At 48.6% G+C, this 142778-nt stretch overlaps 2 protein-coding genes, 2 long non-coding RNA genes, 6 other non-coding genes and 2 pseudogenes across 11 annotated transcripts; 5 read left to right on the forward strand and 7 right to left on the reverse strand.

Annotated features, from left to right (window-relative positions):
• Positions 1 to 2436: 2436 nt before the first annotated feature.
• trnah-gug (transfer RNA histidin (anticodon GUG)) lies at positions 2437 to 2508 on the reverse strand. The gene has a single exon. It is a non-coding gene; the product is annotated as a tRNA-His (tRNA).
• Positions 2509 to 5405: 2897 nt separating this feature from the next.
• trnad-guc (transfer RNA aspartic acid (anticodon GUC)) lies at positions 5406 to 5477 on the forward strand. The gene has a single exon. It is a non-coding gene; the product is annotated as a tRNA-Asp (tRNA).
• Positions 5478 to 14130: 8653 nt separating this feature from the next.
• On the reverse strand, positions 14131 to 45280 carry LOC137302100 (uncharacterized). 2 transcript variants are annotated; one of them, XR_010958424.1, is made up of 4 exons: positions 44676 to 45280; positions 44386 to 44577; positions 38158 to 38247; positions 14131 to 14367 (listed from the first exon to the last, which is right to left on the reverse strand). It is a non-coding gene; the product is annotated as an uncharacterized lncRNA (long non-coding RNA). The 2 variants fall into 2 exon arrangements; XR_010958423.1 differs by having other exon boundaries at positions 44386 to 45280.
• On the forward strand, positions 22518 to 22689 carry LOC137302602 (U2 spliceosomal RNA; annotated as a pseudogene).
• Positions 45281 to 48550: 3270 nt separating the features above from the next.
• LOC137302263 (zona pellucida sperm-binding protein 3-like) lies at positions 48551 to 49674 on the reverse strand. Its single transcript, XM_067971911.1, has 6 exons — positions 49622 to 49674; positions 49353 to 49530; positions 49141 to 49267; positions 48981 to 49060; positions 48777 to 48898; positions 48551 to 48705 (listed from the first exon to the last, which is right to left on the reverse strand). The coding sequence occupies exons 1-6, from the start codon at positions 49626 to 49628 to the stop codon at positions 48551 to 48553; spliced, it is 669 nt and encodes a 222-aa protein (XP_067828012.1). The 5' UTR covers positions 49629 to 49674.
• Positions 49675 to 53994: 4320 nt separating this feature from the next.
• On the reverse strand, positions 53995 to 54066 carry trnae-uuc (transfer RNA glutamic acid (anticodon UUC)). Its single transcript has one exon. It is a non-coding gene; the product is annotated as a tRNA-Glu (tRNA).
• Positions 54067 to 59470: 5404 nt separating this feature from the next.
• Positions 59471 to 59552, reverse strand: trnal-uag (transfer RNA leucine (anticodon UAG)). The gene has a single exon. It is a non-coding gene; the product is annotated as a tRNA-Leu (tRNA).
• A 3839-nt stretch (positions 59553 to 63391) lies between these two features.
• On the reverse strand, positions 63392 to 63463 carry trnad-guc (transfer RNA aspartic acid (anticodon GUC)). Its single transcript has one exon. It is a non-coding gene; the product is annotated as a tRNA-Asp (tRNA).
• A 6932-nt stretch (positions 63464 to 70395) lies between these two features.
• Positions 70396 to 70467, forward strand: trnae-uuc (transfer RNA glutamic acid (anticodon UUC)). The gene has a single exon. It is a non-coding gene; the product is annotated as a tRNA-Glu (tRNA).
• Positions 70468 to 74391: 3924 nt separating this feature from the next.
• LOC137302101 (zona pellucida sperm-binding protein 3-like) lies at positions 74392 to 75778 on the forward strand. The gene is made up of 7 exons (XM_067971778.1): positions 74392 to 74491; positions 74583 to 74760; positions 74846 to 74972; positions 75053 to 75132; positions 75213 to 75334; positions 75404 to 75538; positions 75617 to 75778. Exons 1-7 carry the CDS (start codon positions 74485 to 74487, stop codon positions 75733 to 75735), a joined length of 768 nt encoding a protein of 255 aa, XP_067827879.1. The 5' UTR covers positions 74392 to 74484; the 3' UTR covers positions 75736 to 75778.
• A 3037-nt stretch (positions 75779 to 78815) lies between these two features.
• LOC137302102 (uncharacterized) lies at positions 78816 to 85517 on the forward strand. Its single transcript, XR_010958425.1, has 3 exons — positions 78816 to 79420; positions 79519 to 79709; positions 85433 to 85517. It is a non-coding gene; the product is annotated as an uncharacterized lncRNA (long non-coding RNA).
• Positions 85518 to 100719: 15202 nt separating this feature from the next.
• On the reverse strand, positions 100720 to 100892 carry LOC137302581 (U2 spliceosomal RNA; annotated as a pseudogene).
• Positions 100893 to 142778: the final 41886 nt, after the last annotated feature.

Here is a 142778-nt window from a genome sequence, read left to right on the forward strand (position 1 = left end):
GCCTTTGGGTCATCCTCTTGGAATAAAATATAACCCCGGGTGGAATTGCCCCTCCCGCTCATTCCTCACTTCGGGAGAATGAGACCGACCATCAAGGAGAGATTTTCTGATCCTGTCGTTGAATCTCATTTATATTAAACATTCCTTGAACTCTCTGCCGGGGGGATTCAGAGCTGGGGTTCGCCATGAACCAGCTTCCCCTCAATTCCCAGCTTTATCAGTGAATCGACCAACAAACGCTCGACAGAGCTCAGGTTATATTAATAATAAAAACAGAAAATGCGGGAAACACTCAGCAGGTCAGGCAGCATCTGTGGAGAGAGAAACATCCTTTCAGGTCGATGACCTTTCATCAGAACTCTCTCCACAGACGCTGCCTGACCTGCTGAGTATTTCCAGCATTTTCTGTTTTTACTTCAGATTTTCAGCATCTGCAGTATTTTGCTTTTGTTTTACAGCTTGTATTAATTTTCTGCTGATGATATCTTAATATTATCTTGTTTTTGGGCCACTTTAATCAGGTTTAATGGACAAATTCTTCCATCATCCCTTCTCCCACATCACTTTCTCTCATTCATTCTTTTCTCCTTTCAATCCAGAAGAGGGCGGGAATCAGAGCTCACCCCCCGAACCCTCCGCACACAGACCCCCGTCTCCCACTCCGTGTGATCCAAGAGACAATTCAAGACATTACACTCTGTATAAACACTGAAACCTGACACACCAGGGGAGATCGCACGGTGTTGGACACGGAGTGAAATAAACTGAAGTGTTTGTAAATAGTTACAGATCACAACTCGTGTCTCTGTCTCTCTCCACAATCCCGGCCTGTGCTGTGTTATCCGATCTCACCCAATGTGTTCCTGGGAATTTTCATCAACATCTTTGAATGTGGCAGCAGAATTTGGTGAAACCGTTAAAACACCATCCGGTTCCTTGGCTTAATAATAGAGAAATAGAGCACAAAAGCAAGGAAGTTATGTTGAACGTTTATGAATCATTGTTCAGACCTCATCTGAAGTATTGTGTCCAATTCTGGGCACTATAATTTATTAAGGATGTCAAGGTCTTGGAGAGGATGGAGAGGAGATTTACCAGAATTATACCAGGGATGGGGTTTAGTTGTGTGGAGAGACTCGAGAACCTGGGATTGTTCTGCTTCGAGCAATGAAGGTTAAGGGTAGAAGTAATCCACGTGTTCAAAATTAAGAGGGGTTTTGATCGAGTGAATAAGGAGAAACTTCACCCACTGGCGGGAGGGTCGGCAACCAACGGACGCAGATTTAAGATAATGGGCAAAAGAACTAGAAGGAAATACGGAGATTTATTTTTACACAGCGAATTGTTATGATCTGGAACGCACTGCCTTAAAGGATGGTGGAGCTCGATTCAATCGTAACTTTAAAAGGAGAATTGGATAAATACTTGAGTATCTCCCCACAGATACTACCTGACCTGCTGAGTGTGGCCAGCAGTTTCTGGGTTTATTTTTGAGCTTTCACTGGAGCAGTTTTCCTGACAACCTGCAACTTGCCTCAAGGGCGCAGCTTCAAGCACAACTTTCTTGTGCTCTTCTCACACACAAGATCGCACTTTACTTTCCTACACACGCGCTTTAAAATCTGCCGTTTCCGCACACAGCGTCCTGCGCCACGAGAATTTGAAAGACCTTTCGCTCATGGCCTGTAATCGTTCCTTTTTCCCCACAGGCGCTCTTTACATTTATCCTCTACTCGATTCAATCGCATGTTTCAACAGAACTATTAAGATCAAGGCGGAACACTTCCGATCTTCCTGCACCGCCCCAACTTGCCAAATGTGAACCTTTCAACCGCCATTCGCAGCTCTGTAGCGCTGCCCGTCACTCACGCAACTCAACTGCTGAGAGAAAAGAGCCAACAAGCATCAAAACAAAAACCAGTTCTTCAGTTACCATCCCCTGGATCACAAGATTCCCCAAGTAAATTTCGTGAACATTCGGGCGGCTGTCTTTCCAGAGACCAGCCCTGCTTTCGTCGTGTTTGTCTGTCGAGCGGTCACGCAGATCGAAATGTATCGACTGGTTTCAAGGCACAAATGAACATTGGTGCGAATGGGACATGTGCCCAATAGAAACAGCGGTCGGAGCAGAACAAACTTAAAGGCGTGAGATCGTGAAAGTGAATGTTAGAGTCGGCAATGGAGCAGGAAAGTGTCCATGAAATGGAAGGAGGAAAGGAAAGGCGGCCTATTGACTGTGGAAGGAAGAAAAAGCTGGGAGAAGATGCGGGTTTGAACTGTGGAACATCAAGTACAGGCATGTGAGAGTGCTGGGATTTGAAGGAATGGATAGGTTTTCGCCACCAACAAAAAATATTTCTTATATATATTCAAGATTGAAATATTGCTGCATTCTATCAGTATGTGTGGCAGAGGATAAAAGAGATGAGAAAGTTCTGCCGTGACTCGGATTCGAACCGAGGTTGCTGCGACCACAACGCAGAGTACTAACCACTATACGATCACGGCGCCACACCTCAGCTGTTGTTACAACACCCGAACCACAGCAATAAGCAGCGCCTCAAATTGTTGCAGAACAGCGGTCCAGCCCCTCCCACGGCCCATCCTTTTAATATCCACCCAGCAATTTCACCAGTGCTGGTTTCATCAACTTGTGCTTCTTTTTGAATTGTTCTCGGTATTATCTGTCCTGATCCTTTACTTGGCCCACTAGAATCCTAGAATCATAGAAAGGCAACAGCACGGAAGGAGGCCATTCGGCCCATCGAGTCCCCGCCGGCTCCATGCAACAGCAATCCAGCTGGTCCCACTCCCCCGCCCGATTCCGGTAGCCCTGCAATTCTTTTCCTGTCAAGTACTTATCCATTTCCTTTTGAAGGCCATGATTGAATCTGCCTCCAACACCCCCTCGGGCAGTGCATTCCAGATCCTAACCACTCGCTGTGTAAAAAAGTTTTTCCTCATTTCACCTTTGGTTCTTTTGCCAATCACGTCAAATCTGTGTCCTCTGGTGCTTGACATTTCCACCAATGGGAACAGTTTCTCTCCATCGACTCTGTCTGTACCCTTCATGATTTTGAATACCTCGATCAAATCTCCTCACAACCTTCTCTGTTCCAAGGAGAACAACCCCAGCTTCTCCAGTCTGTCCACGTAACGAAAGTCCCTCATCCCTGGAATCATTCTTGTAAATCTCTTCTGCACCCTCTCTAAGGCCATCAGATCTTTCCTAAAGTGCGGTGCCCAGAACTGGACACAATACTCCAGTTGTGGCCAAACCAGTGTTTTACAAAGTTTCATCATGACTTCCATAATTTTTTACTCGATGCCTCTATTTATAAATTCCAGGATCCCGTATGCTTTTTAATCGGCTTTCTTAACCTGCCTTGTCACCTTTAACGATTTGTGCACATATACCCCCAGATCTCTCTGTTCCTGTACCTCTTTTAGAGTTGTGCCCTCTAATTTATTTTGCCTCTCCTCGTTCTTCCTACCGAAATGTATCACTTCACATTTTTCTGCGTTAAATTTCATCTGCCACGTGTCCGCCCATGCCACCAGCCTGTCGATATCCTCTTGAAGTCCATCACTATCCTCCTCACTGGTTACTACCCTTCCAGGTTTTGTGTCATCTGCAAATTTTGAAATTGTGCCCTGAACACCCCAGTCCAAGTCATTAATATATATCAAGAAAAGCAGTGGTCCCAGCACCGACTACACGGCATCTACACATTTGTCCAATGCCCCTAGAGTGAAGCGGGATCACTTTTCACTCGTAAACCAGCAACCCTGATGTTAAAATCATCTGCCGGAGAAAGACGCGATTTCAGCGCGGTGACACTGGGCCAGAGTAAAGTTCAGTTAATGTGATTGCCGAGTCGGGAGGGAGTCAAAGGATATGGGGAAAAGGCGGAAAAGTGGAGTTGAGGTAAAAATCAGATCAGCCATGATCTCATTAAATGGCGGAGCAGGCTCGAAGGGCCAAATGGCCGACTCCTGCTCCTATCTCTTATGGTCTTATGATCTTATGGTGGCGAGAGGGTGGATTTGGAACTCCTGTGCGGCTGCTTTGCGCAGGTAACACGACTTGTTACAAACTAAACCATTAATTCACCGAGCTAAAGTTTGAGGTTGTAGCGACAAGAACCTGATTACATTAATTACAGAAAATTAATGAAACTCTGTGAAAGATGAATAATTGTTGTAATCGCCATTGATCAACCGATAACTTTCTGCTGCAGACTGACAGAAACACTGACATGGACACTGGGTGACAGAGAAACTTTAATCAGTTTCAACAACAACAACTACTAATACAACGTCCATTTATATCGCACATTTAACGTAGTGAAACGTCCCAAGGGGCTTCACAGGAGCTTTTTTAAACAAAATTTGACACCGAGCCACAGAAGGAGATATTAGAAGCAGATGCTTCACGTTTCAGTGAATCTGTTTGAACTATTGATTTGATGACATTTTGTTTAACTTTCCACGGATCACTGTTGAAAGAAGAATTACCGACCACTTTTCCATCTCCTGTTGATCATGTCCACAGTAAAATTACGTGGGTAGCGCGGGAGAGAGTGAGAGAGAGAAAGAGACAGAGACCCATTCGGGAAAAGATAGAAAATGTGAGGCACATACACAGACAGACAGACACAGACACAAAGAAACAGACACACACAGAAACAGACACACATACATAGACACATAGAGTGACTCAGAAATACAGAGACAGACGATCGATAATTTGGCTGATTTTTGTTCTTTTTCTGTCGTAGATTTCGTGAAATCTTGCAGGTCAATTAAAATGAGCATAAAACTCGAGGTGTTCAATGCCGTGGAATTTTAATTCACTTCAGAATTATTAATTCTACAAGAAACTTGTTGAATTTTGAAACGCAGAGATGAAAGGGGATGAAAAAAGACAGGATCTGAAATCTACCAGATTCAAACCTGCGCGGGGTAAACGAATGGATTTCCAAACTATCATCTTAATCACTAGTTAGTTAAAATCACAATTGCTCTGCATCCAGTCCCCGTTCAATAATATTCTGAAAGCAACAATCAGCTGTTTATTTTTCTCTGTAGTTTTTTTCAGGAAGAAGCTTGGCGAAGACATAAAATTAAAGTTGGCGTCTTATAAATGCTTCCTCCCTGTCGGGGAATTAAACCACGGACTAAGGCGGGGCAACTCACCACGATCAAAGAGAAAGAAAGAACGAAAGAAAGACAGAGTCAGTTGTTCGTTGTCTAACAAAGAGATGGAAATGTTAAAGGTTCTTTCAACGGTGGCCCGTGGAAAATTAAACAAACTGTGATCAAATAAATAGTTAAAAGAAATTCACTGACACATGAAGCATTTTTAACGCCATCTGAGGTGAGTGTAGAATCAATACAGTAGTTCCTCGTTAGTATAGTGGTGAGTATCCCCGCCTGTCACGCGGGAGACCGGGGTTCAATTCCCCGACGAGGAGGTTAAACTTTCGCTGCCTTCAAAAGCTTTTATCTCCAATATTGGATGTGGAAAGTGCAGTGTAAAACTGACTCGGAGATTCCCACTTTTCTCAATTTCAATGAACTGATATTCCAGCGGTTTTAAAATCGGCTCTGTGCGTCATTCTTCACCTCGATGTAAGACTTGCTTCTGTGATGGTGGGGATATCGGGAGGAGGCCGAGATGGATCATCCACCCGACACTTCTGGCTGAAGATGGTTGCTCACAGCTCAGCCTTGTCTTTTGCACTCACGTGCTGGGCTTTACCATCATTGAGGATGGGGATGTTCACAGAGCCTCCTCCCGTTAGTTGTTTAATTGACCACCACCATTCACAACTGGGTGTGGCAGGACTGCAGAAGATCCGTTGGTTGTGGGATTGCTTTGCTCTGTCTATAGCATGCTGCTTCTGCTGTTTGGCAAGTAGTCCTGTGTTACTTTCAGGTTATTGGAGGGTGTATGTTTGTGTGTACATGCGGTGTGTCTGTATGTAGCTATGAATGTGTGTGTTTGTGTATGTGTGAATATGTCTGCGTGTGTCTCACTTTTTCTACCCGTTTCTGAGTGTCTCTTTCTTTCTGTCACTTTTTCCCTGTTCCCCACATAATTTTTCTCTGGACCTTGACTAACAAAGAGATAGAAAGTAAGTCTTCTTTCAGCAGTGGCGCGTGGAAAGTTAAACAAAATGTCATCAAAGAAGTAGTTAAAATAGATTCACTGAAACATGCATCCTTTTCATTGCTGTATGTGAGATCTTCCGAGTCTGCTTTCTCATCTGCGCCTGTTACGAGACCTGTCTCTCTCTGTATCTCCATCTTTTTTCTTTCTGTCTTTCTCTCTCTCTCTCGATCGGTCTCTCCCTGTTTCGGGCTGGTGACTCAGACCCGGTCTGTCCACAGCACAATTCTGCATTTTATTTCTTGCCCATCATTGTGGTTCTCACATCGAGCTGAAGAGTGAGGCGGAGGAGCAGATTTTAAAATCGCTGTGAAATCAATTTGTGGAAGTGGGAAAGGCCGAGTCAGTTTTTCATTGTATTTTCAACATCCAATATTGCAGATAAATGAAAGTGAAACTTCTAAAGCAGCAATAACCTCCTCGTCGGGAAATTGAACCCCTGTCTCCCACGTGACAGGCGGGGATACTCACCACTATACTAACGAGGAATCGATGCTGGGTGTTACCGTACATTCACCACAGATGCTTCATGTTTTACTGATTCTTTTTGAACGATTGTTTGATGACAGTTTGTTTAATTTTCCACAGGCCACTGTTGAAAAAAGACTTCCCGACCACTTTTTCATCTCTTTGTTCAATTATGTCCAGAGTAAAATTATGTGGGGAGCGCGGGAGAGAGTGAGAGAGAGAAAGAAGGAGAAACAGACGCATTCAGGAAAACATAGAAAATGTGAGACACACGCATGCATCGACAGACACAAAAATACACAGAAAGACACACCTACACAAAGAAACAGACACACACGCATACATATAAACATAGAGTGACTCAAACATAGGGAGAGACAGACCAGAGGTTATTTGGATGATTTTTTTAATTCTTTCATGGGATGTGGGCATTGCTGGCAAGGCCAACAGGTATTGCTCATCCCTAATTGCCCTTGAGAAGGTGGTGGTGAGCTTCCGTTCTTGAACCGCTGCAGTCTGTGTGGTGAAGGTACTCCCACAGTGCTGGTGGATGGGGAGTTCCAGGATTTTGACCCAGCGATGATGAAGGAACAGCGATGTACTTCCAAGTCAGGATGGTGTGTGAATTGAAAGGGACTGTGCAGGTGGTGTTGTTCCCGTGTACCTGCTGCCCTTTTCCTTCTAGGTGGTAGAGGTCGAGGTTTTGGGAGGTCCTTACGAAGAAGCTTTGGCGAGTTGCTGCATTGCTTCCTGTGGATGGTACACACTGCAGCCACGGTGCGCCGGTGGTGGAGGGAGTGAATGTTTAAGGTGGATGAGGTGCCAATCAAGCGGGCTGTTTTGTCTTGGATGGTGTCGAGTTTCTTGAGTGTTGTTGGAGCTGCACTCATCCAGGCAAGTGGAGTGTATTTCTTCACACTCCTGACTAGTGCCTTGTTGATGGTGGAAAGGCTTTGGGGAGTCAGGAGGTGAGTCAGTCGCCGCAGAATACCCAGCCTCTGATCTGCTCCTGCAGCCACAGTATTTATGTGGCTTCACCAGTTAAGTTTCCGGTGAATGTTGACACCCAGGATGTTGATGGTGGGCGATTCGGCAACAGTAATGAAATTAAATGTCAAGGGGAAGTGGTTGGACTCTCTCTTGGAGATGATCATTGCCTGTCACTTGTCTGGCGTGAATGTTAATTGCCACTTATCCGCTCAAGCCTGGATGTTGTCCAGGTTTTGCTGCATGTGAGAACGGACTGTTTCATTATCTGAGGGGTTGTGAATGAAACTGAACACAGTGCAATCAGTAGCGAACACCCCACTTCTGACCTTATGATGGAGTGAATGTCATTGATGAAGCAGCTGAAGATGGTTGGGCCTAGGACACTGCCCTGAGGAACTCCTGCAGCGATGTCCTGGGGCTGAGATGATTGGCCTCCAACAATCACTATCATCTTCCTCTGTGCTAGCTATGACGCCAGCCACTGGAGAGTTTTGTCTCTGATTCACATTTACTTCAATTTTATTAGGGCTCCTTGATGCCACACTCGGTCAAAAGCTGCCTTGGTGTCAAGGGAAATCACTCTCACCTCAACTTTGGCATTCAGCTCTTTTGTCCATGTTTGGACCAAGGCCGCAATGAAGTCTGGAGCCGAGTGATCCTGGTGGAACCAAAACTGAGCATCGGTGAGAATGTGATTCGTGAGTAAATGCTGCTTGATAACACTGTCGACGACACCTTCCATCACTCTGCTGATCTTTGAGAGTAGACTGATGGGGCGGTTATTGGATGAATTTGATTTCTCCTGTTTTTTGTGGACAGGACATACCTGGGCAATTAACCACTTTGTTGGGTAGATGCCAGTGTTGTAGCTGTACTGGAACAGCTTGGCTAGAGGCGCATCTAGTTCTGGAACACAAGTCTCCAGCACTACAGCTGGGATTTTGTCAGGGCCCTTTGCCTTTGCTGAATCCAATGCGCTCAGCCGTTCCTTGATATCACGTGGGGTGAATCGAATTAGCTGAAGACTGGCTTCTGTGATGGTGGGGATCTCAGGAGGAGACCGAGAAGGATCATCCATTTGGCACTTCCGGCTGAAGATGGTTGCAAACACTTCAGCCTTGTCTTTTGCACTCACGTGCTGGGCTCTGCCATCATTGAGGATGATTGTCCATCACCATTCAGGACTGGATGTGGCAGGACTGCAGAGCTTTGATCTGCTCCGTTGGTTGTGGGATTGCTTAGCTGTGCTCTCCAGCATGCTACTTCTGTTGTTTGGCTTGCATGTAGTCCTGTGTTGTAGGACAATTGTAGCTTCACCAGGTTGACACCTCATTTTAGGTACTCCTGGTGCTGCTCCTGACACGCACTTCTACACCCCTCATTGAACCAGGGTTGATCCATTGGCTTGTTGGTAATGGTAGAGTGAGGTATATGCCGGGCCAGGAGGTTACAGATTGTGGCGGAATACAATTCAGCTGCTGCTGTTGGCCCACAGCACCATATGGATGCCCAGTTTGGAGTTGCATAGATCTGTTCTGAATCTATCCCATTGAGCACGGCCACCACACAATATGCTGGACAGTGTGAAGTCGGAATTTCGTCTCCATAAGGACTATGCAGTGGTCGTTCCAACCAATGCTGTCATGGGCAGATGCATCTGCGACAGGTAGATTGATGTGGACGAAGTCCAAAAGGTTTTTCTCTCATGTTTGTTCTCTCACCACCTGCCACAATCCCAGTATGGCAGTTATGTCCTTCAGGACTCGGCCAGCAGTGGTGCTACCGAACCACTCTTGGTGATGGACAGTGAGGTTTCCCCAATCAGAGTACATCCGGTGCACTTGCTACCCTCACTGCTTCCTCCAAGTGGTGCTCAACAGGGAGGAGTAACGATTCATCAGCTGAGGGAGGTCGGTAAGTGGGAATCAGCAGGAGGTTTCCTTCCCCTTGTTTGACCTGAAACCATGACATTTCATGGTGTCCAGAGTCAACTGTTGCGGACTGTCACGGCCACTCCCTCCTGACTGTATACCACTGTGCTGCCACCTCTGGTGGGTCAGGACATACCCAGGGATAATGATGGAGGAGTCTCGGGCTTTGGCTGAAAGGCATGATTCTGTGAGTGTCGCTATTTCAGGCTGTTGCTTGACCAATCTCTGGGACAGCTGTCCCAATTTTGGCACAAGTCCCCTAATGTTCGTGGGGTGAACTTCATAGGGTCGACTGTGCTTGGATTGCCTGAGCCTTGTTCGGTGCGTGTGGCCCGTATTGTTTTATTCTTATTACGTAGCGGGATTGTGCAACTGAGTCGCTTGTTAGGCCATTTCAGAGAACCGTTAAGAATCAACCTCATTGCTATTGGTCTGAGGACGGCATGTTTCCTTCCCTCAGGGGGGCATTAGTGAACCAGAGGGGTTTTTATGACAATCCGGTATGTTATAGAGTCATAGAGAGTCATAGAGTTATACAGCACGGATAGAGGCCCTTCGGCCCATCGTGTCCGCGCCGGCCATCAAGCCCTGTCTACTCTAATCCCATATTCCAGCATTTGGTCCGTAGCCTTGTATGCTATGGCATTTCAAGTGCTCATCCAAATGCTTCTTGAATGTTGTGAGGGTTCCTGCCTCCACAACCCTTTCAGGCAGTGAGTTCCAGACTCCAACCACCCTCTGGGTGAAAAAGTTCTTTCTCAAATCCCCTCTAAACCTCCCGCCTTTTACCTTGAATCTATGTCCCCTTGTTATAGAACCCTCAACGAAGGGAAAAAGCTCCTTAGTATCCATCCTATCTGTGCCCCTCATAATTTTGTACACAGAACACAAATCGCCCAATGTGGGGCGTTGTGTTCTTGGATTGCCTGAGCCTTGTTCGGTGCGTGGATTACTCGTCAAGTAACATAATCACCACGCTACCTTACCCTGTCCCTTGGACTTAAGGGAGAGGAGATGAGCGCTGTACCAGGGTGGCCGAACAGTGTGAGAGAGAGTAATGGTTTTAATGGGGACAACCGCATCAAAAGTGGAGGTGAGAGTGTGATTGAGCAGATCGGTAGCTGCAGAAATGTCGTGGTGAATGGAGGGCCAAAGGCTGGACAGTTGGGACTTTGAAATTGTGATTGTAAGTGACTTGGGGGGAGGGTTTTTTTGATGGGCGAACACAGAATGAAGTGGGTTTTGGAGGGGGAAGGGGGATGTGGGTACAGAGGGATACAAGGACGTGATCAGGGATGGCCTTCTCCGTGAGTATAGTGATGAGTATCTTCGCCTGTCACGTGGAAAGACAGGGGTTCAATTCCTCTGACGGGGCGATAAAACTTTCTGCCTTCAAAAGCTTCACTTTCATTTATCTGCAATATTGGATGCAGGAAATACAGAGCAAAACTGACTCGGAGTTTCTCACTTGCCACAATTTAATTTCACTGATATTCCAACTATTTTAAAATCTGCTCTCTGTCACTCTTCACCTCGATGTCAGAACCACAATAATGAGGAAGAAATGAAACGAACAATCTCACCGTGAATAACATCAACAACAACTTGCATTTATACCACACCTTTAAGGTGGTGAAACGTCCCAAGGCGCTTCAAAGGAGCGATTTTAAAACAAAATTTGACACCGAGCCACATAAGGAGACATTAGGACAGGTGACCAAAAGCTCGGTCAAATAGGCAGGTTTTACAGAGTGTCTTAAAGGAAGATGTGAAAGGTGCTATATGAATGCAAGTTCTTTGTTTCTCACAGGGGGCCGTGTCTTGTTCCTCATCTCATTGAGATCTCAGTTAATTGGTCTGTTCTCTCCACAGATGGGGCCCGACTCGCTGAGTCTTTCGAGAATGTTGTGTGTGACTCGGGTTTTAGAGTAAATGATAAAAGGACTGTAGTCAAACACTAGGCCATGAGCTGCTGAGTGACCTGTCGGGACATTGTTGCTTGCTTCCCTTCAGCTTGTGGTTCTGGATTTTTGATGCACTGTCCCTTTAAGAGCTGTGGTCTGCCTGCAGCGGTCAGACAAGCAGCAAAGGCTCCCAGAACTATGCTTGGCTCTGTCTTTCACTGAGGTGCAGAGATCAGCCAGACTTTAATGTAAATTCCACCAGCTGGCAGAAAAGAGTGAGCGACAACTCGTTTCAGCCCAGAGTGTGAGCTGCGGCTAATAATAAAGAAGTGAAAAATTATCTTATAAGAACAGAAGTGGGTCATTCAGCCCCTCGATCCTGTGCCGCCATTCAGTCAGATCATGGCTGGTCTGTACCTCAACTCCAATTACCCGCCTTTGATCCATATCCCTTGATATCTTCATCAAATAAAAATCTATCAATCTCAGTCTCAAAAATCATTTTGAGTTAACTAACGTTAGCCAGAAAGAGAGGAAATCAGGAAGAAAATGGAGTTCCAGAGAAAGAGGGAATAAAAGAGGTAGATTAACAGACAGAGAAATTTGGGAGTCAAGTAAAAGGAGTGTGTGTGAGGGAGAGAGGCCTGGGCATTGAGAGAGACAGAAAGAGGGGGAATGAGTGAAACAAGGTGACACGGACTGTGCTAAATTGCAGAGTAGGGCGAGAGAGGGAATAGCAGGACTGGCCTGGGAATGGGAGTACAGAAGATTCAAGTAAAAATGTTACATTGGTGAACTGGGTTTCGATATTTCTTACACTGTGTGCTTGTGGTTTCAATCTTCATGTAATTTATTAAACTTAGAAATTGTGACTCTTTCATTGTACAATTCATTGTTCCAAAAGGTTACTCAGCTGGTCGATGTGTAATGTTCTGTCACCTTAATGATTGTGATAGTCAAAGGTCAGATGGGACCAAAACTTATTTGTTCAGGAGTCTGTAAATAATATGTGATGTCAGTCGGGATGCGATCTAATTGTCCCATTCGGGGTTTATTTACATTATAAGTATCTCGCTGTTTTAACTTCGTTACCTGACTATCGCAGTTCGCATACCTCTTTATAGCACCGAAAGACATCGTCTCCACACAGAAATGCGTTTGTCTCTATTTACGGAGATAGAATTCGTTTATTACCCTGTTCTGGCAGCAATTGGAGTACCTGGTAAGTCATTATCAGCACGTACGGTGTAAGTAACAGAATGTTTAACTATATTGCTGTTTGTGCTCTGAGCCTGGTAAATGTAGAATGTTATTCTTCACCGTTTTGTGATACAGTTAAAACTTCCATCCTTGTCCCATTGGTCAATGCACCGAGTAACTCACCCTCGCTCTGTGCTGAACTGTCGAGTCTGGGGTCTAAATGTGTCCTTGGTGCTCCCTGGCCAGGCAGGGGTAAAACAGGCAGGGCGCACAGTCCTGAGTGTAATCCACTGCCTCCTGGTGGAAAGCGCGCCTGTTGTGGAGATCGGGTGAGGAAGGACCGGGTGAGATTGTCGTGTTTCCCGAGGACCGATCGCCTGGGGTTCCGGAGAGCAGATTGTGGCTGTGTATCCCGGCATGAGTCAGTGTCTTCAGGATAGAAGGACAGGGAACAAACGGAATACGCATGAGATAAATAAAAGATGTGACAGAAACTGTCCTCCTCACTCGAAGGTACAATCTTGTGTTCCCGTCAAATGTTCCTCTCAGATCATAATTATATTTCAGCAAAATGGCTTCACAGGACTTTTGATGTATTTGATGTTTAAAGTATTGTTTGGACTAGTTGAATGACGATGACTGTATACTTCAGTCCATGTGTGTTATTGTGGAGAGTGGGGAAACCAGTCTTGACACTGGTTCGGGAGGGGGATTAGTTGGAGACCATGAGTGAGAGTTGGCGGTGATTTGTTCTTATACCGCGCGGCTCCTGGGATCGATCTCTTATTCCGAGGATCCGACTGTCCTTTGTTTTTCTCACGCCTTGTGCTGAGATATAAAGACTGGACCTGGTTATAACTGGAGCACGTTACAGAATTAAATTCCTTGACATATTGTGTCATGATTCATTCACAATACTCCACTGGAAACCTCATCTAATTAATTACTGAAAGATGACGGGCAGCAACTCAATACCAGGCTCGTGTTTTCAATGTATTTTCTAAAATCAAAGTCTCTGGTATTGTGTGGGTCAAGGCATTAGGTTTTTCCCCCGCATTACGATTTAAGCCAAATCCAGAGTCACCTTGTCTGTATTTCCTGATTTAACTCGTCTTGTCGCCTTTCACTTTCATAGTTGGTGACGTCCTGCCCCGCGGACCTCCCAGTGTCGGAATCAACAAAATAAACTTAATCTCAAGGATCACAAGTGAGGACTCAGCTGTCGGGTGAGGGATCCCGGGGCCACCGTCACCCGAAAGGAACCTCCCAGAATGAGCTGCTCCTTCGGAACAGGAGGCAGAAGCCAAGGGGCAAAACCAATAAATAAACACAATCATAGCCCATGTACATCGGTTAAACTGAGAGCTCATTGATCAGCCCGGTTAGTGATTTCACTGTTTCTGTCTCTCTCTTTCTCTCAGTGAACTTGCTGGCGATTGTGATCCTGTCCCGTGGAAAGTGCGGTCTCTCCAAATGTATCACTCGCTACCTGGTGGCCATGGCGACGGCGGATCTCCTGGTGATTGCCTGTAATGTGATCTTATATCGGATTGCTCATCTTTATTGGCGGGACACTTTCCTGCTCTACACTCGTGTTTGCAGATTCATTCTCTTCCTGGCTCCTACTGCCACAGACAGTTCTGTTTGGTTAACGGTCGCTTTTACCTTTGATCGTTTTGTAGCCATTAGTTGTCAGAAGCTGAAAACAAAATATTGCACCGAGATAACTTCACTTGTGATTATCGTGACTTTGAGCGCGCTGTTCGGTTTAAAGAACATTCCCCGGCCCTTCGTGTATGTTCATTACCGTACTGTTAACAATATACCGTGGGGTTGCCTTGTATCATCACAGTTTTATATTCTACCCACATGGATCGCATTTTCTTGGATTGAACAGCTGTTAACCCCGTTGCTTCCATTCTGTTTGATTTTATTGTTTAATGCTCTCACCGTCAGGCGCATTTTAGTGGCCAGTCGGGCCCGAAGGAGCCTCCGGGACCTCAGCAATGGTGAGAATGACAAGGACCCTGAGATGAAGAACCGCAGAAGGTCCATCGTTTTACTTTTTGCCATATCCGGCAGTTTTATCCTGCTCTGGATGACAACGGTCGTATATTTTTTATATTATCGAATTTCAGGCGGCTTTAACCACCGATCTTTGTTTAACCCTTTTGCAACCTTCGAACAAGCGGGAATTCTGCTTCAGCTTCTGAGTTCCTGTACGAACACGGCCATTTACACAGTGACCCAGAGTAAGTTCAGAGAGGAGCTGCTCAATGTGATTAAATATCCGTTTACACTAATTGGTAAATTGGTCAAATGAGGAAAACGGCTGAAGTGAAGCAGGAACTGACTTCCCAACATCACAACTCAATTCCAGATCACAATTATCACCTCAATTTACCAAAGGGACTCAGCATCAGGGCCAACGATATCTCCTTTAAACACATTTCTTCTCAAAAGTTAGATCAAAATTTAATTTTACAGCAGCGGACAAAAAATGAGCAAAAGCAACAGACAGTAACATTATCAAAACATGTTCCTGTATTCAGATCATTTTTTAAACACGTCCTCAGGGAGTCTGACCTGAAATGTAATTGTCCGGAGGAAGGGCTGTGAATTAGTGACTGGATATTAGTTTCCATCGGACCGGACTAATAATCGAGCCCCGCCTACAGCATCTGTGGGGTTAATTCTCTCTTTTAACTATTTCTGGGCCCCCTTAAAACATTCCTGTAACTCTGTGTCTGTGATATTTTAACAGACGTTGGTCCTCAATAGTCTGGGAATCACTGATGGTTTTTTTTTTCTGCCTTCTCCCGGATTCAGGAGGCAGGCAAGGGCTGTCGTTTTGCTCTGCTCAGACCTCCACTCAGCTCGGTTCTGAAGTGTTTACTGGAAGTGCAGTCAGAATGACGCTTGATTTTTTTTGAGTTTTTTTGTGTTTTTAGGCCCCCCTTTTACAAGAAGCGGGGTTTAGGGTGTGTTCATGTGCAGAAAAACCAAACAACCCAAAATAAGTGTCATAAGAACATAAGAACATAAGAAATTGGAGCAGGAGTAGGCCAATCGGCCCCTCGAGCCTGCTCCGCCATTCAATAAGATCATGGCTGATGTGATCCCAACCACAAATCTAAAGAACACAAGAAGTCGGAGCAGGACCCGGCCACATAGCCCCTGGGCCCTCTCCGCCACCCACAGGGCATTGACCGATCCGAACTCAGCTTCATGTCCAATTTCCTGCCCGCTCCCCATAACCCCTAATTCCCTTTACTTCTAGGAAACTCTCTATTTCTGTTTTAAATTTATCTAATGATGTAGCTTCCACAGCTTCCTGGGGCAGCAAATTCCACAGACCTACCACCCTCTGAGTGAAGAAGTTTCTCCTCATCTCAGTTTTGAAAGAGCAGCCCCTTATTCTAAGATTATGCCCCCTAGTTCTAGTTTCACCCATCTTTGGGAACATCCTTACTGCATCCACCCGATCAAGACCCTTCACAATCTTATATGTTTCAATAAGATCGCCTCTCATTCTTCTGAACTCCAATGAGTAGAGTCCCAATCTACTCAACCTCTCCTCATATGTCCGCCCCCTCATCCCCGGGATTAACCGAGTGAACCTTCTTTGTACTGCCTCGAGAGCAAGTATGTCTTTTCTTAAGTATGGAGACCAAAACTGTATGCAGTATTCCAGGTGCGGTCTCACCAATACCTTATATAACTGCAGCAATACCTCCTTGTTTTTATATTCTATCCCCCTAGCAATAAAAGCCAACATTCCGTTGGCTTTCTTGATCACCTGCTGCACCTGCATACCAACTTTTTGATTTTCTTGCACTAGGACCCCCAGATCCCTTTGTATTGCAGTACTTTCCAGTCTCTCGCCATTAAGAAAATAACTTGCTCTCTGATTTTTCCTGCCAAAGTGCATAACCTCACATTTTCCAATATTATATTGCATCTGCCAAATCTCCGCCCACTCACCCAGCCTGTCTATATCCCCTTGCAGGTTTTTTATGTCCTCCTCACTCTCTACTTTCCCTCCCATCTTTGTATCATCTGCAAATTTTGATATGTTGCACTTATGTTGTCAAATTTAAATATTATTATATCGGTCCAGGATGCACTCCAGCCCCTGCGGTGCCCCCCGGTCGTGGAAAGCCCCAAGCGTACCGGCAGACACCGCGTGCTCCATCTCCAGGGCCACCCAGGCACGGAGAATTCTGCGGAAGAGAGGCCGACAGTTGGAGCGACCGCCCCCACGGGCCCCGTCTCACCTGGACCTGTGGATGGCCACCTTGGACAGGCCCACGAGGAGATCCTCCGACTGATCCGCCCTCCTCCTCACCCGGTGGCCAAAGATGAGGAGCGTGGGACTGAAACGCAGCCAGAAGTTGTGGAGCAGCCCCTTTAAATAGTGGAACAGGGGCTGCAACCTCTCACACTCCTTGTGGACATGAAACACGGAATCATTCAGGCGCAGAAGGTCTGTTGATGTTTCAAAACAGGCGTGAAGTTTTTTTTAAAAAATCAGGCCAATGACTCAGTTACAATAGTTGATGGAGGAATTTCACAGGAGTAGATGAAGTTTCCGTCACTCAGAAGGGATTAACAGAGAGTAAAGCCGGGTTAGCTGGAGGCACTGCCGCAGAAGGGGAACCGAGGAATGAGTGAATGCACAGAAGGCCAGTGTTGGAGGATCAAAGAGTGTGGGACATGGAGATGGAGGCGTTTACAGAGGGAGGACAGGCAAACCTTGGAGGGAATGTGTTGAGGGTCAGGAAACCAATGGAAGTCAATGAGATCTGATCAGTGGAGCAATGGGAGGGCGGGGTATGGGGATCGGCAGGGAGGTGATCGAAGGGGAGGAGTCCAGAGATAATGCTCAAAGGAAGAGATGTTGACAAAGCAGGAAGGGGTGAGGCCAATGTGTGTTTGGAAGAAATCCACGGCAACACCACAGAGGTTAGGGGGAGAAGGTGAATTGTACAGACAGGCAGTGAGGATTCAGAAAGTACCTTGTATGACAGTGTTACCACTCATCAGACAAGTTTCAGTCAGAAAGAGTGAAAGGGGAAAACGCCAAATACAGGGTCAGGGACGCACGGGGAGACGGGGTCAGGGACGCACGGGGAGACGGGGTCAGGGACGCACAGGGAGACGGGGTCAGGGACATAGATTTTTAAAAAAAATAAACATGGCTCAAGTTAGCTCAGTTCCTGTAGACAGCAAGTTGTACAAAGGACGTTATCACTGATATATGAATAACCCTCTTTGTAACTAAGTGACAAATTTCAGGAGTTTGTTGGATCCCTTTTGTACAATGTGTGACTTTGCCAGTAAGGGGTTGGACTGTGTAAGAAATCTCCATGTGCTGTGTTAATAAAACTCTGGTCCTGGTGTCACTGGGGATCTGCTCTCTCTTTACTGTAAGAAATTTCCATTAAATGAATAATCTGTGAATCTAAATAGCTGAGATCATCTTAAAGAATGGCTGACCTGCAGCATGAACACAGCTGTCCGTGAGCCTGTCTCTCTGTCTCCCACCTTCCCGTTCGAGTCTCTCTCTCTCTCTCTGACATGGTCTGTATCTGTCTTCATCCCTCTCTATCTCCCATTGCCTATCTCACTATTCCTGTTCCCCTGCTTATTTGCCTCCAACTCCTTGCACACTAGTGTATCTCTCTTCCTCCCTGTCCCTTTCACTCGATCCGCACCCCTCCCGACCTTGCTCCCCATCTCCCATTCTCTCCCAACCGAGTTCTCACCTCTGAGTCCACCTCACTGTTTCCCGACCCCTCACTCTCTCACTTCCTTTTCGTCCCTCTCTATCATCCCCATCAATCACTCTTTACCCTCTCTCTTCCCTCCCACTCTGTCCCTATCCACTTTCTCTCTGTGCCTGGCTCTGTTCTCTGCAATTTTGCTGACCCGTTTTCTACACAATCCCCTCATTTTGCCCCGTTCCTGGATCTCTCTGTCTGCCGTCCACCCCTCTCTGTTTAAGTTGCTCCCTTTCTTTATCCACCCTCCCTCTCTCTGTATATTCCATTGCTCTGTCTCTCCACATCCCTCCCTCTCCCTACCCATCTCTCTCGATATATTCCATTTCTCTGCCTTTAACTGCAGCTGCCACCTATTTGTTCACTCCACTCCATGGTTGATGTTCAGAGATTATGAGGGTGATTTTAAAACGGAGCCGGGAAAGGGGCGGGGGTCAATTTGAGGTCAGGAAACCCATTAGTACGGGTTTCCGTAACATCCTTAAGATTTTGACGGAAGGACATCTTTTATTTTTTTTGTTTCCCGTCTGACTGACCAGTTGATTGACAGGCTCGTCTCAATGGGACAGGAAACCAGCCAGGGAGAGGACGTCTTCAGGTAAGTCTTTGTTTGCATGGATGGGGGGCACGGGTGAGCACGGGGCATGGATGGGCATAGGTGGGCACGGGGGTCGCAAGTCATGTGGGATAGGATCGGGGGTCATTGCAGGGGTCAGCGATCATTGAGGGGAATGTCGGGGTTCGGAGGGGGAGGATCGGGGTCAAGGGTCCGGGATCGGGGGAGGGTTGTCGGTGCAGGTAGACTTGTTGGGCCTGGGGGAAGCACTCCTGCTCCTCAGGGCCCACAAGCTGTGCCTTTCTAGGCACCTGCCTGTTACTCTCGGGCCTTCTCACCTCCTTTCACGAGGAGTAAAACAGAAGGCCCAGGAATCCTGGCCACCCAGGGTGGAAATCGGGAATTAGTAAAAAATGGATGCCTGAAGCCTCCTTGAAAGGTTATGAGGCCCGACCCGCCCCCTGGGAGTGGGTTGGTCGCCCGCCCCTGTGAAAACGGGAAATGGGCGGGTAGGAGGCGGGTCTGAAATGGTGGCAATTTTCAATGCACCCCCACCCCCAACCCACCCGTTCTTTACTTTTAAAATCGAGCCCTATATTTTCAGGCTGGTGATACATCAACACAAGTTGCTCAGTTTCCATTAAACTTTATGGACAGTCAGTTGCAATTGTACTCACAGGGCCTAGGTTCATTATTCACGAACTAAGCAAAGATATGCTCTGCATATTGGAAGATTAAATGAGTGAAGTTTTGTTCCTATTATTATTAATTCTAAGGAAGGTGATGCGGCCCCAACACCCCAATAGCACCGACATTTTCACCAGTTTGACACTGATTCACTTTTAACACCAGCCATGCTGCAGCCTATCTTACATAGAATGTATGGCACAGAAATAGGCCATTCCCCACAACAGGTCTATGCCGGTGTTTATGCTCCACACAAGCCCCCTCCCTCCCTGCTTCATCTAACCCTATCAGCATATTCTTCTATTCTTCTCTCCCTCATCTGCTGATCGAGCTTCTCCTTAAATGCATCTCTGCTATTCGCCTCAACTACTCCTTGTGGCAGCAAGTTCCACATTCGAATCACTCTCTGGGTAAATAGGTTTCTCCTGAATTCCCTATTGGATTTATTAGTGACTATCTTATATTTATGGCCCCTAGTTCTGGTCTCCCCCACAAATGGAAATATCTTCTCTATGACTCCTCTATCAAACCCTCTCATGATCTTAAAGATCTCCATCAGGTCACCTCTCAGTCTTCTCTTTTCTGGAGAAAACAGCCCCAGCCTGTTCAATCTTTCCTGTTAAGTATAACCTCTCGGTTTTGGTATCATCCTCGTAAATCTTTTTTTCACCTACTCTATAGAGTGCCTCTATATTCTTTTTATAATATGGAGACCAGAACTGTTCACAGTACTCCAAGTGTGGTCTTATCAAGGTTCTGTATAAGTTTAACATAACTTCTCTGCTTTTCAATTCTATTCCTCTGGAAATGAACCCCAGTGTTGGTTTGCTTTTTTAATGGCCTTATTAACCTGTGTCATTACTTTTAGTGATTTGTGTATCTGTACCCCGAGACGCCTCTGCTCCTTTACCCCATTATTGAAGCAGTGGCCCACTTATTCTTCCCATCATAATTTAAAACCTCACACTTATCTATATTGAGATTCATTTGCCAGTTACACGCCCATTGTGCAAATTTATTTATATCTTCCTGTATTGTGTCGCACTCCTCCTCAGTATTAACTATACCCCCCAGTTTGGTGTTGTCCGCAAATTTTGAAATTATACTTCCAATTCCCAAGTCCAAATCGTTTATATAAATGGTGAAGAACAGTGGTCCCAGCACCAATCCCTGTGATTCACCACTCAGACCTTTTGCCAGTCTGAGTAACGACCTTTAACACTTACTCTCTGTTTTCTGTTTTGCACCCAGCTTGCAATTAATTCTGCTCTTTGTCCTGACTCCACCTGCTCTGATCTTATCTGAGTGAAATCATTAATTAAATACAATTTTTGCAGTGGGCCCATTCCCAGTAAGTAATGGATTGATGCTGCCCAGACTGATTTCATGTGGGATCCTTACAAGCAGCAGGTGAAACAGATTTACCTCCTGTCAGTGTGGGCTGTATTCAAACACAGGCATTCGAGGCTGAAATTACCAACATCAAGCCCACAGGAACCCACAGACACCTCCATAAGAACAGAAACGCGCACGGTAATAGTATAAAATACAACAAGAGAAATGGATTGTGTGTCACAACAAACTATTGGGGCACAGAAGCACATGATGTGGATACAACATTAACAATCCTTAGTGTTCGATTGGAAGGATTCCCCCATTGTGTAGCGATGAGGCTTTCTGCCAAAGTCATTTGGCAGAACACCTCATCGCCAGAGCTTTCAAACAAGCACCAAGACGTAGCTTAGCTGGTGGTGAGAAGGGCCCTTCCCGCCAGATCCTTCATGCACTCCCGACCTCTCAGTGCCACCGTGCGCTGTCCCCAAGGAAGTTGCGATGGGGACGAGACCGTCACCCATCTCCTCCTGGAATGTCCCTTTGCAAAGAAGATCTGGAGAGAGATGCAGTGGTATCTGTCCAGGTTCATACATACGAATTAAGAGCAGGAGTAGGCCATTCAGCCCCTCGAGCCTGCTCTGCCATTTGATAAGATCATGGCTGATCTGATTGTGACCACAACCCTACTTTCCCGTGTACCTACGATAACCTTTGACTCCCTTGTTAATCAGGAATCGATATAACTTAGCCATAAAAATATTCAATGACCCTGCCTCCGCTGCTCTCTGGAGAAGGGAGTTCCACAGACTCACGACCCTCTGAGAGAAAAATTTCTCCTCATCTCCGTCTTAAATGGGAGACCCCTTATTTTTAAACTGTTTCTCGTTTCTCCCACAAGGGAGCAGTTCAGTAACACATGATTCTGTGCTTTATGGGCTGTTACCAGGGCAGCACTCCGAGACAGATATCAACTGCTGCTGAAAGACCATCAACTCGGTGAAATACGCCTTTTGGTCTGCCCGAAATTTGCTGGTCTTCCAGCGCAAGGAGCTGTCCTCGACCGAGTGTTGCAGACTGGCACATTCCAAGGTCCAGGTCCACGTGCTCAGGGATGCACTGAAGCTGGGTGCGGCTGCCGCAAAGGCTCTGTGGGGAAAGGCTATCGTTTAGAGCTCTCCCGCAATTGTGAACCGACGGGCTGCAATCAGGGAAAACCCACCTCGGGCAGAATGTAAAATACAAATTTATGTAATGAAATGTAATGTACCTGTAATGAATCTGTAATCAATAAGCTTATTGATTGTAATGCAATAAGGCACCCGAGAGTGTCATGAACTGTAATTATGAACAATGTGTAACTGTATTGTTGGAATCATAATGGAACTGTACTTTATGTATCTTGCAAAAAGTATATTCTGTATTGTGTATGTTTGAAATGTGATATGACAACTGTATTGCATGTATTGTTACAAATTTTATGAATAAAGTATATTTTTTGAGAAAAAAATCTGTTCTTATCAGTTTAATATCTGACACGTCCCCTATCTGGGGACCGTATATTAATTTGATTTTTGGAACAGGGAGATGGAATAGGGGCTTGCTCCGTCCACTCCACGCATCGACCCAGTATTGCAGTATCTCTGGGAACGGTGCACCTCCCTGTGGGGAGATGTTCAAAATGAAAAACAGGTTTTTCCAGTGTCTCTGTATGTATTATTACTGAGAATAAAGTTGATATTTTGTACTTAAAAAAAAATGTGGAATAAATCCTCAATTAAAGCTGTGAAGATTAACTAGATAAATATTGAGGTGGAAATGATATTGAAGATTTCCAAACTGGACCTGAAACCTAAACTGACCAGAATTACAAAGTGACCCAGAACCCCAATCTTTTGTAGACACTTGCACGACAAGGCAAACATGCAATGATACAATCCAAAACTGACACTGAAACATAACTTGATCTAAATCCCCAAACTAACCCTTAATCAGACGCTGAACCATTTCCCCAAACTGAAGCAGAACCAGAGCGAGTCACAAACCTAAACTTAACCAGAACCCAACAATGACTCTGAACAAAATAAGCAACAACTCTCAATCTGATCCTCAAACCGAAACAACACGGTGCCCAACACTGGAAGACCCTAAACTCACATACAAACCTCAAATAAACCAGGAACTGTAAAATGACCCAGAGACACAAACCCTACCTGAACCCAAACTAAACTGAACTGAACATGAACGCCCAAACTTCTGAACAACCTCAACTTGATCTGGAACTTAAAAGTGCCCTGGAATCCTGAACATACACAGAACTCTCAATGAACAAGATTCCTTTGCCCTTCTTGAGACCCTCTGATCCAAAGTACTTTAGAGACCAAAAACACTAAGCTGCACAAAACCCGAAATCAGCTCACGAACCCCTGGTGACCCAGAAACTTAAACTGACCTGGAACCCTAAACTGATCCAGAATCCCAAAAGTGACAGGTACCTAAACTGACCACCTGCGGAATACTGAGTCAGAACCTGAAAATGATCCAGAATCTTACATTCAACATAACTACAAAGTAACCCACAATTCCAAACTCACATTAAGCCCCAAATGAAAATGTAAATTGAAATGACTGGATACCCTAAACGTCCCAAAACCCAGTGATCCAAAGCCCCAAATCGACATAAAACCCTAAACCTGTACAGAAACATAAACTGACCCAGACCCTCATACTGACACTTTCCGTAGCCTAAATTGTTACAGCTCCAAAGGAACTCGAGTCAATCCAAGAGCTCCGGTCCTCTGGATTTCCCTCTCAGAGTGGAAGAACGTTAAACTGTTCCAGAATCCTAAACCGACCTGGAATCCGGAACCAAAGCAAAACTGCAACCAACTCAGAATCACAGGCTGATCTAAACCCTAAACTGATCCATTATCCTAAACGGACTCAGAATATTAAAATACAGCAAACCCGAAGCAGACCCGAAACACCAAGCAGACCTGGAAACCCGACCTGGCCCAGAACCCGAGCTGACTCCACTGGTTCACTTGTTCGTTCTGTAGTTCGTTTCAGGCTCTTCTGCTGTTTTTAAGATATGATGTAATGTTAGGGATCATTGAGATCAGTCTGTGAGTATCAGTCTTTGCCGGGGTCCTGTGGAATATTTTGCAGTGCTGGGTGTTTTTGGATGTGTGGAGAATGTTAGTCTTGAGGGTCCTGAGTTAATTGGAGCTCTTGTGGTCAGTTTGAGTGCAGTATGTTACAACCAGATACTGAACCAGAAACTCAAAACAACACAGAATCTCAAATTGACCAAACTAACCCAGAATATAAAACTGAACTGGGACCCTGAACCAATCCCAATTCTAAAGTGACCAACTCATGTAAAATGAATTATAAACATAAAGAAAAGCCAAGAACCCAAATTTGTGTTGAAACTGAAAACAAGCCCAGAATCCAAGATTGAACCAAAGTCTTACACTGATTCATCAGCCTAAAAATATTCAATGCACGAAACATATCTCGAACCCAGAATGAACCCACATGACGAGGCTGACACCGAAGGCTGAGCGTCAGGGGTTTCTACAATCCCTCAGTGTTGGCATCAGTCTGGGCATGTTGAGTCATCAGAGATCGCTGTCTATGTTTGTTGTTCTGTGTCAGTTTGTGGGTGTTGTGGTTTGGGGTTTCTCTGCTCAGTATTGGGGTAATGTGCACTGTTTAAGGTCCATTTACAGATGCTGTGGTTTGCTGTGACAGTGCAGTTATCATTTTACAGGAGGCAGAAGCCCAACGTGTGATGCCATCGTTAGCTTTGGGTGTTTGATCAATGTGTGGATGGTGAGGTAAGTGTGTGGGGACTGGGTCAGTTTCTGGGTATTGTGTTTTTTTTGCAGATGATGTGATCGGTTTGGGGCGTATTGTGGACAGCTTCAGGATGCTGACTCATTTGGGGAGATGGGATAGTCAGTCATTGAACACTGCCTCAGTTATGGTCCCTGAACACAGTTTGCAGTACCAGAGTCAGTTTCAGGGTGCTGTGGTCAGTTTCAGAGATACATGGTATTAGCTTGAGGTGCTGGATTAGCTTGAGGTGCTGGGCCAGTTAGAGGTACTGTACTACTTGAAGAGCTAGGTTAGGTTAAGGTGCTGGACTAACTTGAGGTGCTAGGTTAGCTTCAAGTGTTGGATTAGTTTGGAGGCTGTATTATTTTGAAGTATTAGGTTATTTTGAGGTTCTGGGCTGGTCTGAGGTACTGTTTTTGCTTGAGGTATTAGATTATGTTGAGGTGCTGGATTACTGAGGGCGGCAGCTTTAGTTTGAGGTAATCTATTTGCTGCAAGTGCAGTTTTAGCTTAAGTTACTGGGTTAGTTGGAGGTGCTGTATTAGATTGAGCTGCTGGGATAGTTTAAGCTTTTGTCAATGTCTGAGGTTCTTGATCATTATGTTTCCAGCCTATCGAGGAAGAAAGCAGTGCTGGATCTAGTTCTGGGGAATGAAGTGGGGCAAGTTTCAATGGGAGAGTGTTTTGGAAACAGTGAACACAATATGATTAGGTTTAGAGTAATTATGGAAAAGTACAAGGACAATGAAAGTTGAAGATACTTAATCGGAAGAGGGTTAATTTCAGTGAGTTGAAAAGGGATCTGGCCCTTATGGAATGGGAACAAAGATTATCAGGTAAAACAGTTAAAGAGCAAAGGGAGGCCTTCAAGGAGGAGATAGTTCAGGTACTTCATCTAACCCTATCAGCATATCCTTCTATTCTTTTCTATGTTTGACTCGTTTATCAATTATCTCCCCTTTTCTATCATAAATGTCTTTACAACTTTTTTGATTTCTGCTTCTAATGTCTTATCCATCTCGTTAGTGTCAATATTGAGGCAAAGTAATGATTCCACATTTCTGCCGTTACCTGTGAGTTTACCTTGTGCATCCCTTCGTGGCCCTACCCCTATCATGATTTTCCTTTTGTTATTTATGTGTCTGTAGAATACTTTACTTTTTAAAAAGTATTTTTTGATAATTTAATTTTGTAATTCCTCTTTGCCTTCCGAATAGGTTTTTTGTTTACTTATTTCCTAACCTCTTCGTATTCCCTTTTGTCATCCTCTTCTTTATTGACCAGGTGCTGAGTATATGCCTTTTTCTTTAGTTTCAATTCTGATCTTATCTCTTTATTCATCCATGGTATGTCATTATTAGTGTCAGCGTCCGTGGAACTGTATCCCAGTGAGAGTCTGTGTCCGTGGAACTGTACCCCAGTGAGAGTCAGGGTGCATAGAACTGTACCCCAGTGAGAGTCAGGGTGCATAGAACTGTACCCCAGTGAGAGTCAGGGTGCATAGAACTGTACCCCAGTGAGAGTCAGGGTGCATGGAACTGTACCCCAGTGAGAGTCAGGGTGCACGGAACTGTACCCCAGTGAGAGTCAGGGTGCACGGAACTGTACCCCAGTGAGAGTCAGGGTGCACGGAACTGTACCCCAGTGAGAGTCAGGGTGCACGGAACTGTACCCCAGTGAGAGTCAGGGTGCACGGAACTGTACCCCAGTGAGAGTCAGGGTGCACGGAACTGTACCCCAGTGAGAGTCAGGGTGCACGGAACTGTACCCCAGTGAGAGTCAGGGTGCACGGAACTGTACCCCAGTGAGAGTCAGGGTGCACGGAACTGCACCCCAGTGAGAGTCAGGGTGCACGGAACTGTACCCCAGTGAGAGTCAGAGTGCACGGAACTGTACCCCAGTGACTGTCAGGGTCCATGGAACTGTACCCCAGTGACTGTCAGAGTGCACGGAACTGTACCCCAGTGACTGTCAGGGTCCATGGAACTGGACCCCAGTGACTGTCAGGGTCCATGGAACTGGACCCCAGTGACTGTCAGGGTCCATGGAACTGGACCCCAGTGACTGTCAGGGTCCATGGAACTGGACCCCAGTGACTGTCAGGGTCCATGGAACTGGACCCCAGTGACTGTCAGGGTCCATGGAACTGGACCCCAGTGACTGTCAGGGTCCATGGAACTGGACCCCAGTGACTGTCAGGGTCCATGGAACTGGACCCCAGTGACTGTCAGGGTCCATGGAACTGGACCCCAGTGACTGTCAGGGTCCATGGAACTGGACCCCAGTGACTGTCAGGGTCCATGGAACTGGACCCCAGTGACTGTCAGGGTCCATGGAACTGGACCCCAGTGACTGTCAGGGTCCATGGAACTGGACCCCAGTGACTGTCAGGGTCCATGGAACTGGACCCCAGTGACTGTCAGGGTCCATGGAACTGGACCCCAGTGACTGTCAGGGTCCATGGAACTGGACCCCAGTGACTGTCAGGGTCCATGGAACTGGACCCCAGTGACTGTCAGGGTCCATGGAACTGTACCCCAGTGACTGTCAGGGTCCATGGAACTGTACCCCAGTGACTGTCAGGGTCCATGGAACTGTACCCCAGTGACTGTCAGGGTCCATGGAACTGTACCCCAGTGACTGTCAGGGTCCATGGAACTGTACCCCAGTGACTGTCAGGGTCCATGGAACTGTACCCCAGTGACTGTCAGGGTCCATGGAACTGTACCCCAGTGACTGTCAGGGTCCATGGAACTGTACCCCAGTGACTGTCAGGGTCCATGGAACTGCACCCCAGTGACTGTCAGGGTCCATGGAACTGCACCCCAGTGACTATCAGGGTCCATGGAACTGCACCCCAGTGACTGTCAGGGTCCATGGAACTGTACCCCAGTGACTGTCAGGGTCCATGGAACTGTACCCCAGTGACTGTCAGGGTCCATGGAACTGTACCCCAGTGACTGTCAGGGTCCATGGAACTGTACCCCAGTGACTGTCAGGGTCCATGGAACTGTACCCCAGTGACTGTAGGCGCCCATAGAACTGAATCAAGTGAGAGTAAGGGCCCATTGAACTGCACGCTCACCCTCAGGAGTGGATCATTCATTCCCGCGATTCTGTTCTGCCATTCATTTCGATCATGGCTAATCTGTATCTTAACTCTTTTTACCCATCTTGTATATAATGGGCAGCATTTTAGCACCCGCTATCAGGTGCGTTCCTGGCGGGGGGCTCTGAAAATCGGGAAATCGCGGAGTGGGACCGGAGCCCGCCTCGATCGCACGCACTTCCGGGTTCCCCACTGACGCGCCGGCATGCGCGCGCAGCCCCCGCTGGTGGGAATCCCGCAGGCAATTATAGCCAAGGGGATGCCACTTGAATGTATTTATTTTGCTTGTTCAGGTCATTAACTGACCTGATTAAGGGATTATGTGAGAAGGGGTGGGATTTTAAAGGAAACTGGGACTGTTTCCCACACTGGGGGAAACACTCCCAGTTCAAATGGACCTGTTGCAGCTGTCAGCCTGTGGTAGCTGCAAAGGTCCATTTGACAGGTTGCGGGGGGAGAGAGACCCTCACCCATTGCAGGAGGCCACTCAGTCACTTGGGACAAAGTTTGGCCTCCACCACCCTCCTCCTGACAACCAAAGTCACCAACTTGCACACTTACCCCGGGGTCCAGAGATATGTACCTACCTTGCGGACCCCCTCAGATGTACATCTTCCGCGGAGATGGGGGCCGCCGTAGCTGCAGTCATGACCTCCTCGGAGGGCGAACAGCATCACCAGCCTCGCCATCCACCTCTGACACGTGGAGCTCCACAACAGTGCGCTGTGACACATCCACCTGTACAGCAGGAGGGAGGGCAACCGCAGAGAGAGATGCGTCGCAGAGGGCACTACCCTCGCCACAGGGTCCACAGACCGAGGCTCAGCTTCCTGGACCTCACTGAGCAGCAGTGCACACGGAGGCTCAGAGTCACTCGACATGTAGTCGTGGACATCTGCAGCCTCCTTCATGCCAAGCTGCTCCCGGCTGGCCCGAGCACCATCTTCTTACCTGTCGCTGTCAAAGTCACCACTGCCCTCAACAACTTCTCCTCCGCATCCTTCCAAGGTACAACCAGGGACATCGCCGACGTCTCTCAGCCGACTGCACAAAAGAGCCCTGCAAATACACCTACACCCACTCTGCAGTGACACAATGGGTGGCATCAGTTGTGGGTCTTCATAGTGATCCTCAGGAAAGGGCATTATTGCACAAACCAGACAAGATTCGCGAAGACATGGCAGCAGTGGTGCCAATATAATATGTGATGTGAGTTGCTCAGAAATTAAATATAAGTAACAACCGTGACAAACCCTCAAACACCCTTGTGCATCCCCTTCATGCTCACGACACATTTGCCTTACGCTGCCTACTGCACATCTGTGATGCATGCCCTGTGGCTGCAGCACAGGTAGTGGCAGGTTGAGTGAGGCTGACCGTGAAAGAGATGCACGAGAGGATGAGTATGAGATAGAGCCATGATATTGTATGAGGATTGGGTTGAGTGGTAGTGGCGGGATGAGTACTGGCGAGGTGAGTAGGTGCAGGTAAGATGAGGATGAGGTTTGAGTGGGTGTGAGGGGTGATGTGACAGAGTAGTGTTGGCTGTGCAGGAGGTGTGGGCGGTGATGTGGCAGATGGAGTGTGGGGGAATGAATAAGTGTACTCACTTTGGCTGACCTACTGACGTCATTTTAGCGCCTCCTGCACTTGTATGCAGGTGGGCGATATGTTGGTGGTGCTGGTGACCTCCTCTGCCACCTCGAGCCAGGCCTGCCTGGTGGCAGAGGCAGGCCGCTTCCTCCCGCCCGCCGGGGGTTTGGGGGGGGGGGGGGAGGGGAAGATCTCTGTCCTCCCCCTCCACCACACCCCATGTATTGATACCTGGAGCGAGGCATCATGAAACTGGGAGCAGCCTTCCCCCTGGGCTGCTCCATGCTGTAATTTTTTCTATTTGTTGCAGCATCTGTCAGTGGAGGACTGCCCCTTTAAATAGAGCTCCTCCAGCTGACGGATCTGACTGCACGCGCAGTCCGCCCGACGCGCAGACCAGCAGTGGGGAACCCGGAAGACCAGGTAAGTGGATCCAATTATGCTACGATCGCGCGGGGAGCTGACTGATTTCACCGGGTGCGTTACCCACGTGCCCGATAGCCCCCCCGCCGAGAACCCGCAGCCCTGGTAACACCGGGCCCAATGTATTTGGATTAGATGTCAATTATCTTCAATCTGTTTTTTTCTGGTTATCAACCCTCCTGTCAGTGGAAACAATTTCTCCTTATTTACTCAAAGGTCAGTTTATTTTTTAAACTTACCTCAGTGTGTCTTGCAGGCTTCTCGACAGGTTCCCCCTGTGGGGTAGCCTCCCTGCTCAGAAGTGGGTTAAATTTCAGGGGTTATGATGTGACCGAGGAGTCCGGCGGGAGACTCATTAAAAGCCAAGATGAGTGGCGTTAAAGCGGCTGATTGACGGGAATGGAGCAGGAAATGGAGCTGCTCCATTTTAACTGCTCCTGCGATCAGGGAGAGTTAAAATCACCCTGTTTCACATTGCATGATAGTCCACATGTGTCACTGGAGGGAAAGCTACAACTGCAAGTTATTCTTGCAGGTGTTATGAATGAGTTCGGGTCTATTAGTAACTATTCACCACATTACTAGTCAATGAAACAATTCATTACTTTGCTTTTAAGTCATACTCCATCTAAAACAAGAGTACGTTTTAATATCTGCGTCTGTCTCTCCCATGTCTGTCTCTTTCACTCTCTCTCTCTCCCCGTCTGTCTCTCCCGTGTCTCCGTCTGTGTTCCTGTCACTCACACATATATTGTGGGGAAAGGCCTGTCGCAATTAAGCCTCAGGCCCTCTCCATCCAAAATAGTGCCACAGTATTTGCCACCTTTTCTGAGGGTGCCTCTGTGTATAAATGTGCCAAGGATCACATGCCAGGCACTGTACTTACGTGGCACATCATCCGTTCTCATTATAATGGACACATTTCAGCTTTAATGTGTAAGGTACAGGGAGAAATATGTGTTGCTTAATCACCCCTCTGCACCAACAATGTTTCAGTGAGTGATGGGGAGATGGGCTGAGATTTATAAATAGACTTGCAGGACATTCTCTCCCTCTCTCTGGTGTATAATAGAAATGAGTCACAGTGACAGGAGCAGAAAACTGCTTGGATAGAGGATCTGACACAACACATTAAAGCTGGCGATGACTGGTGTGACAGGATTGTAAATTTAAAGGGACATCACCATTTGGCTGGAGAGTTTTTAAGGGAAACGCGACTCCTCGAAGAGTTCACTTCAACCCGCCTGATACGTTGGCTGCGGTGGACAATTTTCTCCGTGTGGACAATATATTTGCTGAATTGTAAACTTTTTCACAGTGATTAACACTGAGCCTCGGTCATTTCTATATCTGAGGCCGTTTCTCCCCTTCTCTGGGTCTTAGACCTCCACCATTGCTGGTCTGAATCCAGCCACGAGAAGAGGGTGTAAGAGCAACCTGGGCAATTCTCCCTTGATCTCCCCCCACCACCTGTGGAGAGTCCCTGCCTCCCTGGCCCAGCCTTTGCTTGGTATTTTCCCCAGTGATAAGGTCGGGTTTAGAAACATTGTAGGTGGGTGAAAACCCCTATCTTACTGCTTTTAAATTCAATTATAATTTTTATCCCTCAACCAACATCACTAAAACAGATGATCTGGTCATTATCACATTGCTGTTTGTGGGACCTTATTGTGTGCAATGTACTGCCGTGTTTCCTACAGTAAAGCAGCAACTACACTTCAAAAGTACTTAATTGGTAGAGGAACCACCGAGGGAACAGGTTATTTTAGATCTCGTATTGTGTAATGAGACAGGGTTACTTAGTAAACTTATAGTAATGGATTCTCTGGGGGAGAGTGAACATAATATGATAGAATTTCATATTCAGTTTGAGCGTGATGTGGTTAAATCCGAAACTAGGGTCTTAAATATAAATAAAGCCAATTCTGTAGGTTTGACGGGCGAGTTGGCTGAGGTAGATTGGGAAATTGGATTAAAAGATATAACGGTAGACAAACAATGGCAAATATTTAAAGAAATAATTCATAATTCTCAACTAATATACATTCCCTTGAGGAATAAAACTCCACGGGAAAAGTGTGGCTAATTAGAGAATTTAAGGATAACATTAGATTAAAAGAAGAGGCTTACAATGTAGTCAAAAAGCGTAGTTAGCCTGAGGATTGGGAGGGATTTAGAAATCAGCAAAGGATGACCAAAAATTCATAAAGAGGGAGAAAATTTAATCTGACAGAAAACCAACAAGAAATATAAAAAAACAGATTGTAAGAGCTCCCACAAGTATGTGAAAAGGAAGAGATGAGTGAAAATAATCGTGGGTCCCTTAGAGGCAGAGACAGAAAAAATTATAATGGGGAGTAAGGAAATGGCAGAGATGTTAAACAAATATTTGATATCTGTCTTCAAAGTGGAAGACACAAAAAACATACCGGAAACAGTGGGGAACCAAGGGTTGAATGCGAGTGAGGAACTTAAAGTAATTAATATTAGTAAAGAAAAAATACTGGAGAAATTAATGGGACTAAAAGCCGAGAAACCCCCTGGACCTGATGGCCGACATCCTCGGGTTTTAAAAGAGGTGACTGCAGAGATAGTGGATGCATTGGTTGTGATCTTACAGAATTCCCCAGATTCTAGAATGGTCCCCGTGGATTGCAAGGCAGCAAATGTAACCCCGCCATTTAAGAAAGGAGTGAGAGAGAAAAGAGGGAACTATAGGCTAGTTAACTTGACATCAATAGTAGGGAAAATGCTAGAATGTATTATTAAGGACGTAGTAAAAGGGCACCTAGAAAATCATAATATGATTAGGCAGAGTCATACTTTTTAATCTTCGAATCGTAGAATCAAAGAAAGATTACAGCACGGAAGGAGGCCATTCGGCCCATCCAGTCCACGCCGGCTCCATCCAAGAGCAATCCAACTCGTCCCATTCCCCCGTCCTATCCCCATAGCCCTGAAAATTTTTTACTTTCAAGTACTTATCCAGTCTCCTTTTAAAGGCCATGATTGAATCTGCCTCCACCACCCCCTCAGGCAGCACATTCCAGATCATAACCACTCGCTGTGTAAAAAAGTTTTACATCATATCACCTTCGGTTCTTTTGCCAATCACCTCAAGTCTATGCCCTCTGGTTCTTGACCCTTCCGCCAATGGGAACAGTTTCTCTCTATCTCCTCTGTCTGGGCACTTCATGATTTTGAACACCTCTATCAAATATCCTCTCAACCTTTTCTGTTCCAAAGAGAACAACCCGAGCCTCTCCAGTCCATCCATGTCAGAAAAGTCCATTATCCCTGGAATCATTCCAGTAAATCTCTTCTGTACCCTCTCTATGGCCTTCACATCTTCCCAGAACGGCACACAATATTCCAGTTGTGGCCAAACCAGTGTTTTATAAAGGTTTATTATGATTTCCTTACTTTTGTACTCTATGGGCTCGATTTTACCGTCGGGTTTCCTGTGGGTTTCCACCGGGGGGGGCTCCGAAAATCCCGATATCCAGTCACGTGACGGGAACCCGCCACGATCCCGCCCACTTCCGGGTTCCCCGATGACGTGCGGGGGTGCGTGCGTGGGAATCCCGCAGGCAATTAAAGCCAGCGGGATGCCACTTGAGGTTATTTATTTCGCTTGTTCAGGTCATTAACTGACCTGATTGAGGGACTGTGTGTGATTTTGGGGAACATGGGACTGTTTCACACACTGGGGGAAACAGTCCTAGTTGAACTGGACGTGTTGCAGCTGTCAGCCTGTGGCAGCTGCAAAGGTCCATTTGACAGGTCGGGGGGGGGGGGGGGGGGGGGGAGACCCTCACCCATTGCAGGAGGCCGCTCTGTCATTTGGGACAAAGTGTGGCCTCCACCACCCCCCTCCGGACGGTCAAAGTCACCAACCTGCACACTCACCCCGGGGTCCGGAGACATGTGCCGACCTTGCGGACCCCCTCAGATGTACATATTGCGGATGGGGGCCACTGTAGCTGCAGTCATGACCCCCTCGGAGGGCGAACAGCATCACCAGCCTCACCATCCACGCCGTCCACCTCTGACACGTGGAGCTCCACAACAGAGTGCTGTGACATATCCACCTGTACAGCAGGAGGGAGGGCTACCGCAGAGAGAGACGCGTCGCAGAGGGCACTACCCTCGCCACAGTGTCCACAGACCGAGGCGCAGCTCCCCGGACCTCTCCGAGGAGCAGTGCACACGGAGGCGCAGATTCACTCGACATGTAGTCGTGGAGATCTGCAGGCTCTTTCATGCCGAGCTGCTCCTGGCTGGCCCCAGCACCATCTGCTTACCTGTCGCTGCCAAAGTCACCACTGCCCTCCACAACTTCTCCTCCGCATCCTTCCAGGGTGCAGCCGGGTACACCGCCGATGTCTCTCAGTCGTCTGCGCGGAAGAGCCCTGCAAATACACCTGCACCTACTCTGCAGTAACACAATGGGTGGCATCAGTGGTGGGTCCTCATAGTGATACCCAGGAGCGGGCATTATTGGACACAACAGACAGGATTCGCGGAGACATGGCAGTGGTGGTGCCAATATAATGTGTGATGTTTGTTGCTCTGAAATTCAATATAGGTAACACCCATGGCAAACCCTCAGACACCCTTGTGCATCCCCTTCATGCTCACGACACGTTTGCCGTACGCTGCCGACTGCACATATGCGATGCATGCCCTGTGGCTGCAGCACAGATGGTGGCAGGTTGAGTGAGGCTGGCCGTGAGAGAGATGCACGAGAGGGTGAGTATGGGATAGAGCCATGAGATTGTATGAGGATTGGGTTGCGTGTTAGTGGCGGGTGAGTACTGGCGAGGTGAGTAGGTGCAGGTAAGATGAGGATGGGGTTTGAGTGGGTATGAGGGGTGATGTGACAGAGTAGTGTTGGCGGTGCCGAAGGAGATGTGGGGTGGGGGCAGTGTTGTGGCAGACGGAGTGTAGGGGAAAGACTATGTGCTCTCACTGTGGCTGACCTACTGAGGTCATTGGAGCGCCTCCTGCACTGTATGCAGGTGGGCGATATGTTGATGGTGCAGGTGACCCCCTCTGCCACCTCGAGCCAGGCCTTCTTGGTGGCAGAGGCAGGCCGCTTCCTCCCGCCCGCCGGGTGGAAGATCTCTGTCCTCCCCCTCCTCCTCACCCCATCTGATGATACCTGGGGTGAGGCATCATTAAACTGGGAGCAGCCTTCCCCCTGGGCTGCTCCATGCTCTAATTTGTTCCATTGGTTGCAGCATCTGTCAGTGGAGGACTGCCCCTTTAACTAGAGAGCCTCCAGCTGACAGATCGTACTGCGCATGCGCAGCCCGCCCGACGCGCAGACCAGCAGCGCGGAGTCCGGAGGAGCAGGTAAGTGATTCCAATTAGTGCATTGCCTGCTACGATCGCGCGGGCAGCCCACTAATTTCACCGGGCGCGGAGGCCACGCACCCGAAACCCAACCCGCCGGAAACCCGCAGGCCTGCTAAAATCAGGCCCTATGCCTCTATTTATAAAGCCCAGGATCCCGACCACTTTTTTAACCGCTTTCTCAACCTGCCCTGCCACCTTCAACGATTTGTGCACATATACCCCCAGATCTCACTGTTCCAGCACCCCTTTTAGAATTGTGCCCTCTAGTTTATATTGCCTCTCCACTTTCTTGCTACTGAAATATATCACTTCACATTTATCTGGTTTAAATTTCATCTGCCACGTGTCCGTCCATGCCATCAGCCTGTCTATATCCTCTTGAAGTCTATCACTATCCTCCTCACTGCACACTACCCTTCCAAGTCTCGTGTCATCTGCAAATTTGAAATTGTGCCCTGTACACCCAAGTCCAAGTCCTTAATATATATCAAGAAAAGCAGTGGTCCCAGCACTGACCCCTGGGGAACACCACTGTGCATCTCCCTCCAGTCCGAAAAACAACCGATCACCACTACTCTCTGTTTCCTGTCATTTCGCCAATTCTGTATCCATGTTGTTATTGCCCCCTTTATTCCATGGGCCGCAACCTCGATGACAAGCCTACCACGTGGCACTTTATTAAACGCCTTTGGAACGTCCATATACACAAAGTCAACCGCATTGCCCTCATCGACACTCTCTGTTACCTCATCAAAAAACTCCATCAGGTTAGTTAAACACGATTTGCCTGTAACAAATCCATGCTGGCTTTCCCTAATCAATCCACATTCGTCCAAGTGACTGTTAATTCTGTCCAGTATTATCATTTCCAGAAGTTTCCCCACCACCGAGGTTAAACTGACTGGCCTATTGTTGCTGGGTTTATCCTTACACCCTTTTTTGAACAAGGGTGTAACATTTGCAAATCTCCAATCCTCTGGCACCACTCCCATGTCCAAGGATGTCTGGAAGATTATGGCCAGTACCTCTGCAATTTCCCCCCTTACTTCCTTCAGCATCCTCGGGTGTATCCCATCCAGACCAGGTGACTTATCTACTTTAAGTACAGCCAGCCTTTCTAGTACCTCTTCTTTATCAATTTTTAGCCATCAGTATCTTAACGATATCTTCCTTTACCGAGACTCTGGCAGCATCTTCTTCCTTGGTAAAGACAGATGCAAAGTATTCATTTAATACCTCAGCCATGCCCACTGCCTCCATGAGTAGATCTCCTTTATGGTCCATAATCAGCCCCACCCCTCCTCTTACTACCTGTTTACTGTTAACATGTCTGTAGGAGACTTTTGGATTCCCTTTTATATTGGTCGCTAGTCAATTCTCATATTCTCTTTGCTCCTCTTATTTCCTTTTTCACTTCCCCTCTGAACTTTCTATATTCTGCCTGGTTCTCGCTTGTGTTATCGACCTGACACCTGTCATACGCCGCTTTTTTCCGCTTCATCTTACTCTCTATCTCCTTTGTCATCCAGGGAGCTCTGGCTTTAGTTGCCCTTCCTTTCTCCCTCGTTGGAATGTACCTTGTCTGGACCTGAATCATCTCTTTAAAGGCTGCCCACTGTTCAATTACAGTTTTGCCTGCCAATCTATGATTCCAATTTACCCGGGCCAGATCTGTTCTCATCCCACTGTAATAGGCCCTCCTCCAGTAAGGGATGGACTGCAGACAGAGTGATCTAGAGACAGGGCAAAACGTGGGGATTCTGGAGCACCCAAGGATCTATCCTTGCCCCCTCTGTCTCATCTACATGCTGCCCCTTGGCGACATCGTCCGAAAACACAATGTCAGGTTCCACATGTACGCTGACGATGCCCAGGTCTACCTCACCACGACCTCCCTCGAACCCTCCACTGTCTCTGATTTTTCATATTGCTTGTCCAACATTCAGTACTGGATGAGCAGCAATTTCCTCCAACTAAATATTGCAAAGATCGAAGCCATTGTCTTCGGGCCCCACCACAAACACCGTTCCCGAGCCACCGACTCCATCCCTCTCCCCGGTCACTGTCTGAGGCTGAACCAGACCGTTCATAACCTTGGCGTCCTATTTGACCCTGGGATGAGTTTCCGACCACATATCTGCTCTGTCACGAAGTCCATCTACTTCCTCCTCCATAACATCACCCGTCTCCGTCCCTGCCTCAGCTCATCTGCTGCTGAAACCCGCATCCATGCCTTTGTTATCTCTAGACTTGACTATTCCAATACTCTCCTGGCCGGCCTCCCGTCTTCCATCCTCCATAAACTTCAGCTCGTCCAAAACTCCCGTATTTTATCTCGCACCAAGTCCCGTTCACCCAAGACTCCCGTGCTCGCTGACCTACATTCATTCCCGGTCCAGCAACACCTCGATTTTAAAATTCTCATCCTTCATTTCAAAACTCTCCATGACCCTCGCTCCTGCCTATCTCTGTAACCTCCTCCAGCCCTACAACCCTCCGAGAACTCTGCGCTCTCCAATTCTGGCCTCTTGTGCATCCCCGATTTTAATCGTTCCACCATTGGCGGCTGTGCCTTCGGCTGCCTCGATCCTAAGCTCTGGAATTCCTTCCCTAAACTTCTTCATCTCTCCACCTCTCTTCCTTTAAGACGCTCCTTAAGCCTAACTCTTTGGCCAAGCTTTTGGTCACCCGTCCTAATATCTCTTTATGTGGCTCGGTGAAAAATTCTGTTTGATAATCACTCCTGTGAAGCACCTTAGGATGTTTTACTGCATTAAAGGCGATATTGGCCAAGGTGCTTACCCCGAGGAAGGGAGGAACCATCACAGGCCGAGTGTCACTGGGCAGCTGTCCGACAACTCCAAGCGGCTGATTAGATTCGAGAATCTGTCACTGGAATACAATAGGACTATTTTTGAGCAAACGGTTATATTTAATTTGAATATATTTGTCATTAATGGCATTTGATTGATTTACTTTAACATTAAATTGTTCTTTTCTTTCCACTCTTTATGTGGATTCATTCACAATATCAGCTGACAACTCCAGTTTGTGAGGGATATCAAGGACAACACTAAAGGTTTTTACAAGTATATTAAGAAAAAGAAGGTGACTCAGAGTAATGTGGCCCCTTAAAGACAGACGCAGGGGATTATAGTAATTGAAAGGGAGAGAGGGTGAAGAATTCGAAAAATTTGTGCAGGAGAACTTTCTTAATTAGTATATTTCTGGCCCAACAAGGGAGGAAGCAACGCTGGATCTAGTTTTAGGGAATGATGTAAGGCAAGTGGAGTGTATTTCAGTGGGGGAACATCTGGGTAATAGTGATCATAATATAATTTGGTTTGAAGCAGTTACGGAAAGGGACAAAGAAAAATCAAAGGTGAAAATATTCAACTGAAAGGGAGCCAATTTCAGTGATTTGAGAAGGGATCGAGCACAAGTGGACTGGAAACAAAGACTGGACAAAAAAAAACAGTAAATGAGCAATGGCAGGTCTTCAAGGTGGAGGTAGTTCGGGTATAAACCAAGGATTTTCCCATAAGGAGGAAAGATACGGCATCCAAAGCTCGAGCTCCCTGAATGACAAAGGAAATAGAGCTTAAAATAAAACAGAAACAGGTTTATGACCACTGTCAGGTACAGAATACAGTACAAAACCAGGAGAGTGTGCAGGGAGAAATTGAAAAGGATATAGGAAGGGCAAAGAGAGAATATGAGAAAAGATTAGCGGGTGACATAAATGGGAACCCAAAAATCTTTTATAAAAATATAAAAAGTAAAAGGATAAAAGGAATGGTGGGGCTGATTAGGGACAAAATACGAAATCTGCTTGTGGAGGCAGAGGGCATGACTGAGGTACTGAATGAGGACTTTGCATTTGTCTTCACAAAAGAAGAGGATGAAGTTAATGTCGCAGTAGAGGAGGAGGGAGTAGAGATATTGGATAGGATCAAAATAGATAGAAAGGAGGTGCTAAATAGGTTGGCATCACTCAAAGTGAACAAGTCCCCCGGTCCAGGTGGGATGCATCCCAGGCTGCTGAGGGAAGCAAGGGTGGAGATAGCAGAAGCTCTGACCACAATCTATCAATCCTCCTTGGATGTGGAAGTGGTGCCAGAGGACTGGAGGATTGCAAATATTACACCCCTGTTCAAAAAAGGGGAGAGGGATAAAACTGGTAACTACGGGCCAGTCAGTCTAATATCAGTGGTGGGAAAACTACGAGAGACCATTGTCAAGGACAAAATTAATTCTCACTTGGAGAGGCATGGGTTAACAAGGAACAGCCAGCACGGATTTCTTAAAGACAAATCATGTCTGACTAACCTGATTGAATTCTTTGATGAAGTAACAGAGAGTGTTGATGAAGGTAGTGCAGTAGCTGTTGTATATATGGACTTTCAGAAGGCATTTGACAAAGTACCACATAACAGACTTATTTGGAAAACAGAAGCACATGGGATTAAAGGGACGGTGGTAACTTGGGTACATAATTGGCTAAGGGATGGGAGGCAGAGAGTTGTGGTGAACGGATGTTTTTCTGACTGGAGAGAAGTACGCAGTGGGGTCCCCCAGGGGTCGGTATTAGGACCATTATTTTTCTTGTTATATCAAAATGACCTGGATTTGGGTTTTGGGAGCACAATTTCAAAGTTTGCGACCGATACAGGACTTAGCAACGTAGTAAATAGTGAGGAGGATAGTAGCAGATTTCAGGAGGACATAGACAGACTGGTAAAATGGGCAGACACAGGGCAGATGCAATTTAAGACGGAGAAGTGTGAAGTGATGCACTTTGGGAGGAACAACATGGAGAGGCAGTATAATCTAAATGGGACTATTTTGAGGGGAGTGCAAGAGCAGAGGGACCTGGGGTACATCGTCACAAATCTTTGAAGGTGGCAGGGCAAGTTGATAAGATGGTTAAGAAAGGGTATGGGATACCTGGCTTTGTAAATAGGGACATTGAATATAAAAACAAGGAAGTCATGCTAAACCTTTACAAATCACTGGTTAGGCCTCAGCTGGAGTATTGTGTATAATTCTGGGCAATGCACTTTAGGAAGGATGTCAAGGTCATGGAGAGGGTACAAAGGAGGTTTAACAGGATGGTACCAGGGATGAGGGACATCAGTTATGTGGAGAGGTTGGAGAAGCTGGGATTGTTCTCCTTAGAGCAGGGGTTAAGGGGAGATTTAATGGAGGTGTTAAAATCAAGAGGAGTTTTGATAGCGAGTAGGGAGAAACTGTTTCCTCAGGCAAGTGGGTCGGTAACCAGAGGTCATAGATTTAAAATAATTGGCAAAAGAACTAGAGGGGAAATGAGGAGAAGTTTTTTTTCATACAGAGAGTTGTTAAGATCTGAAACGCACTCCCTGAAAGGGTGGTGGAATCAGATTCCATGGGAATTTTGAAGGGCAATTGGACATGTACTTGAAGAGGACTAATATGCAGGGTTATGGGGAAAGAGCTGGAGTGTGGGACTAAATTGGACAGCTCTTTCAAAGAGCTGACACAGGGATGATGGGTCGAATGGCCTCCTTCTGTGCTGTAAGTTTCTATGAAAAGTGAGTAAAACACTGTGAGGGAGTCTCGGAGAGCCCGCGTGGGAGAGAGGGAGGGAGTCTCGGAGAGCCCGCGTGGGAGAGAGGGAGGGAGTCTCGGAGAGCCCGCGTGGGAGAGAGGGAGGGAGTCTCGGAGAGCCCGCGTGGGAGAGAGGGAGGGAGTCTCGGAGAGCCCGCGTGGGAGAGAGGGAGGGAGTCTCGGAGAGCCCGCGTGGGAGAGAGGGAGGGAGTCTCGGAGAGCCCGCGTGGGAGAGAGGGAGGGAGTCTCGGAGAGCCCGCGTGGGAGAGAGGGAGGGAGTCTCGGAGAGCCCGCGTGGGAGAGAGGGAGGGAGTCTCGGAGAGCCCGCGTGGGAGAGAGGGAGGGAGTCTCGGAGAGCCCGCGTGGGAGAGAGGGAGGGAGTCTCGGAGAGCCCGCGTGGGAGAGAGGGAGGGAGTCTCGGAGAGCCCGCGTGGGAGAGAGGGAGGGAGTCTCGGAGAGCCCGCGTGGGAGAGAGGGAGGGAGTCTCGGAGAGCCCGCGTGGGAGAGAGGGAGGGAGTCTCGGAGAGCCCGCGTGGGAGAGAGGGAGGGAGTCTCGGAGAGCCCGCGTGGGAGAGTTTGAGAGGTCGGGTGGGAGGGAGAGAGAGTTTGTAAGAAGGGGAAAGAGAATATGGGAGACAGGGTTTGCAAGAAGGGGAAAGAGAATATGGGAGACAGGGAAGAGAAACAGTCTGTGTGTAAGACAGAGAGGAAAGGGGAAGAGAGTCTGTTTGTGCATGAGAAGTAAGGGATAGAAATGAGAAGTTGGAGAGAAATAAGAGAGAAAGAGAGAGAATGGATAAAGGACAGAAAACTGGGAGTTGTGATTAACAGATGTTTCTTGCATTGGAAGGATTTAAACAGTGGTGATCCCCGGGGTCAGTGTTGACACCATTGCTTTTCTCAATATCTGTGGATAGAAATGATCTGGACCTGGGTGCAGGGGGCAGAATATCAAAATTTGCAGCTGCCACAAAGATAAGGAGTGAGATTAACCATGAAGAGGATTGTCAACAACTTCAGGAGGAGGCAGACAGGTGAGCAGATTGGGCAGGTAGATGTCAGATGGAATTTAATGGGGAGAGATGTGAGGTGAGGAGAATAAGGAGAGGAAATAGACACTATACTGTAAAACTGTAAAAGGAGTAGAGGAGCAGAGAGATTTCGGGATTCAGATACACAAATCTTTAAAAGTGGGAGGACAAGTTGATAAAGCTGTTTTGCAAAACCCCCATGGGATCCTAGGATTAAAAAATAGGAGCATAGAGTATAAAAGGAAAGAGTTAATGCTACATCTGGACAAATCATGGGTCAGGCCACAGTCAGAATATTGTGTCCAGTTTTTGGTGCATTACTTTAGTAAGAATGTCACGGCCATGGAGAGGGGCAGAAGAGATTCACTAAGATGATCTCAAGGATGAGAGTCTTGACATAACTTTTCATGAGAGCAGAGAAGTTTAAATAAGATCAGAGAGTGGGGATCAAAATTATGAGGGGGTTTTGATAAAGTAAATGAGGGAAAACTATTTCCACTAGTACGGGTACGGGAGCACAGTGGTTTTGTTGCTGGACTAGTAATCCTAGAGGCTCGGACTAATATTCCGGAGTCATGAGATCAAATCCACGGCAGCTGGAGAATTAAATTCAATTAATTAAATAAAATCTGGAATTTTAAAAAAACTGGTATCAGTAATGGTGGCCATGAAACTACCGGATTGTCGTAAAGACCCATCTGGTTCACTGATGTCCTTCAGGGAAGGAAACCTGCCGTCCTTACCCAGTCTGGCCGAAATGTGACTCCAGACCGACAGCAATGCGGCTGATTCTTAATCGCCCTCTGAAATGGCCCAGCAAGCCACTCAATTGTTCCAGATAGTTGGCACACCACCACCCTCTCAAGGGCAACTGGGAAGGGTAATAAATGCTGGCCTTGCCAGCGACGCCCACATCCCAGTTCGTGAGTCGGTAACTGGAGGGCATCAAATTAAGAGAGGTTGGTTTTCTTTTTGATGCAGAGGGTTGTTAGGACAATGGAATGTCCGACCAGAAACAATGAGGGAAGCAGAATTTAAAAGGGAAGTGAATCAATATCTGAAGAAGAAAATCTTGAAAGATCTTGAAAGGCCTTCGATGAGGTACCGCATAGTAGACTCATGACCAAGGTCAGAGCTTGTGGAGTCAGGGGACAGGTCGCAGAATGGATAGCAAGCTGATAACAAAACAGAAAACAGAGAGCAGGGGTTAAAGAGAGTCACTCAGACTGGGAAAAGGTGGGAAGTGGTGTTCCACAGGGATCGGTGCTGGGAACACTGTTGTTCACCATTTGCATCAACGGTTTGGACTTGGGAATCGGAAGTACAATTTCAAAATTTGCGGACAACACCAAATTGAGGGATATCGTTAATACTGAAGAGGACTGCGACAAAATACAGGAAGACATGAATAAACTTGCAGAATGGGCGTGTAATTGGCAAATGAATTTCAATATAGATGAGTGTGAGGTGGTAGAAATTTAGTTGGAAGAATAAGGAGGCCACATACTTCCTGGATAATAAGAGTCCAAATGGGATAGAGGAGCAAAGTGGGGTCCAGGGGTACAGATACACAAATCATTAAATGTAGTGACTCAGGTTCATAAGGCCATAAAAAAGCAAACAAAGCACTGGGGTTCATTTCCAGAGGAATAGAACTTGTCTAGCACCTTGGTTAGACCACACCGAGTACTGTGCACAGTTCTGGTCTCCATGTTACAAAAAGGATGTAGAGCCACTGGAGAAGGTGCAAAAAAGATTGACAAGGATGATACCAGAACTGAGAGATTATAACTGTCAGGATAGATTGAACAGGCTGGGGCTCTTTTCTCTAGAAAAGAGAAGGCTGAGGGGTGACCTGATAGAGATCTTTAAAATTATGAGGGAGTTTGATAGGGTCGACATAGATGTGTTTCCACTTGTGGGGGAGACCAGAACTATGGGCCATGAATGGAAGATAGTCACTAATAAATCCAGTAAGGAATTCAGGAGGAACTTATTTACCCAGAGAGTGGTTAGAATGTGGAACTTGCTAACACATGGAGTAATTGAGGCAAATAGCATAGATGCTTTTAAGGGGAAGCTGGATAAGTACATGAGGGAGAAAGGAATAGAAGGATATACAGATAGGGACAGATGAAGAGGTGTGAGGAGGCTCGTGTGGAGCATAAACACCGGCACAGACCAGTTGAGCCGAATGGCCTGTTTCTGTGCTGTAAATTCTATGTAATTCTAAATGGCCCATAAATACGGAGAATAAAAGCGGGCCCAGCACTGACCCCTGGGGTAACCACTTCCAACCCTTCTCCAATCTCAGCAACAGGTCCCCAGACAACTTTCTCCCCGCACTGTTCCATTTCCTTTTAAACGGCCCACCTGAACAGACTGGACATTACCCTGGGGATCCCCCAGTTACCTTCACACCGTTGCTCGCCATGTCCCTGATTTCACTTGACACCCTTCACAGTCTCATCGAATTGTCTTGGTGCCTCCCGGCCGTGTGAACATCGAAACAGGTTTCCAGTCAGCCTCAAGTATTTTCCAGCAGATTGTTTCAAATCCAGTGTGGTTTTCCTCAAAACTCCTGGAAGTTCAGGCACGAATTCTCCTGTGGAAGAAAGTCACATCGTGTTACGGGACAGAAGAATTAACGACCCTTCTGAAGTACTCTGTGTCGGCCTTGGCTCATTTGTATCACTCTCTCACCTCTCCAATCATAAAGATTGAGGAATAAAGCTCCTCTCCAGAGACCTGAGCACAAAATCTCGGCTCACACTCCAGTGCAGTACTGAGGGAGTGCTACACTGTCGGAGGGGCCGTCTTTTGTACGAGCCGTTAAACCAGTCCGGCCCCTCAGGTGGATGTAAAAGATCCCGACACCATTCGAAGAAGAGCAGGGGAGTTCTCCCCGGTGTCCTGGCCAATCCTTAATCCTCAACCAACACCTATAAACAGATTATCTGGTCATTTATCACATTGCTGTTTGTGGGATCTTGCTCTGCACAAAATGGCTGCCCACATGGCAACAGTGACCTCATTTCCAAAGCCCCCCATTGGCTGCGAGGCTTTGGGTCGTCCTGAGGATGTGACAGGCGCTGGAGAAATGCAAGTTCCCCCTCCCCGGGGCCGCCCTCCGCTCTAATCCCATTGCCCGTCTCTCGGTCCTGTCCCCGGGCTCGGGGACTCTCGGCCGGTCCAGGGCCCTTTAAGAGGGACGCGCCACACTGCGCATGTGCGCCGTTTATTTAAATCAAACCGCGCGATTCAAAGGAAAAGTGACGTCAGTTTCCGTCACAATAAAAACCGCTCGTTCTCAACCGAAAAAACGGAAAGTTTGTCTCGCGACACAACAGGAAGCGGTCGCTGATCCGGTGGGTGATGTGCGCATGTGCGAACATTCTCCCAGAGTGCAGCGCGGCACGTCTCACAGATGGGGCCTTTTCTCCGCCGCTCTGCATTGTGGGAGATGCGGCCGCCATGACGGCCCCGGGTCACCGAGTTCATCCAATCACAGGTGAAGCTTCCCGGATTGGTGGAACCGACAGAGTGCAGGTGGTCTGTGGAGCGAGAGAATCTCTGAGAAGAGGGGCAGCCAATTGGGGAAATCACAGGAGGTGGTGACCGGTCATAAACCCAATCGGTGAATGACGGATTGAACCAAGGAAAGGAATGAAGAAACTCGACTGGGACCTGTGGGAACAGGCGGACTAATAAATTTAACCCGTGTCCAGTTCAGGTCACCACATTACAGGAAAGATGGGATTGCACCAGAGAGGGTCCAGAGGAGATTTACAAGGATGGTCCAGGAGTGGAGAATTTTAGCTGTGAGGAAGGATTGGATCGGCTGGAGTTGTTTTCATTGGAACAGAGGAGGCTGAGGGGGGATTTAATTGAGGTGTATAAAATTATTGGGGGCCACACAGACTACATCACTTCCAAAACAGCAGCTCACCACCACCTTCATGAGGGCAATTGGGGATGGGCAATAAATGCTGCCCTTGCCAGCGACGCCCACATCCCATGAACAAATAAAAAAAGGATATGAAGGTCCTATATCCCTTAGCAGAGAGATCAATAACCAGGGGGCATATATTTCAAGTAATTGGTAGAAGGATTCGAGGGGATCTGGGGATATTTTTTTTCACCCAGAGGGTGGTGTGAGTATGGACCTTACTGGCTGAAAGGGTGGTCGAGGCAGAAACCCACATCGCTTTTTAAAAGTACTTCGATGTGCACTTGAAGTGCCGTCACCTACAAGGCTGCGGACCAAGACCAAGAGTGCGATCAGGCTGGATAGCTCCTCTTCAGCTGGCACAGACACGATGGGCCGAATAGCCTCCTTCTGTGCTGTAAATTTCGATGATTCTATAACCCCTAGGGTCAAATGTGACATGGCAAAAGATACATGTTTATGGTTCAAAAAAATATCGTTACAGGGAGGGAGGGGACAATGTAGAGTTCTGCCCGAAAGCGTTGTTGACACAAACTCCATGAATTATTTTCAATGGGAATAATAGTGCAGGGACCTTGGAACAGAGGAACATTAAATTGGATGAGGGGAGACAGAGGAAAGTCATCTGTTTCTGTCCTGTAAGATCCAAAGCTTCATTGAGAATGAATTAATGAAGCATTTCGACATGGTATTTTTTGCAACATTTTTAAAATATCCCACAGTAGTTCTCCTGGTCAGTATATCCAGTTTGTAAAGTCTCCCTGAAATGTTTATATGTAAATCAGACAACAGTCAGAAGAGGGTAGGATGGACCTACACTACACTTGAATGTATTGTCATCTATTGGGTTTAAAGTTTCCGAACACTATTTGTCAATGGTGAGGAAGCTCAGAGTGAAAGTGAGGAGGGGCCGTCTGACTGCAGGTTCCACTGGAAAAAAAAAATCACCTTCAGTGTGCACAGTGAGCAGAAATGAATTGCTGTTGTTAAAAGTTCCCACTAACTCAATATTATACTTCAACAGAACGAGCCTGGATCTCCTGCTATGTTTAAACACTAAACTTCAGTGATTATAGCTCAAGTAAAATATTACCATGATTTGATTTAAATGGAGAAGTGGTTTCCACCCACTAAAGAATGTTGTCTGAAGCGAGGGTGTTTACTGCTAACAGCTCCCATCCTGTTTAATAGACCCCCTGAATGTCTGATTTACCAAAAAGAAAAACCCAGCTCAGTAAAGTTCAACATTCTCTTATTAATCTGAAGACCATTTTATGAACAAATTTCAGGATTTCACAAGGTTGTCCCAGACATGGATTGGACCCAATTCACTGTAAAGTTGTAAAAACACAGCCAGTTTAGCGACCAGGGGACAGAACCTAAAAATTAGAATCAGGACTTTCAGGAGTGAAGTTATGAGACACTTCTACACGCAAAGAGTGGGAGAAGTTAGGAACACTCTTCCACAAAGGGCAGTTGATGCTAGCTCAATTGTTAAATCTATTACCTCAGCTTAACATTTTGTTGAGCAAAACAAGGTAAGGGATATTACGAAGGCAGGTATATGGAGTTATGTCACAGATCAACCATGATCTCATTGAATGGTGGACCAGGCTCGAGGGGCTAAATGGACTACTCCTGTTCCAATGACCACCCCTCAAATACAGTGAATGATAAACAATGTAATTTGAAAATAGGACTAACGACTTACAATACAATCCTGAGGGCCTGTCGTGAGGGGAAGCTGAGGATAAAGAAACTTCAATCTGTGCTCACAAGATGACAGGTGAAATTCAAATCCAACAGAGTTAAATCACAACCGCTGGGCTCCCCGTCCCTCACATTCTCACTGTGCCTGTACCCACTGGGCACAACATTGCCCCCTGTGTACATTAACCATTACACTGAACATTTGAAATCTACCTGGAGCCCCACCCCCACTAAACAAGAATTTTACACCAGGGGCAGAGATATTCAATCTTGGAGGAGAGTTCCAAGTCCACTGACTTTCAATCCTATTGGTGTTTGGACAATTAGCTCCAAAAGGGAAAGTTTAACTGGAGTTTGGAGCCCGTTTTGGATTCGAGTGATCAATGGCCACGGGACACCAAGGGAATTATTGGGCCGTCAACCAGCCAGCACCAGTACCTCAGGCCAGTCCCACTGTCCCTTCAGAGTTCATTGACCTGCACAATGAGGGCCTGGCAAGCCTTCACCCATTGCTGCAGCCATCCCTGGACTGGGTCTGGATACACTATTACCAGCCATTCTGCCACTACTGACATGGACCCATTAAAACCCATTTCACTAACAGGAGGAACTGTGGAGGAGTGCGGAGTGTTACTAACAGAATTGAGCACTTGTTGCATGCTGATTGGAGCCAGATAATGAAAAATGAGCAACCAGCCATTCGAAGATACAAGTAGTCACTGCTTTATTGGTCATTTGATAACTAGTTGAACTGGGTTTGCTTGTGTTTCCTGTACAGGAACAAGGCGATCAAAGAAGCAGAGATCAGAGAGACAGCGGTCACAGTCAGGGCCAGGATCAGGACCACCTCAGACTCCACACCGAAAAAGCAACAAGAAACCAATGGTCAGTGAAGGAAATACTGAGGAGAAAATGGAAACTAGCAGTCAACCAACTCACCACCCGGAGACCTCTCCTGCATCCTTTGCTCAACCTCATTAAGGGACTCAGTTGCCAGCTCTGTCACATCAGGATCCAGAATGATCAGGGGTCCAAGTGAGGCCTCACCCTCCCACTTCAATTCAGCATCACTCCCTGCAATATCAAACATTCCAGTTAGAGAGGGTAAAGGGTGACCACCAACATAGAGAGGATCAATGTCCTACCAGGTCCAGATGCAAGATCCCTCCTTCCTCTGGAATCAAGTCGGAATTCCCTTGTGGCACTGCAGTTGCCCAGATGACAACAGGCACACACATCATTTGTAGATTCTTCTAATGGGGTCCAGCTAAACCAGAGAATCAGTTTATCAACCAGGTTGTCCATCACCCTTTAATACAACACATCCCTGAGCGAGAGAGGGAACTTACATATTCTGGAAAGTACAAGCCTTGTTCATGGAATCTCTCCGATCCACTGCAGCAACTTTCAGGTGACAGGTGATGAAAATCTGAGGGACACATTCAATACAAGTTGTTATTTAGTGACCTCCTCCCAACATGGGGAACCCAATGTTTGGCTTCCTCTTACCAAGGAACGGTCATCTCCAAAGAAGCGGAACGCATCCAGGTCAAACTGGAGTTTGTCCAGCTCACGTTCACCTCTTGGCAACACAAAGGTTGAAAAGGAGTCCTCAGCTTTGCTGTCCAGGAGGCAACTGAAGAAAGATTAAAAAAGGGACAAAGTGAATAAAGTGAACCTATTGAGACATAACCAGCTGGAGAAAGCAGAGAGCTCCTTACCCATGGTAGTCAATGATGATGTATCTTGGGGTGGAATCCTTGTCTGGGCTCAATGTAGCTGCACAGCTGTCAATGTAGAGCTTCAAGGGCATGTGGTTGGTCATTGAAACAGAGGCCTCAATGTGAATGAGGTCACCCAGGTAGTAGACAGTCGAGGTGCGCTCTGTAAGCCAGTCATCTGAAGTACAAGAGGACAAGGGTTGGAGACAGTGGGTGTAACTCCCAGTGAGAAACGACAGAAAAGCACTCGCCATCCACCCATCACACACCGTTCATAAGACGCAGTGAGAATGACAGAAGCCCTTCTCCAGACTTGGTCGAGCTGAATGGGATCCAGGTGGGCTTGATAGGGTCACTGCTCACATTGCCCTTCCTGAAAGGACAATAGATAATTTCAGGACAACTTCATAGAACTGCACCTGCTGTAGACCTTATTTGCCACAGAGGAAAGATTCTTACCTAAAATAGTGGCACTCAATGGGAATGATGGCTCCATTAGTTCTCACAATGACAGATCCACGAGCATTTGGGGTGTGGTTCAGGTGGGTAGTGTAGACCAGGAAATCTCCAGCCATCTGAAAGACATCAGGTTAAGGAATGAAGAGCTGGTCTCATTGGACAAAAGCTATTTCTGGTCATTTTCCTGCCCTGTTAAGCAGCAGTTTGAGGGGTTTCAGCTGTTCCTCAATGACACATGATTGAAGCAGCTCCACCATTGGTGGAAGTTGCCTGGAGCAGCCTCTGTTACTCGACTCAGTCCACCTTCTATTACAGGGGACTTCAGGCCTGCAGTCAGAAACCCTGAAATGATTGGCACTGCCAGATTTGATGAGCATTCTTTCCCATATAGAATAGAGCTTTCACCTTAAGGGGCTTCAAGTTACCCCTGATATGGAGCACAAAACACATCACTTTTAAACCTCATCTGTGTCTGCAGAATCAAGGGGATTGGCAGGTGTAACAACCAAAAGTGGAGTTCCCCTTTAATACATTGGGATACAATTATTATTCCACTTGTTTCATCATTTAAGAGCAGTCTCAACAGGAACTTCCACACTGAACATTCATTGACCACAAGTTGAGGCAACAGGCCAGAATATCCATAGGAAGGAACAGAAAAGATAAATCAATTGAGGCACAAAAGAACAGAGTGGTTTGGAGAAATGTAGGTGAAGGTTCAAGGTCAATAGAATTGAATCTCAGAGTTAGAGAGTGGTAATGACCCATTTAAGAAAGATGCAGTCCCTCAGTGACAAGTTGAAGTTCTTTTTAAATATAAAGCTAAGATTAACATGTCAATATAAAGAAAGTAGTTTCACACAGGGTGATATTTAACAGTGGGCAAGAATTTATACACTGATTTCATTCAGGGATCTCCTCAGTGGCTGGAATTTCACCTGATGTTAATGAGCTCAGAGTGGGCAGTAATCCACACAGTGAAATTGGAGCAAGAGTTGAGGAATCACATTACCTGCAATCTGCTACCACATTCATGGAGCCCATAGTCAAAGAAGACAGTGTGGTTCTGAGAGGAGATCCCAGTTGGCCGACAACCTGCTGTCCCCAGGGTCAGGTCAGCAGCTTTAATCAGGTGCCTGGTTCTAAATAAATCCATGTCTACCCTCACCAGCAGGTTCTGCTCTCCACACTGCACCATCACAGTCTGCAGTGGAGACAGACTTCTCCCCTCAGACACACTGAAATGGGAACCAAAGGGAGGGACAGGGGTGGGTTTTACTCTTCTCCATGGAAATCTCTGCCCTCTAAACTGTTGCCAAATATCCGAGCAACAAACCGCTCCAACTAACACCAGCACCGAGAACAAACCTCCCACTACAAAATCCCCCATGATACCAAACAACTCAACGATCACTTTATCCACCAACCAACACCTTTTATACGCAACCTGCAGTCACCTGACTCCAATTCAATGAGTCGCTGTTGTGATACGATTGGATGTCTTTCAGAAAAAAAACTCAATGTCTTTAGAATCCTCCTTTCATTCAATCACTTCCATTGTCCTATTTCATAAGTTTCATTCGAAAGAAAGGAAAAAAAAGAAAAGAAAAAAAGATGGAGATCGTGAGCGGTGTAACTGAGTTCAGAGATACAGAGAGACACCAGCAGAGGGAGGTAGAGAGCGGTGTAACTGAGTACAGAGATACAGAGAGACACCAGCAGAGGGAGGTAGAGAGCGGTGTAACTGCGTACAGAGATACAGAGAGACACCAGCAGAGGGAGGTAGAGAGCGGTGTAACTGCGTACAGAGATACAGAGAGACACCAGCAGAGGGAGGTAGAGTGCGGTGTAACTGAGTACAGAGATACAGAGAGACACCAGCAGAGGGAGGTAGAGAGCGGTGTAACTGAGTACAGAGATACAGAGAGACACCAGCAGAGGGAGGTAGAGAGCGGTGTAACTGAGCACAGAGATGCAGAGAGACACCAGCAGAGTGTCCAGGAAACCAACCTTTTATCTGAAATCTGAGGCGGGATCTAAACTGCACAGTAGAGGAAGCATTACTGTATATCTAACCCGTGTTGTACCCTCCCTGGGAGTGTTTGATTTGACAGTGTCGAGGGAGCTTTGCTCTCTATCTAACCCGTGTTGGAACTGCCCTTCTACAACTGGAAAGTTTCTCCTTCTTTACTCTATGAAAACCCTTCACAATTTTGAACACCTCTATCAAATCTCCCCTTTACGTTCTGTGCTCTCAGGAGAACAGCCCCAGTTTCTCCAGTCTCTCCACATAACTGAAGTCCCTCATTCCTGGCACCATTCTCGTAAATCTCTTCTGCACCCTCTCTAAGGCCTTGACATCCTTCCTAAAGTTTGGTGTCCTGAATTGAACACAATACTCCAGCTGAGGTCTAACCAGTATTTTATCAAGGTTTAGTATCAATTCCTTGCTTTTGTATTCTATGCCTCAATTAATAAAGCCAAGGGCCCCATTTGCTTTCTTAACAGCCTTCTCAACTTGTCCTGCCACCTTCAAAGATTTGTGTAACTACACCCCCAGGTCTCTCTATTCCCCCACTCCATTTAAAATTGTCCCATTTAGTTTATATTACCTCTCCTCATTCTTCCTACCAAAATGTATCACTTCACAATTCTCTGCATTAAATTTCATCTGCCATGTTTCTGCCCATTTCACCAGTCTGTCTATGTCCTCCTGAAGTCTGTTACTATCCTCAACATTGTTTATTACATTTCTGAGTTTCGTGCCATCTGCAAACTTTGAAATTATACCCTGTACACCCAAGTCCCGGTCATTAGTATATATCAAAACGAGCAGTGGTCCTAATACCGAGCCCTGGGGGACACCACTGTATACTTGCCTCCAGTCTGAAAAACAACCGTTCACCACTACTTTCTGTTTTCTGCCCCTTAGCCAGTTTTGTATCCACGCTGCCATTGTCCGTTTAATCCCATGGGCTTCAATTTTGCCAACAAGTCTATTATGTGATTCTTTATCTTGCCTTAATCTCTCCCTGCAAAGAAACTCCCCGACCCATATTCATGGCCGCCCCCTCGACCTTGCAATCACGTGGCCTCTCTACTCACGATCGTGTCAATCATGGATAAGGCCATCTCTGATCACATCCTTGTATCCCTCTCCATCCACATCGAATCAAAGAATCATAGAAAGGTTACAGCACGGAAGGAGGCCATTTGGCCCATCGAGTCCTTACCGGCTCTATGCAAGATCAATCCATGTAGTCCCACTCCCCCAATGCAGATCACAGAATGAACTCAGGAATCCCACGCCACTTTCTATGAGCGGTGACAGGCTGCGGTTATGGTGCAGACCGGGACCCAGGGCTGAGGCTGTGGTCATCAGTTACTCTGGGAGTGGCACAATCTGTTTCATGACGAGCCAAGGGTGAGAGTAACCCCAGGGAGTCAGGCTGGTGTTTCGAAGGGTGTGGGTTCCAGCTCCCGTTCCAGGACTGGGACACATGATCCAGACTGACTGTGTCGTTCTGAGAGGGAGCTGCATCGTGAGAGGTGCTGTCCTTTGAATGAGGTGTTAAGTGGTAATTTGTGAAGAGCAGGGAGTTCTCCCGGTGTCCTGGCCAATATTCTTTCCCCAACCATCAGCACCCAACAAACAGGAGGTCTGCTCAATATATCATCACTGTTTGTGGGATCTTGCTGTAGACAACTTGGCTGCTACGTTCTCTTATAAAACGATAGTGACTGAACTTCGAGTGAAGTGCGTTGGGATGTCCTGAGGATGTGAAAGGTGCTATACAAATGCAAGTTCCTTGTTTCTCACAGTGGGCCGTGTCTCTTTCCTTGTCTCATTGAGACTCTCAGTTAATTGGTCCGTTCTCTCCGCAGATGGGGCCCGACCCGCTGAGTGTTTCCAGATTGTTCTGTGCGTGTTTCACTCAGACTCGGGTTTTACAGTAAATAATAAAAGGACTGCAGTCAGACACTTGGCCATGAGCTGCTGAGTGACCTGTCGGGATATTGTTGCTTGCTTCCCTTCAGCTTGTGGGACTGGGTTTTTGGTGCACTGTCCCTTCAAGTGCTGTGGTTTGCCTCATTTCTCAGTGTGATTGTGGTGCGAATTCAGAAGCAGCAGCCACAGTCCGGACTGCAGGCAAATTGGGAGGTTGGGACTAAAAGTTCACTATTCCCACACCGGGAGTCGAACCCGGGCCGCCTGGGTGAAAACCAGGAATCCTCACCGCTAGACCATATGGGAACTGAAAAACCAACTAGCAAGAAGGGCACTGAGACTACAACCGGAAAGTTAACGGACGATTCAAAGGAGGTATTCACAATTATGAAAGGTATTGACAGAGTATTTAAGGAGAAATTGTTTCCAGTGATGGAAGGGTTAATAACCAGAAGAGAAAGATTTAAGGTAAATTGAAAGACAGTCATGGGGGGTGTGACTAAGATTGAGACCATTCATTCAGCTGCCTCTGCAGCTCCCCTCCCTTCCCCGAGCCCACCAAGTTAATCTCCGATCTCCCCTCATGCCCTCTCTGAGCTCTCTTGACCATGAGACCCACCTCCTGCTCCCTCGACCCTATTCCCACCAAACTGCTGACCACCCAACCTCCCTTCCTGGCCCCATGTCAGCTGACATTGTTAATGTTCTCCTCTCCTCAGGTACGGTCCACCTCCCGATCAAATCTTCCATCATCACCCTCCTTCATAAAAGACCCACCCTTGACCCCTGTGTCCTTGCAAACTACCACCCCATCTCCCACCTCCCTTTCCTCTTCAAAGTGTTGTCGCCTCCCAAATCCATGTCCATCTTTCCCACAACACCATGTTTGAAACCCTCCAATCAGGTTTCCACTCCTGCCACTGTCCTGAAACGGCCCTTGTCAAAGTCACAAATGACATCCTCTGTGACAGTGTGGAGGGAGATTTAATCTTGATCTAACCCTTGATGCACCTGCCCCCGGAATGTTTGATGGCACAGTGTAGAGGGAGCTTTACTCTGCCATGTACTGTACAGTATCAGTCTGTGATGGAGCAGAGCCCTGCTCTTTAATAGAAATTATTCTTTCGATGAGCCACTGAGCCCCTAAAGCAGCCTCCGAGACCCAAAGTCTGATTTCCATCCCACAGTTCCAGCAGTTTGCGAGGGCTGGGCCACGATAACAGCAGCTCTCTGTTCCTGGTCTGGAGCTGAGGTGTTGTGTATTGTCCCTGACACAGGGACCAGACGGTGAGCTGCTGGCTCCTATTGTTCTGGGATCATTCCCTGCTGCTCTGTTCTCACCTCTTCACTGGGTCTCAGATTATTACCAGCCATCTTCCTGATCAATAAACAATCGGCAGTCTGATCGGGGAGATTTGAAATGTGTGAAACATTTCATGTGTCTCATCCCTCTCCCTGGACACAAATAAATCGGCCATCATGAAATGTTCACAGTCCGTTTCTTGAGCCTTCTCCTTCTGAGGAGAATCTTTTAAACTCCTTGCTAAAGTGACCATTGATCTTAATGTCCTGGTTTGCGGTATGTTCTAGATTGTTCCAGGTCAGCATTGTAATAATTCGGGGTAGTTGAAAAGTGGGATCATTATATTAAATCAAGATATTTATCACAGCCCCGCCCCCCAAACATTCAAACCACCGTTCAGGAGGAGAACCCCTCTGCTCACTGACCGACATTGGCTCCCAGTCCACCAACATCTCAAATTTTAAATTCTCATCCTCGTCTTCAAATCCCTCCATGACCTCGCCCCTCCCTATCTCTGTAACCTCCTCCACCCCTACAACCCTCCGAGATCTCTGAGCTCCTCCAATTCAGGCCTCTTGACCATCCACGATTTTCATCGCTCCACCATTGGCGGCCGTGCCTTCAACCGACTGGGCCCAAAGCTCTGGATTTCCCTCCCTGAACCTCCCCGCCTCTCTACCTCTCTCTCCTCCCTTAAGACACTTAAAACCTACCTCACCTGTCCCAATATCTCCTTATGTGGCTCCGTGTCACATTTTGTTGATAATCGCTCCTGTGAAGCGCCTTGGGACGTTGTCTAACAATGTGAGGCAATGCGTTTTATTCCCTCTGTGTTATCTCTCTGGCGGTTTGCTGATAAATGTTTAACTCGCGTCCTGTTCCCTTTAATGGTCACAAGCAGTAACAGACGGACAGAGCGTGTCTGACCGCCCTGAGATGTGGAAAAGGCATCAGTTTAGGACAAATGCATCAAATCAAATGTTCATCGAGCACCGAGAGAAACAAAAACCAGAGAGAAAGGCAGAATGAAATAGAGAAATAAAAGCTAAATGCAGACATCCTTGATGTCTCTCTATTCCATCCCCAACCGTTCAGTGTCGGGTAAAAATGTCAGTGCAAATAAATGTTCGAGAATCGGCCCAAAGAAGAAACAAAATAACCCAAAACTGCCGAAACCCGGGATCGAACTTTAGATCTTCAGTCTGACGCTCTCCCAACTGAGCTATTTCGGCCCCACATCAAACACACCTTTGGGTCATCCTCTTGGAATGAAATCTAACCCCGGGTGGAATTGCCCCTCCCGCTCATTCCTCACTTCGGGAGAATGAGACCGACCATCAAGGAGAGATTTTCTGATCCTGTCGTTGAATCTCATTTATATTAAACATTCCTTGAACTCTCTGCCGGGGGGATTCAGAGCTGGGGTTCGCCATGAACCAGCTTCCCCTCAATTCCCAGCTTTATCAGTGAATCGACCAACAAACGCTCGACAGAGCTCAGGTTATATTAATAATAAAAACAGAAAATGCGGGAAACACTCAGCAGGTCAGGCAGCATCTGTGGAGAGAGAAACATCCTTTCAGGTCGATGACCTTTCATCAGAACTCTCTCCACAGATGCTGCCTGACCTGCTGAGTATTTCCAGCATTTTCTGTTTTTATTTCAGATTTCCAGCATCTGCAGTATTTTGCTTTTGTTTTACAGCTTGTATTAATGTTCTGCTGATGATATCTTAATATTATCTTGTTTTTGGCATTTTTAATCAGGTTCATGGACAAATTCTTCCATCATCCCTTCTCCCACATCGCTTCTCTCTCTCATTCATTCTTTTCTCCTTTCAATCCAGAAGAGGGCGGGAATCAGATCTCACCCCCCGAACCCTCCGCACACAGACCCCCGTCTACCACTCTGTGTGATCCAAGAGAAAATTCAATACATTACACTCTGTATAAACACAGAAAGCTGACACACCAGGGGAGATCGCACGGTGTTGGACACGGAGTGAAATAAACTGAAGTGTTTATAAAAAGTTACAGATCACAACAGGCGTCTCTGTCTCTCTCCGCCATCCTGGCCTGTGCTGTGTTATCCGTTCTCACCCAATGTGTTGCTGGTAATTTTATGGAAGTGCATGAAGGGATACTTGACCATATTAACTCTTTATTAACTCACATGATAGGATTAGCCACAAACACAAAGTAAGCACAATTGTGTAATTGCGTTTGAGCCTTGGTATGTTGATAATTAGGCCTAGCACAGCCTGGCCTTCCTTGAGATAAGGACAGAATATAATAATAATAGAGCTGATGAATGGCCATGAAGCCTTGAGACTGGCTCCAGCCTTACTGATAACAAGGAACAGGAATGCAGAGAGAAAGAAAATAGCTGACATCTGCTCAGGCCGACGTGATGGCTATGGATGTTCGGGGGCTGGCTCACTACTTGATTGACCAACTCCTGAGCCAATAAAGAATGTACGTGTACGCCCATATTCTGTAACAGGTGGGCGTTGCCTAATGAATTGTATAAACATGAGCTGTTTCATTGACTCGGCGAAGTTGCACCCTCAACCATTGTTTGAGGTGCACTTCCACTTGTATACAAATTGGGGTTCAATAAAGTTTCTCCTTGTACTACTTGTTTGGGTGTTAATGCATTTGCATAGTGTTAAGTTTCGACAGTTTTCATCAACATCTTTGAATGTGGCAGCACAAGTTGGTGAAGCCGTTAAAACAGCATCCGGTTCCTTGGCTGAATAATAGAGAAATAGAACACAAAAGCAAGGAAGTTATGTTAAACGTTTATAAATCATTGTTCAGGCCTCATCTGAAGTATTGTGTCCAATTCTGGGCACTATAATTTATTAAGGATGTCAAGGTCTTGGAGAGGATGGAGAGGAGATTTCCCAGAATTATACCAGGGGTGGGGTTTAGTTGTGTGGAGAGACTCGAGAACCTGGGATTGTTCTGCTTCGAGCAATGAAGGTTAAGGGTAGAAATAATCCACGTGTTCAAAATTAAGAGGGGTTTTGATCGAGTAAATAAGGAGAAACTTCACCCACTGGCGGGAGGGTCGGCAACCAACGGACGCAGATTTAAGATAATTGGCAAAAGAACGAGAAGGGAAATACGGAGATTTTTTTTTACACAGCGAATTGTTCTGATCTGGAACGCACTGCCTTAAAGGATGGTGGAGCTCGATTCAATCGTAACTTGAAAAGGAGAATTGGATAAATACTTGAGTATCTCCCCACAGATACTACCTGACCTGCTGAGTGTGGCCAGCAGTTTCTGGGTTTATTTTTGAGCTTTCACTGGAGCAGTTTTCCTGACAACCTGCAACTTGCCTCAAGGGCGCAGCTTCAAGCACAACTTTCTTGTGCTCTTCTCACACACAAGATCGCACTTTACTTTCCGACACACGCGCTTTAAAATCTGCCGTTTCCACACACAGCGTCCTGCGGCACGAGAATTTGAAAGACCTTTCGCTCATGGCCTGTAGTCGCTCCTTTTTCCCCACAGGCGCTCTTTACATTTATCCTCTACTCGATTCAATCGCACGTTTCAACAGAACTATTAAGATCAAGGCGGAACACTTCCGATCTTACTGCACCGCCCCAACTTGCCAAATGTGCACCTTTCAACCGCCATTCGCAGCTCTCACGCACATCAACTGCTGAGAGAAAAGAGCCAACAAGCATCAAAACAAAAACCAGTTCTTCAGTTACCATCCCCTGGATCACAAGATTCCCCAAGTAAATTTCGTGAACAATCGGGCGGCTGTCTTTCCAGAGACCAGCCCTGCTTTCGTCGTGTTTGTCTGTCGAGCGGTCACGCAGATCGAAATGTATCGACTGGTTTCAAGGCACAAATGAACATTGGTGCGAATGGGACATGTGCCCAATAGAAACAGCGGTCGTAGCAGAGCAAAATTAAAGGAGTGAGATCGTGAATGTGAATGTTAGAGTCGGCAATGCCGCAGGAAAGTGTCCATGAAATGGAAGGAGGAAAGGAAAGGCGGCCTCTTGACTGTGGAAGGAAGAAAAAGCTGGGAGAAGAGGCGGGTTTGAACTGTGGAACATCAAGTACAGGCATGTGCGAGAGGTGGGATTTGACGGAATTGAAAGGTTTCACCAAAACATTTTCCTTTCATGTTCTAAAGATTGATTTCTTGCTGCATCCTCTCAGCATATGTGGCAAAGGAAAAAATCGGTAAATGAAACTCTGTGGAGACTCGGATTCGCTCCGATGTTACTGCGACCACAACGCAGAGTGTTAATCACAAAACGATCACGATGCAGCACATGAGGTGTGGCAGTTGTGCCCCAACAACATTAATGGCACGCATGACACTGCTGAGAAAGAAAGATTTTGGTGATGAGGCTAAAATGTTCAACAGCTCAAATTATGGCAGCGGTGGGATTCGAACCCACGCCCCCGCAGAGACTGGAGCCTAAATCCAGCGCCTTAGACCGCTCGGCCACGCTACCGCTTCACAAGGGTGTTGTCCAGAATCTCGGAACTGGTGATTGAAAAGCGGCTTTCCTACTCTGACCTTTGAGTCCGAGATTTTTGCCTTGAAAGAATCAAATAAAAGGGCTTTCTTTGCACTGTTCTTGCGACCAGGTGGCTGAGTGGTTGAGGTGATGGACTGCTAATCCATTGAGCTTTGTCAGCATGGTTTTGTATCCCAGCCGCGCCATTACTGCCTTTTTTTAATCGTTCATGCGATGTGGGCATCGCTGGCGAGGCCACCATTTATTGCCCATCCCTAATTGCCCTTGAGAAGGTGGTGGTGAGCCGCCTTCTTGAACTGTTGCAGTCCATGTGGTGAAGGTTCTCCCACAGTGCTGTTAGGTAGGGAGTTCCAGGATTTTGACCCAGCGACGATGAAGGAACGGTGATATATTTCCAAGTCGGGATGGTGTGTGACTTGGAGGGGAACGTGCAGGTGGTGTTATTCCCATGTGCCTGCTGCCCTTGTCCTTCTAGATGTTAGAGGTCGTGGGTTTGGGAGGTGCTGTCGATGAAGCCTTGGCGAGTTGCTGCAGTGCATCCTGTGGATGGTACACACTGCAGCCACAGTGCGCCGGTGGTGAAGGGATTGAATGTTTCGGGTGGTGGATGGGGTGCCAATCAAGTGGGCTACTTTGTCCTGGATGGTGTTGAGCTTCTTGAGTGTTGTTGGAGCTGCACTCATCCAGGCAAGTGGAGAGTATTCCATCACACTCCTGACTTGTGCCTTGTAGATGGTGGAAAGGCTTTGGGGAGTCCAGAGGTGGGTCACTCACCACAGAATACCCAGCTTCTGGCCTACTCGTGTAGCCACAGTATTTATATGGCTGGTCCAGTTCAGTTTCTGGTCAATGGTGACACCCAGGATGTTGATGGTGGGGGATTCGGCGATGGTAGTGCCGTTGAATGTCAAGGGGAGGTGGTCAGACTCTCTCTTGTTGGAGATTGTCATTGCCTGGCAATTGTCTGGCATGAATGTTACTTGCCACTTATGAGCCCAAGCCTGGATATTGTCCAGGTCTTGCTGCATGTGGGCACTGACTGCTTCTTATCTGTGGGGTTGCGAATGGAACTGAACACTGCGCAATCATCAGCAAACATCCCCATTTCTGACCTGATGATGGGGGAAAGGTCATTGATGAAACAGCTGAAGATGGTTGGGCCAAAGACACTGCCCTGAGGAACTCCTGCAGCAATGTCCTGGGGCTGAGATGATTGGCCTCCAACAACCACTACCATCTTCTTTTGTGCTCCGTCTGACTCCAGCCACTGGAGAGTTTTCCACTGGAGCGGCAGCTGAACGGATGGTCTCAATCTTTGTGACAAAATAGTCCAGGAGCTCCTCGCAATTTTTGTGGTGAGGGTGGAGGAGGCAGGGGGTGCAAGAAGTCGGTTTGTGGTCGAGAAGAGATACCGGGGGTATCTTTGGATTCCTGGATAATCCTGGAATAGTGAGCAGTTTTCTGTCTCTCTCTGTTTCGGGCTGGTGAATTAGCCCGGGTCTGTTCACAGGGCGATTCTGCGTTTTATTTCTTCCTCATTATTGTGGTTCTGATATCGAAGTGAGGATTTTAAAATCTGCTCGGAGATCAGTGAAATTAAATCGTAGAAAGTGAAAAAGTCCGAGTCAGTTTTTCACCGTATTTTCTTCATCCGATGTTGCTGATAAATGAAAGTGAAGCTTCTAAAGGCAGACCTTCCCGTCGGGGAATTGACCCCAGTCTCCAGGGTGATAGACACTGATACTCACCACGATACTAACGAGGAACTGGTGCCGGAAGGGGATGTACGTTCACCACAGATGCTTCGCGTTTCAGTAAATCTGTTTGAACTATTATTTTGGTGACAGTTTGTTTAACTTTCCACGGACCACTGTTGAAAGAAGAATTACCGACCACTTTTCCATCTCATGTTGGATCATGATGTGGGGAGCGCGGGACAGAGTGAGACAGAGAAAGACCGACTCAAGAAAACATAGAAAATATGAGGCAGATACACAGACAGATAGACACAGACACGCATACACATGGAGTGACTCAGAAATATGGAGAGACAGAACATGGATAATTTGGCTGATTTTTGTTCTATTTCTGTCGTAGATTTCGTGAAATCTCACAGATCAATTAAAATGAGAATAAAACTCGAGGTGTTCAATGCTGTGGAATTTTAATTCACTTCAGAATTATTAATTCTACAAGAAACTTGTTGAATTTTGAAACGCAGAGATGAACACGTTGATAAATGACGGGATCTGAAGTCTGTCAGATTTGAACCTGCGCGGGGGAAATGAATGAATTTCCAATCTGTCACCTAAACCACCAGTTAGTAAAAAATCACAATTGCTCTGCATCCAGTCCTCAAACAGTCTCCGTACAATAATATTCTGAAAGTGACAATCACCTGTTTTTTTCTCTATAGTTTTTGTTTAGGAAGAAGCTCGGCGAAGACATAAAATTAAAAGTTGGCATCTTATAAATGCTTCCTCCCCGTCGGGGAATTCAACCCCGGACGAAGGTGGGGCAACTCACCACGATAAGAGAGAAAGAAAGAACGAAAGAAAGACAGAGTCAGTTGTCGTTGTCTAACAAAGAGATGGAAATGTAAAAGGTTCTTTCAAGAGTGGCTCGTGGAAAATGAAACAAACTGTCATCAAATAAATAGTTAATAGAAATGCACTGATACATGAAGCATGTCTAACGCCATCTGGGATAAGTGCATTGTCACTGCAGCAGTTCCTCGTTAGTATAGTGGTGAGTGTCCCCGCCTATCAAGCTGGAAACCGGGGTTCAATTACCCTACGGGGAGATTAAACTTCCGCCGCCTTCAAAAGCTTTTATCTCCAATATTGGATGCGGAATATACAGTGTAAAACTGACTCGGAGTTTCCCACTTTCCCCAATTTAATTTCACTGATATTCCAGCGGTTTTAAAATCTGCTCTCAGCGTCACTCTTCACCTCGATGTTCGACTGGCTTCTGTGATGGTGGGGATTTCGGGAGGAGGCCGAGATGGATCATCCACTCGGCACTTCTGGCTGAAGACGGTTTCTAAAACGTTGCACTCACGTGCTGGGCTTTTCCATCATTGAGGATGGGGATGTTCATGGAGCCTCTTCCCGTTCGTTGTTTAATTATCCACCATCATTCACAAATGCGTGTGGCAGGACTGCAGAGCTTTGATCTGATCCGTTGTTTGTGGGATCGTTTAGCTCTGTCTACAGCATGCTGCTTCCACTGTTTGTCAAGTCGTCCTGTGTTACTTTCAGGTTATTGGTGTGTGTATGTGTTTATGTAGCTAGAAATGTGTGTGTTTGTGTATGTGTGAATATGACTATGTCTGTCTCACTTGTTATATGCGTTTCTGAGTGTCTCTCTCTTTCTTTCTATCTGTCACTTTTTCCCTGCTCCCCTAATAATTTTTCTCTGGACGTTGACTAACAAAGAGACAGAAAGGAAGTCTTCTTTCAACAGTGGCATGTGGAAAGTTAAACAAATTGTCATCAAAGAAGTAGTTAAAATAGATTCACTGAAACATGCATCATTTTCATTGCTGTATGTGAGATCTTTCATGTCTGCGCCTGTTCCGAGACCTGTCTCTCTCTGTTTCGGGCTGGTGACAGCGCGATTCTGCGTTTTATTTCTTGCCCATCATTGTGATTCTCACATCGAGCTGAAGCGTGAGGCAGAGAGCAGATTTTTAAAATCGCTGTGAAATCAATTTGTGGAAGTGGGAAAGGCCGAGTCAGTTTTTCATTGTATTTTCAACATCCAATATTGCAGATAAATGAAAGTGAAGCTTCGAAAGCAGCAATAACCTCCTCGTCGGGGAATTGAACCCCGGTCTCCCGCGTGACAGGCGGGGATACTCACCACTATACTAACGAGGAATTCGTGCAGACGTTTGCCGTATGTTCACCAAAGATGCTTCACTTTTCAGTGAATCTGTTTGAACTGTTCATTTGATGACAGTTTGTTTCACTTTCCACGAACCACTGTTGAAAGAAAAATTACCGACCACTTTTGCATCACATGTTGGATCATGATGTGGGTAACGCGGGAGAGAGTGAGACAGAAAGAGACAGATCTTCTCAGGAAAATATAGAAAATATGAGGCACATACACAGACAGACAGACAGACACACAGAAACAGACACACATGCACAGGGATTGACTCAGAAATACTGAGAGTCAGAATATGGATAATTTGGCTGATTTTTGTTCTATTTCTGTCGTAGATTTCGTGAAATCTTGCAGATCAATTAAAATGAGCATAAAACTCGAGGTACTCAATGCTGTGGAATTTTAATTCACTTAAGAATTATTAATTCTACAAGAAACTTGTTGAATTTTGAAACGCAGAGATGAAACAGGTTGATGAATGACGGGATCTGAAGTCTGTCAGATTTGAACCTGCGCGAGGGAAATGAATGAATTTCTAATCTGTCACCTTCACCACCAGTTAGTAAAAATCACAATTGCTCTGCATCCAGTACAATAATATTCTGAAAGTGACAATCACCTGTTTTTTTTCTCTATAGTTTTTGTTTAGGAAGAAGCTCGGCGAAGACATAAAATTAAAAGTTGGCATCTTATAAATGCTTCCTCCCCGTCGGGGAATTCAACCCCGGACGAAGGCGGGGCAACTCACCACGATAAGAGAGAAAGAAAGAACGAAAGAAAGACAGAGTCAGTTGTCGTTGTCCAACAAAGAGATGGAAATGTAAATGGTTCTTTCAAGAGTGGCTCGTGGAAAATGAAACAAACTGTCATCAAATAAAAAGTTAAAAGAAATGCAATGGTTTCTGAAGCATGTCTAACACCATCTGGGATGAGTCCACGTATAATACAGCAGTTTCTCGTGAGTATCCCCGCCTGTCACGCTGGAGACCGGGTTTCAATTTCCTGACGGGGGTGTTTAACTTTTTCAAAAGCTTTTCTCTCATTTTTCTACAATATTGAATGTGGAATATACAGTGTAACTGACTCGGAGTTTCTCAATTTAATTTCACTGATATTCCAGCGGTTTTAAAATCTGCTCTCAGCGTCACTCTTCACCTCGATGTTCGACTGGCTTCTGTGATGGTGGGGATTTCTGTGATGCTGCTTATTTTGACCTCTTCTCCAAAAATCCTTCGTCACAAAGCAGTCAGGCGTTGCCTGTTGCTGTGGTTCGGATGTTGTAACTGCACCTGAGCTGTGGTGCTGTGATCGTATGGTGGTTCGTACTCTGTGTTGTGGTCGTAGCAATCTCCGTTCGAATCTGAGTCACGGCATAACTTTCTCACCTCTTTTATCCTCTGCCACACATACCAAAAAAAGGCAGCAATATATCAATCTTCAGTATTTTTTGTTGGTGGTGAAAACCTATCCATTCCTTTAAATCCCAGCACTCTCACATGCCTGGACTTGAGGTGCGTGAGCGACGGGCAGCGCAACAGAGCTGCGATTGGCGGCTGAAAGGTGCACATTTGGCAAGTTGGGGCGCTGCAGTTGGATCAGATGTGTTCCGCCTTGATCTTAATAGTGATTATAGGCCATGAGCAAAAGGTCTATCAAATTCTCGTGGCGCAGGACGCTGTGTGCAGAAACGGCAGATTTTAAAGCGCGTGTGCAGGAAAGTAAAGTGCGATCTTGTGTGTGAGAAGAGCACAAGAAAGTTGTGCTTGAAGCTGCGCCCTTGAGGCAAGTTGCAGGTTGTCAGGAAAACTGCGATAGTGAAAGCTCAAAAATGAACGCAGAAACTGCTGGAAATACTCAGCAGGTCAGGCAGCATGTGTGGAGAGAGTTCTGATGAAATATCATCGACCTGAAAGGATGTTTCTCTCTCCACAGATGCTGCCTGACCTGCTGAGTGTTTCCCGCATTTTCTGTTTTTATTATTAATATAACCTGAGCTCTGTCGAGCGTTTGTTGTTCGATTCACTGATAAAGCTGGGAATTGAGGGGAAGCTGGTTCATGGCGAACCCCAGCTCTGAATCCCCCCGGCAGAGAGTTCAAGGAATGTTTAATAGAAATGAGATTCAACGACAGGATCAGAAAATCTCTCCTTGATGGTCGGTCTCATTCTCCCGAAGTGAGGAATGAGCGGGAGGGGCAATTCCACCCGGGGTTATATTTTATTCCAAGAGGATGACCCAAAGGCTAGCTTGACGTCGGGGTGAAATAGCTCAGTTTGCGAAAGAGTTGGACTGAAGATCTGAAGGTTCCTGGTTCGATCCCGGGTTTCAGCGGTTTTTGGTTATTTTGTTTCTTCTTTGGGTCGATTCTCGAACATTTATTTACACTGACATTTTTACCGACACTGAACGGTTGGGGATGGAATAGAGAGACATCAAGGATGTCTGTATTTAGCTTTTATTTCTCTATTTCCTTTTGCCTTTCTCTCTGGTTTTTGTCTCTCTCGGTGCCCGATGAACATTTGATTTGATGCATTTGTCCTGAACTGATGGAGGAAGTTTGGCTTGTGGGCTGGGGGAAGGGAGGGAAACGGCAGAGGCGGCTGAACGGATGGTCTCAGTCTTAGTGACAAAGAAATCCATGAGCTCTTCGCACTTGTTGTTGGAGGTGAGGGGGGAGGGGCAGGGGAGAGGGGTTTAAGAAACCAGTTTGTAGTGAAGAGAAGCCGGGGGTTATCTTTACATTCCAGGATGATCCTGGAATAATGAGCAGTTTTGGCAGAGAGCAGGACCTGATGGTGTTTTAAGTGTTCCCGCCAGATCTGGCGATGAATGGCTGAACCAGTTGTCCGCCATAAAGGTTCAAGTCTGCGACATTGTTACCCATTTCTGTCTGAAACTGGTGAGTGTGTCAATAGAAAGTAACAGAAAAAAAGCATTTTCATCCAGCAAACTTAATTCTGATCATTATTATAGCATAAAACCTGAACAGCCCATCCCTCAAACACTGATATAAAACCAGTCCCAGGACCCTGAGCCACTGTGAAAATGCTGTGATCCCGACCTGATTCGAACTCGCAGTTTTCTGATCGGGAATCAGACGCTGTCAGTTGCGACAGGAGGTGGATCCGGATCCAGAGAAGGGAGATCGGTACCGACCGCCGCCGGGACTCTCGGAGGGCGAGAGGCGGAAGCAGCAGCAGCCAGACCGCCTCAAACAACAGCTCAGGATCCCCGCTCTCTGATCCAGCCGCTGCCGGCCGAGAGCTGCCGGTCCCGGCCTGAGCCGTGTCTGGGAGCCGCCTGCCGGTCTCTCTTTACTGAACGGGACCGATCCAGGTGCAGCTCACACACAGGCCCAGGAATCCCACTCCAGACAGATTCACTTCTTTAAACCTTGTTTAGATTCAGTGAATTGGGATTTAATTCAATCCTCATCTGCCCTCCGCTCTGTCAGTTCAGGACTTTATTTAAACCGATACTTGGAGCTCTGTTTTACAGGGTGTCGGCTGTTTCAGTATTTCTCAGTCCCTCTACTCCCATTAATAACACTTTTTGCTGCTAACTGCTGCTTGATACAAAGTGCCCAGGAATTAGGGAATTTCTCCCGGGGACCGGGGAACTGACTCGGATTCGGCTCAACCCTCAAATCCACAAAGTTTTTGTCACTGCTGCTGTACAGGATTAAAGGAAGGGACCGAACCAGAAGCGGTTTTAAATTATTACTGACAAATCAGGGTCAAAGGCAAAGGATACAGTCTGCTTATCTACAGGGCTGAGTCCCTGCCCGCTTCACTGTCTGTCTGTCTCCCGGTTTATCCGTCTGATTGAGTCGCTGCTTTATTCTCTGGCTCTTTGTTTGCTGTCTGCAGGCCTCCCGACCCGACTGACTGACTAACTACCGGACCGTGTGTCGGAATGAATGACTGGGACTGAGTGTCTGCCTATTTATGGACCTGAATGGCCACATTTCTCAGTCCCCGCCTTCGCTCTGTGTCACGGGCCTGTCGCTGTCTCTCAGGATGACAACACACCCACACCCTTCACACACCGCCTTTGACGACTGAACGCAGGTTTGCTCAGTCTGTCCCCGCAGCTCCTTCGGGAGTTTAATGATTTGGAAATGAAGACTTTTTCCTGTGTGACTTGTGAAGTTTTGATCAGTGAAATGTTTGTGAAAGGGAAGGATTGAGAGCTTTTAGTGTGGGACAGGAGTGATGTTGTTTCATGGAGGAGTCACACAATTGAATTAACATGAGCAGCGGTTTCCATCGTGTTGCGATTATCGCGTTTTCCTCACACGCGAAAGGTTCCCAGGTGGGAATATTATTTGGGAATTTGCTCTTGTGAAAAGTGGGAGATAATTGGCTTTTCCTGTTGAATTTAACAACGGCTGTACCACATTCCTGGTGTCATAAACACTGAACATTTTAACCAGACTCTTAAAATACAGTCTTTAAAATGAGAACGGATGAAAGTTCATTAAATGCAAAACACAATAACTTCCCCACGTGTCACTGTCACTCGGTAACCATGTTAGTATTTCCGTCAGTCAGTCTGCAGAAAGTTATCGCTTCATTAATGGCGATTACAACAATTATTCAACTTTCACAGAGTTTCATGCGTTCATTTATGAAAGTTCATAATTGTTTTGTGAGAATTATTTCCCTGATCGGGAATCGAACCCACACCGCGGCGATGAGAGCCCCGAATCCGAACCACCAGATGCCGCGCAGTGGGTCGAGGAACGGATCGGCACAGTGAATGCAAAGAACAAATTAAAAAGTAGAAACAGAAAATGTTGCGAACTCTCAGCAGGTCAGACAGCGTCTGTGGAGAGAGAAACAGAGGGAATGTTTCAGGTCGATGACCTTTCATCAGAACTCGCTCCACAGATGCTGCCTGACCGGCTGAGTGTATCCAGCATTTTCTGTTTATAGTTCAAATTTCCAGCATCCGCAGCACTTTACTTTTGAAATTAAAAAGTAGCCCAAGTTGATGAAAGTTGCACCAGTGAAAATCCTGGGTGGAGATTTAGAGGATGCGACAGTGGGAAGGGCTGGACTGCGATTCGAACAGTCCTCCAAGCAAATTTCGGGGAAGTCATCGAAATTTAAAAGAGGACTGGGAACGGGAATAGAACGACAGGCTCACGTGACAGGGCATTGGTATTCGGAATGTACAAAATGCAGTCCCCACTGCTCTGATGACCTGAATCAGACAAATAGTAATTCACAACACAGGACAAATCCATTTGATTTGAGTTTTGGAAACCCATTCACGACAGCAGCTGTCTCCCATCAGTTTACTTTTCCAAACTAAAGGGTATGAAGCTTGCACGAGTGATGATCTGTGCTGTATTATTTCTGAGCAGCAGACTCACCTTGCCCCATCAATGCCTATTTGTTGGAAGGCGCAGTCCCCATTGGTCGAGGGGATCGGTTTCTCGAGCTGTGATTCACCATCCTCTATTTCAGGAATATTCCGGTTTGCTGAAAATGAGATGAGATGAAACGAGCAGGTCCAACGAGCCGGTCTGTAACACTACACGGCATCGACAAAGTTGTCTCTTGCACTTACAGTGAAGCGGAGGGCAGTTTTCACCCTTAAACCAGCAAGTTAGGTGGCGCAGGAAATAGTGTAGATGGGAGCAGGAAGTAGTGAAGGGACATTGATGATTAAATGAGAGGGTAAAACTGTGGCAGATGGAGTTCAATGTGGGGAAGTGTGATATAATCCACTTAGAACCTTAAAAAGATAAATCAGAGTATTTTCTAAATGACGAGAAACTAGGAACTATGGAGGAGCAGAGAGGTTCAGGGGTCCATCTCCAGAAATCACTAAAAACTAGTGGACAGGTACAAAAAATAATTAATGGAATGTGAGCCTTCATCTCAAGGGGCTGGAATACAAAGGGTGGAAGTTATGATACCGATGCATAAAGCTCTGGTTAGACCACATCTGGAGAACTGCGTTCAGTTCTGGACACGGTACCCCAGGAGGGACATATTGGCCTTGACTGGGTGTCGAACAGATTCACCAGAATGATATCGGGGCTAAAAGGGTTAAATTATAAGGACAGGTCTTCCAGACGAGACTTTTATTCCCTTGAGTTTTGGAGGTTAAGGGGTGATCTAATTGAGATGTTTAAGAAGATGGGGGGAGGGGAGTGTAAGAAGATGGTCTGTCGTGGTGAAGAGAAGCCGGGGGTTATCTTTACATTCCAGGATGATCCTGGAACAGTGAGCAGTTTTGTCAGAGGAGAGCAGGACCAGCCAGATCTGGTGATGAATGGTTAACCAGTTGTCCACCATAAATGTTCAAGTCTGCGTCCCTTGGGCTCACAGAAGTGGAAATGAGGACAGTACCAAGAGGATCGACCAGGGTGAGAGAAGAGTAATGGTTTTAATGGGGAGAAGGGCATCAAAGATGGAGGTGAGGGTCTGATCGAGCAGATGGGTAGCTGCAGAAATGTCGTGGTGAATGGAGGGACAAAGTCCAGACAGTTAGGAATTTGAAAGTGCTGTTGTAAGTGACCTGGGGGAGAGTTTTTTCCAGGGATGAACACAGAAGGAAGTGAGTTAGTCCCACTCCCCTGCTCTTTCCCCATATCTCTCCAAATTTTTTCATGTCAACTATTCACTCAATTCCGTTTTGAAAGTTACGATTGAACCCACTTCCACCGCCCTTTCAGGCAGTGCATTCCCGATAATAAAGACTCGCTGCGTAAAAAAATCTCTCCTCATTCCCCCGCCCGTTGCTTTTTTGCCCATTGATCTTAAATCTGTATCCTCTGGTTATTAACCCTTCCATCACTGGAAACAGTTTCTCCTTACTGTATCAAAACCTGTCATAATCGTCAACCTCCATTAAACCTTCTGGGTGTAGTCTCAGTGCCCTTCCTGCTGACCATCCCTTCAGTTCTCATGTGGTCTAGCGGTTAAGATTCCTGGTTTTCACCCAGGTGGCCCGGGTTCGACTCCCGGTGTGGGCATAACAGCTTTTTAGTCCCAGCCTCGCAATTTGCCTGCAGTTCGGGCTGTGGCTGCTGCTTCCTCCCTCGCTTCTGTGTCAGACCCACAATCACACTGAGAAATGAGGCAGACCACAGCTCTTGAAGGGACAGTGCACTAAAAGCAACAATGTCCAGACAGATCACTCAGCAGCTCATGGCCAAGTGTTTGACTACAATCCTTTTATCATTCACTGTAAAACCCGAGTCTCAGTGAAACACTCACAGAATATTCTGGAAAAACTCAGCGAGTCAGGCCGAATCTGTGGAGAGAACAAACCAATTAACTGAGAGTCTCAGTGAGACAAGGAACGAGACTCGGCTCTTCACAAATTGTCACGGGATCTTTTACACCTCGGAGCAGAAAGAAGGGACCCCCATTAAACACCTCATTCAAAGGACAGCACCTCTCATGATGCAGCTCCCTCTCAGAACGACACAGTCAGTCTGGATCATGTGTCCCAGTCCTGGAACGGGAGCTGGAACCCACACCCTTCTAAACACCAGCCTGACTCCCTGGTGTTACTCTCACCCCCGGCTAGTCATGAAACAGACTGTGCCACTCCCAGAGTAACTGATGAGCACAGCCTCAGCCCTGGGTCCCGGTCTGCACCATAACTGGAGCCTGTTCCCGCTCATAGAAAGTGGGATTCCTGTGTTCATTCTGTGATGTGCATTGGGGGAGTGGGACTTCATGGATTGCTCTTGCAGAGAGCTGGTATGGACTCAATGAGCCGAATGGCCTCCTTCCGTGCTGTAACCTTTCTGTGATTCTATGATTCCATGTGGGTGGAGAGGGATACAAGGAAGTGATCAGAGATGGCCTTATCCATGATTGACACGATCGGGAGTGGAGAGGCCACGTGATTGCAAGGTCGAGGGGGTGGCCATGAATATGGGTCGGGGAGTTTCTATGCAGGGAGAGATTAAGGGAGGATAAAGTATCACATAATAGACTTGTTGGCAAAATTGAAGCCCATGGGATTAAACGGACAATGGCAGCGTGGATACAAAACTGGCTAAGGGGCAGAAAACAGAAAGTAGTGGTGAACGGTTGTTTTTCAGACTGGAGGCAAGTATACAGTGGTGTCCCCCAGGGCTCAGTATTAGGACCACTGCTCGTTTTGATATATACTAATGACCGGGACTTGGGTGTACAGGGTATAATTTCAAAGTTTGCAGATGACACGAAACTCAGAAATGTAATAAACAATGTTGAGGATAGTAACAGACTTCAGGAGGACAGAGACAGACTGGTGAAATGGGCAGAAACATGGCAGATGAAATTTAATACAGTGAATTGTGAAGTGATACATTTTGGTAGCAAGAATGAGGAGAGGTAATATAAACTAAATGGAACAATTTTAAATGGAGTGGAGGAATAGAGAGACCTGGGGGTGTAATTACACAAATCTTTGAAGGTGGCAGGACAAGTTGAGAAGGCTGTTAAGAATGCAAATGGGGCCCTTGGCTTCATTAATTGAGGCATTGAATACAAAAGCAAGGAGTTGATACTGAACCTTGATAAAATACTGGTTGGACCTCAGCTCGAGTATTGTGTTCAATTCTGGACACCAAACTTTAGGAAGGATGTCAAGGCCTTAGAGAGGGTGCAGAAGAGATTTACTGGAATGGTGCCAGGAATGAGGGACTTCAGTTATGTGGAGAGACTGGAGAAACTGGGGCTGTTCTCCTGAGAGCACAGAACGTAAAGGGGAGATTTGATTGAGGTGTTCAAAATTGTGAAGGGTTTTCATAGAGTGAAGAAGGAGAAACTTTCCAGTTGCAGAAGGGCAGTTACAACACGGGTTAGATAGAGAGCAAAGCTCCCTCGACACTGTCAAATCAAACACTCCCAGGGAGGGTACAACACGGGTTAGATATACAGTAATGCTTCCTCTACTGTGCAGTTTAGATCCCGCCTCAGATTTCAGATAAAAGGTTGGTTTCCTGGACACTCTGCTGGTGTCTCTCTGTATCTCTGCTCTCAGTTACACCGCTCTCTACCTCCCTCTGCTGGTGTCTCTCTGTATCTCTGCTCTCAGTTACACCGCTCACTACCTCCCTCTGCTGGTGTCTCTCTGTATCTCTGTACTCAGTTACACCGCTCTCTACCTCCCTCTGCTGGTGTCTCTCTGTATCTCTGAACTGAGTTACACCGCTCACTATCTCCATCTTTTTTTCTTTCCTTTTTTTCATTTTTTTCGAATGAAACTTATGAAATAGGACAGTGGAAGTGATTGAATGAAAGGAGGATTCTAAAGACATTGAGTTTTTTTCTGAAAGACATCCAATCGTATCACAACAGCGACTCATTGAATTGGAGTCAGGTGACTGCAGGTTTTGTATAAAAGGTGCTGGTTGGTGGGTAAAGTGATAGTTGAGTTGTTTGGTATCATGGGGGATTTTGTAGTGAGAGGTTTGTTCCCGGTGCTGGTGTTAGTTGGAGCCGTTTGTTGCTCTGATATTTGGCAACAGTTTCGAGGGCAGAGATTTCCATGGAGAAGAGTAAAACCCACCCCTGTGCCCCAGAGAGTCCCTCCCCCTGTGCCTCCCTTTGGTTCCCATTTCAGTGTGTCTGAGGGGAGAAGTCTGTCTCCACTGCAGACTGTGATGGTGCAGTGTGGAGAGCAGAACCTGCTGGTGAGGGTAGACATGGATTTATTTAGAACCAGGCACCTGATTAAAGCTGCTGACCTGACCCTGGGGACAGCAGGTTGTTGGCCAACTGGGATCTACACTCAGAACCACACTGTCCTCTTTAACTATGGGCTCCATGAATGTGGCAGCAGATTGCAGGTAATATGATTCCTCAACTCTTGCTCCAATTTCACTGTGTAGATTACTGCCCACTCTGAACTCATTAACATTGGGTGAAACTCCAGCCACTGAGGAGATCCCTGAATGAAATCGGTGTATAAATTCTTGCCCACTGTTAAATATCACCCTGTGTGAAACTACTTTCTTTATTTTGACATGTTAATCTTAGCTTTATATTTAAAAAGAACTTCAACTTGTCACTGAGGGACTGCATCTTTCTTAAATGGGTCATTACTACTCTCTAACTCTGAGATTCAATTCTATTGACCTTGAACGTTCACCTACATTTCTCCAAACCACTCTATTCTTTTGTGCCTCAATTGATTTATCTTTTCTGTGCCTTCCTGTGGATATTCTGGCCTGTTGCCTCAACTTGTGGTCAATGAATGTTCAGTGTGGAAGTTCCTGTTGAGAGTTCTCTTGAAAGATGAAACAAGTGGAATAATAATTGGGATACAGTGTATTAAAGGGGAACTCCACTTTTGGTTGTTACACCTGCCAATCCCCTTGATTCCGCAGACACAGATGAGGTTTAAAAGTGATGTTGTGTTTTGTGCTCCATATCAGGGGTAACTTGAAGCCCCTTAAGGTGAAAAGCTCTATTCTATATGGGACAGAATGCTCATCAAATCTGGCAGTGCCAATCATTTCAGGGTTTCTGACTGCAGGCCTGAAGTCCCCTGTAATAGAAGGTGGACTGAGTCGAGTAACAGAGGCTGCTCCAGGCAACTTCAACCAATGGTGGAGCTGCTTCAAACATGTGTCATTGAGGAACAACTGAAACTCCTCAAACTGCTGCTTAACAGGGCAGGAAAATGACCAGAAATAGCTTTTGTCCAATGAGACCAGCTCTTCATTCCTTAACCTGATGTCTTTCAGATGGCTGGAGATTTCCTGGTCTACACCACCCACCTGAACCACACCCCAAATGCTCGTGGATCTGTCATTGTGAGAACTAATGGAGCAGTCATTCCCATTGAGTGCCACTATTTTCGGTAAGAATCTTTACTCTGTGGCAAATAAGGTCTACAGCAGGTGCAGTTCTCTGAAGTTGTCCTGAAATTACACGCCTGTCCTTCCAGGAAGGGCAATGTGAGCAGTGACCCTATCAAGCCCACCTGGATCCCATTCAGCTCGACCAAGTCTGGAGAAGGGCTTCTGTCATTCTCACTGCGTCTTATGAACGGTATGTGATGGGTGGATGGGGAGTGCTTTTCTGTCGTCTCCCACTGGGAGTTACACCCACTGTCTCCAACCCTTGTCCTCTTGTACTTCAGATGACTGGCTTACAGAGCGCACCTCGACTGTCTACTACCTGGGTGACCTCATTCACATTGAGGCCTCTGTTTCAATGACCAACCACATGCCCTTGAAGCTCTACATTGACAGCTGTGCAGCTACATTGAGCCCAGACAAGGATTCCACCCCAAGATACAACATCATTGACTACCATGGGTAAGGAGCTCTCTGCTTTCTCCAGCTCGTTGTCTCAATAGGTTCACTTAATTCACTCTGTCCTTTTTAAAAAATCTTTCTTCAGTTGCCTCCTGGACAGCAAAGCTGAGGACTCCTTTTCAACCTTTGTGTTGCCAAGAGGTGAACGTGAGCTGGACAAACTCCAGTTTGACCTGGATGCGTTCCGCTTCTTTGGAGATGACCGTTCCTTGGTAAGAGGAAGCCAAACATTGGGTTCCCCATGTTGGGAGGAGGTCACTAAATAACAACTTGTATTGAATGTGTCCCTCAGATTTTCATCACCTGTCACCTGAAAGTTGCTGCAGTGGATCGGAGAGATTCCATGAACAAAGCTTGTACTTTCCAGAATATGTAAGTTCCCTCTCTCTCAGGGATGTGTTGTATTAAAGGGTGATGGACAACATGGTTGATAAACAGATTCTCTGGTTTAGCTGGACCCCATTGGAAGAATCGACCAATGATGTGTGTGCGTGTTGTCATCTGGGCAGCTGCAGTGCCACGAGGGATTTCCGACCTGATTCCAGAGGAAGGAGGGATCTTGGATCTGGACCTGGTAGGACATTGATCCTCTGTGTTGGAGGTCACCCTTTACCCTCTCTAACTGGAATGTTTGATATTGCAGAGAGTGATGCTGAATTGAAGTGGGAGGGTGAGGCCTCAATTGGACCCTTGGTCATTCTGGATCCTGATGTGACAGAGCTGGCAACTGAGTCCCTTAATGAGCTTGAGCAAAGGATGCAGGAGAGGTCTCCAGGTGGTGAGTTGGTTGACTGCTAGTTTCCATTTTCTCCTCAGTATTTCCTTCACTAACCATTGGTTTCTTGTTGCTTTTTAGGTGTGGAGTCTGAGGTGGTCCTGATCCTGGCCCTGACTGTGACCCCTGTCTCTCTGATCTCTGCTTCTTTGATCGCCTTGTTCCTGTACAGGAAACACAAGCAAACCCAGTTCAACTAGTTATCAAATGACCAATAAAGCAGTGACTACTTGTATCTTCTAATGGCTGGTTGCTCATTTTTCATTATCTGGTTCCAATCAGCATGCAACGAGTGCTCAATTCTGTTAGTAACACTCCGCACTCCTCCACAGTTCCTCCTGTTAGTGAAATGGGTTTTAATGGGTCCATGTAAGTAGTGGCAGAATGGCTGGTAATAGTGTATCCAGGCCCTGTCCAGGGATGGCTGCAGCAATGGGTGAAGGCTTGCCAGGCCCTCATTGTGCAGGTCAATGAACTCTGAAGGGACAGTGGGACTGGCCTGAGGTACTGGTGGCAGCTGGTTGACGGCCCAGTCATTCCCTTGGTGTCCCGTGGCCATTGATCACTCGAATCCCAAACGGGCTCCAAACTCCAGTTGAACTTCCCCTTTTGGAGCTAATTGTCCAAACACCAATAGGGTTGAAAGTTGGTGGACTTGGAACTCTCCTCCAAGATTGAAGATCTCTGCCCCTGGTGTAAAGATTCTTGTTTCGTGGGGGTGGGGCGCCAGGTAGATTTCAAATGTTCAGTGTAATGGTTAATGTGCACAGGGGGCAATGATGTGCCCACTGGGTACAGGCACAGTGAGAATGTGAGGGACGGGGAACCCAGCGGTTGTGATTTAACTCTGTTGGATTTGAATTTCACCTGTCATCTTGAGCACAGATTGAAGTTTCTTTATCCTCAGCTTCCCCTCACGACAGGCCCTCAGGATTGTATTGTAAGTCGTTAGTCCTATTTTCAAATTACATTGTTTATCATTCACTGTATTTGAAGGGTGGTCATCGGAACAGGAGTAGTCCATTTCGCCCCTCGAGCCTCGTCCACCATTCAATGAAATCATGGTTGATCTGTGACATAACTCCATATACCTGCCTTAGTCATATCACTTACCTTTTTTTTGCTTAACAAAATTTTAAGCTGAGATAATAGATTTAACAATTGAGCTAGCATCAACTGCCATTTGTGGCAGAGTGTTCCTAACTTCTCCCACTCTTTACGTGTAGAAGTGTCTCTTCACTTCACTCCTGAAAGTCCTGATTCTAATTTTTAGATGATGTCCCCTGGTCGCTAAACTGGCTGTTTTTATAACTTTACAGTGAATTGGGTCCAATCCATGTCTGGGCCACCCTTGCCGTGTGAAATACTGAAATTTGTTCATAAAATATTCAGATTGATAAGAGAATGTTGAACTTTACTGAGCTGGGTTTTTCTTTCTGGTAAATCAGACATTCAGGGGGTCTATTAAACAGGATGGGAGCTGTTAGCAGTAAACACCCTCGCTTCAGACAACATTCTTTGGCAGGTGGAAAACACTTCTCCATTTAAATCAAATCATGGTAATATTTTACTTAAGCTATAATCACTGAAGTTTAGTGTTTAAACATAGCAGGAGATCCAGGCTCGTTCTGTTACAGTAGAATAACAATAAGTTAGTGGGAACTTTTAACAATAGCAATTCATTTCTGCTCACTGTACACACTGAAGGTGATTTTTCTTCCAGTGGAAACTACAGTCAGACGGCCCCTCCTCACTTTCACTCTCAGCTTCCTCACACTATTGATAAATAGTGTTTGGAAACTTTAAACCCAATAGATGACAATACATTCAAGTGCAGTGTAGGTCCATCCTACCCTCTTCTGTCTGTTGTCTGATTTACATGTAAACATTTCAGGGAGAGTTTACAAAGTGGCCAGGTCACCAGGAGAACTACTTTGGGATATTTTTACAATGTTGCAAAAAATACCATGTCGAAATGCTTCAAGAATTAATTCTCAATGAAGCTTAGGATCTTGCAGTACAGAAACAGGTGACTTTCCTCTCCCCTCATCCAATTTAATGTTCCTCTGTTCCAAGGTCCCTATACTACTCCCATTTAAAATAATTCATGGAGTCTGTCTGAACAACACTTTCAGGCAGAACTCTACATTGTTTCTTCCCTCTCTGTAAAGATTTTTTTAAAATCATGAACAAGTATCTTTTGCCATGTCACATTTGACACTAGGAGTTATAGAATCATAGAAATTTACAGCACAGAAGGAGGCTATTCGGCCCATTGTGTCTCTGCCAGCTGAAAAAGAGCTATCCAGCCTGATCGTGGTCTTGATCCGCAGCCTTGTCGGTGACGGCACTTCAAGTGCACATCGAAGTACTTTTTAAAAAGCGATGTGGGTTTCTGCCTCTACCACCCTTTCAGCCAGTAAGGTCCAAACCCACACCACCCTCTGGGTGAAAAAAATTATCCACAGATCCCCTCCAATCATTCTACCAATTACTTGAAATATATGCCCCCTGGTTATTGGCCTCTCTGCTGAGGGAAATAGGACCTTAATATCCTTTTTTTATTTGTTCATGGGATGTGGGCGTCGCTGGCAATGGCAGCATTTATTAACCATCCCTAATTGTCCTTGGGAAGGTGGTGGTGAGCTGCCTTCTTGAAGTGATGCAGTCTGTGTGGCTCCCAATAATTTTTTTCGGTCAAATAAATCCCCCCTCAGCCTCCTCTTCCAATGAAAACAACTCCAGCCGATCCAATCCTTCCTCACAGCTAAAATTCTCCAGTCCTGGACCATCCTTGTAAATCTCCTCTGGACCCTCTCTGGTGCAATCCCATCTTTCCTGTAATGTGGTGACCTGAACTGGACACGGGTTAAATTTATTAGTCCGCCTGTTCCCACAGGTCCCAGTCGAGTTTCTTCATTCCTTTCCTTGGTTCAATCCGTCATTCACCGATTGGGTTTATGACCGGTCACCACCTCCTGTGATTTCCCCAATTGGCTGCCCCTCTTCTCAGAGATTCTCTCGCTCCACAGACCACCTGCACTCTGTCGGTTCCACCAATCCGGGAAGCTTCACCTGTGATTGGATGAACTCGGTGACCCGGGCCCGTCATGGCGGCCGAATCTCCCACAATGCAGAGCGGCGGAGAAAAGGCCCCATCTGTGAGACAGGCCGCGCTGCACTCTGGGAGAATGTTCGCACATGCGCACATCACCCGCCGGATCAGTGACCACTTCCTGTTGTGTCGCGAGACAAACTTTCCGTTTTTTCGGTTGAGAACGAGCGGTTTTTATTGTGACGGAAACTGACGTCACTTTTCCTTTGAATCGCGCGGTTTGATTTAAATAAACGGCGCACATGCGCAGTGTGGCGCTTCCCTCTTAAAGGGCCCTGGACCGGCCGAGAGTCCCCGAGCCCGGGGACAGGACCGAGAGACGGGCAATGGGATTAGAGCGGAGGGCGGCCCCGGGGAGGGGGAACTTGCATTTCTCCAGCGCCTGTCACATCCTCAGGACGACCCAAAACCTCGCAGCCAATGGGGGGCTTTGGAAATGAGGTCACTGTTGTTATGTGGGCAGCCATTTTGTGCATAGCAAGATCCCACAAACAGCAATGTGATAAATGACCAGATAATCTGTTTATAGGTGTTGGTGGAGGATTAAATATTGGCCAGGACACCGGGGAGAACTCCCCTGCTCTTCTTCGAATAGTGTCGTGGGATCTTTTACATCCACCTGAGGGGCCGGACTGGTTTAACGGCTCGTGCAAAAGACGGCACCTCCGACAGTGCAGCACTCCCTCAGTACTGCACTGGAGTGTGAGCCGAGATTTTGTGCTCAGGTCTCTGGAGGGGAGCTTTAACCCGCAACCTTTATGATTCTCGAGGTGAGAGAGTGATACAAATGAGCCATGGCCAACACCGAGTACTTCAGAAGGGTCATTAATTCTTCTGTCCCGTAACACGATGTGACTTTCTTCCACAGGAGAACTCATGCCTGAACTTCCAGGAGTTTTGAGGAAAACTGCAACGGATTTGAACAATTTGCTGGAAAATACTTGAGGCTGACTGGAAACCTCTTTGGATGTTCACACGGCTGGGAGGCACCAAGACAATTCGATGAGACTGTGAAGGATGTCAAGTGAAATTAGGGACATGGCGAGCAACGGTGTGAAGGTAACTGGGGGATCCCCGGGGTAATGCCCAGTCTGTTCAGGTGGGCCATTTAAAAGGAAATGGAACAGTGCGGGGAGAAAGTTGTCTGGGGACCGGAAACAGAGGGTCCGGGTTAATGGGAGTTGCTGAGATTGGAGAAGGGTTGGAAGTGGTTACCCGAGGGGTCAGTGCTGGGCCCACTTTTATTCTCCGTATTTATGGACTATTTGGAATTACATAGAATTTACAGCACAGAAACAGGCCATTCGGCTCAACTGGTCTGAGCTGGTGTTTATGCTCCACACGAGCCCCTCTCACACCTCTCTTCATCTGTCCCTATCTGTATATCCTTCTGTTCCTTTCTCTCTCATGTACTTATCGAGCTTCCCCTTAAAGGCATCAATGCTATTCACCTCAACTACTCCATGTGTTAGCAAGTTCCACATTCTAACCACTCCTTGTGTAAATAAGTTCCTCCTGAATTCCTTACTAGATTTATCAGTGACTATCTTCCATTCATGGCCCATAGTTCTGGTCTCCCCCACAAGTGGAAACATCTCTATGTCGACCCTATCAAACTCCCTCATAATTTTAAAGACCTCTATCAGGTCACCCCTCAGCCTTCTCTTTTCTAGAGAAAAGAGCCCCAGCCTGTTCAGTCTATCCTGATAGTTATAACCTCTCAGTTCTGGTATCATCCTTGTCAATTTTTTTTGCACCTTCTCCTGTGGCTCTACATCCTTTTTGTAACATGGAGACCAGAACTGTGCACAGTGCTCAGTGTGGTCTAACCAAGGTGCTAGACAAGTTTAACATAACTTCCCTGCTTTTCAATTCTATTCCTCTGGAAATGAATCCCAGTGCTTTGTTTGCTTTTTTATGGCCTTATGACCCTGAGTCACTGCATTTAATGATTTGTGTATCTGTACCCTGAGACCCCACTTTGCTCCTCCATCCCATTTAGACTCTTATTATCCAGGAAGTATGTGGCCTCCTTATTCTTCCTACTAAATTTGTACCACCTCACACTTATCTATATTGAAATTCATTTGCCAATTACATGCCCATTCTGCAAGTTTATTAATGTCTTCCTGTATTTTATCTCAGTCCTCTTCACTATTAACTATATCCCTCAATTTGGTGTTGTCTGCAAATTTTGAAATTGTTCTTCCGATTCCCAAGTCCAAACCGTTGATGCAAATGGTGAACAACAGTGTTCCCAGCACTGATCCCTGTGGAACACCACTTCCCACCTTTTGTCAGTCTGAGTGACTCTCATTAACCCCTGCTCTCTGTTTTCTGTTTTGTTATCAGCTTGCTATCCATTCTGCTACCTGTCCCCTGACTCCACAAGCTCTGACCTTGGTTATGAACCTACAATGCGGTACCTCATCGAAGGCCTTTCAAGATCTTTCATCTTTTCTTCTTCAGATATTGATTCACTTCCCTTTTAAATTCTGCTTCCCTCATTGTTTCTGGTCGGACATTCCATTGTCCTAACAACCCTCTACATCAAAAAGAAAACCAAACTCTCTTAATTTGATGCCCTCCAGTTACCGACTCACGAACTGGGATGTGGGCGTCGCTGGCAAGGCCAGCATTTATTACCCTTCCCAGTTGCCCTTGAGAGGGTGGTGGTGTGCCACCTGTCTTGAACAATTGAGTGACTTGCTAGGCCATTTCAGAGGGCAATTAAGAATCAGCCACATTGCTGTGGGTCTGGAGTCACATATAGGCCAGACCGGGTAAGGACGGCAGGTTTCCTTCCCTAAAGGACATCAGTGAACCAGATGGGTTTTTACGACAATCCGGTAGTTTCATGGCCACCATCACTGATACTAGGTTTTTTTTAAATTCCAGATTTTATTTAATTAATTGAATTTAAATTTCCCAGCTGCCGTGGATTTGATCTCATGACTCCGGAATATTAGTCCGAGCCTCTAGGATTACTAGTCCAGTAACATAACCACTGTGCTCCCGTACCCGTACTAGTGGAAATAGTTTTCCCTCATTTACTTTATCAAAACCCCCTCATAATTTTGATCCCCACTCTCTGATCTTATTTAAACTTCTCTGCTCTCATGAAAAGTTATGTGAAGACTCTCATCCTTGGGATCATCTTAGTGAATCTCTTCTGCCCCTCTCCATGGCCGCGACATTCTTACTAAAGTAATGCACCAAAAACTGGACACAATATTCTGACTGTGGCCTAACCCATGATTTGTCCAGGTGTAGCATTAACTCTTTCCTTTTATACTCTATGCCCCTATTTATAAATCCTAGGATCCCATGGGGGTTTTTGCAAAACAGCTTTATCAACTTGTCCTCCCACTTTTTTAAAGATTTGTGTATCTGAATCCCTAAATCTCTCTGCTCCTCTACTCCTTTTACAGTTTTACAGTATAGTGTCTATTTCCTCTCCTTATTCTTCTCACCTCACATCTCTTCCCATTAAATTCCATCTCACATCTACCTGCCCAATCTGCTCACCTGTCTGCCTCCTCCTGAAGTTGTTGACAATCCTCTTCATGGTTAATCTCACTCCTTATCTTTGTGGCAGCTGCAAATTTTGATATTGTGCCCCCTACACCCAGGTCCAGATAATTTCTATCCACAGATATTGAGAAAAGCAATGGTGCCAACACTGACCCCGGGGATCACCACTGTTTAAATCCTTCCAGTGCAAGAAACATCTGTTAACCACAACTCTCAGTTTTCTGTCCTTTTATCCATGCAATCTCTCATTTCTCTCCAACTTCTCACATTTCTGTCCCTTAGTTCTCATGCACAAACAGGCTCTCTTCCCCTTTCCTCTCTCTCTTGCACACAGACTGTTTCTCTTTCCTGCCTCCAATATTCTCTCTTGCCCGTTCTCACAAACCCTTTCTCCCTCTCCATCTCCCTCCCACCCTACCTCTCAGACTCTCCTTCATCCAGATGCAGACTCTCCGAGACACACTCTCAGACTCTCCGAGACTCATTCCCTCTCTCACACAGACTCACCGAGACTCATTCCCTCTCTCACACAGATTCTCCGAGACTCATTCCCTCTCTCACACTATTTTACCCACTTTTCAGAGAAACTTACAGAACAGAAGGAGGCCATTCATCGTGCCTTTGAAAGAGCTGTCCAATTTAGTCCCACACTCCAGCTCTTTCCCCATAACCCTGCATATTAGTCCTCTTCAAGTATATGTCTAATTGCCCTTTCAAAATTCCCATGGAATCTGATTTCTCCCTTTCAGGGAGTGCGTTTCAGATCTTAACAACTCTCTGTATGAAGAAAAACTTCTCCTCATTTCCTCTCTAGTTCTTTTGCCAATTATTTTAAATCTACGACCTCTGGTTACCAACCCGCTTGCCAGAGGAAACAGAGCAAGTAGGGAGAAACTATCAAAACCCCTCTTGATTTTGAACACCTCTATTAAATCTCCCCTTATCCCCGGCTCTAAGGAGAACAATCCCAGCTTCTCCAACCTCTCCACATAACTGATGTCCCTCATCCCTGGTACCATACTGGTAAACCTCCTCTGTACCCTCTCCATGACCTTGACATCCTTCCTAAAGTGCGGTGCCCAGAGTTGTCCACAATACTCCAGCTGAGGCCTAACCAGTGATTTGTAAAGGTTCAGCATGACTTCCTTGTTTTTGTATTCAATGCCCCTATTTACAAAGCCAAGTTTCCCATACCCTTTCTTAACCATCTTATCAACTTGCCCTGCCACCTTCAAAGATTTGTGACTATGTACCCCAGGTCCCTCTGTTCTTGCACTCCCCTCAAAATAGTCCCATTTAGATTATACTGCCTGTCCGCTTTGTTCCTCCCAAAGTGCATCACTTCACACTTGTCCGTCTTAAATTGCATCTGCCCTGTGTCTGCCCATTTTACCAGTCTGTCTATGTCCTCCTGAAATCTGCTACTATCCTCCTCACTATTTACTACGTTGCTAAGTCCTGTATCAATTAGTCGCAAACTTTGAAATTGTGCTCCCGAAACCCAAATCCAGGTCATTTTGATATAACAAGAAAAGTAATGGTCCTAATACTGACCCCTGGGGGACCCCACTGCATACTTCTGTCCAGTCAGAAAAGCATCCGTTCACCACGACTCTCTGCTTCCTTTCCCCTAGCCAATTACGAACCCAAGTTACCACCAATTTTTTCCTTTAATCCCATGGGCTTCTGTTTTCCAAATAAGTCTGTTATGTGATTCTTTATCAAATGCTTTTTGCAAGTCCATATATACAACAGCGACTGCACTACCTCCATCGACCCTCTCTGTTACTTCATCGAAGAATTCAATCAGGTTAGTCAGACATGGTTTGCCTTTAAGAAATCCGTGCTGGCTGTTCCTTCTTAACCCATGCCTCTCCAAGTGAGAATTAATTTTGTCCTTGACAATGGTCTCTAGTAGTTTTCCCACCACTGATATTAGACTGTCTGGCCCGTAGTTACCAGTTTTATCCCTCTCTCCTTTTTTGAACAGGGGAGTAACATTTGCAATCCTCCAGTCCTCTGGCACCACTCCCATATCCAAGGAGGATTGAAAGATTGTGGTCAGAGCTTCTGCTATCACCACCCTTGCTTCCCTCAGCAGCCTGGGATGCACCCCACCTGGACCGGGGGACTTGTTCACTTTGAGTGATGCCAACCTATTTAGCACCTCCTTTCTATCTATTTTGATCCTATCCAATATCTCTACTCCCTCCTCCTCTACTGCAACATTAACTTCATCCTCTTCTTTTGTGAAGACAGATGCAAAGTCCTCATTCAGTACCTCAGTCATGCCCTCTGCCTCCACAAGCAGATTTCCTATTTTATCCCTAACTGGCCCCACCATTCCTTTTATCCTTTTACTTTTTATATTTTTATAAAAGTTTTTGGGTTCCCATTTATGTTACTTGCTAATCTTTTCTCATATTCTCTCTTTGCCCTTCTTATATCCTTTTCAATTTCCCCCTGCACACTCTCCTGGTTGTGTACTGTATTCTGTACCTGACAGTGGTCATAAACCTTTTTCTGTTTTATTTTAAGCTCTATTTCCTTTGTCATCCAGGGAGCTCGAGCTTTGGATGCCATATCTTTGCTCCTTATGGGAAAATCCTTGGTTTATACCCGAACTATCTCCACCTTGAAGACCTGCCATTGCTCATTTACTGTTTTTTGGCCAATCTTTGTTTCTAGTCCACCTGTGCTCGATTCCTTCTCAAATCACTGAAATTGGCTCTCTTTCAGTTGGATATTTTCACCTTTGATTTTTCTTTGTCCCTTTCTGTAATTACTTTAAACCTAATTATATTATGATCACTATTACCCAGATGTTCTCTCACTGAAATACACTCCACTTGCCTTACATCATTCACTAAAACTCGATCCAGCACTGCTTCCTTCCTCGTTGGGCTAGAAATATACTAATTAAGAAAGTTCTCCTGTACAAATTTTTCAAATTCTTCACCCTCTCTCCCTTTCAATTTCTATAATCCCCTGCGTCTGTCTTTAAGGTACCACATTACTCTGAGTCACCTTCTTTCTCTTAATATACTTGGAAAAACCTTTAGTGTTGTCCTTGATATCCCTCACAAACTGGAGTTGGCAGCTGATATTGTGACTGAATTTAATCCATGTAAAGAGCGGAAAGAAAAGAACAATTTAATGTTAAAGTAAATCAATCAAATGCCATTAATGACAAATATATTCAAATTAAATATAATCATCGTCTCAAAAATAGTCCTGTTGTATTCCAGTGACAGATTCTGGAATCTAATCAGCCGCGAGGAGATGTCGGACAGCTGCCCAGTGAGACTCGGCCTGTGATGGTTCCTCCCTTCCTCAGGGTAAGCACCTTGGCCAATATCGCCTTTAATGTAGTAAAACACCCTCAGGTGATTCACAGGCGTGATTATCAATCAGAATTTAACACCAAGCCATAAAAGGAGGTATTAGGACAGGTGACCAAAAGCTTGACCAAAGAGATAGGCTTAAGGGACGTCTTAGAGGAGGAGAGAAAGAAAGAGAAGGAATTCCAGAGCTTAGGATCAATGCAGCTGAAGACACGGCCGCCAATGGTGGAACGATTAAAATCGTCGATGCGCGTGAGGCCAGAATTAGGGGAGCATGGAGATCTTGGAGGGTTGTAGGGCTGGAGGAGGTCACAGAGATAGGCAGGGGCGAGGCCATGGAGAGATTTGAAAAGAAGGATGAGAATTTTAAAATCAAGGTGTTGCCGGACTGGGAACTAATGTAGGTCAGCGAGCACAGGGGTGATGGGGTGAACGGGACTTGGTGCGAGATAAAATACGGGAGTTTTGGACGAGCTGAAGTTTATGGAGGATGGAAGATGGGAGGCCAGCCAGGAGAGTATTGGAATAGTCAAGTCTCGAGATAACAAAGGCATGGATAAGAATTTCAGCAGCAGATGAGCTGAGGCAGGTGTGGAGATGGGCGATGTTATGGGGGAGGAAGTGGGCGGACTTCGTGATGGAGCGGATATATGGTCGGAAACTCATCTCAGGGTCAAATAGGACACCAAGGTTATGAATGGTCTGGTTCAGCCTCAGACAGTGACCGGGGAGAGGGATGGAGTCGGTGACCAGGGAACGGTGTTTTTGGTGGGGACCAATTGAGCCAAGTGTTACTGTGGATGCTGCATGTGATCTGCTACAGAAAATGGATCAACTGATTTAGCAAATGAGATCACCTACAATTCAACGTAATAAATGCCCTGAATCTCAATAAAATGAATAATCTGTAAATCAAAATAGCTGAGATAATCTTAAAGAATGGCTGACCTGCAGCATGAACACAGCTGTGTGTGGGCCTGTCTGTCTATCTACCTGTCTGTCTCCCTTTCTGTCTCCAACCTGCCTGTTTGCTTCACTTGCTCACTCACGGTCGGTCCGTCCCTTGACCTCCCTCACTATTCCTGTTTCCCCTGCTTTTGTGCCGCCCAGTCTCTGCATGCTGGTTTCTCTCACTTCCTCCCTGTCCCATTTCACTTGCTCCACATCCCTCTCCCTTGCTCCCCATCTCCTATTCTCTCCCAACCGAGTTCTCATCTCTGCGTCCACCTTACTCTGTTTCCTTACCCCTCCCTCTCTCCATTCCTTCTCATCCCTCTCTGTCATCCCCATCAATCGCTCTTTACCCTCTCTCTTCCCTCCTGCTCCGTCCCCATCCACTTTCTCTCTGTGCCTGACCCTGCTCTCCTTTTAATTTCTCGGACACATTTTCTACCCAATGTTTTGCCCCGTCCCGAGATCTCTCTGTCTGCAGTCCATCCCTTTCTGGAGGAGGGCCAATTTCAGTGGGATGAGAACAGATCTGGCCCGGGTAAATTGGAATCATAGATTGGCAGGCAAAACTGTAATTGAACAGTGGGCGGACTTTAAAGAGGAGATAATTCGGGTACAGACAAAGTACATTCCAACGAGGGAGAAAGGTAGGGCAACTAAAGCCAGAGCTCCCTGGATGACAAAGGAAATAGAGAATAAGATGAAGCGGAAAAAAGTGGTGTATGGCAGGTATCAGGTTGATAAAACAAGTGAGAACCAGGCAGAATATAGAAAGTTCAGAGGGGAAGTGAAAAGGAAATAAAAGGAGCAAAGAGAGAGTATGAGAATAGACTAGCGACCAACATAAAAGGGAATCCAAAAGTCTTCTACAGATATGTTAACAGTAAACAGGTAGTAAGAGGAGGGGTGGGGCTGATTATGGACCATAAAGGAGATCTACTCATGGAGGCAGTGGGCATGGCTGAGGGATTAAATGAATACTTTGCATCTGTCTTTACCAAGGAAGAAGATGCTGCCAGAGTCTCGGTAAAGGAAGATATCGTTAAAATACTGGATGGGCTAAAAATTGATAAAGAAGAGGTACTAGAAAGGCTGGCTGTACTTAAAATAGATAAGTCAACTGGTCTGGATGGGATGCACCCGAGGATGCTGAGGGAAGTAAGGGGGGAAATTGCTCAGGTACTGGCCATAATCTTCCAAACAACCTTGGATACGGGAGTGGTGCCAGAGGATTGGAAAATTGCAAATGTTACACCCTTGTTCAAAAAAGAGTGTAAGGATAAACCCAGCAATAACAGGCCAGTCAGTTTAATCTCGGTGGTGGGGAAACTTCTGGAAACAATAATACTGGACAGAATTAACAGTCACTTTGACGAGTGTGGATTGATCAGAGAAAGCCAACACGGATTTGTTCAAGGCAAATCGTGTTTAACTAACCTAATGGAGTTTTTTGATAAGGTAACAGAGAGGGTAGATGAGGGAAATGCGGTTGATTTTGTGTATATGGACTTTCAAAAGGCGTTTGATAAAGTGCCACATGGTAGGCTTGTCATCGAGGTTGTGGCCCATGGAATAAAGGGGGCAATAACAACATGGAGACAGAATTGGCTAAGTGACAGGAAACAGAGAGTAGTGGTGACCGGTTGTTTTTCGGGCTGGAGGGAGGTGCATAGTGGTGTTCCCCAGGAGTTGGTTCTGGGACTACTGCTTTTCTTGATATATATTAAGGACTTGGACTCGGATGTACAGGGCACATTTTCAAATTTGCAGATGACACGAGACTTGGAAGGGTAGTGTACAGTGCAGAGGATAGTGATAGACTTCAAGAGGATATAGACAGGCTGGTGGCATGGGCGGAAACGTGGCAGATGAAATTTAACCCAGATAAATGTGAGGTGATACATTTCGGTAGCAACGAGGAGAGGCAATATAAACTAGAGGGCAAAATTCTAAAAGGGGGACAGGAACAGTGCGATCTGGGGGTATTTGTGCACAAATCGTTGAAGGTGGCAGGGCAGGTTGAGAAAGCAGTTAAAAAAGCAGATGAGCCCTGGGCTTTATAAATAGAGGCATAGAATACAAAAGTAAGGAAGTCATGATGAACCTTGATAAAATACTGGTTCGACCACAACTGGAATATTGTGTCCAGTTCTGGGCACTGCACTTTAGTAAAGATGTGAAGGCCTCAGAGAGGGTGCAGAAGAGATTTACTGGAATGATTCCAGGGATGAAAGACTTTAATTACGTGGATAGACTGGAGAAGCTGGGGTTGTTCTCTTTGGAACAGAGAAGGTTGAGAGGAGAGTTGATAGAGGTATTCAAAATCATAAAGGGTCCAGAGAGAAACTGTTCCCATTGGCTGAAGGGTCAAGAACCAGAGGGCATAGATTTAAGGTGATTGGCAAAAGAACCGAAGGTGATATGATGTAAAACTTTTTTACACAGCGAGTGGTTATGATCTGGAATGCGCTGCCTGAGGGGGTGGTGGAGGCAGATTCAATCATGGCCTTTAAAAGGGAACTGGATAAGTAGTTGAAAGTAAAACATTTTTAGGGCTACGGGGATAGGGCGGAGGAATGGGACGAGCTGGATTGCTCTTGCACGGAGCCGGCATGGACGAGATGGGCTGAATGGCCTCCTTCCATGCTGTAATCTTTCTATGACTCGAAGAGTAAACCGTATGACTCTGCCTAATCATATTATGATTTTTTAGGTGCCCTGTTACTACGTCCTTAATAATAGATTCCAGCATTTCCCTACTATTGATGTCAAGCTAACTAGCCTACAGTTCCCTCTTTTCTCTCTCACTCCTTTCTTAAATGGCACGGTTACATTTGCTGCCTTGCAATCCACAGGGACCATTCTGGAATCTGGGGAATTCTGTAAGATCACAACCAATGCATCCACTATCTCTGCAGTCACCTCTTTTAAAACCCGAGGATGTCGGCCATCAGGTCCAGGGGGTTTCTCGGCTTTTAGTCCCATTAATTTCTCCAGTACTTTTTCTTCACTAATATTAATTACTTTAAGTTCCTCACTCTCATTAGGCCCTTGGTTCCCCACTGTTTCCGGTATGTTTTTTGTGTCTTCTACTGTGAAGACAGATACAAAATATTTGTTTCACATCTCTGCCATTTCCTTTCTCCCCATTATAATTTCTTCTGTCTCTGCCTCTCAGGGACCCACGATTATTTTCACTCATCTCTTCCTTTTCACATACTTGTGGAAGCTCTTACAATCTGTTTTTATATTTCTTGTTGATTTACTGTCAGATTCAATTTTCTCCCTTTTTATGAATTTTTGGTCATCCTTTGCTGATTTCTAAAACCCTCCCAATCCTCAGGCAAACTACACTTTTTGACTACATTGTAAGCCTCTTCTTTTAATCTAATATTATCCTTAAATTCTCTAATTAGCCACAATTGTACCACTTTTCCCGTGGAGTTTTATTCCTCAAGGGAATGTATATTAGTTGAGAATTATGAATTATTTCTTTAAATATTTGCCATTGTTTGTCTACCGTTATATCTTTTAATCTAATTTCCCAATCTACCTCAGCCAACTCGCCCCTCAAACCTACATAATTGGCTTTATTTATATTTAAGACCCTAGTTTCGGACTTAACCACATCACTCTCAAACTGAATATGAAATTCTATCATATTATCTTCACTCTCCTCCAGAGGATCCTTTACTATAAGTTTACTAATTAACTCTGTCTCATTACACAATACGAGATCTAAAATAGCCTGTTCCCTCGGTGGTTCCTCTACCAATTAAGTACTTTTGAAGTGTAGTTGCTGCTTTACTGTAGGAAACATGGCAGTACATTGCACACAGTTAGGTCCCACAAACAGCAATGTGATAATGACCAGATCATCTGTTTTAGTGATGTTGGTTGAGGGATAAAAATTATAATTGAATTTAAAAGACCGGTCCAGCAGTAAGATACGGGTTTTCACCCACCTGCCATGTTTCTAAACCCGACCTTACCACTGGGGAAGATACCAAGCAAAGGCTGGGCCAGGGAGGCAGGGACTCTCCACAGGTGGTGGGGGGAGATCAAGGGAGAATTGCCCAGGTTGCTCTTACACCCTCTAATAGTGACTGGATTCAGACCAGCAATGGTGGAGGTCTAAGACCCAGAGAAGGGGAGAAACGGCCTCAGATATAGAAATGACCGAGGCTCAGTGTTAATCACTGTGGAATAGTTTACAATTCAGCAAATATATTGTCCACACGGAGAAAATTGTCCACCGCAGCCAACGTATCATGCGGGTAGAAGTGGGCTCTTCGAGGAGTCGAGTTTCTCTTAAAAACTCTCCAGCCAGATGGTAATGTCCCTTTAAATTTACAATCCTTCCACACCAGTCATCGCCAGCTTTAATGTGTTGTGTCAGATCCTCTATCCAAGCAGTTTTCTGCTCCTGTCACTGTGACTCATTTCTATTATACACCAGAGAGAGAGAGAGAGAGAATGTACTGCAAGTCTATTTATAAATCTCAGCCCATCTCCCCATCACTCACTGAAACATTGTTGTTGTAGAGGGGTGATTAAACAACACATATTTCTCTCTGTACCTTTCTGCCAGCTGAAATGCTGGCAAATACCGTGGCATTATTTTGGTGTGTTTGTCTGTCTGTCTGTCTGATAGGGTTCGATGAAGTCGGAGGATCGTGTGGATCATAAATGCCGGCATAGACCAGTTGCGCTGAATGACCCGTTTCTGTGTTGTAGACTCGATGTAACTCTTGGTTCCATATCCTTTACTACCCTTGCCTAACAAAAAAACTATCAATCTTAGTTTTTTGTAATTTTCAATTGACCCCCAGCCTCAACAGCTTTTAGCGGGGGACAGTTCCAGATTTCCACTACCCTTTATGTGAAGAAATGTTTCCTGACATCGCCCCTGAACGGCCTCGCTCTAATTTTAAGGTTATGCCTCCTTGTTCAGAACTCCCCCACCAGAAGAAATAGTTTCTATTTGTCTACCCCACCAAATCCTGCAATCATCTGAAACACCTCAATTATATCACACTTTAATCTCCTATACCCGAGGGAACACAAGCCTAATCTATGCAACCTGTCCTCATAATTTAACCCTTTTAGCCCCGGTATCATTCTCGTGAATCTGCGCTGCACCCCCTCCAAGGCGAATATATCCTTCCCGAGGTGCGGTGCCCAGAACTGAACGCAGTGCTCCAGATGGGGTCTAACCAAAGCTTTATATAACTGTACCATAACTTCCACCCCTTTGTATTCCAGATCCTTGAGCTGAAGGCTCACACTCCATTGGCATTTGGAATTATTTTTTGTACCTTTCCTCTAGTTTTTAGTGATTTCTGTACTTGGACCCCTAAATCTCTCTGCTCCTCCACAGTTCCTGGCTTCTTGCCATTTAGAAAATACTCTGATCTATCTTTTAGGTTCAAAGTGGATGACCTCGCGCTTCCCCATGTTGAACTCCATTTGCCACAGTTTTACCCACTCACTTAGTCTATAATCTCCCTTTGCAACTTTCTACTCCCATCTGCACTACTTACTGTGCCACCCAGCTTAGTGTCATCAGCAAACTTGAATATAAGGCTCTCTATTCCTTCATCCAAGTCATTTATAAATACAGTGAAAAGCTGAGGCCCCAGGGGGACACCACTAGTCACATCCTGCCAATTGGAGTATATACCCATTATCCCTCGTCTCTGTCTCCCACCTCCAAACCAATTCCCTACCCATGTCAATACGTTGCCTCCAATTCCAACCGCTGTTACAAATCCATGCTGGCTCCCTCCAATCAGTTATATATTTGTCCAAATGCTCCTTCACTCTATCGCTAATGACAGATTCTAGTAACTTTCTCATATTGATGGCTTTGGCATGAGATGAACAATATCCACTAAACATTGTCTTGTCAACTGCAATTTTCCTTCTGCTTCTGCTCCATGGCTGTATAGTGTTATGGAATGATTGAGCACAGAAGGAGGCCATTCGGCCCATCGGCCTGTGCCGGCTCTTTGAAAAAGCTATTCATTTTGTCCCACTCCCCTTCTCTTTCCCCATAGCCCTGCAATTTTTTCCCTTTCAAGTTTATATCTTTTTCCCTTTTGAAAGTTACTATTGAATCTGCTTCCATCACCCTTTCAGGCAACGCATTCCAGATCATAAACACTCGCTGTGAAAAAAATTCTCCCCGTCTCCCCTCTGGTTCTTTTGCCAATTATATTAAATCTGTTTTTTTCTGGTTACTGACCCTCCTGTCAGTGGAAACAGTTTCCCCTTATTTACTCTACTCCTTGTGGTAGTGATTTCCACATTCTTACCACTCTTTGGGTAAAGAAGTTTCTCCTGAATTCCCTATTGGATTTATTAGTGATGATCTTATATTTGTGACCTCTAGTTTTGGACTTTCCCACAAGTGGAAACATTTTCTCCACGTCTCCCCGATCAAACCCTTTTATTATCTTAAAGACTTCGATCAGGTCACCCCTCAACCTTCTCTTTTTCAGAGAAAAGAGCTCGAGCCTGTTCATCCTTCCCTCATAAGATAATCCTTTCTGTTCTGGTATCATCGTTGTGAATCTTTTTTGCACCTTCACCAATACCTCCATATCCTTTTTATAAGATGGAGACCAGAACTGTGCAAAGTAGTCCAAATGCGGTCTAACCAAGGTTCTATGTAAGTTTAACAAAACTTCTCTGCTTTTCAATTCTACCCCTCTAGAAGTGAACCCCAGTGCTTGGTTTGCCTTTTTTTATGGCCTTATTAACCTGCATCCCTACTTTTAGTGATTTGTTTAACTGTACCCCGCGATCCCTTTGCTCCTCTATCCCATTTGGACTCTTATTATCCAAACAGTATGAGGCCTCCTTATTCTTCCTACCAAAATGCATCACCTCACACTTATTCATTTTGAAATTCATTTGCCAATCACACGCCCATTCTCCACGTTTATTAATGTCCTCTTGCACTTTGACCCATTCTTCCTTTGTATTATCTGCTGCCCCCAATTTGGTGTCGTCCGCAAATTTTGAAATTGTATTTCGGATTCCCGAGTCCAAATTGTTCGTGCAAATTGTGAACAACAATGATCCCAGCACCGATCCCTGTGGAACACCACTTCCCACCTTTTGCCAGTCTGACTAGCCACCCTTAACCCCTACTCTCAGTTTTCTGTTTTGTAGTCAGCTTGCTGTCCATTCTGCTACCTGTCCCCTAACTCCACAAGCTCTGACCTTAGCCATGAGTCAACAATGCGATACCTCATCGAAGGCCTTTTGGAAATCCAAATATATTACATTTAATCCAAATATATTACATCTAATCCATATAAATTACATCCAAGATGTGTAAAAAGAGTTAGGATAAAGATCAGCCATGATCTAAATGAATGGCAGAACAGAATCGAGGGCAGGAATGGTCTATTCCTGTGGGTGTGAGAGTGCAGTGGGATATGAGGGTGAGCGTGCAGTTCAATGGGCCCTTACTTTCACTTGATACAGTTCTATGGGTGCCTACACTCACAGGGGTACAGTTCCATGGACCCTGACAGTCACTGGGGTACAGTTCCATGGACCCTGACAGTCACTGGGATACAGTTCCATGGGCGATGATTCTCACTGGGTACATTTCCATGGGCACCTACTCTCACTGTGGTACAGTTCTATGCACCCTGACTCTCACTGGGCTACAGTTCTGTGCACTCTGACTCTCACTGGGGAACAGTTCTATGAGGACCTGCTCTCACAGTACCGTGGACCTTGTCTGTCACTCGAATACTATTCCGTGGATCCTGACACTCACTGGTAAACAGTCCCATGAACACTGACACCCACTGGGATACAGTCCCATGAACACTGACACCCACTGGGGTACAGTTCCACGGACAGTGACACCATTAATGAAACACCATAGATGAATGAAGAGATAAGGTCAGAATTGAAACTAAAGAAAAACGCATACACTCAGAACCTGGACAATAAAGAAGAGGATGACAAAAGGGAATACAAAGAGGTTAGGAAATAAGTAAAAAAAACAATTAAGAAGGCAAAGAGGAACTACAAAATTAAATTATTAAAAAATATTTTTTAAAAAGTAAAGTATTCTACAGACACATAAATAACAAAAGGAAAATCATGATAGGGGTAGGGCCACTAAGGGATGCACAAGGTAAACTAACAGGTAATGGCAGAAATGTTGAATCATTACTTTGCCTCAATATTTACCAGGGACACTAACAAGATGGATAAGACATTAGAAGCAGAAATCAAAAAAGATATAAAGACATTTATGATAGAAAAGGGGAGATAATTGATAAATGAGTCAAAAGCAGAAAAGATAAAACCTCTGTCCAGGTAGATTGCGTCCACACACATTAAAAGAAGCCATGATGTGGAGATGCCGGTGATGGACTTGGGTGGACAAATGTAAGGAATCTTACAACACCAGGTTATAGTCCAACAAATTTATTTTAAAATCACAATCTTTCGGAGATTATCCCCTTCGTCAGGTGAATGAGTGAAAAGGTTCTCAAATCGCATATCTTATACTAGGCTGGGACAGCATCACACCAATCAAAAGGTGTCGTTGTTATTCAAACAGGCCAGTCACGGAGAACAGCACGTCCCAGTACACTGGATATACATTGTGTCAATTACACAGACAGACAGATAGAAACCCAAATGAACGGGATATGACGCTCGACTTGTCGATTGACAGTTCCGACGGGCCACAGCGAAGAATCGCATAGACCTCCTCAGAAGACAAACACGGGACGCAACCAACAGAGTACCCTTCGTCGTCCAGTACTTCCCCGGAGCGGAGAAACTACACCATGTTCTCCGCAGCCTTCAACATGTCATCGATGACGACGAACACCTCGCTAAGGCCATCCCCACGCCTCCACTACTCGCCTTTAAACAGCCACCCAACCTCAAACAGACCATCGTTCGCAGCAAGTTATCCAGTTTTCAGGAGAACAGCGTCCACGACACCACACAACCCTGCCACGGCAACCTCTGCAAGGCATGCCAGATCATCGACACGGATACCACCATCACACGAGAGGACACCACCCACCAGGTACATGGTTCATACTCCTGTGACTCGGCCAACGTTGTCTACCTCATACGTTGCAGGAAAGGATGCCCCGGAGCATGGTACATTGGCGAGACCATGCAGACACTGCGACAACGGATGAACGGACACCGCGCAACAATCGCCAGACAGGAGGGTTCCCTCCCAGTCAGGGAACACTTTAGTAGTCAAGGACATTCAGCCACCGATCTTCGGGTCAGCGTTCTCCAAGGCGGCCTTCGAGACACACGACAACGCAAAATCGTCGAGCAGAAGTTGATAGCCAAGTTCCGCACCCATGAGGACGGCCTCAACCGGGATCTTGGGTTCATGTCATGCTGCACGTAACCCCACCAGCAAAAAGGGGAAAAAAAAAAGTTATGTTTTTAATATTCTCTCTCTCTCTCTTTGCCATTTGGGTTTCTTTCTGTCTGTCTGTGTAATTGACACAATGTATATCCAGTGTACTGGGACGTGCTGTTCTCCATGACTGGCCTGTTTGAATAACAACGACACCTTTTGATTGGTGTGATGCTGTCCCAGCCTAGTATAAGATATGCGGTTTGAGAACCTTTTCACTCATTCACCTGACGAAGGGGATAATTTCCGAAAGCTTGTGATTTTAAAATAAATTTGTTGGACTATAACCTGGTGTTGTAAGATTCCTTACATTAAAAGAAGTTATGGAAGAAATAGCAGAGGCACTATTACATATATGTATATATAATCAATTCTTTGGAGAAGGGAATGCTGCCAGAGGACTGGCGAACAGCTAATGTTATTCCTATGTTTAAAATAGACGATACAGCGACTATAAAGAACTATACCCCAGTTCGCTTAAATTCGGTGGTAGGAAAGATAATGGAATCTTTCCTCACAGATGTAATAGAAATATATCTAGCAACTGAAAATATAATAAAGAATAGTCAGTACAGATTTCAAAAGGGAAGGTCATGCTTGACAAGCCTTATTGAATTCTTTGAAGAAGTAACAGAAAGAGTAGATAAGGGATTTTCAAAAGGCCTTTGATAAGGTACCACATAGTAGTCTCATGACTATGGTCAGAGCAGGTGGAGTCAGGGAACAAGTAGCAGAATGGATAGCAAACTGGCTACAAAACAGAAAAGAGAGTAGTGGTTAAAGGTGTTTACTCAGACTGACAGAAGGTGGGAAACGGTGCTCCACAGGGATCGGTGCTGGGACCACTGTTGTTTATCATTTACATAAATGATTTGGACTCTGGAATCCAAAGTACAATTTCAAAATTTGTGGATGACACTAAATTTGGGGGCATCGTTAATACTGAAGAAAACTGTGACAAAATTCAAGAAGACTTTAATAAACTTGCAGAATGGGTGTGTAAATGGTTAGTGAATTTCAATGTAGATAAGTGTGAGGTGGTGCATTTTGGTAGGAGGAATAAGGAGGCCACATAATCCTTGGGAAATAAGAGTCAAAATGGGTAGAGGAGCAAAGGGATCGAGGCATACAGATTCACAAATCATTCAAACTAATAACGCAGGTTAACAAGATCGTACAAATGTAAACAAAGCAGTGGGGTTCATTTCTTGAACAGAATTGAAAAGCCGAGCAGTTATATTAAACTTGTACAGAACCTTGTATAGAGCACACTTAGAGTACCATGCACAGTTCTGGTCTACATATTACCAGAAGGATATAGAGGCACGAGGGAAGGTGCAAACAAGATTTCCAAGAATAATGTGAGAACTAAGAAATTTTAACTGTTGGGAAAGACTGAACAGGATAGTTGTATTTTGTCTGGAAAAGAGAAGGCAGAGGGTGATCTAATAGAGATCATTAAAATTATGAAGGGTTTTGATAGGGTAGAGTTTGAGAAGGTGTTACCACTTTTGAAGAGTCCAAAACTAGGCAACATAAATATAAGTTAGTCACTAAAAATCAATAAAGAATTCAGGAGAAACTTCTTTACCCAGACACGGGTTAGAATGTAGAACTTGCTATTATATGCAGTAGTTGAGGTGAATAACATAGATGCATTTAAGGGGAAGCTAGATAAATACATAAGGAAGAAAGGAGGAAAAGGATATGCTGATAGGGTTAGATGAAGTACCTGAACTTTCTCCTCCTTGAAGGCCTCCCTTTGCTCTTTAACTGTTTTACCTGATAATCTTTGTTTCCATTCCACAAGGGCCAGATCCCTTTTCAACTCACTGAAATTAACCCTCTTCCGGTTAAGTATCTTCAACTTTCATTGTCCTTGTACTTTTCCATAATTATTCTAAACCTAATCATATTACGATCACTGTTTCCAAAACACTCTCCCATTGAAACTTGCCCCACTTCATTCCCCAGAACTCGATCCAGCACTGCTTCCTTCCTCATTAGGCTGGAAACATGCTGATCAAGAACCTCAGACATTTACAAAAGCTGAAACTATCCCAGCAGCTCAATCTAATACAGCACCTCCAACTAACCCAGTAACTTAAGCTGAAACTGCACTTGCAGTAAATAGATTACCTCAAACTAAAGCTGCCGCCCTGAGTAATCCAGCACCTCAACATAATCTAATACCTCAAGCAAAAACAGCACCTCAAAAAGGCAGTACCTCAGACCAGCCCAGAACCTCTAAAATAACCTAATACTTCAAAATAATACAGCCTCCAAACTAATCCAACACCTCAAGCTAAACTAGCACCTCAAGTTAGTCCAGCACCTGAACCTAACCTCGCTCTTCAAGTAGTACAGTACCTCTCACTGGCCCAGCACTTCAGACTGATACAGCACCTCAAGCTAATACCATGTATGTCTGAAACTGACTATAGCACCCTGAAACTGACTATAGCACTGCAAACTGTGTTCAGGGACCATAACTGAGGCAGTGTTCAATGACTGACTATCCCATCTCCCCAAATGAGTCAGCATCCTAAAGCTGTCCACAATACGCCCCAAACCAATCACATCATCCGCAAAAAAACACGATACCCAGAAACTGACCCAGCCCCCACACACTTACCTCACCATCCACACATTGATCAAACACCCAAAGCTAACGATGGCACCACACATTGGGCTTCTGCATCCTGTAAAATGATAACTGCACTGTCACAGCAAACCACAGCATCTGTAAATGGACCTTAAACAGTGCACATTACCCCAATACTGAGCAGAGAAACCCCAAACCACAACACCCACAAACTGACACAGAACAACAAACATAGACAATGATCTCTGATGACTCAACACGCCCAGACTGATGCCAACACTGAGGGATTGTAGAAATCCCTGACGCTCAGCCTTCGGTGTCAGCCTCGTCATGTGGGTTCATTCTGGGTTCGAGATATGTTTCATGCATTGAATATTTTTAGGCTTATGAATCAGTGTAAGACTTTGATTCAGTCTTGGATTCTGGGCTTGTTTTGAGTTTCAACACAAATTTGGGTTCTTGGCTTTTCTTTATGTTTATAATTCATTTTACATGAGTTGGTCACTTTAGAATTGGGATTGGTTCAGGGTCCCAGTTCAGTTTTATATTCTGGGTCAGTTTGGTCAATTTGAGATTCTGTGTTGTTTTGCGTTTCTGGCTCAGTATCTGCTTGTAACATACTGCACTCAAACTGACCATAAGAGCTCCAATTAACTCAGGACCCTCAAGACGAACATTCTCCACGCATCCAAAAACACCCAGCACTGCAAAATATTCCACAGGACCCCGGCAAAGACTGATACTCACAGACTGATCTCAATGACCCCTAACATACATCATACCTAAAAACAGCAGAAGAGCCTTAAACAAACTACAGAAATAACAAGTGAACCAGTGGAGTCAGCTAGGGTTCTGGGCCAGGTCGGGTTTCCAGGTCTGCTTGGTGTTTCGGGTCTGTTTCGGGTTTGCCGTATTTTAATATTCTGAGTCCGTTTAGGATCGTGGATCAGTTTAGGGTTTGGATCAGCCTGTGATTCTGAGTTGGTTGCAGTTTTGCTTTGGTTCAGGGTTCCAGGTCGGTTTAGGATTCTGGAACAGTTTAACGTTCTTCCGCTCTGAGAGGGGAAACCAGAGGGCCGGAGCTCTTGGATTGACTCGGGTTCCTTTGGAGTTTTAACAATTTAGGCTACGGAAAGTGTCAGTATGAGGGTCTGGGTCAGTTTATGTTTCTGTACAGGTTTAGGGTTTTATGTCGATTTAGGGCTCTGGATCACTGTGTTTTGGGATGTTTAGGGTATCCAGTCATTTCAATTTACATTTTCATTTGGGACTTAATGTGAGTTTGGAATTGTGGGTTACTTTGTAGTTATGTTGAGTGTAAGATTCTGGGTCAATTTAAGGTTCTGACTCAGTATTCCGTTGATGGTCAGTTTAGGGTACCTGTCACTTTTGGGATTCTGGATCAGTTTAGGGTTCCAGGTCAGTTTAAGTTTCTGGGTCACTAGGGATTTGTGAGCTGATTTAGGGTTTTGTGCAGCTTAGTGTTTTTGGTCTCTAAAGTACTTTGGATCAGAGGGTCTCAAGAAGGGCAGAGGGCTCTTGTTCATAGGGAGTTCTGTGTATGTTCAGGATTCCAGGGCACTTTTAAGTTCCAGATCAAGTTGAGGTTGTTCAGAAGTTTGGGCATTCATGTTCAGTTCAGTTCAGTTTGGGTTCAGGTCGGGTTGTGTCTCTGGGTCATTTTACAGTTCCTGGTTTATTTGAGGTTTGTATGTGAGTTTCGGGTCTTCCAGTGTTGGGCACCATGTTGTTTAGGTTTGAGGATCAGATTGAGAGTTGTTGCTTGTTTTGTTCAGAGTCATTGTTGGGTTCTGGTTAAGTTTAGGTTTGTGACTCGCTCTGGTTCTGCTTCAGTTTGCGGAAATGGTTCAGTGTCTGATTAAGGGTTAGTTTGGGGATTTAAGTCAATTTATGTTTCAGTGTCAGTTTTGGATTGTAACATTGTGTGTTTGCCTTGTCGTGCAAGTGTCTCCAGAAGATTGGGGTTCTGGGTCACTTTGTAATTCTGGTCAGTTTAGGTTTCAGGTCCAGTTTGGAAATCTTCAATATCATTTCCACCTCAATATTTATCTAATTAATCTTCACAGCTTTAATTGAGGATTTATTCCACATTTTTTTAAGTGCAATATATCAACTTTATTCTCAGTAATAATACATACAGAGACACTGGAAAAACCTGTTTTTCATTTTGAATATCTCCCCACAGGGAGGTGCACCGTTCCCAGAGACACTGCAATACTGGGTCGATGCGTGGAGTGGACGGAGCAAGCCCCTATTCCATCTCCCTGTTCCAAAAATCAATTTAATATACGGTCCCCAGATAAGGGACGTATCAGATATTAAACTGATAAGAACAGATTTTTTTTTTCAAAAAATATACTTTATTCATAAAATTTGTAACAATACATACAATACAGTTGTCATCACATTTCAAACATACACAATACAGATTATACAATTTAAGATACATGATGTACAGTTCAAATATGATTCCAACAATACAGGTACACATTGTACATAATTACAGTTCATGACACTCTCGGGTGCCTCATTGCATTACAACCAATAAGCTTATTGATTACAGATTATTTCACCGAGTTGATGATCTTCCAGCAGCAGTTGATATCTGTCTCGGAGTGGGTCCCTGGGAACAGCCCGTACATCACAGAGTCCTGTGTTACGGAACTGCTTGGGATGAATCTGGACAGATACCACTGCATCTCTCTCCAAACCTTCTTTGCAAAGGCACATTCCAGAAGGAGATGGGTGACTGTCTCATCTCCACCGCAATTTCCTCGGGGGCAGCGCGCGGCGGCACCGAGACTTCAGGAGTGCATGAAGGATCTGGCGGGAAGGGCCCTTCTCACCACCAGCCAAGCTATGTCTTGGTGCTTGTTTAAAAGCTCTGGCGATGAGGCGTTCTGCCAGATGCCTTTGGCAGAAAGCCTCATTGCTGCACAATGGGGAAATCCTTCCACTCGAACACTAAGGATTGTTAATGTTATATCCACGTTACGTACTTCTATGCCCCAATAGTTTGTTGTGACACACAATCCATTTCTCTTGTATTTTATACTATTACTGTGTGAGTTTCTGTCCTTATGGAGGTGTCTGTGGGTTCCTGTGGGCTAGATGTTGTTAATTTCAGCCTCTAATGCCTGTGTTTGGACACAGCCCACACTGACAGGAGGCAAATCTGTTCCACCTGCTGCTTGTAAGGATCCCACATGAAACAGTCTGGACAGCATCAATCCATTACTTACTGGGAATGGGCCCACTGCAAATATTGTATTTAATTAATGATCTCACTCAGATAAGATCAGAACATGTGGAGTCAGGGGACAAAGAGCAGAATTAATAGCAAGCTGGGTACAAAACAGAAAACATAGAGTAAGTGTTAAAGGTAGTTACTCAGACTGGCAAAAGGTCTGAGTGGTGAATCACAGGGATTGGTGCTGGGACCACTGTCTTCACCATTTATACAAACAATTTGGACTTGGGAATTGGAAGTATAATTTCAAAATTTTCGGACAACTCCAAACTGGGGGGGTATAGTTAATACTGAGGAGGAGTGCGACACAATACAGGAAGACATAAATAAATTTTCACAATGGGCGTGTAATTGGCAAATGAATCTCAATATAGATAAGTGTGAGGTTTTAAATTTTGATGGGAAGAATAAGTGGGCCACTGCTTCAATAATGGGGTAAAGGAGCAGAGGCATCTAGGGGTACAGATACACAAATCACTAAAAGTAGCGACACAGGTCAATAAGGCCATTTAAAAAAGCAAACCAGCACTGGGGTTCATTTCCAGAGGGATCGAATTGAAAAGCAGAGAAGTTGTGTTAAACTTGTACAGAACCTTGCTTGGACCACACTTGGAGTACTGTGAACAGTTCTGGTCTCCATATTATAAAAAGAATATAGAGGCACTCTAGAGAGTTGGTGAAAAAAAGATTTACGAGGATGATACCAAAACCAAGAGGTTATCCCTAACAGGAAAGATTGAACAGGCTGGGGCTCTTTTCTCTGGACTGAGAGGTGACCCGATAGAGATCTTTAAGATTATGAGAGGGTTTGATAGAGGAGTCATAAAGAAGATATTTCCACTTGCTGGGGAGACCAGAACTAGGGGCCATAAATATAAGATAGTCACTAATAAATCTAATCGGGAATTCAGGAGAAACTTATTTACTCAGAGAGTGATCAGAATGTGGAACTCGCTACCACAAGGAGTAGTTGAGGTGACTAGCAGAGATGCATTTAAGGAGAAGCTAGATAAGCAGATGAGGGAGAGAAGAATAGAAGAATATGCTGATAGGGTTAGATGAAGCAGGGAGGGAGGGGGCTTGTGTGGAGCATAAACACCGGCATGGACCTGTTGTGGGGAATGGCCTATTTCTGTGCCGTACATTCTATGTCAGATAGGCTACACCATGGCTGGTGTTAAAAGTGAATCAGTGTCAAACTGGTGAAAATGTCGGTGCTATTGGGGTGTTGGGGCCGCATCACCTTCCTTAGAATTAATAATAATAGTAACAAAACTTCACTCATTTAATCTTCTAATATCTTTGCTTAGTTCGTGAATAATGAACCTAGGCCCTGCGAGTAAAATTACAACTGACTGTCCACAAAGTTTAACGGAAACTGAGCAACTTGTGTTGATGTATCACCAGCCTGAAAATATAGGGCTCGATTTTAAAAGTAAAGAACGGGTGGGTTGGGGGCGGGGGTGCATTGAAAATTGCCACCATTTCAGACCTGCCTCCAACCCGCCCATTTCCCGTTTTCACGGGGCCGGACGACCAACCTGCTCCCAGGGGGCGGGGCGGGCCTCATAACCTTTCAAGGAGGCTTCAGGCATCCATTTTTTACTAATTCCCGATTTCCACCCTGGGTGGCCAGGATTCCTGGGCCTTCTGTTTTACCCCTCGTGAAAGGAGGTGAGAAGGCCCGAGAGTAACAGGTAGGTGCCTAGAAAGGCACAGCTTGTGGGCCCTGAGGAGCAGGAGTGCTTCCCCCAGGCCCAACAAGCCGACCTGCACCGACACCCCTCCCTCGATCCTGGACCCCCGACTCCGATCGTTTCCCTCCAACCCCGATCGTCCCCCTCCGACCCCGATCGTCCCCTTCCGACCCCCGACCTTCCCCCTCAACGATCGCTGACCCTTGCAATGACCCCTGATCCCAGCCCCCCCATGACTGACCCCCGATCCCATCCCACATGACTTGCGACCCCCGTGCCCACCTATGCCCATCCATGCCCCGTGCTCACCCGTGCCCCCCATCCATGCAAACAAAGACTTACCTGAAGACGTCCTCTCCCTGGCTGGTTTCCCGTCCCACTGGGGTCAGTCAGACGGGAAACAAAAAAAATAAAAGATGTCCTTACGTCAAAATCTTAAGGACGTCCAGGAAACCCATACGAATGGGTTTCCTGACCTCAAATCACCCTCATAATCTCTGAACATCAACCATGGAGTGGAGTGAACAAATCGGTAGCAGCTGCAGTTAAAGGCAGAGAAATGGAATATATAGAGAGAGACGGGTAGGGAGAGGGAGGGATGTGGAGAGAGAGAAAAGGAAATTCAGAAAGAGGGAGGGTGAATAAAGAAGGGGATCGACTTAAACAGAGAGGGGTGGACGGCAGACAAAGAGATCTAGGAACGGGGCAAAATGTGGGGATTATGTCGAAAACGGGTCTTCAAAATTGCAGAGAATAGAGCCAGGCACAGAGAGAAAGTGGATAGGGACAGAGTGGGAGGGAAGAGAGAGGGTAAAGAGTGATTGATGGGGATGATAGAGAGGGATGAAAATGAAGTGAGAGAGTGAGGGGTAGGAAAACAGTGAGGTGGACTCAGAGGTGAGAACTCGGTTGGGAGAGAATGGGAGATGGGGAGCAAGGTAGGGAGGGGTGCGGATCGAGTGAAAGGGACAGGGAGGAAGAGAGATACACTAGTGTGCAAGGAGTTGGAGGCAAATACGCAGGGGAACAGGAATAGTGAGATAGGCAATGGGAGATAGAGAGGGATGAAGGCAGATACAGACCGTGTCAAAGAGAGAGAGAGAGAGAGACGTGAACGGGAAGGTGGGAGACAGAGAGACAGGCTCACGGACAGTTGTGTTCATGCTGCAGGTCAGCCATTCTTTAAGATGATCTCAGCTACTTAGATTCACAGATTATTCATTTAATGGAGATTTCTTACAGTGAAGAGAGAGCAGGTCCCCAGTGACACCAGGACCAGAGTTTTATTAACACAGCACATGGAGATTTCTTACACAGTCCAACCCCTTACTGGCAAAGTCACACATTGTACAAAAGGGTTCCAACAAACTCCTGAAATTTGTCACTTAGTTACAAAGAGGGTTATTCATATATCAGTGATGACGCCCTGTGTACAACTTGCTGTCTGCAGGAACTGAGCTAACTAGAGCCATGTTTACTTTTAAAATTCTGTGTCCGACCCTGTCTCCCTGTGTGTCCCTGACCCTGTCTCCCTGTGTGTCCCTGACCCTGTCTCCCTGTGTGTTCCTCACCCTGTCTCCCTGTGTGTCCCTGACCCTGTCTCCCTGTGTGTCCCTGACCCTGTCTCCCTGTGTGTCCCTGACCCTGTCTCCCCGTGTGTCCCTCACCCTGTCTCCCCGTGTGTCCCTGACCCTGTCTCCCTGTGTGTCCCTGACCATGTGTCCCTGACCCTGTCTCCCTGTGTGTCCCTGACCATGTGACCCTGACCCTGTCTCCCTGTGTGTCCCTGACCCTGTCTCCCTGACCCTGTCTCCCTGTGTGTCCCTCACCCTGTCTCCCTGTGTGTCCCTCACCCTGCATTTGGCGTTTTCCCCTTTCACTGTCTCTTTCTTTGACTGAAACTTGGCTGATGAGTGGTAACACTGTCAAACAAGTTACTTCTGAATCCTCACTGCCTGTCTGTACAATTCACCTTCTCCCCCTAACCTCTGTGGTGTTGCCATAGATCTCTTCCAAACACACATTGGCCTCACCTCTTCCTGCTTTGTCAACTTCTCTTCCTTTGAGCATTATCTCTGGACTCCACCTCTTCGATCACCTCCCTGCCGGTCTCCATACCCCGCCCTCCCATTCCTCCATTTATCAGATCTCATAGGTAATATGTTGAGGGACAGGAAACAAATCAGTCCCTCCAAGGTTTGCCCTGTCCGACCTCTGCAAACGCCTCCATCTCCATGTCCCACACTCTTTGGCCCTCCAACACTGGCCTTCTGTGCATTCACTCATTCCTCGGTTCCCCTTCTGCGGCAGTGCCTGCAGCTAACCCGGCTTTACTCTCTGTTAAACCCTTCCGCCTGGCGGCCTCTCTCCTCCCATTATAGAAAATAAATGTACTGACTGATGGAAACTGCATCTCCTCCTGTGAAATTCCTCTATCGACTATTCTAACTGAGTCATCAGCCTGATAATTTTGTTTAAAAGACTTAACGGCCGTTTTAAAACAGCAACGGACCTTCTGCGACCTGGATGAGTCCGTGTTTCATGTCGACAAGGAGTGTGAGAGGTTGCAGCCCCTGTTCCACTATTTAAAGGGGCTGCTCCTCAACTTCTGGCTGCGCTTCAGTCCCACGCTCCTCGTCTTTGGCCACCGGGTGAGGAGGAGGGCGGGTCAGTCGGAGGATCTGTTCCCGGGCCTGGCCAAAGTGGCCATCCACAGGTCCAGGTTAGACCTGGCCCGAGGGGGTGGTAGCTCTGACTGCCGGCCTCTCTTCCGTGGCCTTGTCCGCCCCGGGTGGCCCTGGAGAAGGAGCACTCGGTGTCCGCCGGTTGCTGGAGGCTTTCCGCGACCAGTGGGCACCGCAGGGGCTGGACCGTACAGTCAACATCAGCAACAACTTAATGATTTAATTAAATAAGTTTCTTTTGTCCTTCTTTGTATGATTTGGGTTTAATTAGTTGTGCCCCTTAAAAAGAACAGCGACTGAATGTGGAAACATTCCTTCACTGTGATCAACACCAGTCATTCCCAGACTATTGAGGACCAACGGCTGTTAAAATATCACAGACACGGAGTTACAGGAATGTTTTAAGGGGGCCCAGAAATAGTTAAAAGAGAGAATTAACCCCACAGATGCTGTAGGCGGGGCTCGATTATTAGTCCGGTCCGGTGGAAACTAATATCCAGTCGCTAATTCACAGCCCTTCCTCCGGACAATTACATTTCAGGTTAGACTCCCTGAGGACGTGTTTAAAAAATGATCTGAATACAGGAACATGTTTTGATAATGTTACTGTCTGTTGCTTTTGCTCATTTTATGTCGGGTGCTGTCAAATTTAACTTTGATCTAACTTTTGACAACAAATGTCTTTAAAGGAGATATCGATGGCCCTGATGCTGAGTCCCTTTGGTAAATTGAGGTGATAATTGTGATCTGGAATTGAGTTGTGATGTTGGGAGTCCATTCCTGCTTCACTTCAACCGTTTTCCTCATTTGATCAATTTATCAATTAGAGTAAACGGATATTTAATCGCATTGAGCAGCTCCTCTCTGAACTTACTCTGGGTCACTGTGTAAATGGCCGTGTTCGTGCAGGAACTCAGAAGCTGAAGCATAATTCCCGCTTGTTCGAAGTTTGCGAAAGGATAATGGAAAGATCTGCGGTTAAAGATGCTTTTGATTCGATAATATAAAAAATATACGACCGTTGTCATCCAGAGCAGGATAAAACTGCCGGATATGGCAAAAAGTAAAACGATGGACCTTCTGCGGTTCTTCATCTCAGGGTCCTTGTCATTCTCACCATTGCTGAGGTTCCGGAGGCTCCTTCGGGCCCGACTGGCCACTAAAATGCGTCTGACGGTGAGAGCATTAAACAATAAAATCAAACAGAATGGAAGCAACGGGGTTAACAGCTGTTCAATCCAAGAAAATGCGATCCATGTGGGTAGAATATAAAACTGTGATGATACACGACAACCCCACGGTATATTGTTAATTGTTACATACGGATACGGAACATACACGAAGGGCCGGGGAATGTTCTTTAAACCGAACAGCGCGCTCAAAGTCACAATAATCACAAGTGAAGTTTTCTCGGTGCAATATTTTGTTTTCAGCTTCTGACAACTAATGGCTACAAAACGATCAAAGGTAAAAGCGACCGTTAACCAAACAGAACTGTCTGTGGCAGCAGGAGCCAGGAAGAGAATGAATCTGCAAACAGGAGTGTAGAGCAGGAAAGTGATCCCCCAATAAAGATGAGCAATCCGATATAAGATCACATTACAGGCAATCACCAGGAGATCCGCCGTCGCCATGGCCACCAGGTAGCGAGTGATACATTTGGAGAGACCGCACTTTCCACGGGACAGGATCACAATCGCCAGCAAGTTCACTGAGAGAAAGAGAGAAACAGAAACAGTGAAATCACCAACCGGGCTGATCAATGAGCTCTCAGTTTAACCGATGTACATGGGCTATGATTGTGTTTATTTATTGGTTTTGCCCCTTGGCTTCTGCCGCCTGTTCCGAAGGGGCAGCTCATTCTGGGAGGTTCCTTTCGGGTGACTGTGGCCCCGGGATCCCTCACCCGACAGCTGAGTCCTCACTTGTGATCCTTGAGATTAAGTTTATTCAGTCGATTCTGACACTGGGAGGTCCACGGGACAGGACGTCAACAAATTTGAAAGCAAATGCGACAAGATAATTTCCCGTAAATTAGGCAGACAGGCAGGTGGAATGGGCGGGACATGGCAGATGAAATTTAATGCAGAGAATTGCGAAGTGATACATTTTGGCAGGAAGCATAAGGAGAGGAAATATAAGCTAAATGGTACAATTCTAAAGGTGGTGCAGGAACGGAGAGATCTGGGGATATGTGTGCACAATTCTTTCAAAAAGGAATTGGATAAATACTTGAAAGGAAAGAAAATTGCAGGGCTGCGGGGAAATGGGACTAACTGGATTGCTCTGACAAAGAGCCGGCACCGGCTCGATGGGCCGAATGGCCTCCTCTGTGCTGTAACTACTCTATGATTCTAAGAGATGGATCCCAGAAGCCGCGCTATATAAGAACAAATGACCGCCAACTCTCATTCATATTCTCCAGCTAAACCCCTCTCGAATTAATGCCAAGTCTGGTTTCCCCCACTCTCCACAATAACATACATGGGCAGCAGCATGCAGTCATTAGTACAAAAGTACATAAGAACATAAGCAATAGAAGCAGGAGGAGGCCATCCAGCCCCTCGATCCTGCTCCGACATTCAATAAGATCATGGCTGATCTTCGACCTCAACTCCACTTTCCCGCCCGGTTCATTCTCTTGGAATCTCAAAATCTATCGATCTCAGTTTTGAATATATTCAATGACTCAGCATCCACAGCCTACTGGGGTAGAGAATTCCAAAGATTCACAACCCTTGGAGTGAAGAAATTCCTCCTCATCTTAAATGTCTGACTCCTTATCCTGAGACAATGCTCTCCAGTTCAAGACTCTTCAGCCAGGGGAAACAGCCTCTCAGCATCTACCCTGTCAAGCCCTCTCAGAATCTTACATATTTCAATGAGATCACTTCTCAATCTTCTAAACTCCAGAGATTATAGGTCCATTCTACTCAATCGCTCCTCACAACCCTCTCGTCCCAGGAATTAATCGAGCGAACCTTCTATTTATAAGCTGTAGTTCAGTTGATAGCACTTTCGCCTCTGAGTCAAATGGTGGTGGGTTCAAAGCCCCACTCCACGAAAGTTGCACCAACAATCTCGGCCGATCTTCCAGTGTCGGACTGAGGGTGTTGCTCTGTCGGTAGATACTGCCTTTCAACCAACATCACTAAAAAATCAAATCATTTGGTGATTATCACATGGCTATTTGTGGGACTGTGCTATGAGCAAATGAGCTGTTGTGTTTCCTACATTACAACAGCAACTACACTTCAAAAGTACTTTATTGGTTGTAAAGCGCTTTGGCAGGTCGGGAAAGGCGTGAGGTAAATGCAAGACTTTCTTTCTTTTCTTCATTGCATCCCCTCGAAGACAAGTATATCCTTCCTTAGGTAAAGAGACCAAAACTGTACACAGTATCCAGGTGTGGTCTCACCAAAGCCCTGCACAATTGCAGCAAGACTTCCTTACTCTTGTACTCCAACCCCTTGCAATAAAGGCCAACATTCCATTTGCCTTCCCAATTGCTTGCTGTACCAACATGTTAACTTTCTGTGTTTTGTGTACAAGGACACACAAATCCCTCTGAACATCTACATTTAATAGTTTCTTATCATTTAAAAAAAATCTGTTTTTCTATTCTTCCTACCAAAGTGAATAACCTCACATTTCCCCACATTATACTCCATCTGCCACCTTCTTGCCCACTCACTTATCCTGTCCATCTCCCTTTGCTCACTCTTTGTGTCCTCCTCACAGCTTACTTTCCCACCGAGCTTTGTATCGTCAGCAAACTTGGATACATTGCACTCGGTCCCTTTATCTAAGTCATTCAAATAGATTGAAAACAGCTGTGGCCCAAGCACTGATCCTTGTGACACCCTACAAGTTACAGCCTGCTAACCTGAGAATGATCCGTTTATTCCTACAGTCACCTTTTTTCACCAAGCCCTTACAATACTTTAAACATCAAATGCATAAAAATCCTGTAAAGTCATTGCGGGAATATAATTATGATCTGAGAGGAACATTTGATGGGAACACAAGATTGTACCTTCAACTCAGGAGGACAGTTTCTGTCACATGTTTTATTTATCTGATATGTATTCCATTTGTTCCCTGTCCTTCTATCCTGAAGACACTGACTCATGCCGGGATACACAGCCGCAATCTGCTCTCCGGAACCCCAGGCGATCGGTCCTCGGGAAACACGACAATCTCACCCGGTCCTTCCTCACCCGATCTCCACAACAGGCGCGCTTTCCACCAGGAGGCAGTGGATTACACTCAGGACTGTGCGCCCTGCCTGTTTTACCCCTGCCTGGCCAGGGAGCACCAAGGACACATTTAGACCCCAGACTCGACAGTTCAGCACAGAGCGAGGGTGAGTTACTCGGTGCATTGACCAATGGTACAAGGATGGAAGTTTTAGCTGTATCACAAAACTTTGCAAAATAACATTCTATGTTTACCAGACTCAGCGTTGAAATAGTTCAATGTTCTGTTACTTACACCATACGTGCTGATAATGACCTACCAGGTAACCCAATTGCTGCGAGAATAGGGTAATAAACTGCTTCTGTCTCCGCAATTGCAGGCACATGCATTTCTCTGTGGAGACGATTAATTTCGATGCTGTAAAGAGGTATGCGGACTTCAATGTCAGGTAACGAAGTTAAAGCAGCGAGATACTTATAGTTTAAGTAAACCTCTCATGAGACAATTAAATCGCATATCTGCTGATATTACTTACAGACTCTTGAACAAACAGGTTTTGGTCCCATCTGACCTTTGACTATCACAATCATTAAGGAGACGGAACATTACACATCGACCAGCTGAGTAACCTTTTGGAACAATGAATTGTACAATGACAGAGCCACAATTTCTAAGTTAAATATATGAAATGAAGATTGAAACCACAAGCACACCGTGCAAGAAATATCGAAACTCAGTTCACCAATGTGAAAGTTCTACTTGAATTTTCTGTACTCCCATTGCCAGCCTGGTCCAACTATTCCCTCTATCGCCACCGGTAGTTTGTGAATTGTAATTCAGTTTAAATGGAAAAAAACAAAATTAACCTGGAACAAAAAGTGACCACGAAGCTGTCAGGTTATCCTAAGTGGTTCACTATTGTCGTTTAGGGCAGGAAACCTGCCGTGCTTACCGGTCTGGCCTATACGTGATGATGAACTGCCCTCTGAAATGGCCAAGCAAGACACTCAGTTGAATCAAACCGCTATAAAAAAGGTTAAGAAGAATAAAATCGGACGGACCACTTGGCTGCCTCCTAAGCATCGAATTCGGACATGACAAACGCACACCCAGCCCAGTCGACCATGAAAACTCTTCCAACATCTGGGGACTGACTCCAAAGTTGGGACAGCAGTCCCACATTCTAGTCAATCTTACAGAATCAAAGCTATCAGCAAAAGTCCCACCATCATCCTTGGGAACATCCTCTCCCACCGGCAGGCCTGACCCACCAGAAGTGGATATACAGTGTGGTGCGAGTGACCCTGGAATTCTTCAACATTGACTCTGGACCACATGAAGTCTCAAGGCCTCAGGTCAAACATGGGCAAGAAAACCTCTTGCTGATTATCACCTATCACCTCGCCTCAACTGATGAATCAGTTCTCCTCCATGTTGAGCACCACTTGGAGGAAACACAGAATATACTTTGGGTGGGGATTTCAATGTCAGTCACCAAAAGTGGCTCAGTAAAACCACCATTGACAGAGCTGGCAGAATCCTGAAGGATATAGCTACTAGACTGGGCTTGTGACAGATAGTGACAGAAACAACACGAGGTAACAATCTACTTGACACCATCCTCACCAATCCACCTGTCGCCAATGCATCTGTTCATGACAGTATTGGTGGGAGTGACCACCGCACAGTCCTTGTGGAGACCAGGTCCCAACGAGGAAGCCCTCCATCGTGTCATGTGACATTCTCAACTTGCTAAATCGGAAAGATTAAGAACAGATCTAGCAGCTCATAACTGGGCATTCATGAGGCACTGTTTTGCCATTGGCAGCAGCAGAATTTTAATCCACCACAATCCGTAACCTCATGTCCCGGCATATCTCTCACTCCTCCATCACCATCAAGCCAACCCTGGTTCAATGAGTAGTGTAGAAGAGCATCTCTGGATCAGCATCAGGTGTAGCTGAAAATGAGATGTCAACCTGGTGAAGCTTCAACACAGGACTACATGCTAAACAGCGGAATCAGTAGGCGATAGACAGAGCTAAATGATCCCATAACCAACGTATCTGGTCCAAATTCTGCAGTCCTGCCATATCCAGTCAAAAATGGTGGCGGAGAATTAAGAAATTAACGGGACGCAGAGGCTCCCTGAACATCCCCATCCTCAAAGGTGGTGGAGCGCAGTATGTGAGTGCAAAAGACAAGGCTGAAGTGTTCGCAGCCATCTTCAGCAAGAAGCACCAAAGGGATGATCCTTCTCAGCCTCCTCCTGAGGTCCCCGCCATCACAAATGCCAGTCTTCAGCCAATTCGATTCACTCAACAAGATATCAAGTCACGGATGAACGCACTGGACACATTAAAACTATGTGCCCCAACAACATCCCAGCTGAAAACGTGTTGCAGAACCAGCCAAGCTGTTCCACTACATCGACAACACTGGCATCTACCAGTAGGAAGAATAAGGAGGCCTCACACTACTTGGATAATAAAAGTCCAAATTGGATGGAGGACCAAATGGTCTAGGGGTACAGATACACAAATGACTAAAAGTAGCGATGCAGATTAATAAGGCCATAAAAAGGCAAATCAAGCACTGGGGTTCATCTCTAGAGGGAAAGAATTCAAAAGCTGAGAAGTTATGTTAAACGCTTATAGAACACATGGAGTACTGGTCACAGTTCTGGTCTCCATATTATAGAAAGGATATAGAGGCATTGGAGAGGATGCAAAAAAGATTCACAAGTATGATACCAGAACTGAAAGAATATATGATGTGGAGATGCCGGTGATGGACTGGGGTGGACAAATGTAAGGAATCTTACAACACCAGGTTATAGTCCAACAGTTTTAATTGAAAATCACAAGCTTTCGGAGCTTTCCTCCTTCGTCAGGTGTGTGAAGGTTTCCATAAAAGCTCCGCATATATCGTCACAGAACAATGCCTGGTGATTACAGATAATCTTTCCAACTGCCCGTTATCACACCGCTGCATGGATGGTGTTCAGACAGGGGAACATTACACCCAAGACCACTGAATACGCAAGCGGTCAGATTACAAAGACATAAGAACATAAGAACATCAGAAATAGGAGCAGGAGTAGGCCAATCAGCCCCTCGAGCCTGCTCCGCCATTCAATAAGATCATGGCTGATCTGATCCTAACCTCAAATCTAAATTCATGTCCAATTTCCTGCCCGCTCCCCGTAACCCCTAATTCCCTTTACTTCTCGGAAACTGTCTATTTCTGTTTTAAATTTATTCAATGATGTAGCTTCCACAGCTTCCTGGGGCAGCAAATTCCACAGACCTACTACCCTCTGAGTGAAGAAGTTTCTCCTCATCTCAGTTTTGAAGGAGCAGCCCCTTATTCTAAGATTATGCCCCCTAGTTCTGGTTTCACCCATCCTTGGGAACATCCTTACCTCATCCACCCGATCAAGCCCCTTCACAATCTTATATGTTTCAATAAGATCGCCTCTCATTCTTCTGAACTCCAATGAGTCGAGTCCCAATCTACTCAACCTCTCCTCATATGTCCGCCCCCTCATCCCCGGGAAAAAGAGATAAAGAGAGAGAGACAAAGAATGGCCAGTTGTATTAAAAACAGATAACTTATTTTTCTCTTTCCCCCCCCCCCCCCGGGTGGCATTACATGTAGCGTGACATGAACCCAAGATCCCGGTTGAGGCCGTCCTCATGGGTGCGGAACTTGGCTATCAATTTCTGCTCGACGATTTTGTCTCGAAGGCCGCCTTGGAGAACGCTTACCCGAAGATCGGAGTCTGAATGTCCTTGACTGCTAAGTGTTCCCCGACTGGGAGGGAACCCTCCTGTCTGGCGATTGTTGTGCGGTGTCCGTTCATCCATTGTCGCAGCGTCTGCATGGTCTCGCCAATGTACCATGCTCCGGGGCATCCTTTCCTGCAACGTATGAGGTAGACAGGCACCTTAGCCAGTGCGTGCAGTTTCTCCTTATTTACTCTATCAAAACCCCTCTTAATTTTGAACACGTGGATTACTTCTACCCTTAACCTTCATTGCTCGAAGCAGAACAATCCCAGGTTCTCGAGTCTCTCCACACAACTAAACCCCATCCCTGGTATAATTCTGGTAAATCTCCTCTCCATCCTCTCCAAGACCTTGACCTCCTTAATAAATTATAGTGAGATGAACTAACATATCACAGGCCGGGGATCCAACTTGCCCTGTGGGGCTCAGTACCACACGGGTGAATCCAGGTAACTTAGCTCAGGCCGAGGACTGAGCCTCGGCTTTTCTTGCTCCGGGCCTCAGCAGCACACCTCGTGAGATCAGCTAACTCAGTACAGGCTGGAGATTGAACATGTGCCTATCCTGCTCTGTGTGGGACTCAGTACCACATCAGTTGAGATCAGCTCACTCAGCACAGGCCGGGATGGTGGAGAGAGACAGAGACTCGTGTTGTGATCTGTAACTTTTTATAAACGCTTCAGTTTATTTCACTCCGTGTCCAACACCGTGCGATCTCCCCTGGTGTGTCAGCTTTCTGTGTTTATACAGAGTGTAATGTATTGAATTGTCTCTTGGATCACACGGGGTGGTAGACGGGGGTCTGTGTGCGGAGGGTTCAGGGGGTGAGCTCTGATTCCCGCCCTCTTCTGGATTGGAAGGAGAAAAGAATGAATGAGAGAGAGAAGCGATGTGGGAGAAGGGATGATGGAAGAATTTGTCCATGAACCTGATTAAAGTGGCCCAAAAACAAGATAATATTCAGATATCATCAGCAGAACATTAATACAAGCTGTAAAACAAAAGCAAAATACTGCAGGTGCTGGAAATCTGAAGCAAAAACAGAATATCTCCTTTTTCTGATGAAAGGTCATCGACCTGAAAGGATGTTTCTCTCTCCACAGATGCTGCCTGACCTGCTGAGTGTTTCCCGTATTTTCTGTTTTTATTATTAATATAACCTGAGCTCTGTCGAGCGTTTGTTGGTCGATTCACTGATAAAGCTGGGAATTGAGGGGAAGCTGGTTCATGGCGAACCCCAGCTCTGAATCCCCCCGGCAGAGAGTTCAAGGAATGTTTAATATAAATGAGATTCAACGACAGGATCAGAAAATCTCTCCTTGATGGTCGGTCTCATTCTCCCGAAGTGAGGAATGAGCGGGAGGGGCAATTCCACCCGGGGTTATATTTTATTCCAAAAGGATGAACCAAGGCACAGTTTGATGTGGGGCTGAAATAGCTCAGTTGGGGGAGCGTTTGCTTGAAAATTTAAAGGTCGCTGGTTCGATTCCGGATTTCAGCAGTTTTTAGATTATTTTGTTTCTTCTTTGGGTCGATTCTCGAACATTTATTTACACTGACATTTTTACCCGACACTGAACGGTTGGGGATGAAATAGAGAGACATCAAGGATGTCTGTATTTAGCTTTATTTGTCTATTTCCTTCTGCCTTTCTCTCTGGTTTTTGTCTCTCTCGGTGCCCGATGAACATTTGATTTGATGCATTTGTCCTAAACTGATGCCTTTTCCACATCTCAGGGCGGTCAGACACGCTCTGTCTGTCTGTTACTGCTTGTGACCATTAACGGGAACAGGCCGCGAGTTAAACATTTATCAGCAAACCGCCAGAGAGATAACACAGCGGGAATAAAACACATTGCCTCACATTGTTAGACACCGAGTGACACAGATTGTAATGTGTGTCAGTAAACAGACCCGGAAAACAGAGTCCGAGAAAGGAAAGAAATAGAGAGATAGAAAAGAGTCATAAAAAGAAAGAAAACCCTTTCTCCACCCCAACAACAACAACAACTTGCATTTATATCGCGCCTTTAACGGACTAAAACGTCCCAAGGCGCTTCACAGGAGCGATTATCAAACAAAATGTGACACGGAGCCACATAAGGAGATATTGGGACAGGTGAGGTAGGTTTTAAGTGTCTTAAGGGAGGAGAGAGAGGTCGAGAGGCGGGAGGTTTAGGGAGGGAAATCCAGAGCTTTGGGCCCAGTCGGTTGAAGGCACGGCCGCCAATGGTGGAGCGATGAAAATCGTGGATGCGCAAGAGGCCTGAATTGGAGGAGCTCAGAGATCTCGGAGGGTTGTAGGGGTGGAGGAGGTTACAGAGATAGGGAGGGCGAGGTCATGGAGGGATTTGAACACGAGGATGAGAATTTAAAATTTGAGATGTTGGTGGACTGGGAGCCAATGTAGGTCAGCGAGCAGAGGGGTTCTCCTCCTGAACGGTGGTTTGAATATTTGGGGGGCGGGGCTGTGATAAATATCTAGATTTAATATAATGATCCCACTTTTGAACGACCACCGAATTATTACAATGCTGACCTGGAACAATCTCGAACATACCGCAAAACAAGACATTAAGATCAAAGGTCACTTTAGCAAGGAGTTTAAAAGATTCTTCTAAGGAGGAGAAGGCTCAAGAAACGGACTGTGAACATTTCATGATGGCCTATTTATTTGTGGCCATGGAGAGGGATGAGACACATGAAATGTTTCACACATTTCAAATCTCCTCGGTCAGACTGCCGATTGTTTATTGATCAGGAAGATGGCTGGTAATAATCTGAGACCCAGTGAAGAGGTGAGAACAGAGCAGCAGGGAATGATCCCAGAACAATAGGAGCCAGCAGCTCACCGTCTGGTCCCTGTGTCAGGGACAATACACAACACCTCAGCTCCAGACCAGGAACAGAGAGCTGCTGTTAACGTGGCCCAGCCCTCGCAAACTGCTGGAACTGTGGGATGGAAATCAGACTTTGGATCTTGGAGGCTGCTTTAGTGGCTCAGTGGCTCTTCGAAAGAATGATTTCTATTAAAGAGCAGGGCTCTGCTCCATTACAGACTGATACTGTAAACAATTTTACAACACCAAGTTATAGTCCAGCAATTTTATTTTAAATTCCTATTTTAAATTCACAAGCTTTAAAATCACAGAATTTAAAATAAAATTGCTGGACTATAACTTGGTGTTGTAAAATTGTTTACAATTGTCAACCCCAGTCCATCACCGGCATCTCCACATCAAGACTGATACTGTACAGTACATGGCAAAGTAAAGCTCCCTCTACACTGTGCCATCAAACACTCCGTGGGCTGGTGCATCAAGGGTTAGATCAAGATTAAATCTCCGTCCACACAGTCACAGAGGATGTCATTTGTGACTTTGACAAGGGCCGTTTCAGTACTGTGGCAGGAGTGGAAACCTGATTGGAGGGATTCAAACATGGTGTTGTGGGAAAGATGGACATGGATTTGGGAGGCGGCAACACTTTGGAGAGGAAAGGGAGGTGGGAGATGGGGTGGTAGTTTGCAAGGATACAGGGGTCAAGGGTGGGTCTTTTATGAAGGAGGGCGATGAGAGCAGATTTGATGGGGAGGGGGACAGTACCTGAGGAGAGGGGACCGTTAACAATGTCAGCTAACATGGGGCCAGGAAGGGAGGTTGGGTGGTCAGCAGTTTGGTGGGAATAGGGCCGAGGGAGCAGGATGTTGGTCTCATTGTCAAGAGAGCTCAGAGAGGGCATGAGAGGAGATAGGAGAGAAACTTGGTGGGCTTGGGAAAGGAGGGGAGCGGCAGAGGCAGCTGAATGGATGGTCTCAATCTTAGTGACCAAGAAGTCCATGACCTCCTCGCACTTTTTGTTGGAGGTGAGGGTGGAGGAGTGAGGGGAGTGGGGTTTAAGACGACGGTTTGTAGTGGAGAAGAGAAGCCAGGGGTTATCTTTATATTCCAGGATGATCCTGGAACAGTGAGCAGTTTTGTCAGAGGAGACAGGACCCGATAGTGCTTTATGTGGTCCAGCCAGATCTGGCGATGAATGGCCAAACCAGTTGTCCACCATAAATGTTCAAAGCTGTGTCCCTTGGACTTTGGGGAGTGGAAATGAGGGCAGACCCAGGGAGAGCGACCAGGGTGAGGGGGAGTGATGGTTTTAATGGGTACAAGAGCGTCAAAGGTGGAGGTGAGGGTGTGATTGAGCAAATCAGTAGCTGCAGAAATGTCGTGGTGAATGGAGGGACAAAGGCTGGACAGTTGGGAATTTGAAAGTGCCGTTGTCAGTGACCTGGGGGGAGAGTTTTTTCCCAGGGATGAACACAGAAGGAAGTGGGTTAGTCCCATTCCCCGGCTCTTTCCCCACAGCCCTGTGAATTTTTTCACGTCAAGTATTTATCCAATTCCCGTTTGAAAGTTACTATTGAACCTGCTTCCACCTCCCTTTCAGGCAGTGCATTCCCGATCATAACAACTCACTGTGTGAAGAAATCTCTCCTCATTCCCCCCACCCGTGGCTTTTTTGCCCATTGATCTTAAATCTGTGTCCTCTGATTATTAACCCTTCCATCACTGGAAACAGTTTCTCCTAATTTACTCTGTCGAAATCTTTCATAATTGTGAACACGTCCATGAAATCGCCCTGCAACCTTCTGGGTGTCGCCTCAGAGCCCTTCCTGCTGGTCCTTCCTTCAGTTCCCATGTGGTCCAGCGGTGAGGGTTCCTGATTTTCACCCAGGTAGCCCGGGTTTGACTCCCAGTGTGGGAATAACAGCCTTTTAGTCCCAGCCTTGCAATTTGCCTGCAGTCCGAGCTATGGCTGCTGCTTCCTCCCTCGCTTCTGTGTCAGTCCCACAATCACACTGAGAAATGAGGCAGACCACAGCTCTTAAAGGGACAGTGCACCGAATCCCCAACCCTGCAACCTGAAGGGAAGCAAGCAACAATGTCCTGACAGGTCACTCAGCAGCTCATGGCCAAGTGTTTGACTACAATCCTTTTATCATTTACTGTAAAACCCGAGTCTCAGTGAAACACACACAGAACATTCTGGAAACACTCAGCGAGTCAGACCGAATCTGTGGAGAGAACAGACCAATTAACTGAGAGCCTCAATGAGACAAGGAACGAGACACGGCTCTTCACAAATTGTCACGGGATCTTTTACACTTCGGAGCAGAAAGAAGGGACCGCCATTAAACACCTCATTCAAAGGACAGCACCTCTCACGATGCAGCTCCCTCTCAGCACGACACAGTCAGTCTGGATCATGTGTCCCAGTACTGGAACGGGAGCTGGAACCCACTCCCTTCGAAACACCAGCCTGACTCCCTGGTGTTACTCTCACCCCCGGCTAGTCATGAACCAGACTGTGCCACTCCCAGAGTAACTGATGACCACAGCCTCAGCCCTGGGTCCCGGTCTGCATCATAACCGCAGCCTGTCACCGCTCATAGAAAGTGGCGTGGGATTCCTGAGTTCATTCTGTGATGTGCAATGGGGGAGTGGGACTACATGGATTGATCTTGCATTGAGCTGGCATGGACTCCATGGGCCGAATGGCCTCCTACCGTGCTGTAACCTTTCTATGATTCTATGATTCCATGTGGGTGGAGAGGGATACAAGGAAGTGATCAGAGATGGCCTTATCCATGATTGACACGATCGGGAGTAGAGAGGCCACGTGAGATGGCAAGGTCGAGGGGGCGGCCATGGATATGGGTCGGGGAGTTTCTATGCGGGGAGAGACTAAGGGAGGATAAAGTATCACACAATAGACTTGTTTTAAAAATTGAAGCCCATGGGATGAAACGGACAATGGCAGCGTGGATATAAAATTGGCTCAGGAGCAGAAAACAGAGAGTAGTGGTGAACGGTTGTTTTTCAGACTGGAGGCAAGTATACAGTGGTGTCCCCCAGGGCTCAGTATTGGGACCACTACTCTTTTTGATATATATTAATGACCGGGACTTGGGAGTACAGGGTGTAATTTCAAAGTTTGCAGATGACACGAAACTCAGAAATGTAATAAACAATGTGGAGGATAGTAACAGACTTCAGGAGGACAGAGACAGACTGGTGAAATGGGCAGAAACATGGCAGAAGAAATTTACTGCAGAGAATTGTGAAGTGATACATTTTGGTAGGAAGATTGAGGAGAGACAATATAAACTAAATGGAACAATTTTAAATGGAGTGGATGAATAGAGAGACCTGGGGGTGTAGTTACACAAATCTTTGAAGGTGGCAGGACAAGTTGAGAAGGCTGTTAAGTAAGCAAATGGGGCCCTGAAAGACATCCAATCGTTTCAAAACAGTGACTTTTTTTTTCTTTTTCTTTTTTTCTTCTTTTTTGTGTGTTTTTAGGCCCCCCTTTGATAAGAAGGGGGGGTTTCGGGTTTGTTTATGTGCAGTAAACCAAAAAACCCAAAATAAGTGTCAAATAATAATTTTATTATTTCGGTCCAGGATGCACTCCAGTTTCGTCTCGTTTTCTCGTTTAGCCTCATCTGGGACAATTGGAGTCAGGTGAAAAAAAAAAGGTGCTGGTTGGTGGGGAAAGCGATAGTTGAGTTGTTTGGTATCATGGGGGATTTTGTAGTGGGAGGTTAATCTCTGTGACACTGACAACTGGCTGAGAGCAGAGCAGAGCACAGTCAGCCTGAGGAGAGGAGAGGAGAAGGAGACGAGAGGAACCATCAACAGGAAAGGAGGGAGAAGGAGAACACCATCACCATCAACATCAGCCGTGAGGGGTGTGCTGCTGCCGGTTTCGGCCATCCAAACAGAGGGAGGAAGAGGAGGTCGGCGCCGTGAGGTGTGGACGGCTGGAGGTAGGGGGAGGAAGAAGACCTTAAAAGGACAGGGGGTTTCCCCCCAAGTGTCTGGCCCGGGACAGCTGGAGCTGCCTGGGTGAAGTTACTTTTCTTTTGTTTCCATCCTTGGAGGACTGAGCCTCGGCAGCTCCAGCTGTCTAGGGGAAGACATCTCCTCCCCACTGCCCACCGGAAGGAAAGAAGGCGCAGCCCCGCCCTTCTTCAACCGACTTCCTCAGCGGCCCAGCCCTGCGGACTCCCTCCTTTCCCTTTTTTTTTTCTGCCATCCCTCCCTCTCTTGCTCTCTCGCTCTCTTGAGCACGATCTAAAACAAAAAACATCGGACAAAGGTGCCCCTCTCGCAACCGAGTACTGGGATACGGAGGAGAGGTGGTTTTCCGTCAATATTTAACTCCAGGCCATTTCCATCAGTTGGCCTGACAACATGGCGTCACCATCCTCGCCGGTGCCGGGACCCAGCAGGACGTATGCGGGAGTTGCCTCGGCGGCCGCTCCTGCTGTTCCTGCCTCTCCTGCTGGGCCGGCGCCTTTCCGCCACATCACGAGGAAGCATGGGGTGAAGACCTATGCCCACCCCAACATGACCATTGAGTCCTGCGTTAAGGCCATGGCCGAGGTTGTCGGCCCCTCGGCCATCGTCGCGGCCTCAAAAATGTACGGGAGGGCGGTGTTCTTCCTGAGGTCCAAGTGGGCGGTGTCCCTGGCCCTTAGTAAGGGGCTCACGGTGGGCGGGACCTTCCTGCCGGTGGACCCGCTGGAGGCCACCGCGCAGCGGCTTATATTATCCAACGTCCCGCCCTTTCTACCGGACGAGCTCCTCCTCCCCCACCTACGTCAACTGGGGGAGGTGAGGTCGGGGGTAACGCCGCTGCCGCTCGGACTCAGGGAGAGCAGCCTCCGGCATGTTTACTCCTTCCGTCGCCAGGCATTTGTCAAGCTGGCGCGGGAGGAGGTGACGGAGGGGGGCTTTAACGCCCTTCATGAGGGGACCACCTACCGCGTCTTTTGGACGGCAGAGGGTGGGCAGTGCCATGCCTGCAAGGAGGTGGGCCACCTGAAGAAGAACTGCCCCGCCTCCCTGGCCGCCAAAGCAGCTGCGGCGGCCGAGGCTGGCGCCGCTACCGCTCCTCCCCCCAACCCCGCCCCCGCGTCGGGAGAGTCAACTGCGCGGGCGGAGGTTGTCGTCGAGGCCTCCGCCGGGGGGGGAGGGAGGGAACCCTCGCCGGAAAAAAGCGCGGAGCAAATCAAAACATCTAGAGGCTGGTCCCCGAGGAACAAATAGTCCTAGTCAGCCCGAGGCCGTGGCCAGTCAACACCTCGTGGTCGCGACAGAGCCCGGGCTGGCCGTTAATCAGGAGGGAGCGGAGGGAGGAGCCCCAGCAGACATGGAGCTCCCCCTCCCTCCGCGACCCTCCGGAAAGAAAAAGAGGCGCCACTCCCTGGGAGCGGAGGGGAACCCTGCAAAGGGACGGCCCCCCGTGGAAGGGGTGTCGGCGCCCGTAACGGATCCTGCGGCCCCACCCACCATTTCCCATCAGCGGCAGGAGTCATCCACCTCTCTGGGGGAGGAGACAGAGCCCGTGCCTCCCGGGGGGGATGGAGAGACCCTGCTGATAGGGGGGGTCGCGGATCCGCCCATAGACATACGTACCCCGTTCACCGGGTCGGGCGTCCTGGGTGCCGGGGTGGGCGAGGCCGAAGAGGCCGGATTCGTCTGCCCTCGGCTCGACCTCTCCCAGGACCTGCTCGACCTGGTGGCGGGGTTTAATAAAAACATCTCACGGGCCGGGTCGGTCGGTGGCGACGTGGGTGGGGGGACCCCCTCCTCCCAGTATCTGGGCACGGAGCCGGGGGAGGTGGGAGAACTGGAGTACACGTTCTCCCCGGTTTGCCCCTATATCCGGGTGCCTGTTTTTCACCGCCCGGAGGATGGGGAGGGTCCCCGCCCGGCGCCGCCCTCTGACCCAGAGCCCCCGGTAGAGCCCGGGGGGGACTCCTCTGCCGACGATCCGGGGGGTGGGATCGTGACACAGGCGGGGCCGGCCGGCGCGGCCGTCTCGTTCTCCGCACCCTGTGCGGGGAGTGGGTCGGCCGCGAGCGACGATGATCCGGAGGAGGACGGGGACTCGGTGGTGGGCACTGGGGAGGATTTGGAGTTCGCCACCAGTGAGGTGGTGGACGCCCTCGTGCCCGGCACCGAGTCTCCCCTCATCCCCGTTGAGGAACTCCGGGATTTTGTGTCCGTTTGGAGCCATCGCCGCGATGGCGTCCGGCTGGCCCTCGACCGTTGGTCGGAGCCGGCGCAATTAATCTGCTCGGTCCTGGCCGCCGTCGCGTCCGTGGCCGCGGAGGAGGGCGGCGGCAGGGTCGGGTTGCGCCGGCTCAGGTTTCTCCTCACCGGGCTCGTGAGGGAGTGGCGGTCGACTAGCGGCCCCGCTCCCTCCGCGCATTAGGTTTAAGTAGGTTGCGCTGTGCTCTTGCCATGGAGATAACCATCGCCAGCCTCAACATCAACGGCGGCAGAGACGCCCGCCGTAGATTTGACAAGTTCTCGGTCCTGCGGGACGGGAAGTATGCGGTGTGCTTTCTGCAGGAAACCCACACTGTTCCGGGAGACGAGGCCACGTGGATCCTGGAATGGGGAGGGGGGGGTCTACTTGAGTCACCTCGCCAGCGTTTCGAGCGGGGTGGCCATCTTGTTGGCCCCGACTTTTCAGCCGGAGATCTTGGGGGTCAAGGAGCCGGTGCCGGGCCGCTTGCTCCACGTAGCCCTTCGCCACGGGGACGTGCCGCTTCACCTGGTGAACGTGTACGCCCCCTGGTCCGGAGCCGAGCAAGTGAGCTTCTTTGAAGAAGTGTCCACTTACCTGAACTCCGTCGACGCCGGCGAGTGCATTATCCTCGGGGGGGATTTTAACCGTACCCTCGAGGCGAGGGACCGCTCCGGTCCCGCGGATCGCCGGTCGGCGACGGGGAAGTTGAGGGACCTGGTCGGGTCCTTCGACTTGGTGGACGTCTGGCGGAATCTCCATCCCGACTCCGGCCAGTTCACCTTTGTGAGGGCCGGAGGGGGGAGCACCAGAATCGACCGCCTGTACGTTTCGCGGGCGTACGCCTCCTGCGTCCCGTCGGCCTCCATCCGGCCGGTGTCGTGCTCGGACCACCACCTGGTGTGGATGGAGCTCGCTCTGCTCCGCGCCCGGTCGGGGTCCGCGTACTGGCACTTTAACAACCGGCTGCTGGAGGACGCGCGGTTCCGGGACTCGTTCCGTCTGTTCTGGAGCGACTGGAGAGGGAAGCGGGGAGGCTTCTCCTCCTTGAGGCTATGGTGGGACGTGGGCAAGGCTCACGTCCGCCTCTTCTGTCAAGAGTACGCGAGGGGGTCGACTCAGAGGCGGGAGTCCGAGGTCAGGCGGTTGGAGCAGGAGGTGCTTGGCCTGGAGTCCCGTCTCGGTCAGGCCGCCGAGGATCCGGCCCTGCGGCAGGTGTACGAAGAGAGGAAGGACGCTCTGAGGGACCTGCAACTGGTCGGGTCCCGAGGAGCGTACGTGAGGTCGCGGCTCCAGCTCCTGCGGGACCTGGACCGCGGCTCTCCCTTCTTCTACTCGCTGGAAAAGCGGCGGGGGGCTCGTAAGCAGCTCCTTACGCTGCTGGCCGACGACGGGTCCCTCGTCTCGGACCCGGAGGGAGTCAGGGCCCGGGCTCGATCCTACGACGAGGCTCTGTTCTCTCCGGATCCGTCCAGCGAGGAGGCGCGCAGAGTTTTGTGGGAGGACCTGCCGAAGGTCAGCCCGGAGGACGCCGAGCGTCTGGACGCTCCGCTCAGTTTGGCGGAGCTGACCGGCGCCCTCCACCAGCTCTCTAGGGGCAAATCCCCGGGGCTGGATGGGCTGACCGTGGAGTTCCTCAGGGCCTTCTGGGACGTCCTGGGGGAATGTCTGGCGACCGGGGAGATGCCCCTTTCGTGGCGCAGGGCGGTCGTGGTCCTGCTGCCTAAGAAGGGGGATCTCCGCAACCTTAAAAACTGGCACCCGGCCTCCCTCCTCAGCACGGATTATAAGGTCTTTGCCAAGGCGATGTCTGCTCGCCTGGGCACCGTGCTGGCCCACATGATCCACCCCGACCAGTCCTACACGGTCCCGGGCCGAAAGATCCACGATAACATCCATCTGGTCCGGGACCTGATCCACCATTCCCAGAGGGCTGGTCTGTCGGTCGCCTTCCTTTCCTTAGATCAGGAGAAGGCGTTCGACAGGGTGGATCACGAGTATCTATTCGGGACTCTGCGCGCTTTCGGGTTCGGGTCGCATTTCGTCGCCCGGATCCGACTTCTGTACGCCGCCGCGGAGTGTCTGATCAAGGTTAACGGATCCTTGACGGCGCCCCTTCGCTTCGGGAGAGGAGTGCGTCAGGGGTGCCCCATGTCCGGCCAATTATACACCATCTGCGTGGAGCCTTTCCTGCGCCTCTTGCGAAAGAGGCTGTCGGGACTGGCTCTGCTCGAGCCGGGCGTGGAGGTCGTCCTTTCGGCTTACGCCGACGACGTGCTCCTCATGGTCACCGATCCCCTTGACTTGCGGAGAATGCGCGAGTGCCAAGAGGTCTACTCTGCCGCGTCGTCTGCAAGAATCAACTGGGAGAAATGTTCCGGACTCCTGGTGGGTCAGTGGCGGGTGGACTCCATGCCGGAGGAGCTCAGGGCTTTCGCCTGGAGTACCACGCACCTCCGGTACCTGGGAGTCTACCTCGGCCCTGCCGAGGAAGCCTGGCCGGCGAACTGGGTAGAGCTGGAGGCCAAAGTCACCGCTCGCCTGGCGCGCTGGACAGGACTGCTCCGAGTGTTATCCTACAGGGGTCGAGTGCTGGTCATAAACCAGCTGGTGGCCGCCATGTTGTGGTACCGGTTGGTTCCTTTGACCCCCCCCCCCCTGATTTTGTCGCCAAGATTCAGAGGAAGTTCGTCGACTTCTTCTGGGCCAAAGGGATGCACTGGGTCGCTGCCGCGGTCCTGAGTCTCCCGCTTAGGGAGGGCGGTCAGGGGCTGGTGTGCGTCCGCACCCAGGTGGCAACTTTCCGCCTTCGGATGCTGCAGCGATACCTGTACGCGGAGCGTCCTCTTAGATGGCGTGCGCTGGCGACGTATTTTTTCCGCCAGCTGCACGGCCTGAACTACGACACGCAGCTCCTGTTCGTCTCGCTGCTGGGCGGCCGCACGTCTTTGCAGGAGCTGCCTGTCTTGTACCAGGATCTGCTCAGGGTCTGGACCATGGTCGCCTCCGGTCGGAGCTCTCGCCCGTCGGGGGTAGCGGCCGTCCTGCAGGAGCCGCTGCTCGGGAATCCGCTACTCCGCGATGTCGGCTTCAGCCGCTCGTGGCTGACGGAGCGGAGGGCTGTGGCCAGTCGGGTAACCAGAGTCAGGGACGTCCTGGATGGCGGAGGGTCGGGTTGGCTCGAGCCGTGGGCGCTCGCCGCTCGCATGTCCTCGTGGCGTGCCGGGGACGCGGCCGCCGCCATCCAGGCGTTGAAATCGGCGCTCGGCCCTGACTCCACTCGGGGTGTGGAGGCGGCTCAGGCGTGCGGAGCCATCCCGTCCGACCTGACCCCCGTTCGGACTGAATTCCTCCTCGGCGCCAAACCCCGGAACCTCCCTCGGGGGGCCGCGCCTCACAACTTGAGCCGTCTCTCGGAAATTCCCTCCGTGCCGTTTCACACCGCGCGGAGGGATTTCCTGTACGGGCTGCTCCTGCACACCATCCACTTCCTCGCCCTCGTCTCTCGCCCGGACACGCCCTGGCGTGCCATCCTGCCGTCCGGCGGAGACGGGGGTCCCCAGTGGGAGGCTCTCTATACGGGGGTCCTCCCGTGTTACTTTGGGGATCTGGGGTGGAGGGTGGCGCACGGAGCAGTCCCGTGCAACAGGCGTTTACGCCATTTTACGGACACCCAGGCCGCTTGCATTTTCTGCGGCCTGGAGGAGTCCGTTTTTCATTTGTACACTGGGTGTGCGAGACTGCAGCCCCTGTTCCATTATTTGGAGGGGCTGCTCCTCAAGCTCTGGCTGCACTTCAGTCCCACGCTCCTGATCTTTGGCCGCCCGGTGAGGGGGGGGGCGGGCAGGTCGGTGGACGTTCTCGTGGGCCTGCTCCTGGGCCTGTCCAAGGTGGCTATCCACAGGTCCAGGATGCTCGCGGTCCGTGGGGGTGGGCGCTCGGCCTGTTTGCCTCTCTTTCGCGGGTTGCTCCGCGTCCGGGTGGCCCTGGAGATGGAGCACGCGGTGTCTGCCGGTACGCTTGAGGCTTTCCGCGACCGTTGGGCACCGCAGGGGCTGGAGTGCATCCTGAACGACGATAATAAAATTTTAATTTGAACACTTGGTTTTGGTTTGTTTGGTTTTTAGTTGTTAAGCACACCCCACACCCCCCCTTCTTATAAAAGGGGGGCCTAATTAAAAAAAAAAGAGAAACAAAAAAAAAGAAAAAGCTGAACAGATGACAAGTAATAAACCAAAAATCCCCAACCCCTCCATAATAACAAACAAACTCTCCCAGGTAAAAAGAGAAGAAAAAAAAGAAAAAAAGAGAAAAAAAAATGTCTTTCAGACAGATCATCTGAGCAATCATGATCATCCTGACTGAACTTCCCAGTGAGGGGCCTGTGAGCAGTGTGCTGGGGCCTTGTGGCATTGGTGGGCCACTTGCCGGCCAATCGAGTGTGGCCCTGCGGAAGTGCTGCAAGCAGGTGCAGAGCACAGAGGAGAGGAGAGCCATCGAGAGGGAAGGAGGGAGAAAGAAAGAAGGAGGCGAAAAACATCAGGCAGCTGCGAGGGGTGTGCTGCTGCTGCTGCTGTCAGCCTAAAACAGTAGGAAGAGGAGGTCGACGGCGATCGGGGTGGCCGACTGAAGGTAGGGGGGAGGTAAGAAGATCTTTTTCCAACAGGGGATTCCACCCCCAAGTGTCTGGCCCGTGACAGCTGGAGCTGCCTGGGTGAAGAAACTTTTGCCATCTGTGGAGGACTGAGCCTAGGCAGCTCTGGCTGTCTAGGAGAAGACATCTCCTCCCCCTGCCCACCGGAAGACTCCACGTTATCGGCCACCCGTGTACGTGTACGTTCCTTCCCTCCAGAGACATTTCTGCAGCGGCCCGCCCCTGCAGACTCCCTCCTTCCTCTTTAAGGAACATCCCTCCCTCTCTCTCTTGTGGTTTCCGCATTTAAAAACAAAAAGAAAAAACGCCCCAGAAAAGGAGCCCCTCTCCCAATAGATCAGTACCATTTTGGGGAGAGGAGGTTTCCTTGGGCTTTTGGTCCAACAAAAAAAAGGAAAATACCTGGAAGACCTAAGATTTGGGGTGGGCGTGGCGTACAAGAGAATGGCAACACCATCTTCGCCGGTGCCGGGACCCAGCAGGACGTATGCGGGCGTTACTGCGGCTGCTGCTCCCGCTGCTCGTGCTACTCCTGCTGGCCCGGCGCCATTCCGCCTCGTGACGAGGAAGCACGGGGTCAAAGCCTATGCCCACCCCGGCATGACGATTGAGGCCTGCGTGAAGGCCATGGCCGAGGTTGTCGGCCCCTCGGCCATCGTCGCGGCCTCGAATGTGTACGGGAAGGCTGCAGTCTTCCTGAGGTCCGAGCGGGCGGTGTCCCTGGCCCTTAGCAAGGGGCTCACGGTGGGCGGGACTTTCCTGCCGGTGGACCCGCTGGAGGCCACCGCGCAGCGGGTGGTGCTGTCAAACGTCCCGCCCTTCCTGCCGGATGAGCTCCTCCTCCCTCACCTGCGTCAACTGGGGGAGGTGAGGTCGGGGGTAACGCCGCTGTCGCTCGGCCTCAGGGAGACCAGCCTCCATCATGTCTACTCCTTCCGTCGCCAGGCGTTTATCAAGCTGGCGCGGGAGGAGGTTACGGAGGGGGGCTTTAACGCCCTCCACGATGGGACCGCCTACCGTGTCTTCTGGACGGCAGAGGGTGGGCGGTGCCATGCCTGTAAGGAGGTGGGGCACCTGAGGAAGAACTGCCCCGCCTCCCAGGCCGCCAAAGCAGCTCCGGCGGCCGAGGCTGGCGCCGCCACCGCTCCTCCCCCCAAACCCGCCCCCGCGTCGGGAGAGTCAACTGCGCGGGCGGAGGTTGTCGTCGAGGCCTCCGCCGGGGGAGAGGGAGGGCACCCTCGCCCGAAGAAGGCGCGGAAGAAGAGTAGACATCGGGAGGCTGGTCCCCGGGTTGGAAAGCCTTCCAGCCAGCCAGAGGCCGTGGTCGTGACCGCGGCCAAACGACAACTCGCGGTCGCGGCAGAGCCCGGGCTGGCGGGTATTCAGGAGGGAGCGGAGGGGGGGGCCCCAGCAGACATTGGGCTCGCCCTCCCTCCGCCACCCTCCGGAAAGCAGAAAAGGCGCCGCTCCCTGGAAGCGGAGGGGAACCCTGCCAAGGGACGGCCCCCCGCGAAAAGGGAATCGGCGTCGGCGCCGGCGGCGGATCCTGCGACCCCACCCTCCATTTCCCACCGCCAGCGGGGGTCATCCACCTCTCGGGGGGAGGAGATCGTGCCCGTGCCTCCCGGGGGGGATGGAGAGACCCTGCCGAAAGGGGGGGCCGCGGATTCGTGCGCCGACGCGAGCTTCCCGTTCACCGGGTCGGGGGTCCTGGGTGCCGGGGTGGGCGAGGCCGAAGAGGCCGGATTCGTCTGCCCTCGGCTCGACCTCTCCCAGGACCTGCTCGACCTGGTGGCGGGTTTTAACACGAAAATGTCACGGGCCGGGTCGGTCGGTGGCGGTGTGGGTGGGGAGACCCCCTTCTCCCAGTCTCTGGGCGCGGAGCCGGGGGAGGTTGGAGAGCTGGAATATATGTTCTCCCCGGTCTCCCCGGTTTCCCATTATATCCGGGTGCCGGTTTACCACCGCTCGGAGGCTGGGGAGGGTCCTCGCCCGGAGCCGCCCTCCGACCCGGACCCCCCGGTAGAGCCCGGGGAGGAATCCTCTGCCGACGATCCTGGGGGTGGGATCGTGACAGAGGTGGGGCCGGCCGGCGCGGCCGTCCCGTTCTCCGCACCCTGTGCGGGGAGTGGGTCGGCCGCGGGCGACGATGGCCCGGAGGAGGTCGGGGACTCGGTGGTGGGCACTGGGGAGGATTTAGAGTTCGCCGCCAGTGAGGCGGCGGACACCCTCGTGCCCGACACCGAGTCTCCCCTCATCCCCGTTGAGGAACTCCGGGATTTTGTGTCCGGTTGGACCCATCATGGCAATGGCGCCCATCGGGCCCTCGACCGTTGGTCGGAGCCGGCGCATCTGATCCGCTCGGTCCGGGCCGCCATCGCGTCCGTGGCCACGGAGGAGGACGGCGGCGGGGTCGGTCTGCGCCGGCTCACATCCCTCCTCACCGGGCTCTTGGGGGGAGAGGAGGTCGACTAGCGGCCCGCTCTCTCCGCGCATTAGTTTTTAGGTAGGTTGCGCTGTGCTCTTGCCATGGAGATAACCATAGCCAGCCTCAACATCAACGGCGGCAGAGACGCCCGCCGTAGATTTGACAAGTTCTCGGTCCTGCGGTGTGCTTTCTGCAGGAAACCCACACTGTTCCGGGAGACGAGGCCACGTGGATCCTGGAATGGGGAGGGGGGGTCTACTCGAGTCACCTCGCCAGCGTTTCGAGCGGGGTGGCCATCTTGTTGGCCCCGACTTTTCAGCCGGAGATCTTGGGGGTCAAGGAGCCGGTGCCGGGCCGCTTGCTCCACGTAGCCCTTCGCCACGGGGACGTGCCGCTTCACCTGGTGAACGTGTACGCCCCCTGGTCCGGAGCCGAGCAAGTGAGCTTCTTTGAGGAAGTGTCCACTTACCTAAACTCCGTCGACGCCGGCGAGTGCATTATCCTGGGGGGGATTTTAACCGCACCCTCGAGGCGAGGGACCGTTCCGGTCCCGTGCGTTGCCGAACGGCGACGGAGAAGTTGAGGGACCTGGTCGGGTCCTTCGACTTGGTGGACGTCTGGCGGAATCTCCATCCCGACTCCGGCCAGTTCACCTTTGTGAGGGCTGGAGGGGGGAGCACCAGAATCGACCGCCTGTACGTTTCGCGGGCGTACGCCTCCTGCGTCCCGTCGGCCTCCATCCGGCCGGTGTCGTGCTCGGACCACCACCTGGTGTGGATGGAGCTCGCTCTGCTCCGCGCCCGGTCGGGGTCCGCGTACTGGCACTTTAACAACCGGCTGCTGGAGGACGCGCGGTTCCGGGACTCGTTCCGTCTGTTCTGGAGCGACTGGAGAGGGAAGCGGGGAGGCTTCTCCTCCTTGAGGCTATGGTGGGACGTGGGCAAGGCTCACGTCCGCCTCTTCTGTCAAGAGTACGCGAGGGGGTCGACTAAGAGGCGGGAGTCCGAGGTCAGGCGGTTGGAGCAGGAGGTGCTTGGCCTGGAGTCCCGTCTCGGTCAGGCCGCCGAGGATCCGGCCCTGCGGCAGGTGTACGAGGAGAGGAAGGACGCTCTGAGGGACCTGCAACTGGTCGGGTCCCGAGGAGCGTACGTGAGGTCGCGGCTCCAGCTCCTGCGGGACCTGGACCGCGGCTCTCCCTTCTTCTACTCGCTGGAAAAGTGGCGGGGGGGCTCGTAAGCAGCTCCTTACGCTGTTGGCCGACGACGGGTCCCTCGTCTCGGACCCGGAGGGAGTCAGGGCCCGTGCTCGATCTTACTACGAGGCTCTGTTCTCTCCGGATCCGTCCAGCGAGGAGGCGCGCAGAGTTTTGTGGGAGGACCTGCCGAAGGTCGGCCCGGAGGACGCTGAGCGTCTGGACGCTCCGCTCAGTTTGGCGGAGCTGACCGGCGCCCTCCACCAGCTCTCTAGGGGCAAATCCCCGGGGCTGGACGGGCTGACCGTGGAGTTCCTCAGGGCCTTCTGGGACGTCCTGGGGGGCGACTACGCGCGGGTCCTGGGGGAATGTCTGGCGACCGGGGAGATGCCCCTTTCGTGGCGCAGGGCGGTCGTGGTCCTGCTGCCTAAGAAGGGGGATCTCCGCAACCTTAAAAACTGGCGCCCGGTCTCCCTCCTCAGCACGGATTATAAGGTCTTCGCCAGGGCGATGTCTGCTCGCCTCGGCACCGTGCTGGACCACATGATCCACCCCGACCAGTCCTACACGGTCCCGGGCCGGACGATCCACGATAACATCCACCTGGTCCGGGACCTGATCCACCACTCCCAGAGGGCTGGTCTGTCGGTCGCCTTCCTTTCCTTGGATCAGGAGAAGGCGTTCGACAGGGTGGATCACGAGTATCTATTCGGGACTCTGCGCGCTTTCGGATTCGGGTCGCATTTCGTCGCCCGGATCCGACTTCTGTACGCCGCCGCGGAGTGTCTGATTAAGGTTAACGGATCCTTGACGGCGCCCCTTCGCTTCGGGAGAGGAGTGCGTCAGGGGTGCCCCATGTCCGGCCAATTATATACCATCTGCGTAGAGCCTTTCCTGCACCTCTTGCGAAAGAGGCTGTCGGGACTGGCTCTGCTCGAGCCGGGCGTGGAGGTCGTCCTTTCGGCTTACGCCGACGACGTGCTCCTCGTGGTCACCGATCCCCTTGACTTGCGGAGAATGCGCGAGTGCCAAGAGGTCTACTCTGCCGCGTCCTCCGCAAGAATCAACTGGGAGAAATGTTCCGGACTCCTGGTGGGTCAGTGGCAGGTGGACTCCATGCCGGAGGAGCTCAGGCCTTTCGCCTGGAGTACCACGCACCTCCGGTACCTGGGAGTCTACCTCGGCCCTGCCGAGGAAGCCTGGCCGGCGAACTGGGTAGAGCTGGAGGCCAAATTCACCGCTCGCCTGGCGCGCTGGACAGGACTGCTCCGAGTGCTGGTCATAAACCAGCTGGTGGCCGCCATGTTGTGGTACCGGTTGGTTCCTTTGACCCCCCCCCCCTGATTTTGTCGCCAAGATTCAGAGGAAGTTGGTCGACTTCTTCTGGGCCAAAGGGATGCACTGGGTCGCTGCCGCGGTCCTGAGTCTCCCGCTTAGGGAGGGCGGTCAGGGGCTGGTGTGCGTCCGCACCCAGGTGGCAACTTACCGCCTTCGGATGCTGCAGCGATACCTGTACGCGGAGCGTCCTCTTAGATGGCGTGCGCTGGCGACGTATTTTTTCCGCCAGCTGCACGGCCTGAACTACGACACGCAGCTCCTGTTCGTCTCGCTGCTGGGCGGCCGCACGTCTTTGCAGGAGCTGCCTGTCTTGTACCAGGATCTGCTCAGGGTCTGGACCATGGTCGCCTCCAGCCGGAGCTCTCGCCCGTCGGGGGTAGCGGCCGTCCTGCAGGAGCCGCTGCTCGGGAATCCGTTCCTCCGCGATGTCGGCTTCGGCCGCTCGTGGCTGACGGAGCGGAGGGCCGTGGCCGGTCGGGTAACCAGAGTCAGGGACGTCCTGGATGGCGGAGGGTCGGGTTGGCTCGAGCCGTGGGCGCTCGCCGCTCGCATGTCCTCGTGGCGTGCCGGGGACGCGGCCGCCGCCATCCAGGCGTTGAAATCAGCGCTCGGCCCTGACTCCACTCGGGGTGTGGAGGCGGCTCAGGCGTGCGGAGCCATCCCGTCCGACCTGACCCCCGTTCGGACGGAATTCCTCCTCGGCGCCAAACCCCGGAACCTCCCTCGGAGGGCCGCGCCTCACAACTTGAGCCGTCTCTCGGAAATTCCCTCCGTGCCGTTTCACACCGCGCGGAGGGATTTCCTGTACGGGCTGCTCCTGCACACCATCCACTTCCTCGCCCTCGTCTCTCGCCCGGACACGCCCTGGCGTGCCATCCTGCCGTCCGGCGGAGACGGGGGTCCCCAGTGGGAGGCTCTCTATACGGGGGTCCTCCCGTGTTACTTTGGGGATCTGGGGTGGAGGGTGGCGCACGGATCAGTCCCGTGCAACAGGCGTTTACGCCATTTTACGGACACCCAGGCCGCTTGCATTTTCTGCGGCCTGGAGGAGTCAGTTTTTCATTTGTACACTGGGTGTGCGAGACTGCAGCCCCTGTTCCATTATTTGGAGGGGCTGCTCCTCAAGTTCTGGCTGCACTTCAGTCCCACGCTCCTGATCTTTGGCCGCCCGGTGAGGAGGGGGGCGGGCAGGTCGGTGGACGTCCTTGTGGGCCTGCTCCTGGGCCTGTCCAAGGTGGCTATCCACAGGTCCAGGATGCTCGCGGTCCGCGGGGGTGGGCGCTCGGCCTGTCTGCCTCTCTTTCGCGAGTTTCTCCGCGCCCGGGTGGCCCTGGAGATGGAGCACGCGGTGTCTGCCGGTACGCTTGAGGCTTTCCGCGACCGGTGGGCACCGCAGGGGCTGGAGTGCATCCTGGACGAGGAGAATAAAATTTTAATTTGAACACTTGGTTTTGGTTTATTTGGTTTTTTAGTATTTAAGCACACCCCACACACCCCCTTCTTATAAAATGGGGGCCTAATACAAAAAAAAACTATTTTCTTCTGATCCAAGCTCTTGTGTTTCTGCTACTGGGACAGCCTGCATTGAAGCCAGGAATGGACAGCACCAATGATGATTGGCTATCAGGGATTGTCAATCAGGAATCTTCCATGAATCCAGGCACCAATTAACAAAGGACAGGGCTCTGGGGGAGAGATTGATATCCAGAGCCAATCAGAGCTTTGCAATACAGACCAGCAAGGCCTTGGAGGTGTTTGTGGCTGGACTGCCACTGAGTGGAGTGGAGAGCAGAGAGAGCAGGCCCTTGCCTGGGTCCCTTGGGGAGAAGGAGAAGGAGAAGGAGAAAGAAGGAGAAACCACCATCAACAAGGAGGGAGGGAGAAGGAGAAAAAGAGCACCAACCAGTGGGAGGAAGAGGTGGTCGGTGCAGTGAGGTGTGTCGGCTGAAGGTAGGGGGAGGAAGAAGACTTCAGAGGACAGGGGTCCCCCCCAAGTGTCTGGCCCAGGACAGCTGGAGCTGCCTGGGTGAAGTTACTTTTTCAATCTTTGGAGGACTGAGCCTAGGCAGCTCCAGCTGTCTCGGGGAAGACATCTCCTCCCCCTGCCCACTGGAAGACAGACAGAAGAAGATCCACCTTTTAAGGTGCAACCCCGCCCCTCTTCCACCCACTTCTGCAGCAGCCTACCCCTGCAGACTCCCTCCTTCCCATTCCACCATCCATCCCTCCCACCTTCTCTTGCTCTCCCGGATATTCTGGGGGAAAATAAAACCAGCAAAGGGGCCCCTCTCCCAACCAAGCTCTGGGATTCGGGGAGAGAGGTTTCCTCAGGGCTTCTTTTAAAAAGGCCTAATTTCATCAGTAGGCCCGAGACTTGGGGTGGGTGTGGCTCTTTAGGTCATGGCTTCACCATCTTCGCCGGTGCCGGGACCCAGCAGGACGTATGCGGCGGTTACCTCGGGGGCCGCTCCTACAGTTCGTGCCGCTCCTGCTGGGCCGGCGCCTTTCCGCCTCATTACGAGGAAGCATGGGGTGAAGAGCTACGCCCACCCCAGCATTACCATTGAGGTCTGCGTAAAGGCCATGGCCGAGGTTGTCGGCCCCTCGGCCATCGTCGCGGCCTCAAAAATGTACGGGAGGGCGGTGTTCTTCCTGAGGTCCGAGCGGGCGGTGTCCCTGGCCCTTAGTAAGGGGCTCACGGTTGGCGGGACCTTCCTGCCGGTGGACCCGCTGGAGGCCACCGCGCAGCGAGTCATTTTATCCAACGTCCCGCCTTTCCTGTCGGACGAGCTCCTCCTCCCCCACCTACGTCACCTGGGGGAGGTGAGGTCGGGGGTAACGCCGCTGCCGCTCGGACTCAGGGAGAACAGCCTCCGGCATGTTTACTCCTTCCGTCGCCAGGCATTCGTCAAGCTGGCACGGGAGGAGGTTACGGAGGGGGGCTTTAACGCCCTCCACGAGGGGACCCCTTACCGCGTCTTTTGGACGGCAGAGGGTGGGCGGTGCCATGCCTGTAAGGAGGTGGGGCACCTGAAGAGGAACTGCCCTGCCTCTCAGGCCGCCAAAACAGCTACGGCGGCCGGGGCTGGCGCCGCCACCGCTCCTCCCCCCAACCCCGCCCCCGCGTCGGGAGAGTCAACTGCGCGGGTGGAGGTTGGCGTCGAGGCCTCCGCCAGGGGGGAGGAGGGGAACCCTCGCCAGAGAAAGGCGCGGAGAAAGAGGAAGAATCTAGAGGCTGGTCCCCGGGACAGAGAAGATCTCAGTCAGCCCGAGGCCGTGACCGCGGCCAGTCAACATCTCGCGGTCGCGACAGAGCCCGGGCTGGCGGGTGATCAGGAGGGAGCGGAGGCGGGGGTCCCAGCAGACATGGAGTCCCCCCTCCCTCCGCGACCCTCCTGGAAGAAAAAGAGGCACCACTCCCCGGAAGCGAACGGGCTCCCTGCTAAGGGACGGCCCCCCGTGGAAGGGGAGTCGGTGCCGGTCGCGGATCCTGCGGCCCCGCCCGTGACATCCGAACAGCGGCGGGGGTCATCCACCTCTCGGGGGGAGGAGATCGTGCCCGTGCCTCCCGGGGGGGATGGAGAGACCCCGCCGATAGGGGGGGTCGCGGCTCCGCGTTTACCCGACACTACCCTGTTCACCGGGTCGGGCGTCCTGGGTGTCGGGGTGGGCGAGGCCGTTGCGGCCAAATTCGTCTGCCCCCGGCTCGACCTCTCCCAGGACCTGCTCGACCTGGTGGTGGGTTTTAATCAAAATATCTCGCCGGCCGGGTCGGTCGCTGGCGACGTGGGTGGGGGGACCCCCTCCTCTCAGTCTCTGGGCTCGGAGCCGGGGGAGGTGGGAGAACTTGAGTACACGTTCTCCCCGGTTTCCCCGGGTTCCCCTTATATCCGGGTGCCGGTTTTTCACCGCTCGGAGGCTGGGGAGGGTCCCCGCCCGGCGCCGCCCTCTGACCCGGACCCCCCGGTGGAGCCCGGGGAGGACTCCTCTGCCGACGATCCTGGGGGTGGGATCGTGACAGAGGCGGGGCTGGCCGGCGCGGCCGTCTCGTTCTCCGCGCTTTGTGCGGGGAGTGGGTCGGCCGCGAGCGACGATGACCCGGAGGAGGACGGGGACTCGGTGGTGGGCACTGGGGAGGATTTGGAGTTCGCCACCAGTGAGGTGGTGGACGCCCTCGTGCCCGACACCGAGTCTCCCCTCATCCCCGTTGAGGAGCTCCGGGATTTTGTGTCCGTTTGGAGCCATCGTCGCGATGGCGTCCGGCTGGCCCTTGACCGTTGGTCGGAGCCGGCGCAGTTAATCCACTCGGTCCTGGCCGCCGTCGCGTCCGTGGCCGCGGAAGGGGACGGCGGCGGGGTCGGGCTGCGTCGGCTCAGATCCCTCCTCACCGGGCTCTTGAGGGAGTGGCGGTCGACTAGCGGCCCCGCTCCCTCCGCGCGTTAGGTTTAAGTAGGTTGCGCTGTGCTCTTGCCATGGAGATAACCATAGCCAGCCTCAACATCAACGGCGGCAGAGACGCCCGCCGTAGATTTGACAAGTTCTCGGTCCTGCGGGACGGGAAGTATGCGGTGTGATTTCTGCAGGAAACCCACACCGTTCCGGGAGACGAGGCCACGTGGATCCTGGAATGGGGAGGGGGGGTCTACTTGAGTCACCTCGCCAGCGTTTCGAGCGGGGTGGCCATCTTGTTGGCCCCGACTTTTCAGCCGGAGATCTTGGGGGTCAAGGAGCCGGTGCCGGGCCGCTTGCTCCACGTAGCCCTTCGCCACGGGGACGTGCCGCTTCACCTGGTGAACGTGTACGCCCCCTGGTCCGGAGCCGAGCAAGTGAGCTTCTTTGAGGAAGTGTCCACTTACCTGAACTCCGTCGACGCCGGCGAGTGCATTATCCTCGGGGGGGATTTTAACCGTACCCTCGAGGCGAGGGACCGCTCCGGTCCCGCGGATCGCCGGTCGGCGACGGGGAAGTTGAGGGACCTGGTCGGGTCCTTCGACTTGGTGGACGTCTGGCGGAATCTCCATCCCGACTCCGGCCAGTTCACCTTTGTGAGGGCCGGAGGGGGGAGCACCAGAATCGACCGCCTGTACGTTTCGCGGGCGTACGCCTCCTGCGTCCCGTCGGCCTCCATCCGGCCGGTGTCGTGCTCGGACCACCACCTGGTGTGGATGGAGCTCGCTCTGCTCCGCGCCCGGTCGGGGTCCGCGTACTGGCACTTTAACAACCGGCTGCTGGAGGACGCGCGGTTCCGGGACTCGTTCCGTCTGTTCTGGAGCGACTGGAGAGGGAAGCGGGGAGGCTTCTCCTCCTTGAGGCTCTGGTGGGACGTGGGCAAGGCTCACGTCCGCCTCTTCTGTCAAGAGTACGCGAGGGGGTCGACGAAGAGGCGAGAGTCCGAGGTCAGGCGGTTGGAGCAGGAGGTGCTTGGCCTGGAGTCCCGTCTCGGTCAGGCCGCCGAGGATCCGGCCCTGCGGCAGGTGTACGAGGGGAGGAAGGACGCTCTGAGGGACCTGCAACTGGTCGGGTCCCGAGGAGCGTACGTGAGGTCGCGGCTCCAGCTCCTGCGGGACCTGGACCGCGGCTCTCCCTTCTTCTACTCGCTGGAAAAGCGGCGGGGGGCTCGTAAGCAGCTCCTTACGCTGCTGGCCGACGACGGGTCCCTCGTCTCGGACCCGGAGGGAGTCAGGGCCCGGGCTCGATCTTACTACGAGGCTCTGTTCTCTCCGGATCCGTCCAGCGAGGAGGCGCGCAGAGTTTTGTGGGAGGACCTGCCGAAGGTCGGCCCGGAGGACGCCGACAGTCTGGACGCTCCGCTCAGTTTGGCGGAGCTGACGGGCGCCCTCCACCAGCTCTCTAGGGGCAAATCCCCGGGGCTGGACGGGCTGACCGTGGAGTTCCTCAGGGCCTTCTGGGACGTCCTGGGGGGCGACTACGCGCTGGTCCTGGGGGAATGTCTGGCGACCGGGGAGATGCCCCTTTCGTGGCACAGGGCGGTCGTGGTCCTGCTGCCTAAGAAGGGGGATCTCCGCAACCTTAAAAACTGGCGCCCGGTCTCCCTCCTCAGCACGGATTATAAGGTCTTTGCCAAGGCGATGTCTGCTCGCCTGGGCACCGTGCTGGCCCACATGATCCACCCCGACCAGTCCTACACGGTCCCGGGCCGAAAGATCCAGGATAACATCCACCTGGTCCGGGACCTGATCCACCACTCCCAGAGGGCTGGTCTGTCGGTCGCCTTCCTTTCCTTAGATCAGGAGAAGGCGTTCGACAGGGTGGATCACGAGTATCTATTCGGGACTCTGCGCGCTTTCGGGTTCGGGTCTCATTTCGTCGCCCGGATCCGACTTCTGTACGCCGCCGCGGAGTGTCTGATTAAGGTTAACGGATCCTTGACGGCGCCCCTTCGCTTCGGGAGAGGAGTGCGTCAGGGGTGCCCCATGTCCGGCCAATTATACACCGTCTGCGTGGAGCCTTTCCTGCGCCTCTTGCGCAAGAGGTTGTCGGGACTGGCTCTGCGCGAGCCGGACGTGGAGGTCGTCCTTTCGGCTTACGCCGACGACGTGCTCCTCGTGGTCACCGATCCCCTTGACTTGCGGAGGATGCGCGAGTGCCAAGAGGTCTACTCTGCGGCGTCTTCCGCAAGGATCAACTGGGAGAAATGTTCCGGACTCCTGGTGGGTCAGTGGCGGGTGGACTCCTTGCCGGAGGAGCTCAGGCCTTTCGCCTGGAGTACCACGCACCTCCGGTACCTGGGAGTCTACCTCGGCCCTGCCGAGGAAGCCTGGCCGGCGAACTGGGAAGAGCTGGAGGCCAAAGTCGCCGCTCGCCTGGCGCGCTGGACAGGACTGCTCCGAGTGTTATCCTACAGGGGTCGAGTGCTGGTCATAAACCAGCTGGTGGCCGCCATGTTGTGGTACCGGTTGGTCACTTTGACCCCCCCCCCCCTGATTTTGTCGCCAAGATTCAGAAGAAGTTTGTTGACTTCTTCTGGGCCAAAGGGATGCACTGGGTCGCTGCCGCGGTCCTGAGTCTCCCGCTTAGGGAGGGCGGTCAGGGGCTGGTGTGCGTCCGCACCCAGGTGTCAACTTTCCGCCTTCGGACGCTGCGGCGATACCTGTACGCAGGGCGTCCTCTTAGATGGCGTGCGCTGGCGACGTATTTTTTCCGCCAGCTGCACGGCCTGAACTATGACACGCAGCTCCTGTTCGTCTCGCTGGAGGGCGGCCGCACGTCTTTGCAGGAGCTGCCTGTCTTGTACCAGGGTCTGGAACATGGTCGCCTCCGGTCGTAGCTCTCGCCCGTCGGGGGTAGCGGCCGTCCTGCAGGAGCCACTGCTCGGGAATCCGTTCCTCCGCGATATCGGCTTCGGCCACTCGCGGCTGTCGGTGCGGAGGGCCGTGGCCGGTCGGGTGACCAGAGTCAGGGACGTCCTGGATGGCGTTGGGTCGGGTTGGTTGGAGCCGTGGGCGCTCGCCGCACGGATGTCCTCGTGGCGTGCCGGGGACGCGGCCGCCGCCATCCAGGCGTTGAAATCGGCGCTCGGCCCTGACTCCACTGGGGATGTGGAGGCGGCTCAGGCGTGCGGAGCCATCCCGTCCGACCTGACCCCCGTTCGGACGGAGTTCCTCCTCGGCGCCAAACCCCGGAACCTCCCTCGGGGGGCCGCGCCTCACAACTTGAGCCGTCTCTCGGAAATTCCCTCCGTGCCGTTTCACACCGCGCGGAGGGATTTCCTGTACGGGCTGCTCCTGCACACTCTCCACTTCCTCGCCCTCGTCTCTCGCCCGGACACGCCCTGGCGTGCCATCCTGCCGTCCGGCGGAGACGGGGGTCCCCAGTGGGAGGCTCTCTATACAGGGGTCCTCCCGTGTTACTTTGGGGATCTGGGGTGGAGGGTGGCGCACGGAGCAGTCGCGTGCAACCGGCGGTTACGCCATTTCACGGACACCCAGGCCGCTTGTGATTTCTGCGGCCTGGAGGAGTCCGTGTTCCATCTGTACACTGGGTGTGCGAGACTGCAGCCCCTGTTCCATTATTTGAAGGGGCTGCTCCTCAAGTTCTGGCTGCGCTTCAGTCCCACGCTCCTGATCTTTGGCCGCCCGGTGAGGAGGGGGGCGGGCAGGTCGGTGGACGTCCTCGTGGGCCTGCTCCTGGGCCTGTCCAAGGTGGCCATCCACAGGTCTAGGTTGATCGTGGTCCGTGGGGGCGGTCGCTCGGCCTGTCTGCCTCTCTTCCGCGGAATGCTCCGCGCCCGGGTGGCCCTGGAGATGGAGGACGCGGTGTCTGCCGGTACGCTCGAGGCTTTCCGCGACCGGGGGGCACCGCAGGGGCTGGAGTGCATCCTGGACGAGGATAATAAAATTTTAATTTGAACACTTGGTTTTGGTCTGTTTGGTTTTAGTATTTAAGCACACCCCACACCCCCCCTTCTGATAAAAGGGGGGCCTAATACAAAAAAAAAATCTGATCACATCTCTGTTGGGTTGTCTTTGAGACACACCAGCTCGGCATTGGAGCTGATTGTGGCTGAACTGCCACTGAGTGGAGAGCAGAGAGAGCTGAGAGAGCAGAGAGAGCAGGCCCTTGCCCGGGTCCCTCTGAGTATATAAAATAGGAAAAAAAAATCTGATAATCTGATAAATTCTCAGTTCCCAGAATCAGAGCTTCACAACATATCTCAAAGAGATCTATGAGTTTACAAATGGAAATCCCATCCCGTAGATGGTGTCGAGCACAATCGGTTCTAAGTTATCCCGTCTTTTGGACAATTGATGGGCATCTTGGTGTGTCCAGAAAGAGTCCGTTATACCCAGATTCACAATGTTGATCACCACAATAGATTGAAGGAGACTGACCTTCACCAGACAGTCCGCAGTGAGTCTGCAAACCAACCGACAACGAGTTGGGGAAATGGAAAGTGGATCAGTTGGGAGCTTCAAACAGAACTCTGTTGCTCCATCACTGTGAAGTGCGATGTGGAGTTTTATCCCCATGAAATTTAGAACCTGTAAAGTCCAGTGTTTAGTTTGCACTGTTTATTCATCTCCTGCAAATCTCGAGACTGTTATGAGGAAAGGTTTTATATCTAATATGTCAACTGTCTCCTGTTTTCTAGACCAATGTTGCCTGATCTGGTGAGTATCTCCAGCATTTTCTGTTTGTGTTTGAGTTTTCCAGTATTTTGGATTTTGTTCCTATCCTGTTGTATCTCTGGTCCATTTACCAGGCATTGAATAAAAGGACCACAAAGCCTTAACAGAGAAGAGTGAATTGCATAAAACTTACACCGAAACTGGCTGTTTGGCCCAATCAGTTCATGTTGGTGTTTATCCTTCACATCAGCAGTAGTCCTAATCCCATAGGCCTACCCTGTTGCCCTACCATGGCATTCAATCTTGCTCAGACAGACATCCTCCATCCCCTGCCAGTCAAGCCAATATTTAATTTGTAGGTCGTGTTACCATGTTTACAGCTCCTTGTCTGCTTCCTCAGTCCTTGAAAGAATATTTATTTCGTGGGCTCACAAACTTTATGGTTTCATTTCTGGTGCCTTCAGGTGAAAAAAAAATCACAATTCGTGGGTTAAGGGCAGTCTTTTTGTATAAGTTGTGGTAGTTTGAAAGAATACATGAAGTATGGAAGATAATGTACAGAAACTATTGGATTACAATTAACTTGTGGCTCCTTATAACAATGATGCAATAATCAAAAAGGCAGTTTAAGTTGTTGGGTGATAGAGGAATCATTTGCTTTAATTTCATTTCTACCATCACACGTTACCCAACAGCAAATACCAGAGGACAGACTGCAGTTTGATGTTTTCTGCAAACAGCTGGTTTGCTTTATCACAAAGAATGGGCAAATATTGCCCCAGATGAAGGGGGGAAACATTAAACAGGACAGTCTGCCCAAAGGA

This window comes from Heptranchias perlo, chromosome 35 (assembly GCF_035084215.1).
Source record: "Heptranchias perlo isolate sHepPer1 chromosome 35, sHepPer1.hap1, whole genome shotgun sequence".
NCBI classification, from domain to species: Eukaryota; Metazoa; Chordata; class Chondrichthyes; order Hexanchiformes; family Hexanchidae; genus Heptranchias; species Heptranchias perlo.

Excerpts from the sequence above, each read along its gene's own strand:
- LOC137302101 (XM_067971778.1), top strand. Across the intron at positions 74,973-75,052 it reads TTGGAGATGACCGTTCCTTG|ATTTTCATCACCTGTCACCT; the intron begins GTAAGAGGAAGC and ends TGTGTCCCTCAG. Across the intron at positions 75,133-75,212 it reads GCTTGTACTTTCCAGAATAT|CTGGACCCCATTGGAAGAAT; the intron begins GTAAGTTCCCTC and ends TCTCTGGTTTAG.
- LOC137302263 (XM_067971911.1), bottom strand. Across the intron at positions 49,268-49,352 it reads ATCATCATTGACTACCATGG|TTGCCTCCTGGACAGCAAAG; the intron begins GTAAGGAGCTCT and ends ATCTTTCTTCAG. Across the intron at positions 48,899-48,980 it reads GCTTGTACTTTCCAGAATAT|CTGGACCCCATTAGAAGAAT; the intron begins GTAAGTTCCCTC and ends TCTCTGGTTTAG.